The sequence below is a fragment of the Neoarius graeffei genome, chromosome 11 (genome assembly GCF_027579695.1).
Source record: "Neoarius graeffei isolate fNeoGra1 chromosome 11, fNeoGra1.pri, whole genome shotgun sequence".
Taxonomy (NCBI): domain Eukaryota; kingdom Metazoa; phylum Chordata; class Actinopteri; order Siluriformes; family Ariidae; genus Neoarius; species Neoarius graeffei.
Window position 1 is genome coordinate 54,908,961 of NC_083579.1, and position 131,078 is coordinate 55,040,038.

Consider the following 131,078-nt stretch of genomic DNA (forward strand, 5'->3'; position numbering starts at 1 on the left):
TGTAAAAATATGTGTAAAAAGGGATTTTGTTTGCCCCTTGTTTAGAAAGGCCTGTTTTAAAAAGGCCATAATTGGATGTAGGCCTTGTGGAGTATGTGTGTGTGTGTGTGTGTGTGTGTGGTAACAGCTCACAGCACATTCTATTGTCCACAAGTAGAGTCTGGGCAATGAACGGCCATCAGCAGCTCTCAGCACTGATCCACTTTGACAGCGCTTCAGGAGGAGGCAGACAAGACGTTTTTTACCCTTTCACTCAGAAATGAAAAAAGTTTTTTTTCCCTTATACCAACCTTCCTTACATCACTCTCTCCTCTTTTCCTCAACCCCCTGTGTTCGTTTTGCCCCTGTGGTTTCTCACTGTCACCTTTTCTCAGCCTGTTTAGCTGTCTGTGCCTCGAGGTTTTATATCCTTTCTCTAGTTTTCACGACTAACATTTTATCTCTTTTTAAAATTCCTATATGACAACAGCTCAAAAATACAGACAAATTATGAAGACAATTACAAGCTTGAAACTGTACTGATTTGATACCTGAGCAGTGTCTGTAATCATCTACTAAATTTTAAATTTTCTAATGACTGAAAATTTCTTTGGCGTTCTAACTGACTCTTTAAAATGACATCTGTTTAAATTTTGTTAAACATTTAACAGCAGACTAATTCAAAAGATCAGTTTCCCAAAACCGGTGTTATACTGTCCTGTGTGAAAGTCTTATAGGCATGTGTAAAGAAATACATTAAGGCAAAGATTCCTTCAAAAATAATGAAATTAAATGTTTCTACATAACTACTATACTAGAAACAGTAATAAACTAAACAAGGTCAGTGATGACTGTTTTGTTTTTTAAGCATACACAACTAGTCTCAGGTACCCTTTGGGCAGTTTTATAAGGAACTTGGTTGGTTTGATTTTCGAAGCATTTTGGAGAATCTGTCACAGTTCTTCTAGAGATGTTTACTGACACACTTGATTCTGTTTTTCCAGCTAATCTGTGACAGAGGGATTCTTTACTGACTTATCAACATTTTTATGTACCATGACACTTTTTTTTGTTGAAAACATCATGTCTGGAAATATAAAATGTTTTATTTTGACTGACTCGATTATGCAGAAGTCATAAAATAAATATCTAAAGCAAAATTGATATTTAAAAAATGCAGTGCCGAAGATTTTTGCGCAGTACTGTATCTTGAGCAACAACAGAACGTTCATATACAATAATGCAACGATTGCATAGGTTTAACAAAAGTGAACAAATGTGAAACCAAACAATGAGTAATTGATATGCAGTCTATAAGAATATAAAAAAATAACCCCTTTGCTTTCAAGTCAAGTCAAGTTTATTTTTTAGCGCTTTTAACAATAGACATTGTCGCAAAGCAGCTTTACAGAATTTAAATGACTTTAAACATGAGCTAATTTTTATCCCTAATCTATCCCCAATGAGCAAGCTTGTGGCAACGGTGGCGAGGAAAAACTCCCTCAGACAATATGAGGAAGAAACCTCGAGAGGAACCAGACTCAAAAGGGAACCCATCCTTGCTTTACATGCTATACAACTTTGTCTCTTGAATGTAGGAATGTTGATTACAGTAAGATTACAGTATTGGCTCTACTACCTTGGGAAGATATTTGGATGTTGAAGCATTTTTGTGAATATAAGAGCTCACATGTTGGAACAACCAAATCATACAGCTCTATTGTAGTTCATTTTGAAATCCTGAATAAATAGCAGATAATGATCAGACAGGTTCAGCTCTGTACTGTTGTCTATCATTACAGGCATTACAGAACACCACACCACCGTTATTTCTTTTCTGTTCCACTCCACTGGTGTTTGGGCAGGCAGCGTCCCCAGGCAGCAGACTTCTTTTTTTGATGCAAATAACAGTCATCTAGCATCCAATGCAATTTCTCATGGCCGCACATTGCCTAATCAATGTGAAGTGCTGTGTAAAAAAAAAAAAAGAAAAAGAAAAAAACCAAACACTGAATCTCTGTAATAGTTGTTTTTGACTGAGTCAAGTGTGGCTGCTAAAATTAATCCTGACCTGAGATTCAATTATGAGTGCCTGACTAAGCAAAGGCAGGGAAGAAGGTTTCATCTGAATTAAAACAAGACTCTCTCTCTCTCTCTCTCTCTCTCTCTCTCTCTCTCTGTGTGTCTTTATATAGTACAGTATTTTGACATTTATTATTTGACTCATAGTGACAAGTTCTACAACTACAAGTTACAGGTTTGATCTTTATTCAGAAGACCTATGTTATACAATATGATTTTTAATAGGGCTCTGGAAAAGTTGAAAAGAAAAAATATATATATATAAAATACATATAATTAAAAAATACACTTAAGTAAACAGTTAGTAAATCATTCTAATAAATAATAATATGATAAAAAGAACATGATAATGACAAAAAACAATAATGTTGATAAAATACATATTTAAAAAATATATTTAAAAAAGTTCTCAATTTTACATAAAACTGTAAATCCACAGTAGACCTGGTGGCGTTTTACTAAAAATAACCTGCCTTAATAGCAGAGATTATGGCCTGTGAGTTTGATTTTTGAAGCTTGAAACTGGCCTTTGTTTGTCACTGCAAATACATCGCTGGTTAGTTTGTTCCTCTCGTGTATCTCTTTGAAGCCAATTCACATGCAGCCTGTATCAGAGTTTCATGCACAGAATACAAAAGAGGCAACGTGGCAAATTTTAGATCAAAATCTCATTGCCACCTTTTAAATTAGCTCCTTCATCTGAGAAATGCATGCTCTTTTTAGAATTCATTATCTGACTGAGATGGCCTAGACGAAAATCAGGGAAATTGTCAATGTTACCTGACAAGCATGTTTGTTTTGTGTTAGCTTGAGGAAATTCTGCTACGTATGTACTGTATATATGTCTTTATTTTATTATATTAACTATGATTTAGTTAGTTTGACAATTTGTATGTTGAGTTGAAGTAACTTAATATAGTAACTTCATGACAACTAAACAAAATCTAACCACTTTGGACTTTCGGATTTCAAGTCTGCCTGATGTAAGAGTGGACAGTGGTGATGAGGACAAAATGGAGGGACTGGAGAGAGAGAGAGAGAGAGAGAGAGAGAGAGAGAGAAAATGCATGCGATAAGGATGAACTTTCTTTCTCCTTATATTTTCCTCAACCCAACCCCCTTTCTTTCCTGCTCTTCCTGAAATACAACACTCCCTTATCCAAAAAAATCGCATGCATTTCACATCAGTTATATGAATAATACAACCCCAAATCAGAAAAGATTGGAATGGTATGGAAAATGCAAATAAAAAGAAAGCAGATATTTCTAAATTTACTTTGACTTGTATTTCATTGCAGGCAGTATGAACCCAAGATATTTTATGTTTTGCCTGGTCAACTTCATTTCATTTGTTAATATACATCCATTCCTGCATTTCAGGCCTGTAACACATTATATAAAATTTGTAATGGGGCAATTTAGGGCTAGTAATGAGGCAAACAATGAAACGATGTGATTTGAAACAGGTGATGTTAACAGGTGATTGTAACCATGGTTTGGTACAAAATCAGTATCCAGGAAAGGCCGAGTCTTTGAGGAGCGAAGATGGGCCGAGGATCTCCAGTTTGTCAAAAAACGCATGAGAAAATTATTGAAATGTTTTAAAATAATGTTCTTCAAAGAAAGATAGGAAAGGATTTGGATATTTCACCCTCTATGGTGCATAATAAAATTAAATGATTCAGGGAATCTGGAGGAATTTCAGTGATTAAAGGGCAAGGGTGCAAGCCTAAGCTGAACACCTGTGATCTCAGATCCCTCAGAGAGCACTTCTCTGGACCAAAGACGAAAAGGACCATCCAGACTGTTTCCAGCAACAAATCCAAAAGCCAGGGTCTGTCACAGTATGGGGTTGTGTCAGTGCCCTTGGCAAAGGTAACTTACACTTCTGTGATGGCAGCATTAATGCAGAAAAGTACATTGAGATTTTGGAACAACATATGCGGCCTTCAAGATGACAACTTTTCCAGGGATGCAAGACAATGCAAAACCACATTCTACACACATTACAAAGGCATGGCTGTGGAAGAAGAGGGTGCCTGTCCCTCTGTCCCCAGGAGAAAATGTGTGGAGGATTTTGAAATGAAAAATGTGACAATGACGACCCCATACTGTTGCACACCTTAAGATCTGTTTGCAGGAAGAATGGGACAAAATAGCACCTGAAACGCTTCATCACTTGGTGTCTTCAGTCCCTAAACATCTTTTCAGTGTTGTGAGAAGGAATGACAACATTATACAGTGGTAAATGCTTTATTGTCCCAACTTTTTTTGAAATGTGTTGTAAGAATCAAAATCAAAATAAGTGAAACAATAAAATTCATGAGGTAAAACATCAAATAATGTGCTGTTATATTGTTTTGAGTGCAGCACAGGCCAAATATTATTTCCAAATCATTGTTTTCAGCTTTAATTTTAATTTCAACATACCCTCCCAACTTTTTCTGATTTGGGGTTGTATTTGATAATGTAGAAAAACATGTGAAACTGCATTGTACCATGCCCTGAAATTGTACATGTGAACTCAAGTAAATCCATATGACTTCAGGTGAATAATATGGTATCATGTGATCATGTCAAAAACCATTTGCCCAACACATGAAAAATGAACATGTGAGAATAATGAACGGTGCAATAAAATAATGTGAAAATAAATGAATCATCTCAAACAGTCACGTGGAAAAATAGCACATGAACTACATTTACAAAGTCTATATGTGAAAATATGTGTGACACATGTCACATGTTAATCCTGATTATTCACATGGAAGGTTTGTGTGTCTTTTCTGTAAGGGGGTGAACTAAAAAGGCAATTTGGCTCCTTCTTTTGAAACTTCTTTGAAAAGAAATGAAATTTAATTAAGGAACATTAAAAAACACCTAAAAGAGGTGGAGAGGGGGGAAAAAACCATGCAGAGTAACCATGGTAATAGTACGACATGGTAACATGGGCATTAAAAAAAAAGGAAAATCTCTCAATAGTTTTCACAATAGCTTAAAGAATTTAGAGTCTTTCTGAAAATACCTGTGATACCATCCATCCTGCATCACCATGTGACTTCAAGATCCAAGATTCAAGCAGGGGCGTCAGAAGTATTTTTAATGTGGGGGGGACACACTGGCGGGGGGTCTGGGGGTTCTCCCCCAGAAAATTTTTAATTAATTAGATGTCATTTCCTGCATTCTGGTGTACTTTTAACAGGTTGTTAAACACCTAATTTTATCTACAAAAGTCACTTAATTCAATGACTATTTTAGAGACTCAACAATACGTCCTCATTCAACTAGTCCATATATTCATCAGCCTGTTTTTAAACCCACCGCTCTGCCTAAGATAATGAGATGAATGTGACACAATTTATCACCAACAATGACTTTATGGGTGCATTTTACTTTTTATTTTGTGTTTCCTTTTTTATTTAGTTTTAGATGTAACACAACATGCCACTGGGCCAAGCAATAGTGACACTCAACTGTATGTTTAAAAATAAGAATATTCATAATTTCACACAATGACCAGGCATGACATGGCATCATGCAAACTTCATAACACAAAATCACACTGTGTCAAGCAACGGTGACACATAAAAAATAACTTCACACAATGAACAGGTGCAATTTTGTTAACCACCAACAGTGACTTTAGTGGGTGCATTTTACTTTTTTCCGATTGAGTGATATAACAAAAATGACACAGCATCATGCAGTCTTCATAACACAAAATTATAATGTGTCAAGCAATGGTGACATAAAAAATAACTTCACACAATGAACAAGTGCAGTTTTGTCAACCTACACTCCTGTTCAAAAGTTTGGGGTCACCCAGACAATTTTGTGTTTTCCATGAAAAGTCACACTTTTATTTCCCACCATAAGTTGTAAAATGGGGGCAGCACGGTGGTGTAGTGGTTAGCGCTGTCGCCTCACAGCAAGAAGGTCCTGGGTTCGAGCCCCGGGGCCGGCGAGGGCCTTTCTGTGCGGAGTTTGCATGTTCTCCCCGTGTCCGCGTGGGTTTCCTCCGGGTGCTCCGGTTTCCCTCACAGTCCAAAGACATGCAGGTTAGGTTAACTGGTGACTCTAAATTGACCGTAGGTGTGAATGTGAGTGTGAATGGTTGTCTGTGTCTATGTGTCAGCCCTGTGATGACCTGGCGACTTGTCCAGGGTGTACCCCGCCTTTCGCCCGTAGTCAGCTGGGATAGGCTCCAGCTTGCCTGTGACCCTGTAGAAGGATAAAGCGGCTAGAGATAATGAGATGAGATGAGAAGTTGTAAAATGAATAGAAAATATAGTAAAGACAGTTTTCTGGCCATTTTGAGCATTTAATCGACCCCACAAATGTGATGCTCCAGAAACTCAATCTGCTCAAAGGAAGGTCAGTTTTATAGCTTCTCTAAAGAGCTAAACTGTTTTCAGCTGTGCTAACATGATTGTACAAGGGTTTTCTAATCATCCATTAGCCTTCTGAGGCAATGAGCAAACACATTGTACCATTAGAACACTGGAGTGAGAGTTGCTGGAAATGGGCCTCTATATACCTATGGAGATATTGCACCAAAAACCAGACATTTGCAGCTAGAATAGTCATTTACCACATTAGCCATAGATGTATAGAGTGTATAGAGTGGATGTATTGGTATGTATAGAGTGGATTTCTGATTAGTTTAAAGTGATCTTCATTGAAAAGAACAGTGCTTTTCTTTCAAAAATAAGGACATTTCAAAGTGACCCCAAACTTTTGAACGGTAGTGTACATGCAATGGTGGTACTACAGTAACATTTACAGATTAGTATAACAAATAGATTTATAGATATAACTCCTTCTTACATTGGTGCCACCACACTTTCTACCACTTCATCACTTTTATCCCCCTTTCCTTCACAATCCACCTGGAAAAACATCCATCTCTCTCCATCGCTTTCCTTTCTATTGTTCCTTCCCCATACACTGATTTCCCATGTTACTTTCCAGAAAACTGGCAAAGACCAGACAAAACAAGTTCTTCAAATCACAAAAGGGAATCAATAAATATCATCAGAGCAGACTTGAACTCATTCTCGGCATTACAGTAAGGCAGGCCTACTGGGTTTGAATTCAATGATAGCTAACATTAAGCTAGCTGAGACATCTCCTAACACTGACTAGCCAGCTAACTGCACTAACATTTCCATTGGGACAAAAACCCTGTCCTGTGGGGAAATTTTGACTGACTTTCTGCTTCTTTGTAAAGAATGTCCTTATGTCCATTGTGTCTGGGGAGGAGCAAATACTGCAAACAATTCATCATCAACCAAGAATACCCCATTAGGCTAAGCTTATTTCATTGTTTAGTTGAATATTAATTTAACGTGGCCTAGGGTTAATTTTGAGGGCATATAACAAAAGAATAAGGTTTTAGCAAAAGCTAGACATTGTGAGGTGGCAATGGGGATGACGTCACCTCCTCCACTTTCGAGCAGCCTGCACCAAAATGCCTGCGCTCGCGCTGAGATCCACTCGCGTGCGGTGAGCTGTTGTAGTTAACGCCTGGAAAACCCAGAGTGGATTTTCAGTGGGATGTGTATTCTCTTATCGATCAAGTGGAATGGATTCTTTCACGAAGCAATAGACCCCTTCGCATGTTTGTAAACAAACCGACCGTTGCCAGGATGCGCGCGCAGCCTGGACCCAGAAACAATGGCGCTGCCCATAGACCGGCATTATGAGCTGTCAGATTATGCCAAACAATTGTCGTTACAAGATCGAGAATGCTACATAAATAAGTTAACTCTAACAAGTGGACATCGCCTACCGGATCCGTATTTAATTAAAGAGTGGACGGACGATGTTAGTAAGTTCCCTGGTATACAATGGCCCAGTGGCGTGCACAGACATTTTGGGGGGCAAGTGCTCTGGGGGGAAAAAAGGGCACTTTTTTGCGCATGTGGAACACCTTATTATAAAAGTCTGAGATTTAACCCTCCTCTTGTGTTCGGGTCGCCACTGACCCGTTTTAGTTTTTAAAGGTGTAAAACAACCACTTAATTTATTACATCAAGGCTTTTTGACTTTGCCAGGAATCTCTAGTTGAACAAAATAGAAAAAGAAATTTTTGTTTTCCTAAATCTGAAAATGGTCTAGCAAAAAATATAATACTTATGTGCAGTTGTTTCTGTATGCGACGGGCTACTTCACGACAAAATAATTACAGCTTGGGCTTAGAGGGCAAACAATACATTTTCACTCGATTCATGTGTTACCTGGCTGGTGGGGCAGGGGAAGAGCTGACTGACTGCCCGATGTGTTGTCTGCGCTACGACAAGGCCGTGGCTTCCAGGACGCTATGCTGCTGCAACCTCACATTGAATGCACTGCACGCTTGTTCACATGACAGAGCAAGAGAGACAGATGTCCGGTGTGTGTGCGGAGGGGGCACACATCGGGACATTATTTTCACACACGCTTTTAATGCCACGGCTTTTCTAAAAGATCATGTCGACATTGGCCTCAGTAAACTGTAAAAAAAATAAAAATTCAAAAGGGCACTTTTTTGGACAGAGGGCAGAGGGGCAGGTGCTTGAGCACCACCTCATGTCTATCTGTGCACGCCACTGCAATGGCCAGATATATACTCGTACCTTATTGACAAGACTTCAGTGTACACCCACGAAAAACTTCGTGCCTACAAGTCTTTAGACGCATATGATTGTTATGTACGGGCATGTACAACTTGATTAACAATGGGACATTCATATTCATTTTGTTTTAATCAAATTATGCCAGTGATGTGATGGCAATGTGGCTTTAGCTACAACAACAAATACCAACACTAAACAGCAATTTGCAGGAGGTAATGGCATGAAAGGAATGATAGTGTAAAGAGTGCAGCTAAGAGAAATCAGAGCTGCGTAAAAAGCGAGAGGCAGAGAGCAGAAATGAAACTGAACGGGGCGGGAGCTAGGTTAGAGCAGTCAACGTAAGTTGGCATTTAGAGTGAGGGCACGCAATTTTACCTTTCCATCCTTGCTTTAAAATTGTGATTTTCGGCATACACAAATAATGATGGCACAAAATCTGGACTGCTTGAGTCAAGCGAGACCTCTCCTACAAACAAAATTGCATGCAAAGCTAAGTTAGCATGCTAACAATATTCATTACATTGTGTAACTATGACCCAGCTAATCAGACAAACGTTACCAAAGTATTTTGCTACATCAATAAACGAAGACTAGAAAGAATAAAAAAGAAAGATTTAATAAATAGCCTGATCTTACCTGTGATGAAGTGGGCGCTGCAAACCCGCGCATTTTTGATGGTGCTTTCATCCCAGTCTACACATTTAATGGCTTGTAGTCATAGACGTCGGCGATTTTTTTGGAATGGGTGAGATCCTGCTGGAATTCTGAACATTTTAACCCCATCACTGCTACGATTCTGACACCCGAAAACACAACAACTAGGCATTTCTGAGTCTTTTTTGGGTCCAGGCTGCGCGCGCAATTTCCGCTTACGTATGAATGACGTTTACTGCGAAGGGGTCTATAGAAATGGCGCTGGGTGAACTAATATTTTATGTTAAATGTGGGCGGGTCCAAATGAAGAATTATGAAATGTGAGGGGGACACGCCCCCTTCACATTCAATGGTGGCGACGCCCATGGATTCAAGAGAGCTTTATTGTCAATTTATTGACTTGCAAGTGCGATTGTGTTTGCAGAGAAGAGAAGAACTTTATGCTTGAAGTGGGCAATGCTCAATATGTCTAAAATTATTTATTGCATATCAATCTTATTCAAATAGCTTAGTGGTAGAGGTTGGTTTGGCTATGTGCTATATGCTGACGCAGAATGTAGCATACAGAACAAGTGTACAACAGGGAATCAGGTTCAGAAGAATTAATTTAAATCCATTAAGTAGGGAGCAGAGCAAAATAATTTGTGAAAGGAGTTAATTCAAGTAATTGTGGCAAATATTCCAGGCGACTTTTCATTCTGACAATAAATATAATCCCCAGTGTAAGTAGAGAGTAATATAGTCTACTATAAACATATTGATCATCATCCAAGGTGATTACTTACATCTGATGACACACTTATATGTGTTGTGTTTCTGTGTAGTATTATTTCAACAGACCTCCATAGATAAACTCTAATACAGTGTGAGTAAGCTGAAATTGGGTGGAAGTTATGTGGGAAGTGCTCAAATGGTTCATCACGTGTGTATGAAGCCTCTAAGCACGTGCTTATCAAAACTACATGGATGTCCAGCGGGAAACTGGGGTATTGGATATATAATTAACACTATCAGCCTCAAGTACTTCGAATGAGATGATTGACACCTACACCTGTAACAGTGATTTGTATCAGCGAGCATCTTTGCTAACAAGTTGCTTCTCTAATAGTGTTATTGACTGACGTGAGCATGTGTTGTGCTTTTAGCAAAAAACAAAAGAAACATAAAACATTGCAGTAGAGCAACAAAACTTCATTTGCAAGGATGTAAAGAAGGAGAGGTGAGGGAGAAAATTCCATAGGATTAATTTTCAATGTGCCCCCCTTCACTTTCCAAATGCAATCCCCAGCCACCCCCGACCGTAACTTCAGCTGTGCAGCCCAGTGTTAAAAGGCCCAGAGGAATACTGTCTTTGTCATCCCGTTGATTCGTAGAAAGAATAAGAGAAGTTTAATCCCCATTGTCCACAGGTCTGGTTGGGAGGGGTGTTGGCGGCTGTAAGATGATCCAACCGGCCCCACTAATCCCCACATACCCAATGGAACCTCTCCTCCCCCCGTACACCTCTACAATGGCACAGTCCTGACTGGGAGTTGGACCCCAATGTGCATGCTCTAAAGAGGAAAATGGAGTGAAATGAAAGTTGCCACAACACAGAAGAATGAAGTGAAAGATAGCAGGGCAGAGGATGGACGTGTGGGTGGCAGAGCACCTTGTGTCCTCCCCACATGCTCTTGTTGCTCTTTTGTGGACTTATTGGCAATAGGGTACCCATGGGACTCGCCTATATCCTCATACCTTCACCATAACAAGGGGAAAATGACAAACTTTCTCAGCTACCAAATGGCCAACATGCTTCCAAACACAAAGCTCATCACATTTTATGTTTAATGGTGTCAAACTTGGCCTATTCATCCTGTCTAACAGGTAGTGATTATTCTGTCTGCCCAAGTCTGGGGAATAATTAATATTCATATTAGTTATTCCCCAGACAAATTATTATACTGTATATGATGCCTATGAGGCATCAAATTTTTGTAGATAATTTAACAAAGTAAAAAGTTATGGTTTTAATTGAAGGGAAGGATTACTTTAAATATACTTCCATTTTGCATATTGACTTTAAAGCATTGCTGCTGGTGTACAAATCTCTAAATGGTACAGGGCCCAATTACCTCTCTGATATGTTGCAGCGGCCTAACCCAATCAGATCTACCAGATTGCAACAGAAAAATTTACTATTAAAACCTGTTGTTAAAACAAAGTATGGTGAAGCAGCTTTTAGCTACTATGCAGTGCAGCTATGGAACCAACTGCCAGAGGACATTAAAAATGCTCCTGCTGTTGGCAGCTTCAAATCTAGATTAAAGACCAAGCTGTTTTCAGATGCTTTCTGTTAAATAATTAATATTGTCTTCTTTACATGTTTTATAATCTTTACTTTTACAGTCTCTGCATGTTTCAAATTTTACTTAACTTTTATTCTATTTTATTCTACTGGTTTTTTTCCCCTATTTGAACTTCTACTTCATTTTATTATTTTATTTCTACTTTTGTTTAATTATTATTATATTTCTTCCCATTTATTTTATGTAATTTTATTCTCCATTGTTTACTGTTTTGCTTTTACTTCTGTAAAGCACATTGAACTGTCACTGTGTATGAAATGTGCTATATAAATAAACTTGCCTTGCCTTGCCTTGCATACTTACATTTTAAACAGCATCATGTAAAGTCTTCAGGAGGCCAATACGTTATATGAGCAATCCATGTGGTTGGCCTTTGGTAACACAGACCCTGGCCAGAATTTTGCAAAGAGGGTACAAACTGAGGAAGGTCATATTGCTGATAGATGGGGAGAAACCAACATATGAGACACTGAGGAGGAATAGAAGATGATGAGAATGGGAACAGGATTTAGGTCTGAGAGAGAGAGGGAGAGAGAGAGAGAGAGATTACTCAGTGGGACTTTGAGGTATATGTGCCTTGCCTCATTCCACCACTAGGGGCATCTACACAGTGACAAATCTGATGAAATACGTAGCTGTGGAAATATAGAGAAAAACACAGCCATGTTGGGAAGGGGGGGGTCTGTAAATCTGTGTGAAAGGGAGCCAGGAGACAGCCATTTAAAATTCAGTTTCCTGGGAGTGAAGAGGCTAATCCTGGCCTCGTAATTCCCTGCAGCAAAAGCAACCCCCCTCTTTCTTCCTCCCATCTTTCCTTCTATCCCTCCCCACATCATCATCATCATCACTCTCCTCCCTTTCTCCTGCACTCCTCTAGCTTTATTAATGCCTCTGTCTTGAACATTTTCTCTCTCTGTCTTTCGCTCAGCTTCACTATGTCTTTGCTTAATCTTTTTCTGTCGCTCTGCCTCTCCTGTCTCTCACTCACGCTCTCTCTCTGTCTCTCACTTTCAGCCTCTCTCTCTGAGTGACAGTACAATGCCCAGGCCCTCACATGCTTATCTAACTCTAGCAGATGGTCGACTTGGATCAATGCACATATGCCACGATCAATGGCTGTGATAAAAAGCGGCAGGGATGGTACTTGTTTCCCCCTCTCTCTCTCTCCCTCTCTTTCTTCATTTCCCTCCCTTCGTGCCCACCCTGCCGCCTTGCCCGATTGTCTCTCCTTGCATATGCATCTGGACCAGCACCCAGCAAGGGAAGGCCTGCAAGAATAGGGTTCTTCTAGTCCTCAGGGGCTACCCACTGCTAGCACCTGCAGATTTTTCCTGATTCTCCTGAGTCCATCTTCTTCATGTCTTACTTCACTTCTCCTTACAAACTGAGCTCAATCTCTATCTCCTTATCAGACTTTGACTCATCGTGAGATCGCTGTTCCACATCTCTGCTCCCGTCTCTCTCATGTGTACCCTTGTCAAATTCAACACAACATACAGAATGCCTTCAGGGGTCGATAGAGCATGAGTTTGCTTTCATAACCACTACTGGACTACCTTTATACGCACCCCACCAATCCTGCCCCTGTTCTCACTAACTTGATCATATGACCTGCTTTTGATGTTTCCTACAAGTCCATAAAAGGGTTATGTTGTGTTCAACTTAACTCTGAAGGGAGAAATCAGAACTTGGAATGACCTCACTTTCAACCTCCGCGTGTTGGAGCTACAAAGTGGGAAAAAAATCCATGGACACTGCCATGTTGTCTGTTGTTTGCAACAATCAAGCCTACTAACTATTATAAATAATATATATATTGACCTTCTCAATACAGTTGAATGTATAGTCAGTGTTATAGATTTAATATGTCTGTATGTTGATTGACCTAAACCAATACTAGTATATACAGCAAGCGTATTTTAAAAATCAAAAAGTGCCACTTTGTTTCCTGTTTATGCATGCGAGTGGCAAAGTTAATTTGATGTCACTTACTGAACTCATGGTTAAGGAGACTGTCTTGAATTTACTAGGGTTCTGGCCTAGTGTGTGCATGACAAAGCCAAGACCAAGGTAAAACATCAGTGTGAGATACTTGCCAGCTAAACAAACAGCCACAGGCCATGCAAATAATTTTGATAAATTTAGCTTCTTTAATCGAACCACTTATGTATACAGTTTTTTCAAACAATTGGTTTACTTGCTCTTAGCCTATTGCTTAGAAATGTTTAGAGCTGTGCTTTTCTACTAAATTGAATCTGATTTGAAGATGCATTCATTTTAAGGGTTTGGCCAGTAAAAGCATGGTAGGTGGCATCATGGACCAGTTATAGAGTACTTTGCTAATACTGGGAACAAATGTGTTGTATGGGATTTATTTGATGATTTCAATCATCTAGAAAGTTAATCATCTAGAAATTCTGACTAGAGATGGTGATTTCTTTGGTTTCGTGGAGGTTAGAAATTCCAACTTTATTTATTTATTTATTTAGTCAAACATAGCATTGATTCCCATTTCTTAAACCCATCTCACAAAGAATTGAAAGGGATTTCAGTGAATGAGAATCATTTTTGTTGGGTATCATATGAATGCATTTCTTGGAAAAAAATCCCATCCCAGCCCTGCCCTTAACTGTAGCATGAATTCTCTGAGTTGTGAGAGATTATACAGATTTACAATTGAAAGATGGTGCTACAGTCACGCTGTCAAACATCTTCATTAGGAAATAAGCAAAAGCGGGAAAAATTCAGTGACATAAATCAGGGCATAGTCAAGTCAGGTTTATTTGTATAGTGCTTTTAACAATAAACATTGTCGCAAAGCAGTTTTACAGAATTTGAACGACTTAAAACATAGAGCTAATTTATCCCTAATCTATCCCCAGTGAGCGAGCCTGTACCGACGGTGGCAAGGAAAAACTCCCTCAGGCGACATGAGGAAGAAACCTCGAGAGGAACCAGACTCAAAAGGGAACCCATCCTCATTTGGGCAACAACAGACAGCATGACTATAATATTAACAGTTTTAACATGAAGACAGTTTCGTTGATGTAACTCTTCATTGATGGAAACTTGAGTGCAAAACTGTTCATGACAACTGCAGTCCTAAGTTAGCAAATCAACTGTAGTCCTCAGCTATAAAAGCATTACTATAAGAGTCCAGAGCATCCTCCAGGTGTGACTTTCAACTGTCCTCATGGGGCCATCCTCCACAGGAGCGATGTGATGAGACTCCAGCCAGACACAGGGCACCAGGATGGATCAGGCAGGTCCGAGGAGCAGAAGAGGTCAGCATCTCGATCCCAGGACCGACATGTAACCCAGAGGGACAGATTTTGGGGGGGGGGGGGGGGGGGGAGAAAACACAGGTTGTTAGGTATGCCCCAAAAATGACAAGTATTAAGTCTGTGTGGTAGGCTCGCAGAGACAAGAGTCCTGACATCAGGCATAATACACAACAACGGCATGTTAATATGGTTAAAAAATATCATGACCTGCTCTGGCTGGATGCTTGATTGGGTGATGGCAGCACACTCCTCAGCAATGATGGGATGCAGATGGGACCCTTAGGGCTGGCCAAGACAATTCAGTTACATTTCACCGGGTCTGGGACATGCGACAGAATGTCTGACGGCCGATTCCCTGCAGGCTACGAGAGCCAGTCGAGATCTCCACCCTCTCCACCAAAAGATTTCCTGTTGACTCCATGTAACTCAGAGGGACAGATTTGGGGGGGGGGGAAGAGAGAGAGAGAGAGGGAGAAAAAACACAGGTTGTTAGGTATGCCCAATGTCACCTGAATAAGTAGGAACAGTATACATTTTGCACTGAGTACAAGCAGGGACTTGTACTCAGTGTAATATGTATACAATTTTACAAGCATCTGTCAAGGGAAAATGGATAATTAAAGTCTTCTAATTTACAAAAAGCTTTCCACTTGGCATACTTTCTGCTAAGAAGAAGAAGAAGCCTTTATTTGTCACATGTACACTCAAGCACAGTGAAATTCCTCCTCTGAAGTTAACCCATCTGAAGCAGTGAACACACACACACACACACACACACACACACACACACACACACACACACACACACACACACACACACACAAAAGTGAGCAATGAGCACACACACACATACCCAGAGCAGTGGACAGCTATACTACAGCATCCGGGGAGCAGCTGGGGGTTAGGTGCCTTGCTCAAGGGCACTTCAGCCCAAGGCCATCAATTCAATTCAATTCAATAAGGAACCATCAACTCAACTTAATTTTATTTATTTATTTTATTATAAATCTGTAACACATATAAGACTTTGACTGTGGCATGGTTGTTTGTGCCAGCTAGTTTGAGCATTTCAGACACTCCTGATCTCAGACACAACTGTCTCTAGAGTTTTCACAAAATGGTGTCTGATCATCAAGCACAATATATCAAATATAATAATGTACATATGCCAGCACAATGGTGGCATGGGAAGTGATGCCACCTCATCGTTCCAGGGTCCCACTGAGGTTGTGTTACTGTCTATGTGAGTTTTGCATGGTTTCCCCATGTCCATGTTTCTTTCCACTTCCAAAAACCAGGCTAGTAGGTAGACTACACTAAAGTTCATGAGTGTATGTGAATGATCTTCTGTGGTGAACTGATATTCCATCCAGGGTGTACTCCCAAATCATGCCCAGTGTTTATGAAGAAGAAGAAGAAGAAGAAGAAGACTTTATTTGGTCACATGGACACTCAAGCACAGCGAAATTCCTCCTCTGCATTTAACCCATCTGAAACAGTGAACACACGCATGCACACACAAGTGAGCAATGAGCACACACACATACCCAGGGCAGTGGGCAGCTATACTACAGCACCCGGGGAGCAGTTGGGGGTTGGGTGCCTTGCTCAAGGGCACTTCAGCCCAAGGCCATCAATTCAATTCAATAAGGAACCATCAATTCAATTCAATTTTATTTATATATCACTTTTAACAATGGGCATTGTCACAGTAGCATTACAGATATCTAGATACAGATAAAGATTTAGATTTATCCATAATGAGCAAGTCAGAGGTGATGGTGGTAGGAAAAGAAACTCCCTGAGACAACATGTTGAAGAAACCTTGAGTGGAACCAGGCTCAAAAGGGAATTCATCCACTTTTGGGTAACAATGGATAATGTAATTAAAAACTTGATTCCTCTATAGGTGTATTCTATAGGGTTAAGCAGTACTACAGTAGCTCAGTGTAGTGCTGGTACAGTAACCTCTGAAAGTAATGGAACTGCAAGGCCAATTCTTTTGATTTTGCTATAAACTGAAGACATTTAGTTTTGACATCAAATGATGAATATGAGACGATGGATCAGAATTTCAGCTTTCATTTCCTAATATTTACATCTAGATGTGTTAAACAACTTAGAACATGGCAACTTTTGTTTGAACTCACCCATTTTTCTAGTGATAAAAAGTATTGGAACATGTGACTGACAGGTGTTACTTGTTATTTGTTGCCCACATGTGCCCTTTTCAACTCATTGTTTAAACATGAAATAGTTCTGAATATCTGTTCTTGGTTTGAGCTCTGGGTTTCACCTCCATTTGTTGTTAAAAAGGAGAAACCAACATGAAGACCAGAGAGCTGCCTATGGGAGAAAAGGAAGCCATTTTGAAGAAAAAGAGAAAAGAGGGAAAATCAAATAGAACCATTGTGCAAGCATTGGGCATAGCCAATAATACAATTTGTGTTATCCTGAACAAAAAATAAACCTCTGGTATACTAACAACCAGACATCAAACAATTCGACCAAGGTAAACAACAACAGTTGATGATAGAAACTTTGTGAGAGCTGTGAGGTTAAACCCAAAAACAACAGTCAGTGACAACGTCCACAGAGCAAGGATGAAGCTATTGCAATCCACCATTTGAAGAAGACTTTGAGATATATAGAGGCCATACCATAAGATGCAAACCACTCATCAGCAGTAAGAATTGGAAGGCCAGATTGGAATTCACAAAGAAATACAGAGATGAGCCAGAAAATTTTTGGAACCAAGATTAATCTTTACAAAAGTAATGGAAATACCAAAGTGTGGAGAAAGAAATGAGCTGCTCATGATCCTAAACATACAAGCTCATCATTCAAGCATGATGGTGGTAGTGTCATGGCTTGGGCTTGCATGGCTGCTTCTGGAACAGACTCACTAATCTTGATTGATGATTCAGAAGTCTACAGAAACATTCCGTCTACCAATTTACAGAGAAATAGAGCCAATCAAATTGGAAGGAACGTCCTCATGCAGCAAGACAGCGACCCAAAAAATACATCGCCAACACAAAAGAGAACTTCATCAGGGGAACATAGTTTCAGACTGGTCAAGTTAATCACCAGACCTTAATCAAATTGAAGAGCATTTTACCTTCTGAAGAGAAGATTGAAGGGAGAAACCCCCCAAAACAAACAACAACTGGAAGAAATTGTGGTACATGCCGGGAAGAGCATCACAAAAGAAGAATGCAACAATTTGGTGATGTCACTGAGTTGCAACCAAATATTAAGTGTTATTTGCTTCAATTTACTTTAGGACTATCTATTTCTGTACTTTTCTCACCTAAAAATTGGGTGGTTTGCCACCAAAGGTGCCATGTTTTAGGTCGTTTAACACATATAGATGTAAATACAAGAAAATGAAAGCTGAACTTCTGATCTGTCGTCTCATATACAGTGGTGCTTGAAGGTTTGTGAACCTTTTAGAATTTTCTATATTTCTGCATAAATATGACCTAAAACATCATCAGATTTTCACACAAGTCCTAAAAGTAGATAAAGAGAACCCAGTTAAACAAATGAGACAAAAATATTATACTTGGTCATTTATGTACTGAGGAAAATGATCCAATATTACATATCTGTGAGTGGCAAAAGTATGTGAACCTCTAGGATTAGCAGTTAATTTGAAGGTGAAATGAGAGTCAGGTGTTTTCAATCAATGGGATGGCAATCAGGTGTGAGTGGGCACCCTGTTTTATTTAAAGAACAGGGATCTATCAAAGTCTGATCTTCACAACACATGTTTGTGGAAGTATATCATGGCACGAACAAAGGAGATTTCTGAGGACCTCAGAAAAAGCGTTGTTGATGCTCATCAGGCTGGAAAAGGTTACAAAACCATCTCTAAAGAGTTTGGAGTACACCAATCCACAGACAGACAGATTGTGTACAAATGGAGGAAATTCAAGACCATTGTTACCCTCCCCAGGAGTGGTCGACCAACAAAGATTACTCCAAGAGCAAGGCGTGTAATAGTCGGCGAGGTCACAAAGGACCCCAGGGTAACTTCTAAGCAACTGAAGGCCTCTCTCACATTGGCTAATGTTAATGTTCATGAGTCCACCATCAGGAGAACACTGAACAACAATGGTGTGCATGGCAGGGTTGCAAGGAGAAAGCCACTGCTCTCCAAAAAGAACATTGCTGCTCGTCTGCAGTTTGCTAAAGATCACGTGGACAAGCCAGAAGGCTATTGGAAAAATGTTTTGTGGATAGATGAGACCAAAATAGAACTTTTTGGTTTAAATGAGAATCGTTATGTTTAGAGAAAGGAAAACACTGCATTCCAGCATAAGAACCTTATCCCATCTGTGAAACATGGTGGTGGTAGCATCATGGTTTGGGCCTGTTTTCCTGCATCTGGGCCAGGACGGCTTGCCATCATTGATGGAACCATGAATTCTGAATTATACCAGTGAATTCTAAAGGAAAACGTCAGGACATCTGTCCATGAACTGAATCTCAAGAGAAGTTGGGTCATGCAGCAAGAGAACGACCCTAAGCACACAAGTTGTTCTACCAAAGAATGGTTAAAGAAGAATAAAGTTAATGTTTTGGAATGGCCAAGTCAAAGTCCTGACCTTAATCCAATCGAAATGTTGTGGAAGGACCTGAAGCGAGCAGTTCATGTGAGGAAACCCACCAACATCCCAGAGCTGAAGCTGTTCTGTGCGGAGGAATGGGCTAAAATTCCTCCAAGCCGGTGTGCAGGACTGATCAACAGTTACTGGAAACATTTAGTTGCAGTTATTGCTGCACAAGGGGGTCACACGAGATGCTGAAAGCAAAGGTTCACATACTTTTGCCACTCACAGATATGTAATATTGGATCATTTTCCTCAATAAATAAATGACCAAGTATAATATTTTGGTCTCATTTGTTTAACTGGGTTCTCTTTATCTACTTTTAGGACTTGTGTGAAAATCTGATGATGTTTCAGGTCATATTTATGCAGAAATATAGAAAATTCTAAAGGGTTCACAAACTTTCAAGCACCACTGTACATCTACTGATCTCAAAATCCAAACGTCTTCAGTGTACAGCAGAAACAAATGACTTGACCTTGCCGTTCCAATACTTTTGGGGGAATGACTGTATGTCAGAGTATCAGAGTCACATGATGTCAAAACTAAATCTCTGGTGGTTATGGTGTTATGGTATTGCTGGAGGTACTTATCAAATTTTTAAAATGAAAATCACTTCACTTAAGTTAACTACTCTCTCACGAGTAAGTTATGACATTGTCCAACACATTAAAGAAAAATGTTCACTTGCAACTTATTTGCAGCACCTTCTATATTTTACATGTTGAATATTAACATTCTGTCACAAGCATGCATTGCATCGCAACATATCAAACTTTCACTTGAATGCTCTGTATTCCACATTCACCAAGCAATGTATGTTAATAAAGCTAACAAGCAAGAAGTGAAAAGTAAAATAATTTATTATATATCAATCTTATCCAAATAGTACAGAGATAAAGGTGAGTTTGGTTAAAATGCATTTCTATAGAACATAGCATACAGAGCATTTGAGTGAAAGTTTTTTCAAGTGTGAACTGTTTTTTTTTTTCTGGGCAGCTGGGTTGCTTTGTCATGATTATTATTTTCTCAATTATTACACATTATCACATTATTACCACCATACTGTATGATTCTGAGACACCAGAACCGCTTTCTTAACACTGATGTTATGTCAGCATAAAAATTGACAAACAGTCTTTATGCTACTGCTCATTAAAGGAAAAATGCAGCTGTCATGAAGGTTTAATATAAGTTGTCATGTAGCCCTAAGATAAAGCCCCTTAAGTAAAGCATTATAATACTGAAATATTGTAATTTATTCTATCTACATTCAGTGGATATGAGCAATCGTGCGCTCTAACTGGCTACTCTACTACAACCCCGATTCCAAAAAAGTTGGGACAAAGTACAAATTGTAAATAAAAATGGAATGCAATAATTTACAAATCTCAAAAACTGATATTGTATTCACAGTAGAACATAGACAACATATCAAATGTCAAAAGTGAGACATTTTGAAATTTCATGCCAAATATTGGCTCATTTGAAATTTCATGACAGCAACACATCTCAAAAAAGTTGGGACGGGGCAATAAGAGGCTGGAAAAGTTAAAGGTACAAAAAAGGAACAGCTGGAGGACCAAATTGCAACTCATTAGGTCAATTGGCAATAGGTCATTAACATGACTGGCTATAAAAAGAGCATCTTGGAGTGGCAGCGGCTCTCAGAAGTAAAGATGGGAAGAGGATCACCAATCCCCCTAATTCTGCGCCGACAAATAGTGGAGCAATATCAGAAAGGAGTTTGACAGTGTAAAATTGCAAAGAGTTTGAACATATCATCATCTACAGTGCATAATATCATCAAAAGATTCAGAGAATCTGGAAGAATCTCTGTACGTAAGGGTCAAGGCCGGAAAACCATACTGGGTGCCTGTGATCTTCGGGCCCTTAGACGGCACTGCATCACATACAGGCATGCTTCTGTATTGGAAATCACAAAATGGGCTCAGGAATATTTCCAGAGAACATTATCTGTGAACACAATTCACCGTGCCATCCGCCGTTGCCAGCTAAAACTCTATAGTTCAAAGAAGAAGCCGTATCTAAACACGATCCAGAAGCGCAGACGTCTTCTCTGGGCCAAGGCTCATTTAAAATGGACTGTGGCAAAGTGGAAAACTGTTCTGTGGTCAGATGAATCAAAATTTGAAGTTCTTTATGGAAATTAGGGACGCCGTGTCATTCGGACTAAAGAGGAGAAGGACGACCCAAGTTGTTATCAGCGCTCAGTTCAGAAGCCTGCATCTCTGATGGTATGGGGTTGCATTAGTGCGTGTGGCATGGGCAGCTTACACATCTGGAAAGACACCATCAATGCTGAAAGGTATATCCAGGTTCTAGAGCAACATATGCTCCCATCCAGACGACATCTCTTTCAGGGAAGACCTTGCATATTCCAACATGACAATGCCAAACCACATACTGCATCAATTACAGCATCATGGCTGCGTAGAAGAAGGGTCCGGGTACTGAACTGGCCAGCCTGCAGTCCAGATCTTTCACCCATAGAAAACATTTGGCGCATCATAAAACGGAAGACACGACAAAAAAGACCTAAGACAGTTGAGCAACTAGAATCCTACATTAGACAAGAATGGGTTAACATTCCTATCCCTAAACTTGAGCAACTTGTCTCCTCAGTCCCCAGACGTTTACAGGCTGTTGTAAAGAGAAAAGGGGATGTCTCACAGTGGTAAACATGGCCTTGTCCCAACTTTTTTGAGATGTGTTGTTGTCATGAAATTTAAAATCACCTAATTTTTCTCTTTAAATGATACATTTTCTCAGTTTAAACATTTGATATGTCCTCTATGTTCTATTCTGAATAAAATATGGAATTTTGAAACTTCCACATCATTGCATTCCGTTTTTATTTACAATTTGTACTTTGTCCCAACTTTTTTGGAATCGGGGTTGTACTAGGCTATCAGCTCATATACCATGAGTAAAGAAAAGCAAAATGGCGGTGCATGTTGCTGAACCAACCGAGGATGAAATTAAAACTCTACTCGAAAAACAAAACCACAAAAAATACAAAAAAAGCAACAAAATATGGAATAAAAGTATCTGATGGTAAGAACGTATCTTTTTTATTTTTCAAGAATTATTATTATTATTATTATTGCATTTTCACAAATTGCTACTGTCATTGCTACTGCCGGTTTGTTTACAGTCTAAGCGGAAATGATTTTGTTGGACGTTTTGTATAAAGTTTTTATTTAACAAATTTGCAAAAAAACAAAAATAAAAATGCTCTGTTTCTCAAAATCCAGTGAACGTGGATAGAATAAAACAGTTATTCCGCTCAATCTTGTCATACATGGCTTATAGCCAATTCAGTTTTGTGGAATAACTGTTAAATATTCATTTTATAATGAATGGTTTATGTTTTACAGTATAACACTGTGTTATTGTTATTAGTTATCGCTCAGGAATCTAGCTCAGGAATCATTATTTCTCATTTAAATGAGAAAAATGTAACCATGGGTTAACTTCTATTATAATGCGGGAGTAAACTAAGCATTCCCTTGCAAGTGACATTGAGGCAATATGTTGTTTGCAGCAGTGGCCGATAAGCCACATCGTCATAAGCTCAAACAATGACCTCTTTCTACTGTAACTTTTCCAGAAGACTGTTTGAAGTTTTTCCCCCAGAGCTGCAGCCTCCTCCTGTCCTCTTTTAGAGATTTTTAATTGGGCGTTGCTGATGTAATGTGTCTCATAATAAACCCATTAAATCATTTTTCTCTCCTGTTCTGATAGGACGTGTTGTGGCAGTGTGAACACCTCTGATATTTATACCCCCCAAATCCTCATGAATATTTACAGAGCTCACAGACTGGGAGGATTTCAGGCTTTCTTGAGTCACGGCTCTTTGGCAGCTGTTTCCCGCACAGACCTGCACCTTCACTCTGAGTTGGAGCACAAGCAGCTTTCTGCCCTGATGAAAAATCACTTCTTAATTGTGCTATTAGCACAACAAGTTAACTGTAATAGAGATGAAAGAATGCATAGGACACAAGAAGAACGCCTAAGTGCACATGTATTTATTAATTTATTTCTGTGAAGGTATTTTAATGACAGTAAACTGTAAAATACTTTCATTCCATTGACCGAATGGCCAGATTATTTCCTTAATTCAAAGGGATTAGAGAGAGGCAAACTTTCTCTCTCTCTCTCTCTCTCTCTCTTTGTGTGTGTGTGTTAGTTTCAGCAGTGTCTGGTCATGAGGCCTGGCCATGGTGTATAATCCGTGTTTGTGGTGTAGTGAAGCACAACAGATTAGCATGGCTGCTCCTCATACCACCCACAGTCTCACACACCACAATCACTCACACTTCACACAAACTCTTTTGTTTCCACTCCTGTTGTTCCTTTTTCTCACTTTAGTTACAAGTACTGTTTCAGATTTTAGCAGTGCAAGATGGTGCAATTAATTTGTGTCAGTCCTCTTTTTCATTAACGCTAGACGGCCTTTTGAGTTCATGAAATCGGTGAAATTTAGTTCCCTCTGAAATTTGGTCATTGTGATGTGTTTACTTCTGTAATATCTCAAAAAAACAAAACAAACCAGGCCATTCTGTGACTGGGAAGTTATTTAATTTGAGGGGATCCCTGAGCAAATGAAATTGTTCGCTTCGCGCAGTCAAGCAGACAGAGGAAGTCCGTGTGCGCATGCGCAGGTTTACCTTCTTCTTCTTCTTTTCCTTCTTCTTTTGGGTTTTACGGCAGCTGGCATCCACAGTATTGTATTACTGCCATCTACAGCTTTACCTTGACCGTGCACTGACAGTTACATCATTCTGTCGCTAAACGAATAGCTGATCACACCGAGGTGCTCGCTGACCGCCGATATTTATTAGTTTGGTCCTGCGTTTCCTTTCCTTCACATTATAACGTTTTTTCTTCTCACTTTCTGTTACTGTAGTTGGTCTTTCACATTACATTCGCACACTCACGTCCTCTATTTTTCTCTCCTGTTTCAAATTTGTATCCCACAATGCCTTGCGTGAACGGGGAAAGTCCACCACGTGATGCATGACGTAGTATCTTTAATTGGGTCATGGTGAAGCAGGAAAAATAGTGGAGAATTTAGGGCCAAGTGGTCCTAAATTCATTAATTGCTCTATTTAAAAAAATAATAAAATTGGAAGTCTGTGACTTGAATTCAGTAGCTTTCGGTCCACTAAACAGATATAATTGGGTGTCAGGGAAAATTCTCTTTATGACCTCGTCTCGTCTCGTCTCGTCTTCTTCCGCTTTATCTGGGACCGGGTCGCGGAGGCAGCAGTCTAAGCAGGGAAGCCCAAACTTCCCTTTCCCCAGACACCTCGGCCAGCTCCTCGGGAAGAACACCGAGGCGTTCCCAGGCCAGCCGAGAGACATAGTCCCTCCAGCGTGTCCTGGGTCTTCCCCGGGGCCTCCTCCCGGGGGGACATGCCTGGAACACCTCCCCAGGGAGGCGTCCAGGAGGCATCCGAAAAAGATGCCCGAGCCACCTCAGCTGATTCCTCTCGATGTGGAGCAGCAGCGGCTCTACTCCGAGCTCCTCCCGAGTGACTGTGCTTCTCACCCTATCTCTAAGGGAGCGCCCAGCCACCCTGCGAAGGAAACTCATTTCGGCCGCTTGTATCCGCGATCTTGTCCTTTCGGTCATTACCCAAAGCTCATGACCATAGGTGAGAGTCGGAACGTAGATCGACCGGTAAATTGAGAGCTTCGCCTTTTGGCTCAGCTCCTTCTTCACCACAACGGACCGGTAAAGCGACCGCATCACTGCGGAGGCTGCACCGATCCGCCTGTCGATCTCACGCTCCATCCTTCCCTCACTCGTGAACAAGATCCCGAGATACTTAAACTCCTCCACTTGAGGCAGAACTTCTCCACCAACCTGGAGAGGGCAAGCCACCCTTTTCCGGTCAAGAACCATGGCCTCGGACTTGGAGGTGCTGATTCTCATCCCAGCCGCTTCACACTCGACTGCAAACCGCCCCAGTGCATGCTGAAGGTCCTGGTTTGAAGAAGCCAACAGGACAACATCATCCGCAAAAAGCAGAGATGAAATCCTGTGGTTCCCAAACAGGATTCCTTCTGGCCCCTGGCTGCGCCTAGAAATTCTGTCCATAAAAATTATGAACAGAACCGGTGACAAAGGGCAGCCCTGCCGGAGTCCAACATGCACTGGGAACAGGTCTGACTTACTGCCGGCAATGCGAACCAGACTCTTGCTCCATTCGTACAGGGACCGGACAGCCCTTAGCAAAGAGCCCCGAACCCCATACTCCCGAAGCACCCCCCACAGAATACTACGGGGGACACGGTCGAATGCCTTCTCCAGATCCACAAAGCACATGTGGACTGGTTGGGCAAACTCCCATGAACCCTCGAGCACCCTATGAAGGGTATAGAGCTGGTCCAGTGTTCCGCGACCAGGACGAAAACCGCATTGTTCCTCCTGGATCCGAGGTTCGACTATTGGTCGAATTCTCCTCTCCAGTACCCTGGAGTAAACCTTCCCTGGGAGGCTGAGAAGTGTGATTCCCCTATAATTGGGGCACACTCTCCGGTCCCCTTTCTTAAAAAGAGGGACCACCACCCCAGTCTGCCACTCCAGAGGCACTGTCCCTGACTGCCACGCGATGTTGCAGAGGCGTGTCAACCAAGACAGCCCCACAACATCCAGAGACTTGAGATACTCAGGACGGATCTCATCCACCCCCGGTGCCTTGCCACCGAGGAGCTTGCAAACCACCTCAGTGACTTCGGCTTGGGTAATGGACGAGTCCACCTCTGAGTCATCAGCCTCAGTCTCCTCAGTGGAAGACATGACGGTGGGATTGAGGAGATCCTCAAAGTATTCCTTCCACCGCCCGACAATGTCCCCAGTCGAGGTCAACAGCTCCCCACCCGCACTGTAAACAGTGTTGGCAGAGTACTGCTTCCCCCTCCTGAGGCGCCGGACGGTTTGCCAGAATTTCTTCGAGGCCGACCGATAGTCCTTCTCCATGGTCTCCCCGAACTCCTCCCAGTTCCGAGTTTTTGCCTCCGCAGCTGCCCGAGCTGCAGCACGCCTGGCCTGCCGATACCCGTCAGCTGTCTCGGGAGTCCTGGAGGTTAACATGGCCCGATAGGACTCCTTCTTCAGCTTGACGGCATCCCTTACTTCTGGTGTCCACCACCGGGTTCGGGGATTGCCGCCACGACAGGCACCGGAGACCTTGCGGCCACAGCTCCGAACAGCTGCGTCCACAATGGAGGTATAGAACATGGTCCACTCAGACTCAATGTCCCCCACCTCCCTCGGAAGCTGGGAAAAGCTTTCCCGGAGGTGGGAGTTAAAGACCTCCCCGACAGAGTGCTCGGCCAGACGTTCCCAGCAGACCCTCACCATACGTTTGGGCCTGCCAGGTCTGTCCAGCTTCCTCCTCCGCCAGCGGATCCAACTCACCACCAGGTGGTGATCAGTTGACAGCTCAGCCCCTCTCTTCACCCGAGTGTCCAAGACATAGGGCCGGAGATCAGATGAAACGACTACAAAGTCTATCATTGACCTCCGACCTAAGGTGTCCTGGTGCCACGTGCACTTATGGACACCCCTATGCTCGAACATAGTGTTCGTTATGGACAAACCGTGACTAGCACAGAAGTCCAATAACAAAACACCACTCGGGTTCAGATCGGGGAGGCTGTTCCTCCCAACCACGCCCCTCCAGGTGTCACTGTCATCTCCCACGTGAGCATTGAAGTCCCCCAGTAACACAATGGAGTCCCCAGTCTGAGCACTCCTCAGTACCTCTCCCAGGGACTCCAAGAAGGCCGGATACTCTATACTGCTATTTGGGCCGTAGGCACAAACAACAGCAAGAGCCCTCTCCCCAATCCGAAGGCGCAGCGAGGCGACCCTCTCGTTCACTGGGGTAAACTCCAACACATGGCGGCTGAGCTGGGGAGCTATAAGCAAGCCCACACCAGCCCGCCGCCGCTCACCACAGGCGACTCCAGAGAAGTGGAGAGTCCAGCCCCTCTCGAGGAGCTGGGTTCCAGAGCCCAAGCTGTGCGTGGAGGTGAGCCCGACTATCTCTAGCCGGTACCTCTCAACCTCCCGCACAAGCTCAGGCTCTTTCCCCCCCAGCGAAGTGACATTCCATGTCCCAACAGCCAGCCGCTGTGTCCGGGGATCAGGTCGTCGAGGCCCCTGCCTTCGACTGCCACCCAATCCACATTGCACCAGTCCCCTACTGCTACCTCTGAGGGTGGTGAACCCACAGGAGGTCGGGCCCACGTCACCTCTTCGGGCTGAGCCTGGCCGGGCCCCATGGGCAAAGGCCCGGCCACCAAGCGCTCGCATACGAGCCCCAACCCCGGGCCTGGCTCCAGGGTGGGGCCCCGGCTGCGTCATCCCGGGCGACGTCATGGTCCTCAGATTTTTCTCCATAGGGGTTTTGGTGAACTGCTCTTAGTCTGGCCTGTCACCTAGGACCTGTCTGCCTTGGGAAACCCTGACAGGGGCATAATGCCCCCGACAACATAGCTCCTAGGATCATTCAAGCACACAAACCCCTCCACCACAATAAGGTGGCAGTTCAAGGAGGGGCTCTTTATGACCTAAACTTGAAAAATCTGAAAGGCAGTCTACCTTTAACAAAATATTATGATGGTATCAGCGAGTGACAAGTTTCCAAATTCTCTCTCTCTCTCTCTCCTCTGTGTGTGTGTGGGGTGGGACGGACAACGACATTGTTGTTTATGAGGTGGGAAATCTACTTATTAAATGCCAAATTGCTTACTTGTCTCAAAATTTAAAGGGCTCTCAACTTGCTGTACCAAACTATCTCTAATAGGGTTTTGGTGCAATGGTGCAATTATTACATCCAGACCTATTGAACTATCGGGGACTATGGAGGAAAAACATCATATAGATCTACAAGGACCTTCATACTGACATCATAGCCTGCGTTGATGTCAGTATTGAAGAGTTTATAAAAAGTAGCCGTTTGAAACATGTTTCTCTTTTACCTTTTTTGTATGAATCTCTGAAATTACCGCAGTGACATCTTATGAAGCTGTTCAGAAGATATCAGATTTTGTATATGTAGTGATAAAAGTGTTCCTAAGTCTTTTGTATTTCGAGAATAGACAGGAACTTGAAGGTCATGTATAAATGCAATTGATTTGTCGCATGCAGTACCATCCAGTGGTTTCTTTAACAGACTCTGACCGGTCTGTAGCTACGCAGCCCCATGTGCACCAAGCTGCAATGCACTGTGTTCTGTAACCTTTCTATCATAGCCAGCCTTAACTTTTTCAGCAATTTGTGCTACAGTCAGTGCGTTTACATGCACATCCAAATCGAGCTACTGTCGGTAATTGAGCTAAGGGTCCCAGTAGGGGTGCCAGAGAAATCCAATCCTACATGCACACAAGGAAATCGAGCTATTGTGTGAGGTACATTGTGCACCCGAGCCACAGGTGGCGCTACACGCCCCATCGTGTTGGTACACTTCCGGTTGTCGTCATGAAGAAGAGCTATTCAAGAGTATAAACAAAGTTATCAGTTCCGTGTTCACAAGAAGAACGACGACGAGGACAGCAACATCGAGATATATTTTATATATTCAACTCCTTAAGCTGAATGAGCATGAACTCTATCTCCTCATTGCTCCAGAAGTGCACGTTTCTACTACTGTTGTCATGCCAACCGAGGCTGTTGTGTTTCCCGCTTGTGGTCTCGTCACTCGTCACTTCTGGAAGGGGCAGTGCTGAAGTAAGTAGCTCGACTACGTAGCTCGATAGGGTTTACATGCACTAAGTAGCTCAGCTACAATCGCATAATCTAGGTCGCGTAGCTCGATTACGAGAAATCCAGTTCGGTTCGATTTCAGCCGAGCTAAGGTGTTTCCATGGCATTTAGAACTTCGATTTCAGTCGAGCTACGGCAGAAATTCGATTTTCTCTATGTGCATGTAAACGCACTGACTAGCTCTTCTGTGGGATCGGACTAGATGGGGCTTCATTCCCCACTCGCATCAGTGAGCCTTCGGCACCCATAACCCTGTTGCTGGTTCACCGGTTGTCCTTCCTTGGACCACTTTTGGCAGGTACTAACCACTGCATACCGGAAACACCCCACAAGATGTGCCATTTTGGAGATGCTCTGACCAAGTCCTGTAGACATCACAATTTGGCCCTTGTCAAAGTTGCTCAAATCCTTACGCGTGCCCATTTTTCCTGTTTCCAACACATCAACTTCAAGAACTGACTGTTCTCTTGCTGCCTAATATATCCCACCCCTTGACAGGTGCCTTGTAATGAGACAATCAATGCTATGTCAGTGGTTTTAATGTTATGGCTGATGTTATATATAGCCATATATACTTATAGCCATAAAAAATAATTAGTAGTTAATTATTTAAAATGGAACTGTTTACATCATTCAGTCATGTTAATTGCTTATCAAGACCAGAGAATTTTTGTAACTGGACCTTGACTTGTACCTAAGATCACATCTAGTGTACAAGAGTTAACTTTCCTTAGCAACAATGAAATGGCATCCCTCTATCCCTGCAGCACCTACAGATGTTTCCTGATAGAGGCAGCCTTCAAGGTATCTTAAAGGTCAAAGGGTGAACATATAGAGATTTGAAAAAGGAAACAAACAAACAATATTTAACAGTTATTCCACGAAATTGAGTGGTACACGAGCTGATAGCCGATGAGGAGTGTAGCCATGCACGACGAGACTGAGTGGAATAACTGTCTTAATCTATCCACATTCACTGGATTTTGAGAAACAGAGCATTTTTATTTTTTGCAAATATGATAAATAAAAACTTTATACAAAACATCTGACAAAATCATGCCCACTTAGAATGTAAACAAATTGACAAAATGACAGTAGCAATTAAAAAAAAAAATGCTATAATAATAATTCTTGAAAAATAAAAAAAGATATGTTCTTACCATCAAATACTTTTATTCCATATTTTCTTGCCTTTTTAAAAAAATAATTTTTTGGGTTTGTTTTCGAGTAGAGTTTTCATTTTGTCCTCAGATGGTTCAGCAACACGCTCCACCACTTTGTTTTTCTCTACCCATGGTATATGAGCTGATAGCCTAGTAGTAGAGTCGCTAATCAGAGCACACGATTTGTTAATATCCAGTGATTGTGGATAGAATAAAATACAGTATTCTACAATCATAGCCTAGAACTAGTCACTTCTTGCTCTACACAGGACTACTAAAGACCAAGAATAAACGCCAACCTCTCCATGAAGTACTGAGCACATTGTTATTTTTAAAATCCACGTTAGAGGTCTGTACGGGTCGGATTTTTCAGTCCCGCTCCCGCCCGCGCCCGCATTGTGCAGTCCCACTCCCGCCCGCGCCCGCAAAGAATTATGATTTTCAGTCCCGCTCCCGCCCGCGCCCACAAAGAATTATGATTTTCAGTCCCGCCCGCGCCTGCCATATTTTGTCCCACTCCCGCCCGCAAATCCCGCATGACGCAGACGTTCGCGTTATTTCTCAGGAAAGTTCTTGTCTTGACACAGCGTGATGGTGCCCCGCCCCCTACTTTGAGTGGATTTGAGCATAAATATCTACAGCTCATGTTCACGTTTATTATTTACCTTGTTTCTGAATTCAGCATGTAGTGTCTCTAATAATAATAATTAGTGCTGTCAAGCGATGAAAATATTTAATAGCGAATCGCACATTTTTGTCACATGAGAAACCATTGTAATTCTCTGATCAGCATAAAAAAGTGAATGGGCTTGCTTTGTACCAATGTTGTTGTTTTTTTTATTGCAAAGCAGAGCTAGCAAGAGAACCATGAGTGAACAACTCTAATCAGAGAGACAGGTTACACAGTGACAGTAGGCTTGACTCAATGCTATCCCAGAAATCCTTCCTGTAATATGCAAATTTGTCCGCCTCTGATTGGACAGCCAAATTTGCATATTACAGGAAGAATTTCTGGGATAGCATTGAGTCAAGCCTACCGTCACTGTGTAACCTGTCTCTCTGATTAGAGTTGTAGACTAACTCAAACAGTAAATCACTTTACTCATGGTTCTCTTGCTAGCTGGGTGTGAACGGCGAGTCATTAGAGTTATCAAAGGATTTCCCGTTAGGGTGATCAATGGCAAATTTAGGCATCTTAAAATGTTTTTATTAATGCCAAATAAAATATCCAGCACAAATTATATATGATAGACATAAATTAATAATTTATAAATTTTATTTCAAACACGTTTTTAGTTAGCGGGACTGCAGCTTATCACCGCTCCCGCCTGCACAGCATATGTGCACTCCCGCCCGCGCCCGCATATGTGCACTTCCGGTCCCGCCCGAGCCCGCAATGAGCTTTCAAAATTTGTCCCATGCCGCACTGCTTTGCGGCGGGTCCCGCGGGAGTGCAGGGCTCTAATCCACGTCATTTGTGGGTTTTTTCATACGGTACTCATCTCCCCAACAGAGGTTTTAGACTGATAGTACTCTTCGTCCCTGACCTAGTGAACCCATAGGAGGGCGTATTTATTGATAGAGACTTCTGTAAATCGCTCTTGATAAGGGCGTCTACCAAATGGCATAAATGTAACTGTAAACAACACATCGTTACTAACATAACCAGGCCCAGCCTTAATAATGGTTTTACTAACACAGGCTTTTGCCAAGTGCAACACTAAGCACTAACTTTCTTATCCTTAAAACCAAAACCAATCTGCATCTCAGCAGGTTACATTAATGTAGGGTCGGGTTGTTGTCTGACAGTGATTGATGTGTACCAGGCTGGTATCATTAAGACTCTGGAGAGCTTTGCTAGGGCTTGCAGCCTGCATTGGCCGAACTGCTGGGGGGGTCTCCTTTAATTGAAACCTGTGTGAGTCAGAGCGCATGCCCCACGCCTCGCCACACACAGCAAACACTCACACTCCACCTTTTGTTCTGTAGACCCACCGCCAGCCACTTCATTCTTCTCTCAAATTAATTTAGCAGAAAGTAATTAAACCTTTACTTCCACAACCTGCCTTATGCACAAGAGTGCAGCTTACTGAAAAGGTGTGTGGGAGGAGGGGGGCCAAAATTAAGACACGTTGGTGCCAAATGACTGTTGGAGGTTAAAAATAATATAAAGAGGCCAGAGTCGCAGGGGTTAGGCTCCTTTAATAATGGAATAACACGAGCTGGCAGAAAACCCTTTGCAGGCTCCATTGTTTTCCGAGCAGAGGTTGAGCTTGTGGAGAGTGTGCACTTTGGTGTGTGTACAGTTGACAGTGTTTCAACCCATGAAGCCGTAATGCACTTGGCAGGTGTTTTTTTCTGTTTTGTTTCTTAATGTGTTTATGTAAACCCAGAGTTCTACTCATTTAATTACAATTGTTGTTTTGTTCTGTTCATGTTAGATTTGATTACTTAGATTTAAGAAAGAACAAAAGTGGTTTAAAGCAACACACCTTTGATTCCTTACAAAAATTTGCTTTGAATACTGGATTGGATTATATTTTTAAGAAGTATGAAAAAAAAAACACCAAACAAACATCTCAGACCTTATCTCTCCTTGTACTTTGAAACTAAAAAGTTTAGATTTTTCATGTGGTTCAGTGATTCATAGCTGTTTTTGAAGGATTCTGCCAGATCAAGACCCTCAATTTCATTAGCAACAACAACAACAACAACAACATGGAGCAGCAAAACACACTTAGTCATATGGCATGAGAAGCACATTTAAATATTTTCCCAGCTTTTTTTTTTTAAACTGTATGTTTTAAATAACCCAAAATCAAATTAGTGCCAGTCATGTTGATCGTGTGACAGCGTCTACAGATAAGTCATTCGAAGGAGTTCAGCTGCATGGCCGTCTGAGAGGGTCGAAAGATTATGTTTAGCTATTTAACTTGAGTTCAATGAGTGTCTTTGAACTACATTTTGGAGTTGATTCAGATGGCCAAAGCAGGTATTTGCACAGCAAATATTTTAATCCCTAACTAAGCACTTGGTGAGGTTCGGTGCAGGAGGTGAGAGAGGAGGTGGCAGCAAGTCCTGGTGGCCTGGAACATTCCTCCTGTCAGTGATGCCTTTGTTCTGAAGGGATTTCTCGAAGATTCAAATATGGTGATCTCTTGTGACGTACCATGTGCATTTATAAATCTTCAAGAAACACATATGGAACTCCTCATCAGAAAACAGTATGCACCTAAATTAGGCTAAAATAGCAAAATGGTGCTGTTGGCGGTGAGGATTTGTAAACAACACACTCTGAAAGTGTATATAATGCGTATTACATTTTGTGTACTCCCTGTTTCTTATCTAAAGATTCATCTCATTTTAAGTAGCTTATTTTCAGGGTTTTTTTTTATCTTAGGATATTGGACGTGTAATGATGTCTCGAATAAAGCTGTGCACCTGAATTAGGCCATATAAACCTTTACCTGACATGTCACTTTCTAAATGTCTACATACTCTATCATGTCCATGTTCAGTGGATCATGTCACTTGTGGGAGATGTTAAACTTTCAGCTTCTTCTCTTCACTGGAAGGAAATTATAGAAATGAAAACTACTTTGTGTAAGGAGTATGTAGTATGTGCTTTTTTCCTCAAACTTTTGACATTTTTTGGAATGAAAATTACCATAAGCTTAATGTAGAAGTTTGTGAAAGAAGGCAATCTACTTAGAAAGACAGAGACTTCACAGAATACTTCAGAGGAAAGAATGGGGAAAAGGAGATAGAATGCAAAAGGAAAAGTAGTTAACAGTTTCTCAAAGGATATATGTGTATATATATATATACAGTGGTGCTTGAAAGTTTGTGAACCCTTTAGAATTTTCTATATTTCTGCATAAATATGACCTAAAACATCATCAGATTTTCACACAAGCCCTGAAAGTAGATAAAGAGAACCCAGTTAAACAAATGAGACAACAATATTATACTTGGTCATTTATTTTTTTTAGATATTTTTTTTTTTTTGGGCTTTTTGCACCTTTATTGGATAGGACAGTGCAGAGACAGGAAATGAGCGGGAGAGAGAGACGGGAAGGGATCGGGAAATGACCTCGGGCCGGAATCGAACCCGGGTCGCCCGCATTCATGGTATGGCGCCTTAACCACCTGAGCCACGACGCCCCACTTGGTCATGTATTTATTGAGGAAAATGATCCAATATTACATATCTGTGAGTGGCAAAAGTATGTGAATCTCTAAGATTAGCAGTTAATTTGAAGGTGAAATTAGAGTCAGGTGTTTTCAATCAATGGGATGACAATCAGGTGTGAGTGGGCACCCTGTTTTATTTAAAGAACAGGGATCTATCAAAGCCTGATCTTCACAACACATGTTTGTGGAAGTGTATCATGGCACGAACAAAGGAGATTTCTGAGGACCTCAGAAAAAGCGTTGTCGATGCTCATCAGGCTGGAAAAGGTTACAAAACCATCTCTACAGAGTTTGGACTCCACCAATCTACAGTCAGACAGATTGTGTACAAATGGAGGAAATTCAAGACCATTGTTACCCTCCCCAGGAGTGGTCGACCAACAAAGATTACTCCAAGAGCTGGTTGGCTTGATTGGCTGGTCAATCAAGAACAGTAATATCAGGGTCAGAAAACCATTTGGTAGTAGTTTTGGCACTATGGGCAGGTGCTAAGTCCTGCTGGAAAAGGAAATTGGCATCTCCATAAAGCTCGTCAGCAGATGGAAGCATGAAGTGCTCTAAAATCTTCTGGTAGATGGCTGCATTGACTTTAGACTTGATGAAACACAGTGGACCAACACCAGCAAATGACATGGCACCCCAAATCATTACAGAGTGTGGAAACTTCACACTGGACTTCAAACACCTTGGATTCTGTGCCTCTCCACTCTTCCTCCAGACTCTTGGACCTTGATTTCCAAATGAAATGCAAAATTTACTTTCATCTTAAAAGAGGACTCTGGACCACTGAGCAACCGTTCAGTTCTTTCTCTCCTTAGCCTAGGTAAAACGCTTCTGATGTTGTCTCTGGTTCAGGAGTGGCTTGATATTAGGAATGCAACAGTTGTAGCCCCTTTCCTGAAGATATCTATGCGTGGTGGTTCTTGATGCACTGACATCAGCTTCAGTCCACTCCTTGTGAAGCTCTCCCAAGTTCTTGAATCGACTTTTCTTGACAATCCTCTCAAGGCTGCAGTCATCTCTGTTGCTTGCGCACCTTTTCCAGCCAGCCTTTTCAGCAATGACCTTTTGTGGCTTATCCTCCTTGTGGAGGGTGTCGATGATGGTCTTCTGGACAACTGTAAAGTCAGCAGTCTTCCCCATGATTGTGGTTGCATGTACTGAACTAGACCGAGAGATACATGGTATTTATACTATTTTACTCAAAATGAAATACTCTAATATTTTTAGATTTTTTTTGCGCTGTAGGCCATAATTATCAAAATTAAAATAGAAATATGCTTGAAACATATTTTACTTTACATGTAATGAGTCTAGAATATATTAAATTTACACTTTCTTAAATAACTGATAGAAAATATTGAACTTTTTCATGATATTCTAATTGTCTGAGATGCACTAGTAAATGGTAAGGAACTATAAAAAGAAGGAAATGTAAAAAAAAAACGTGCCTCCATTTATTTCTTATTGATCATGGGCTGATTTTGCTGAAGCTGTGTAACCTATCACAGCCTACTGAAGGCAGGGCTGTGGCGTTTGATATGCTTCAGAGGGAGATTTAAAGAGTGGAACTGATTGTGCATGTCTCACTCAAGCTCTGCACAGCATTCAGCCAGCGGGCTTGCCTTTCAAAGCTTACACACACACACACACACACAGACATACTACATTAACAAAAGCCCATCTCTAACTGGCTCTCACTTACATCGAAACACATGAAATCACATGAAGACAGTCTCTCAGTTCTCTTACTTTAGCCAGTTGCTGTTTCTTCACTGAATATATGCCTTTGTATGCCAGAATACATCTCGTTAATGGGATTATAAATATGGCTAAATTTAAAAAAATTGCTAAACGCTGCTAAGGAAATTAAACCATCAGCAAACAGGGTTGAGTTTTCCATAGAATGAAAAAAAATCATTAAACTGGTTGAGACTTTGAAGACTTTCAGGTATAAGTTTCACAAAGTGATGCTTTGGACACATCCATCACTTTCTAAATGCCTGTTTTTTTTTTTCCACAGCCATTTTAAATGTGGTTCATAAAATCCTACTAAAAATACATAGTAGCTCGCAGCACAAATCAATAATAATAATAATAATAATAATAATAATAATACTTTGCTGTTACCCTCTCAAGTTGGTGTCAATAATAAAATTTCTAGGCATTTCCTCTTTGATTAAACTCCGTTGGCCATGAATGAACCTTACATAAGCATGTTTTATGCAAATTTCTGGTATTTGTGTCACACATGGTTCTGTGACCACATGATTGTGTTATGGATTTATGTATCGAAAACTTCAATCGTGATATTAGGGGCATATATGAATCTAAAGTGAAGCTCTAGCAGTCACTATTATGATCAGTTTAATTAGCCTGTAAACCCCCTTCGTTAGTTTACTTTCTTTTCTTTTAAAGGAAAAAAAAATTTCTACTTATTATTCTTGATGCAAACACTTCAAAACAAATGCTTAATAGTACAATGCTTTTGGAATCTGGGCATTGGTCTGTGGCATTATGGGATGTATAACATCCCATAATTAGTCTCATGATTGATGCTTCTGGAGTTTCAAAGGATCTCTTAATATTCAAATGAAATTACAAGAAATGCAGAAGATTGTAAAGTATGACATGGTGTGTGTGTGTGTGTGTGTGTGAGGGAGAGAGAGAAACAAACACACATACAGAGAAACACACATACACAAGCAGATCACAGCCTCATCATGTTACCTCTGTTTGCCCTGAGCCTCCCTCATCAACTTGCACATTTGCTGTGTGTTTATCTTTATCAGATCTGCACAGAACAAGACATGAGAGGAGGTGAGAGGGAACGGGGGGGTTTCGTTCTCTCTCTCTCTCTCTTGCCATCATTGCCTGGGGGCCAATTACCTCCCCCTATGCCAGCAGCAGCTCCCCACCACCACCACCAGCTTTGCTGCTCTCCTCTCATCTCTCTCAGCATCAACAGGACCACAGCAACATCTGTCTTTGAATATGCAATCAACTTGACTTGTCAATGAATGAGGGGAAAAAACACACACACACATACGCAAAGCTAATATTTACTGACATTAGATCTTCCTTCCTTTCAGACTCACCAGCTAGTAATAGACTACAGGCTAACTGCTCTCCTGGGCCCTGATCTTACCCTCAGACCTCAGGGCTAAAGTCTTAAGGCCATGTCCATGACACAGCATTGCCTGGGACAGGACCACCCAGATCTCAACTAATTAGCAGTCCAAATGATGGATTCAGTGTCAAGTTCTACCGCAGAGGTGACAAAAGACTGTTTGTGGCTAATTACTAATGAATTGCTAGTAATAAAAGTTAAGAACAGTGAGCATTTAGGACAGAAAGTTCTACAACTATCATTGCACTTATTTTCATTGCAAGAAGGGAAAGAGTGTGATAGTCCATTCCCACTCGCACTGAAAACCATATATTTAAACTATTATGCTGTAATGGTGTCATGTGGGACTGGGTGCAAAATGGCAAAGTTGAAACGTTAATCCATCCCTTGGTGACCTTACAGTAATCTTTTGCCATGGCTCCAGTGGAAATCAGAACCATCAGGTGTATGTGTTGTGACCGGTTGTGACATTGCTGGCAGTGATGTAAGTGATGGTGTAGTGATATTGCAACAGACCTCAATGTAAACTCAAAACAAGCAAAGAAAATGTTGGCAGATATAAGCAAAGATGTTATAAATAGATTGTGCTTGAACAAAACAAATGTTCAGAAACAGGATGAGAAGTTTCTCACAAGAGAGATGTGATGCAGCTTGACTCATGGCATGTTGCTAACTCGCTAATGTCTCAACTTGGACTTTTCACAACAGTGGACTTGCCACCTCGTGAATTATATGTCATATCCAGGCTTGCATTGTTCACACGTCACGCAGAGGTTTGCACTCTGTAGCATTTCATTACTTACAGTCAGGTGGGAATACTTTTCCGTTACAGAAGACTGAGTGGGAATGAAAGTTTGTTATCTATTCTGCGTTGTTCTTATCTCATACAGTAAAAGATTTTGTATGTGAAAGGGGTTTATGAATGGAGAGCGGAGAAATAAAATGGAGTGTCTTTTTGAACCCACTTGAGAGTGGTAGCTCTCATGGTAGCTATTCAGTTATTTACACCTGAATTAGCTATTCAGCTATGTACAAGTGGTTAGGATTAGGGTGAAAATAGCATTGTTGGTGATGGACACCTAATACTTGTCTGTGCTCTGCCATGCTATATACTCCTGGATGTAAATAGCCAGCCACACTGGCTATCCACTTTGGGTACAAATAGCGTTGTTGGCTCCTGATACCTGGGCGCAAATAGCATCTGCTGAAGTAAAATATGTGGTGGTCTGGAAAAACCTGGCAGATGTGACTGTGGCTGATGAAAAATGAGGTTTTGATCACTATAGGCTTTTTCTGCCTATAAAATCCACTGACACATCAACTTTAAGAAATCATAACGTTGTAAAAATATTTGAATGTACTTTATAATCTTGCCTAGACTTTCCTCAAAGATTATGTTGGAGGAACCAGTAAGGAACCAGTGCAGTGATAAATGCAGTCAGTGTGTATAAAGATGTCTAAAATCTTCTCACACAGTGAATTTTTAACAGATGCATGCGGCACCAAACCGACATAAGCCAGATCAATTCAGTTGGACAGAAAACTGCTGTCAAAATGTCCACAATGCTTCTGCACAGTCACGCATCGAAACAGGAAAGACATTCACGCTTACATTGCACACACTATACAGATGTCAAACTGGTGAACAGTTTAAATGCTGTAAGTGACATTTACTTCAGGTGATAAGACTAGAACGACAGAAGTGGATGATGCTGATGATCAAAGTGATTAAACATTTCCCATTATCGACTCATAATTCTTTGATAAGAATTATGAATCAATATTGTTTTGCTTTGATATGTTTAACATATACAATATAATTTCTATATCTTATTTATTGTGTGGTGAATTAAATGAATAAACAGTAGTTTAAATAATCAATGCTTTGGTGTTTCGCAGTAGAACTGGAATCACATATTTTACATCCCATATTCTCTGTTTTCACTTCATTCATTCATTCATTTTCTGTACTACTTATCCATTGCAGGTTGTGGGGGAAGCTGGAACCAATCCCAGCTGACATTGGGTGAGAGGTGGGGTACATCCTGGACAGGTCACCAATTCATCACAAGGCTAAAACCTACTCCTTTTTGACCAACAGGGCATGGGTTCTTGAACAGGTTCTGTTCAGGATTCTTTGAACCTTGGTGCCAGCTAGCAAACCGGCCCACATTTTCACCAGTTTTGAGCAGAACCGTAATAATCAAGGATGCATCATGAATGGAAGGCGTTGCACAATTCACAATGGGAGTCAGAGAAGAAGCCTTTCTTTGTCAGACGTACACTCAAGCACCGACTTAAGCACACAGTGAGATTCGTCTTCTGCATTTAACCCATCTGAAGCAGTGAACACACACATGCACACACAAGTGTGCAATGAGCACACACACGCGCACACACACACACACACACACACACACACACACTCATACCCAGAGCAGTGGGCAGCTATGCTAGAGCACTCAGGGAGCAGTTGTGGGTTAGGTGCCTTGCTCAAGGGCACTTCAGCCCAACTTCAGGCCATGGCTGCCCAATGTTAACCTAACTTGCATGTCTTTGGACTGTGGGGGAAACCAGAGCACCCAGAGGCAACCCACACAGACATGGGGAGAACATGCAAACTCCACACAAAAAGGCCCCCGCCAGCCGGTGGGCTCAAACCCAGAACCTTCTTCCTGTGAGGCGACAGTGCTAACCACTACACCACCGTGCCACCCATAAACAGTACTAGCATGATGGTGGTGCGCATTGCTTACCTGTGAGCTTTTGTTCTGTTATTGCAGATATTTGTTTTTGGTCCATTTTTTTTTCTGAAGATGTATCCTTTTCTGTTGCATTCTCCAATGCTGTGCTCTGCTTTCTCTCCAAACTAATGACACGCCCACTGATATCATCACGGTTTGCACTATAAGAACAAGCTATATCTTGGTTCGAGCCGGGAACCAACTTTTCAGGTTCTGAACCAATTTATTTTTTGTTGAAATGCTCTGAATGGTTCAAAATTTGTTGTGTGAACAACAACGGAACTCATTCCCTGTTGGTCAAAAAGAGGTAACACAGACACAGACAGCCATTCACGCTCACATTCTCACTTATGGGCAATTTAGAGTAGCCAGTTGATCTAATCTGCATGTCTTTGAACTGTGGAAGGAAACTGGAGCACCCAGAGAAAACCCACGCAGGCACGAGGAGAACATGCAAACTCCACACAGAAAGGCCTCAGTCAGCCGCGAGGATTGAAACTAGAACCTGCTTGCTGTGAAGTGACAGTGATAACCACAGCACCACCATGCTGCCCTGTTTTCACTTTTCAAAATTTTAAAATGCTAACTTTCAGATTCATTCAAAAGAGAAACATATTTTAGTTTAGGAAAGTGTCATTTTCAGAAATTCATATTGTAGAAAGTCCACTTGACAAACACGTAGGGTTTTCCCAGACTGCCAAACAAATACAAAGTATTTTTAGATCACTGTTTTTGCCACTGAGCACGCCGAGATTACAGGAGCACTTTACACAACAAAGGGGAGAGAGAGAGAGAGAGAGAGAGAGAGTGATGATGATGATGAAGATGATGATGATGATGACTAATGCTTAGACAGCATGGGACTAATTTGAAACCCAGCCTGTTCTCTGCTCTGAATCAGAAAGATTAATGAGCTGATATTTAGTGTTTATAATATAGAAATGAAGTGGATCACAGCAATAGGAGAAAGCAAAAAAAAAAAAGCATACAGTCCTAGTAAAAGTACAAATTGCAGTGGGAAGACTGATGAGAAAGCATGTGAATAAGAGTGAATGAGTGACAGAGAGAGAGAGAGAGAGAGAGAGAGAGAGAGAGAGAGATTTTGCATAATGTCCTCTACTACATTTGGACCCTCAGGCTGGTATGCAGGATAATGCAGGGCCAATACTCTTCATTCAGTCTCGGGTTTTTCCCCCTAATACTAGAAAAATTATTAATTTTGGCCCCCGCCTCCACAAAACACTGTGAGTGTGAGCATCAGTGAGCTGCATAAGTTTGGAACTTTAACCCAAGCTATTGATGTGCGAAGGCCCTTCAGGCAGACCTACTAATGAATGGATTGTGTGCAAAAGAGGGAAAGTTAAAAGATGGTCTTTTATAAAGTAATTTAAGAAAATCCTGTTAGCTGGATCAAGTACAAGAATATAATTTCTCAAAATGGGGGAATAATTGAAGGGTTTTTTTCCCCTTCCCTGTCTCAATCATATCCAGAGATAGGAGCTACAAAACACACATACAGAGACTCGCTCTTATTTAATAAATTAACTCAGAGATGGTGATAGGAAATCAATTACACTGGTAAACACTGATGATTTATAGTGTATAGGAGCGGAAATGACTGCACGTGTGCACACACACACATACAATCTTACAAAATTCAAGCACACAGACACATATGTACATTTAAATCACAGCAATTTTATTTTCACATCTGAATATGTATTATGAATAAATCATTGTATTTTTATTAATGTTATATATGATCATATCATATTTAAATTCATCTCTCTGTGTGTGAGACATCCCTTATACACACAACTAATCAATAAACGTAGAAGTAAAATAAAAGTATCAAGTGATCTGGCTGCTTCTTGGTTTTTGACTAAAATTACAAATACTCATACGAATGAGAGAAGTAAATATTCATAACATTTTTATATTTCTTAGCATTTTTCTTTCTTTCTTTTTAATATTTTATACCCTAAAGGACAGAAACAAATTTTCACACCCATTGTAATAAGTGGAATTAGCAAATCACTTTTCTGTTTTATTCCATTGATAAACCAGTTACAGAAATTCTGCTCAATATGAAATAAAATCCTGAGCCGTTAAAGCTGTTTGCCCTGAAATTTTCAGACTTTCCATAATAACTCCTAAGTTTTTATGCGAATTCATAAATTAAAATGCTACAACTACTCTAACATTCCTAATGCATTTGTAGTTTACGGTATATTGCATACTTACATAATATTATTTGTTTGTTTTTCTACACATTTTGAGAGAATTGGTCCAGCTTTATTTTTTAAAATAAGCTGTTAAATGTTTCACATATTTTTGCACCCTAGATATTCTGCCACCAAGTTAGACCAAAAAAAAAAAGGTTGTACAATCCTTTTCCTAATTATTTACAGGTAATTTGGAGAGCTAAACTATTACAGTTTCCTGGCTCTTCATAGTACAAAAAAAGATGACTTTGCTCACCTTCGATGTTTTGCAGTTTTCAGACTAAATTGTGTTAAAATAGGATCATATTTTATAGTAAATATAATATTTTTCAGCTGTATGTGTTACTGTTACATATGTTCACTATGACGACACTAACTGTATTTTTTAAAGAGTGCAAAACATTTCATTTCATCAGTAGCTTTTCTGCGTAGCTAGTTAATGTTACTAACTAAATATTAGAATACATTAAAATATTGTCATTATTAGCTAGTTCAGTTTTCAATTGACAGTTATATTACAGTTTGATCATTTCTATTTAAATAATTACAGTGAGGTGTATGGATTATCTATTTTATAATAAATAGGCTGTTCGGTAGCTAGCTAGAGGCTATAGATCTCCTGACAGATCCCCTTATAGCTTTACTTCTGCTTTAATCTTGTTGCATTTAGCATTTGTTTATGTTAATGGATCTAATGTTATTGAATCAATGCTGTTTTATCAAATGTTAGAGAAAAAAACTTTTCGCACTATGATTTACAGTCAAATTAATGATACTGTATGCTTTATTACATTACTACAATATAGTGACAGCTGTGTTGTCGTAGCTGTACAGTAAGGTTCTTTCATACAGTATCATCTGCCAGTACTGTAAACATTGATAATTAATAAATATCACAGAACATCATGATATATCAAAAAGTAAAAAAAAAAAAGCCTCCAAAACATTTCAGTGCTCACATTAGTTAGAATTACAGAAATCCTTTAAAGCATGTTGATGAAGTTCATCACTGTATTTGCAAATGGCTGATTAATTCCTGCTGACTTGGTGTTGTCCTAATCTTTCATTCTTTCTATACTGAAGACATCAAAATTATGAAATAACATATGGAACATATGTGGTGGTGTATAATTATGTGGTAAATAAAAAAAGTGTTAAAACACAAACTATGTTTTATATTTTAGATTCTTCAGCATAGCCAGCGTTTACCTTGATGACGCTTTACACACTATTGGTATGATCTTAACCAGCTTCATGAGGTAATCACCTGGAATGCTTTTCAGTTAACTCATGCGCCTCGTCAAAAGTTAATTAGTGCACCCTACATCTTGCCTTCTTAATGCATCTGAGATCAAACAGTAAATAGTAAATAATAATAATACAGTAAATAGCCCTATTCCATAACTGTAGTCATCCATATTATGGCAAGAACCTCTCAACTAAGTAAAAAGAAACGACATCCATCATTACTTTAAGACATGAAGTGGCTTAAATAAAGAAAAACCCATTGAATTAGGAAGTGTGTCCAAACTTTTGACTGCTACTGTATATCTAAGTGAATGCGACCCAACTGTAGTGCTTGAAAATTGGATGGATGTCAGAGATGGACACTAAACTCTCCACACATTCCTGTTTTCCAATCTATTTATATCACTTTTCGCATTTTCTGGCCTCAATAGCATTACGTTCGTAAACATTAGCTATTTTCGTCATCACAATCTCTCTCTCTCTCTCTCTCTCTCTCTCTCTCTCCATCACCTCACTTTGCCTCTTTCTCTTTTCTACATTTTTCTCTATATTGTCCCCTCTATCTCCTCTTTCCCTTTTTGTTCCCTCTTTCTGTCTCTTTTCCCTTCTCTCTGCATTTCTTACAAAGGAAGCAGGCAGCATGCCTTCCCTGAAAATGAGGCCACGCACAGCAAGTATGCAAATGAAAGCAGTGCTCGTGGATTAGAATGGGACACCATATACCCTAAATCATGATTGTCAATCATGGTGAGGGATTAAGGGATACGGGCTTATAGACCTAAAAAAGCAACACCCCCCCACAACCATCACCACCACCACCTCCCCGGGTGCACCCCCATTGTGAAGAGCTGAGAGGAGAGGACTTGTCAAGAGGAAAGGCCTTGTCGAGAGGAAAGGCAACTGCTTTAGTACGCTACTGCCCTCTTCTTGCTTGTAAAGAGCACTGCAGATCATCTTCAGGAAGTTCAGCTTCACTAATTACGCTCTTCATTCTCAAGCATGAGTTCATGATGTTCACTAAAAAAAAGCACTTGCACATTTTCACCCACAAATCAGAAAGGTCCGTTACCCAGGTGGCCAAATGATCTGAGGAACTTGGAGTGACTTGTGTGGGATTCTGTAATATTCAATTGTACAGTATATGAGCAAGATAGAAAATAATGCTAAAGGCATAGTGGCAGTTTATACATACAGTATTCCCACACTAAAATGGCTTTTCAGCAGAGAACCTACCTAGTCAGCTGATTTCAGAAGTTACTTTAGATTAACGTACAGAGCAATTCAAAGTTTGAAGGAGTAACAAACACAAATTAGGCTTAATGTCTCAAAAACAGCTCAGTGAGTTGCATTAGAAAGCTGTACTTAACACACGTTTACTCCTTGGGTATTTTTAATAAGAATAACCTCACATACATTTACTGTATTTACCCAGTGCTTTGCAAGTCTCCATCAAAAACATCTCATGCTAGTACAAACAGCTCAGGATCTAAGAATGCTAACAAGCTAAACACCTGTTCTAGAGTTAGTACAATGAGAAAAAATGATCAACAACAAACTTGTTTTTTTTTTTTAAATGAGTGTTCATGGAAGAGGCGAGTTTTCAGTCTTCATTCAGACAGAAAGAGACTCAGCTGTTCAACAGTGAGGTGCCAGGAGAGAGGAAAGACTTCGTGAAGGCCTTCTTTAGTTTCTTGAATTTTGTTCACGATATAAAACATCCTTGTATGTTTAAAATGCTTACGACCCTGAAAATAGGATTTACTGGACATTAATTTTCTCCACTGGGTTTCCTGAAACGCCATCAGTTCACCATTTAAAGGTGTGGCCCAAATCTCTGTGTTTTTACACCACATTTCTGAAGACCATTACTGTATGATGATAATTTAAAAATGCACCATGATTAACAACTTACAAGTACTTTTGTTGAACAGAAAATGTACTTTCCAGATGGCATCAATCCCTAATTATCAGTCTCGTGCATCGTCATGCCTGTCTGAGGCAAACTAGCATTACGACAACATAAAAAAAAAACATCAACAATGTTAACTTGTTTTTATTGGCATTATCGTATTGAATTAAAGAAGTAACTTGAACTTGTTACTGGCCAGAGACATCAGTAAGGAAAGAGGGACACATCTACACCGCATCAGGGACAAAACTGTAACCTTAGAGAGACACCATAACATGACCTCCTGCTAATTTCACAGCTCCATGCTCACATCTTAAAAATGACCACATAAATATCCTTCCAGGAAATAACACAGACACACACATACTAAAAAAAAGAAAGGAAAAAAAAGATTTATTGATACAAGCCCAGTGGCAGACCAAAGACCAAGTGCTAATCGTTCCACATAATTAGGTGAAGATTTAGCTTATGAGCTTTTAGCTGGTATTAAGCAAAGCTGCTGTTGACATGGATCGACTGCTGTAATGCTGTATTGTCAGTGCTCCAGGAGGTAGAGGGAGGACCATGCGAGAGTGTGATGTGCTCAAGCTGGATTTGTGGGCTGCTCAAACCACTGGAGGGGACAGGACCCAGAGGACGAGCTGGACCTAACATACCGCCGCAGGATCATGGTAACATCTGTGTGGTGTGAAATTACTGCTAATGGGTGTACACCTACCTTTTGCATAAAATACCATAAAAATGCTAATAACTCCTGGAAAAGTTTTGTGGCTTAATGAGTTTGAATACAACCCCGATTCCAAAAAGTTGGGACAAAGTACAAATTGTAAATAAAAATGGAATGCAATGATGTGGAAGTTTCAAAATTCCATATTTTATTCAGAATAGAACACAGATGACATATCAAATGTTTAAACTGAGAAAATGTATCATTTAAAGAGAAAAATTAGGTGATTTTAAATTTCATGACAACACCACATCTCAAAAAAGTTGGGACACTGTGAGACATCCCCTTTTCTCTTTACAACAGTCTGTAAACGTCTGGGGACTGAGGAGACAAGTTGCTCAAGTTTAGGGATAGGAATGTTAACCCATTCTTGTCTATTGTAGGATTCTAGTTGCTCAACTGTCTTAGGTCTTTTTTGTCGTATCTTCCGTTTTATGATGCGCCAAATGTTTTCTGTGGGTGAAAGATCTGGACTGCAGGCTGGCCAGTTCAGTACCCGGACCCTTCTTCTACGCAGCCATGATGCTGTAATTGATGCAGTATGTGGTTTGGCATTGTCATGTTGGAAAATGCAAGGTCTTCCCTGAAAGAGACGTCGTCTGGATGGGAGCATATGTTGCTCTAGACCCTGGATATACCTTTCAGCATTGATGGTGTCTTTCCAGATGTGTAAGCTGCCCATGCCACACGCACTAATGCAACCCCATATCATCAGAGATACAGGCTTCTGAACTGAGCGCCGATAACAACTTGGGTCGCCCTTCTCCTCTTTAGTCCAAATGACACGGCGTCCCTGATTTCCATAAAGAACTTCAAATTTTGATTCGTCTGACCACAGAACAATTTTCCATTTTGCCACAGTCCATTTTAAATGAGCCTTGGCCCAGAGAAGACGTCTGCGCTTCTGGATTGTGTTTAGATACGGCTTCTTCTTTGAACTATAGAGTTTTAGCTGGCAACGGCGGATGGCACGGTGAATTGTGTTCACAGATAATGTTCTCTGGAAATATTCCTGAGCCCATTTTGTGATTTCCAATACAGAAGCATGCCTGTATGTGATGCAGTGCCGTCTAAGGGCCCGAAGATCACGGGCACCCAGTATGGTTTTCCGGCCTTGACCCTTACGCACAGAGATTCTTCCAGATTCTCTGAATCTTTTGATGATATTATGCACTGTAGATGATGATATGTTCAAACTCTTTGCAATTTTACACTGTTGAACTCCTTTCTGATATTGCTCCACTATTTGTCGGCGCAGAATTAGGGGGATTGGTGATCCTCTTCCCATCTTTACTTCTGAGAGCCGCTGCCACTCCAAGATGCTCTTTTTATACCCAGTCATGTTAATGGCCTATTGCCAATTGACCTAATGAGTTGCAATTTGGTCCTCCAGCTGTTCCTTTTTTGTACCTTTAACTTTTCCAGCCTCTATTGCCCCTGTCCCAACTTTTTTGAGATGTGTTGCTGTCATGAAATTTCAAAATGTCTCACTTTCGACATTTGATATGTTGTCTATGTTCTATTGTGAATACAATATCAGTTTTTGAGATTTGTAAATTATTGCATTCCGTTTTTATTTACAATTTGTACTTTGTCCCAACTTTTTTGGAATCGGGGTTGTACATGGAATGCTTGAACACAGACCTGTGCTGAGACTGCGGACAGATCACTCCTGTCTCAAGAGACACTTGAAGGCTCGAAGTGACACTTCACACACTGGAATGGCTCCACTTTGTCTCAACAATGTCTCAAAAAAAAAAGTATAGTTTTAACAGTCACAATAGTTAATTTTTTTTATTACTTTTTAAAAATTTCACTGTAGTAAATATTGCAAGATACCCCAACCAGCTAATTAATGGCAATGTGTTGATTTTTTTTATCCTTACTGATTTTTATTAATTATATAATTTTTTATTTAACTATTTGAATTTGGTCTAATTTTCACAGTGGATTGGTCTTGCTTGGTTAATGTATCCGACTTTCTCTTTTAACATGAATATGTCATTGCTTATAATATTGTGAATATTTTGGAAAAGGAAAAAAAAAGTTGAAGTGCTGATCAATAATAAAAATCTGGTGAGTGTATTTTTCCTCATCACTACACTTGTTTTAGAAACTCTTTCACAGTACAGTTTAAAATAATTTTACCAAATGGTGATATCTTGAAACACAAACAATATCGATGCAGGTCAGTTTTTCTAAAACACCTGCAGAAACATCCTGACCTGTATGTGGAACAGAAAGAGGAAAAAAGTCAAATCATGATGGCTAATAAGCAGAGATGGGTAGAGCGCAGTGAGGTTTCATTCCAGCATTTTACTGTTGACAGTGTTTCTAATCCATGCCACCTGCTCAAACAGAAAGCCCCAAACACAGCAGCACTCTGTCCTACCTTCATAATGAGTCAGAGGCCCCACGGGACACTCATCGCTCCTCTCCCTCCTGTTATCACCCCTTCGCCGGCTCACTCGCTAATGCCAAGCACTAATCGCCACGGAAAACAAATAGCTAGTTCTCAAATGTTTGGAAAAGGCTTCGGTGTTTGCACCAGGGCCTAACAAAATAATTTTTACAAGCTATCCAGTTGTGATTAGGACTGTGAGAATTGAATTTCCATGGCGCTGATCATATTAATATTAGACTAATTAATTGTGCTGTTTAACTTTGCCCATTTGTCATTGTGTACCTTCTACACAACAGTACACTTAGCTGGAGACAGAGTTGGGCCAGCTTTCGAGCGCTTGTGTACCGCATAGCTGCCACATCACCACACCTTATAAATTAAGAATAATTTTCTGCCTTTGGCCATTTTTAAGAAGTCCTAATAAGCACGTGGAGCTAGTGTAGCACGGCATTACAATAGCAGCAAGATGAAACGGGTAGTCTTATTGCACTCTACTCTACTAGATTTAAGGTGTGAAATTCAAGCCATGACCCTTCATTGCCCAACAAAGTGAGCAGAAGCGACATAAAACCAGCGAACATATGAGCACATGATGCACAGCTTGCTGAGGTAAGGAATGCACACTCAAATGATAATTAACTTCATATTTTATTGAATTAGGTTTGCATGTTAGTGAGAAAACGTGAGATCGACAATGTGACAACTCGTTTTAGTATTCTGTAGATTCATGAAATCATATCAAGCAGGTTCAAGATCAGCTGACGTGTACGAATGCCTGTATAAATACAGGAGATCAACAGTGAGAAGCTTTAAGAAAAGAGAAGAAAGTAATAAAGTCAGACACAGGGCTCAGACAATCCCCTTCCTTCTGAACACATCCTTAGAGTTAAGCTCAGGTGGGTTCATATGACACTGTGTCAGAACAATCACACTCTGGTTTGACTGCTGTTTCAGAGCCGTGGTGCTGACTGGAGCTTATTATTACCAACCCTGGACATGGCGAACACTTGACCTGTTTGATCAGATTCAGCCAACAGAGCCCTTAAGTCCCAATTTTAACCAATTCTTTTGAAACTTGTTAATGAATTATTCCATGAATATTAAAGATTGTATGTTAGTACAGTAATATGTACTGGCATTAGTGTTTTGGATCAAAATGTTCTTTTGTTACATTTCTGAGCAAGCTGGTGGTTAACACAATTATTTAGACTCCGTATTTCTGAACTGGCATGCTATGCGTACAAGGAAAGTCAAAACATCAGGTTTAGAAATTTCCCCTAAAAAAAAAAAAAAAGACCACTTTAAGAAGGAATATACACTGTAGTAGATTACAATGCCATATGCAAATGTGTCACTGTGTACGTTAGGAAGACTCCAGCACACACAGAATACCTGTTTGCTAAACTTGTACCTTGTCTTCTCAGAAATGGAGATATTTGGCATTTATATATTTAAAAAAAAAAGATATACCCCATTAAACTCTGCTGTCAGTATTCTGATAAACTGACTAATTCAAAGCACAAATAATAAGACATGAATTGACCAAGTGCATACCATTACAATAAAAAAATTCAAATTTATAATAAGAGGAATGTCTCTTTAATATTTAATGTGTTTTCTGATTAAGAGAGACTGAACACAAAACCATATTGATTGCAGATATCAGAATTACTACCAGTTGTTTAGCAATTTGCATTATTTATTCAAATCCTATGTTATAAGCAGCGACCTGGGTAATGTTTCATTTCTGTTGCTTAGTTCTGACGACAGGAAGTGACCCAATTGATATAAATTCTGTGACAAACACCAAGTACAGAATTTACAAATCAGACAACTATGCACCCTTAATGTGGGCCCCCCCCCCAAAAAAAGACTGAACAGCTGTTGCTCAATAGCAAGTGCATGATGCAACCTGCTGAAGTGTCTCCAGTGCTAGCAGAGTCACATATTTGGTGCAATAAACGATTTAATTAGTTTTTTCCAGATGTGAAGCAAATTAATCTAAAACCTCAGCTTCAAAAACCATAAATCAGCACTCTCAATGCTGTTCATTTTACAGATCAGTGTTGTGTTCATTATAACAGTAATGCAAAAGCATGTTGAAGCGAAGAATACATTTCATATCAATGAAATGCCATACATTCATACATATAGTTTACGGTTTAAAAGGAGAGCATAGAAACAGACAAGGCAAATAAAATTTGAAAATACAAAGGGGCAGATGCATAAATATTCTTTTCTCAGTGTGCATTGGGCCACACATTCTCATATCCACAAGATGTTGTGTCATTATAATTAAAGGCATTTTTAAAAAAAAGAAAAAAAAAAAAGTCCAAAAGCCACTCAGACTGACCCGAGAGTACTGTTCTGATTGGACAGCTGTGTACTGGGTGTGCAGCCTCACCCATCATTAGCTAAAATGACGGCCCAGTCTAGCTGAGCGATAGTCCGCTCTGAGCTGCACAAAGGCATGCAGGAGGTTCCTGTCCAGGTTTGTGAGCTGCTCTCCAGAGCAAACCTGCTTCAGATTGTCAGGAACAACCACCAGAAGGTTACAGAGAGCGTGCAAAGTGTCAAAGAGCTGCAGGACCAGAGGAACCTGAGACAGAAATAAGCACAGTAATTACATCTACAAATCCAGGTTAAAAAAAAAAAAAAAAAAAAAAAAAAAAAAATCACAGTGACCAATCAGTAGACAAAGTTGTAATTTGTCACAATTTGTATTGAAAAAAATGTACGAATTATATAATTGCTGCTGATCTAACAATGTGACAAATTTTATATTTTATATATGATTTTTTTTTTAATGTGTAAATAATTTAAATAGGCGAGCAAGGTGATTTGCCCATAACTCTGATCCTTAAAAAGTTCTCCAGTTCATTATCATCTGGGTGCGATTTGCTGGGGGGGGATGGTGGGGATCATCCCCCCCTCTGGTTTTTATCTCTGCTGAAAAAAAATCCTCGGGGACAACCCCGTCAATAAAACAAACAAATCCAAAAAAAAGTTGACATGACAGGCATGTTGTGACACAGTTTTCTATGGTCTACATTGCACTCACTTTCAAAATGACCCGAAGTGGCAGCTTTGATGTTCACGAACGTCCCCAGCAAATAGATACATTGTAGATAATAACAATATCTTTGCGTTCTATGCAGGGATGCAAACAGCGCGCCTTTTGGCAGATGCCGCCTTTTTCACGGCCAATTTTTTTTTTTTTAGGGGGGGCGTTGGAGTGTCTGATTATAGTTTCAAAGTAAATTCTGTATTAAAATTACTAAATAAGCAAATCCGTTACAGTCCATGAAACAGGAAGTATAAGGATGAGAAAAAAAAGTTTAAATCGGAAAGCTGCGCACAATGTGAACTGCGCCATCAGAGCAAACTGTTCATTTAGTATTCATGTACAGTGGTGCTTGAAAGTTTGTGAACCCTTTAGAATTTTCTATATTTCTGCATAAATATGTCCTAAAACATCAGATTTTCACACAAGTCCTAAAAGTAGATAAAGACAACCCAGTTAAACAAATGAGATGAAAATATTATACTTGGTCATTTATTTATTGAGGAAAATGATCCAATATTACATATCTGTGAGTGGCAAAAGTATGTGAACCTCTAGGATTAGCAGTTAATTTGAAGGTGAAATTAGAGTCAGGTGTTTTCAATCAATGGGATGACAATCAGGTGTGAGTGGGCACCCTGTTTTATTTAAAGAACAGGGATCTATCAAAGTCTGATCTTCACAACACATGTTTGTGGAAGTGTATCATGGCACGGACAAAGGAGATTTCTGAGGACCTCAGAAAAAGCGTTGTTGATGCTCATCAGGCTGGCAAAGGTTACAAAACCATCTCTAAAGAGTTTGGACTCCACCAATCCACAGTCAGACAGATTGTGTACAAATGGAGGAAATTCAAGACCATTGTTACCCTCCCCAGGAGTGGTCGACCAACAAAGATCACTCCAAGAGCAAGGCGTGTAATAGTTGGCGAGGTCACGAAGGACCCCAGGGTAACTTCTAAGCAACCGAAGGCCTCTCTCACATTGGCTAATGTTAATGTTCATGAGTTCACCATCAGGAGAACACTGAACAACAATGGTGTGCATGGCAGGGTTGCAAGGAGAAAGCCACTGCTCTCCAAAAAGAACATTGCTGCTCGTCTGCAGTTTGCTAAAGATCACGTGGACAAGCCAGAAGGCTTTTGGAAAAATGTTTTGTGGATGGATGAGACCAAAATAAAACTTTTTGGTTTAAATGAGAAGCGTCATGTTTGGAGAAAGGAAAACACTGCATTCCAGCATAAGAACCTTATCCCATCTGTGAAACATGGTGGTGGTAGTATCATGGTTTGGGCCTGTTTTGCTGCATCTGGGCCAGGACAGCTTGCCATCATTGATGGAACAATGAATTCTGAATTATACCAGTGAATTCTAAAGGAAAATGTCAGGACGTCTGTCCATGAACTGAATCTCAAGAGAAGGTGGGTCATGCAGCAAGACAACGACCCTAAGCACACAAGTCGTTCTACCAAAGAATGGTTAAAGAAGAATAAAGTTAATGTTTTGGAATGGCCAAGTCAAAGTCCTGACCTTAATCCAATCAAAATGTTGTGGAAGGACCTGAAGCGAGTAGTTCATGTGAGGAAACCCAACAACATCCCAGAGTTGAAGCTGTTCTGTACGGAGGAATGGGCTAAAATTCCTCCAAGCCGGTGTGCAGGACTGATCAACAGTTACCGGAAACATTTAGTTGCAGTTATTGCTGCACAAGGGGGTCACACCAGATACTGAAAGCAAAGGTTCACATACTTTTGCCACTCACAGATACGTAATATTGGATCATTTTCCTCAATAAATAAATGACCAAGTATAATATTTTTGTCTCATTTGTTTAACTGGGTTCTCTTTATCTACTTTTAGGACTTGTGTGAAAATCTGATGTTTTAGGTCATATTTATGCAGAAATATAGAAAATTCTAAAGGGTTCACAAACTTTCAAGCACCACTGTATTTTAGTGATTTTCGAGTCACTGTCCATTTAATCCAGAGGGAGAGAAACATCACAGCAACGCGACAAGCAATGCGAACTTTGTTGTGTGTTAGTGTTCGTGTATTTCGTCAGAGAGATAGGAAGATGAATTTACTATCTCTGGTTTAGTGTTCGTTTTCATTTAGTGTTATTCATTTGATATCATCGGATGTTATTGAGCCGTTAGCCTATTGTTACCTTAATTTTGTGACGTTTCATGATTAAAAAAAAAAAAATCCCCCCTTCTGGTTTTTTGACAAATCGCACCCTGATTATCATCATTCATAAATTAATGGTAGGCCTACCATTTGATCAAAGACTGCTAAATTGAATTTTATTACATCATAGTGGATTCATTGGTATTGTCAAACATGGTCAGATTTAGCAGATGAAGAAACAGTAGAACTGGTAGGGACAATACGCTAATGGTTGAGATCAGCACTGATGTGGTTTGGTCATTTCCCTCCCCGCATTCTGATTAATCCCACCTCCTGTTTTGTGATTGGATAGTAATTCTACTTCAAATCACATTTCCTCAAGAGCCAAGTTTTTACCCCTGATGGACCTGAACTCTGACCCCTCCTTACTCGAAAGTCTTTGGCGCAGCGGCGGTACTCTGCCACGTCACAGATGGCCAGCATGCCTCCCATGGATGTGTAGCTGAACTGCTGCAGATGTTCATGGATGAGCCTGTGAAAGCGCACTCCCAGCTCAGCCAGTACAGTGTCCACATTTTTTCCATCCATCGACCTTCGTACACGCTCCACCTGCTTACTCACGTAGGCACACACTTTAGAGCACGCCTAGGAAAAGAACACACAGGAACATCATGTCTAATGCAAATGATAGCCAAGTGGAGAGTCCTATGATTACACGCACACCCTCTCAGTATTTACAATCCATTCGTAGTTCAGCTACACTTCAGAACTTAGTATTACTTACTGTAGTGTACTGTAGTGCACTCATTGCATTGTTCTCATCTTCTGGCCTGAAGTCTGTTTTCTTTTGCTCAGTGGCCAGAATGTGTTTCATCTGGCCGATCATGCAATTCAGTGTTCTAAACATAAAAATCAACCAAGAGTGGCAAATTTAATGTGTAGTCAAATTTAATTAATTATACACCTAATTCAAGTTCATTCATGCTTTATACTGCAGCAGTCTGATCAATCGGGGTATGTCTGTATTTAACACATAGCTACATGATTTTGATGAAGGCACGAATTTCTCAGAAATGCCTCAGTATCAAGTGATAAAAGAGATCTAAAGAAGACTAACCGGTCAATGCCTGTGTCTAGTTTCACTTCCATCTGATCAATGACCTCCTTTTTCTTTTGCAAACACTCTGTTAGCTTAGGAGAAGAGCTACAAGAGTCACAGTACAGGTCAAAAGAGCCAGTGAAGGGTGGAAATAATTTTTTTTTTTCTGATCATGCCAAGCGATTCATTATTTACACTCACCTAATGAGAGGCATGAGATGATCATTAAACTGCTTATCAAAGAGGTGAAAAATAGTGTTTGCCTGCTGCACTACATCCAAAAAGTAGAGGTTGGCATTTTTGGCATCTGCAGAGGGAATAGCTGCGAAGCAAAAATATTATTATATTTAATAACGTAGCAACCCATAAGATAAAAGACATAATTAACATAATATACAGTACCAGTCAAAAAAAGTTTGGACACATTCATTCATAGGTTTTTCTGTATATTGATTATTTTGTACATTGTTGAACAATCCTGAAGTCATCAAAACTATGAAATAACATATGGAACATATATGGAATTGTGGGGTAAACAAAAAGTGCTAAAATATGATTTTTTTTTAAAGATTCTTCAAAGTATCCAGCGTTTACCTTGACGCTTTACACACTATTGGCATTATCTTAACCAGCTTCATGAGGTAGTCACCTGAAATGCTTTTCAATTAACAGATGCGCCTTGTCAAAAGTTAATTAGTGCAATTCCTTACCTTCTTAATGCGTCTGAGATCAAACAGTAAATGATTTAAAAAACAAAACAAAAACAGCGTCATAATCCAATGTCATAATCCAAATTGTGTCAAGAACTGTTCTACTAAGTAAAGAGAAATGACAGTCCATCATTACTTTTAAAAAAAAAAGCCATGAACGTTAGTCAATCTGGAAAATTACAAAAACTTTGAATAGATCTTCAAGTGCAGTTGCAAAACCCATGAAATGCTTTGATGAAACGGACTCCAAAAACACACCTACATACTATGTAAATGTTATTTAACCAAGGAGTGAAAGAGTGCAGCACCTGGATGCCACAATCACCCGACCTAAACCCAACTGTGATGGTTTGGAATGAGGCTACATCCACATGACAACGGCAACGAGATGTTATTAAAAAAAAAAATATCGCGTCCACATGGGCAACGGATCAGTAAAATATCAGGTACATATGGCAACGTAACGCTTGCTGAAAACAATGCAATGCACATGCCACACCTCTAGGGGCGCTGTAAGACGGTCCCTTCGGAGACACCAGAACAATAGAAAAAGTAAGGACGCATGCGCATAAACTATTATGCGTGAGACTTCATATTAGCCACAAAGTCAGAAAAATCTGTTCGTAAAATTACATTATAATGACCAAATACAATGAAAAGTGTTTTTCCAGTCTCACCTGTGAAAGGTAATCCCATGTGATCTCGTTTGGACGGCAAACCTGTTGGTACAGTTAAACGCAGCACATGAATGAGGCATCTTTATTCTCCGCTTTGACACATGCAATATGGCGGCGAGGATGACGTATGATTCTACGCGGAAGGCGGCGTCTTTAATGGTCCGGAATAAACTGAATGATACACGTTGATGGATTAATTTGTTCTTCTACACCCTTTTTGAGGAATGTATTGTAGGACTTAAACCAACATCTGAAGAGGCGAGATCGCTCCTTTTTTTCCCTATTTTTGCTGGCGGGATTGACTCTGCCCTAAGGGCTATTCTCTCTCTCTCTCTTACTTTGCACCATTACACAATAAATATTTCACAGTGAAAATATTTTGTAAGCGCGTTTCATGAACCAAGTTATAGGATTTCTTGACAACTCGCATCGAGTTCGTTACACTTCTACCCGGTGTGAAGCACATGTGGTTGTGACGTCATCGTAAACAAATCCGTTCTACTCATCCAGACGACTTCGCAACGGCGCCGTTGCCAGATCTTTCCACTCTGGAACCCGTTCTCAAAAGATTTCGTTTTGGGGCACCCAAAACGCCGGTGCCGTGTGGACGCCAGGCCGAAATGATAAACAATTGTATCGGATTCACCTGAATCCGTTGCTGTGTGGACAGGGCCTGAGTTGGACTGCAGAGTGAAAGAAAATCAGCTAACAAGTGCTCAACAACATATATGGGAACTCCTTCAAGACTGTTGGCAAAGTATTCCAGGTGACTACCTCATGAAGATAGTTGAGAGAATGCCAAGTGTGCAAAACTGTCAAAGTAAATATGTGTCTACTTTGAAGAATCTAAAATATAAAACATACACATTTTGCTTACTGCACAAGTCCATGTGTTATTTCATAGTTTTGATGCCTTCAGGATCATTCTACAACGTAGAGCATGATAAAGAAAAAAAAAAAAAAAGACTATCAGAATGTGTCCCCAAGCTTTTGACTGGTGCTGTAAATATATTTTTTTCTTTTTTACCTGAAAGACCAATCTCTAAGGCATAGTCAATATGGTCCACACACAGGTGCTCTACAAGCAGCAGGAAGATAGAGTAGGCATTTTTAGGGAGATCAGCTGGGTCAGACAACTGTGAGGAGAAATACAAATATTAGTGTCCACGATCAATTTTCCCAGGATTTGAGAGGTTATAGAGCAAATATGAAACTTTGTTTTGCCTTGTTGCATCTCTGGAAGGCATGACGCGTCTCCTGCAGCAGATTGACCACAACTTCCTGTGAGAGAAAGGTTTCTCCATGTGTGTCAATACTGGGACCCAAAGGCAGGTTAGTGCGCTGCCTGATCCGCTCTTTCAGCTCCTGGATACTGTATGTGTTTATGTGAGAAAGAGAATGACATTCATGTAAGTATTCAGTTCATGAAGATACAATCTTTTAAAAAAAAAAAAAAAAAAGTCAGTTCTGAAACAGCACATGTTCGTGGTTTCTCTGCTTGAAATGAATACTTCAGTGTTATTCAACATAATTCCATCTACAGCAGAAGGGCGATTATCATCGGCAAAAACTGAAAAAGAAAAACCTGTTTATACTGGAAGGTCTAGTTTCTATAGTCACAAACTAATGTGAAACCTGGATTTTTGGAAAACACCTCCAGGAATTCTCCAGTCAAATTGTATTTGTAGATTAAGCTCTAATTCTATATTAGTCACAATAAGACTTTAACTGTCATATTGTAACAGTTGGATTTTTAGGTTTGCAACAAATTTTACATTATTTTCTCTGTAAAGAGCAACATTTTTTTTTTTTTCGTTTCCGGTTGAGAGTACGTCGTGCGCGTTCTGGCTGCCGCTTCTCACCGGAGCTCTTCTTTCTTTTACTATTTTTTTTCTTTCCTGTGCGTTTGTGTAGTTTGGTGTTTGAGTGTGTTTTGTCCGCTGGTGGTGGTGTAGCTCTGGACCCAGTTTGGGGCGTCGGTTCCCTCCAGGCCTTGGTTCGCCGTGGGCGATGCCTGTGCTCCCAGCTGTGGACTGCAGTGAGCCTGTTGCTCAATTTACATCGTGGTTGTCCAGTGCTCTGTGCTTTAACGCTTGGCATGATGTTCCGAGCGATGTTGCTCGGTGGTGTCGCGGCGGCTGTGCAGGCGGTTTGGGACACACCAGCGCTCTGCGTGGCGAAGCTTCTCTGCTCGCTGTGTGGATCCATGGCGTGGTGTTCGAGCGATGTTGCTGACGGCGTCACGGCAGCGGTGCTGGAGATGTGGGACTTGTTTTCGTGCGCCTTTTGGTGGGACTGTGGCTGCTACACCACGGGAATTACATCCTGACCCCTACTTGGTGGACTTTTTACTTATTATATTTTTATTTATTTTTTTTTTCCTTTCCTTGTCTATAATTGTAAAGCGTCCTTGGGTTTTTTTGAAAGGCGCTATATAAATTTAACATTATTATTATTATTATTATTATGTGAATATCATTGTTAGGGTAATCCCTACAGTTGTGGCTGAAAGAGATTAAGCTGAAAATTTCTGGAGTTTTCCAGTAGACTATAAACATGTACACGGGGAGTTAGGGGGTTAAATTAAGCCTAAGTCACAACCGGACGTACGATTTTTTGGCCGTGCGATTTTTGGCGTTTCCCAAATCACTGCGTTTTTTTTGTTCGTGGAGAAAGACGCGTTGGCCGCAAGTTTGTCTTGCAACCTGAAAAAAACGTAAGCGCCCGTAGAGTTTGTTTGACATGACAAAGAACCTCTGCGGCCGGTCTGCGGCTCGAAAATCAGCACGTCACACGCGCGTCCTCCGTGCGTTTCTCGCGTTTTTTGCACATAGACCAGTCGTAGGAGCACGTACGGCCGGTTGTGACCGAGGCTTTAGTCTATATTTACTAGCTCACATTAACCTAATAGCAGGATCAAAATCAGAAAAGACATAAGAAAAGAAAACTTCTGCAGATGTTGTATGACATGGCAGCATTGCAGTATGTAACACTGTTTGAAGTAATGAATAGTAACTAATCTACAAATCAGGTTACATTTTTACAGACAAAGTTCAAACAAACCATTCATTTGTGAGTTTTGCAATTTAACGGTTCTGACTGCAAAGTTTAATTCAGGGCTAAACATTCTATTTCTATAGCTGTTGGAGTTTCGAGATGCTTCGCTGCTGCATACACTGTGTATCCTATGTGTACACATTTTGTCGAGATCAAAAGCGTCCTGCATTTTACGATTCTGGAGATTGCCGAAGCAAGTGAGCAACAATATCACATGACCACCGTGGGGCGTTTGATCTACTTTTAATTAAAGCAAGTCGGCATGGGCAAACATGGCGGACTCCGCTCTCCCGCCAGCGGAAAAGAAAAGGAAAGCCTGCCTAGTGAGTGCAACTGCAAGATAGAGTAAGGTTAGATGATGTCATATTTCTGGACAGATAACTAAACCATTCTAGCTAGTACTTAGCTATCTTAGCCTTAGAATGCATAGGCTTGACTCCACAGTAGCAAGCATGGAGTTATACACCTAATGTTTTGATCTTACAGAGAAAGAAACGAGAACACAAAAGCAGTAATAGAGAAAAGATATTTGTCTTTTGTTTCACGGATCTATTCGTGAATGACAACCACAAAATTACATACCTGCTACTCTGAGGTCGATGCAGCGTCACGATGTTTTCCGTGAGTCGCCATTTTGGTGTGACGAAGTTTCAGAGTTATGCTAATTAGTTAAAGCTCCTCGTGTTTGGCTGTTTCCGTGAGGACATACGGTTTACCTCAAGAGGTAGGAAAACAGTCCCAAAATGGAGCAAAACGACCCTCAGTACATCAAAATGATCACAACTCGTCTACGTGATATTGTTCTTGCGAGATGTAGGAAAATGCCATGCACAATAAATTTGAAAATTTCCATTGACTTTGCAGTCAGCACCTTTAATCTCCACGTCCAAGTTACGGGATTTTTTTTTTTTTGGTGAAGAGTCAAACATACATTAAACCTCCAGACAGACATTACCCTTTAAAAGACCTCCTCACCTTCCTGTGCCTAATGGACGTTTTTGGTGGTTCTTTGAGTCGTAGTATCTTTGCAGAATTGAAGCACTACGAGACTGCAGATACTGCCGCTCCATATCTATGTAGCTGTCCAGGTAGGACGAGAAGATGCTCTTAATCAGTTTGGATAGGAAGGTGTGTTTGTCCGAACCCAAGTTAAACTCCGTTAATTTAGCAGCCAAAGCTGTTGTCCTGAAAAACAAAAGTCCAAACATTTTGTAAACTTCCCAGACACCGTTGCAGGAGGAGTCATACTGCTGAAATGTGCAATTCCATGAAAATGAGAAATGAAATACCTGGTGTAGAGGTCATAGAGGTTTTTGAGGTATTGCTCCAATTCAGTGGAACGAGTCTCAAGTCTTTCTTTTACATGCGTCTAAAAGCAGAAAAGTCCAGTCACTCCAGCTCTTACAGAAACAAATGATTAGGCGATGTGTGTATACTTTATATCAAGCATGTGTAGTTTGGATTTTACCTGTAACTTGTTCTCAAAGATGTTTTGGATGAGTTTGGCCATGACCGTTTCCGGGCTACAGAAGACCTCGCCCACCTGCTTATTGACCAGCTGACAAAGAGCAGCAGTGTCCTCAAACACATCGCTCTGTATGTATGCACCCTGACAGAACACACAAAGATGCGATTGTATTATTTTCTGACAAGTGTGTCGGCTTCTAGATTTTTAACTATCAAATTATCAGTTGCAGTCTAATGTCTGAAATATTAGAAATATGTGGGTTAAGAGAGAACTTACCTCTTGGCACTGCTTAATATAGACATCTATACAATGGGCATAGCCCTGAGAAAGAAAACAGAAAATAATAGGAGACAGTAATTAGACAGTATAGACAGGTTATGAACATACAGTGTGGACGCTGTACCTCACCTTGAAATGGAGCAGGACTGCAGCCACTTCTCTCATACGGCCGATTTCCCCTCTGCGCTGAGCAGCTGTGAACTCCTGGATCAGCTGCCGCTCCAAGGCATGGTATTTACCTTAAATTACCACAAATGGATCATTTTTAAATGCTTTAGATTGTGTTGTGAGCATTCATGATTTAAAGCTTTAAAATTCTACTGTCATTTACATCTTTCACAATTTGCACTTTTTTGGAAACAAAAAGGTATAAATACTCACTCGCTATCTTGGCCTTCACGTCAGCAAATCTGAATGAGGAGAAGAAGAGAGAGAGAGAGAGAAAGAAAGAGAGAGAGAGAGAGAGAGAGAGAGAGAGAGAGAGAGAGAGAGAGAGAGAGAGAGAGAAAGCAAGCCTTGAAAAACAACCGGATATAGATGTTTCACATCAAAATACTTCCAAGTCTACAATAATATTGTAGAGTTAAAGATTTTAAAATATTGAAATAGAATCTGCTTCGATCTTAAAGGAACAGTCCACCGTACTTCCATAATGAAATATGCTCTTATCTGAATTGAGACGAGCTGCTCCGTACCTCTCTGAGCTTTGCGCGACCTCCCAGTCAGTCAGACACAGTCAGACGCGCGGTCACTCCTGTTAGCAATGTAGCTAGGCTCAGTATGGCCAATGGTATTTTTTGGGGCTGTAGTTAGATGCGACCAAACTCTTCCACGTTTTTCCTGTTTACATAGGTTTATATGAGCAGTGATATGAAACAAGTTCAGTTACACAAATTGAAACGTAGCGATTTTCTATGCTATGGAAAGTCCGCACTATAATGACAGGCGTACGAACACCCTCTGCGCGCTTCGGCAGCACATTGATATCTGAGCTCCGTATCAATGCGCTGTCAAAGTGCACAGAAGGTGTTAGTACGCCTGTCATTATAGTGCGGACTTTCCATAGCATAGAAAATCGCCACGTTTCAATTTGTGTAACTGAAATTGTTTCATATCACTGGTCATATAAACCTATGTAAACAGGAAAAACGCGGAAGAGTTTGGTCGCATCTAACTACAGCCCCAAAAAATACCATTGGCCATACTGAGCCTAGCTACATTGCTAACAGGAGTGACAGCGCGTCTGACTGCGTCTGACTGACTGGGAGGTCGCGCAAAGCTCAGAGAGGTACGGAGCAGCTCGTCTCAATTCAGATAAGAGCATATTTCATTATGGAAGTACGGTGGACTGTTCCTTTAAGGATCAAAACTTTGTAGCTTAATATCGTAAAATCACTGTCAAATAGCAAGGCTTTGGAGTCAAGCTTCTTTGCCATAGTCCAAGCATGAACGATTGCTTACTTTGATGCCTGCTTATACTGAAGGTACTCAAATATAGCTCGTTTACTCATCAGCATTTATGCGTTATTTTTCCAGGGGTGGACAAATTATAAATTCATTAGCTCGCCCACTGGTCAAGCGAAAGCTCCAAATTCTTGCCCATGTTTTGGTTGCCTGAAAATATAACTGATGAAGTGCGAAGTGGGAGCTAAATTAAATGTAATAACATACAACCAAAGTGTGAGGTAGTTAAGTGCATTAATACAGACTAAGGGAAAGGAGCAAAGTTTCTAATGCATCATTGGGTTTGCACTGCAAAAGGTCAGCAAGTCATTGGTCAGCATTTTGACTATTAGCCATGGTGTTCTGTTCTCACATGGAAAAAGAACGTCTTTATTTTCACTCAGTATGTTTAACTGCAAAGTGACTTGTTATACAGCTATAAGCATTTGAGTGACATGACACGTTTTCCCTACTGCAGGAAGTTTTTCCTCCCCCCTTCCTGGATATTGAACCTAGCTGTCCTCTGGGCAACTATGAGTAAAGAATCTAATAGTCAGAACACAAAATCTGCTTGTTCCAGGTGCCCCAGCTAGTGATTTATCCACCCATGTTATTTGGATTATCGTTCCACTCCTAGTCCCACCTTCATTCGGTCACACTGCTTACCTGTCAAACGGCAACTCCTGAGCAATCAGGTGCAACTTCTGAATGATGTCAGCAGCTTCCTTTATCTGCTCAGAATTAAAAAAAATTGGAAAACAGAAAAATGCCGTTACAATAAGAGATACAAGTGTGAGTCAGACAAAGAGATGGGCATCTTGCTGACAGGGGAAAACGGACATGAGAAAGGCCTCTGTGGCACAGGCCTTAAAACCTGAGGATCAGCTTACAGTAAATCTTTGCATCTACCCCTCCCTCCAATCCTTCCTTCCTCTTGTCCAGCACAGAGCAGATACGAGTGAGCCCATCAGAAGCAGCTCAGCTAACTCCCTGCTCTGCCCTCCACTGCCTATCTAGCGCTTTACTCTCACTCTGTCGTAAGTATTATGAATGGACTACAACTAATCCCATGGCAGCCTTACGAAATCGCCTTCCATAATCTGTCCTGATGGGCAGGTGGGAGGTCTCACCAATAACAGGACCAGACAAGAACACCCCACCTCTCCCTTCACAGCTAACACATTGGGAGAACAGGATCGGAGAAGGCCCCAGCATCCACACATCTTCCACTCCTGCTTCCTATTCTTGCCTGCCTCAGCTAACATCATTACTGTGCTCCCATGAGGTGGATCCAGCTTTTTCTGCTCTCCTCATCGAGGTTTTCTAAGTATCTGTCCCCCAGCTAAGATTAGCTAAATCCCATGTAAGTGATGTAGCAGTCTCCCTGCAGTGGGGGTTTTTACCACTGCTTGTCTTCACACTGTCTGGGGCCAGCCCTCTTTTCTAAGGGATTAGGTCGGCCTTCCTTCCCTCCATTTCCTCTTCCCTTTAGCTATTCATCACCATCTTCTCTCCCTGACCCCACTCTTCTCTTCTGAAGGTGGGCTCATTTATGAAGAAAAAAAAAAATCTGAAAAGTCTGCTGGGTATATTCCCACGCGTCTCTCAGGGAGCATGTTGGTGGTCTAATGCTAATAGCATATGATATGCAAGTCTTACCACCCAAGTTACACCACTACATAGTGACTTGAACGACACTTCTGAAGTGGCATTACATATTGAGTTGGTGTGCATCAACATCTGTGTAGATTATCCAATATAATATCCTGTACTATTCATAAGAGTATCACATTTATTCTATCCACATTCACTGGATATGAGCGACTGCACGCTTCAATTGGCTACTTGACTACTAGGATATCAGCTCATATACCATGAGTAGAGAAAAACAAAATGCTGAACCAAACGAGGATGAAATAAAAACTCTACTTGAATACAAATCCCCCCCCCCCCCCCCCCCCCAAAAAAAAAAAAAAAAAAAGCAAAACATGGAATAAAAGTATGAGGGTAAGAAAAATTTTTTTTTCAAGAATTATCATCGCATTTTTCACAAATTGCTACTGTCATTTCACTGGTTTGTTTACATTCTAAGTGGAAATGATTTTGTTGGACGTTTTGTATAAAGTTTTTATTTACTGAATTTGCAAAAAATAAAAATGCTCTCTCTCAAAATCCAGTGAATGTGGATAGAATAAAACAGTTATTCCACTCAAATCTCAATGTACATGGCTTATAGCCAACTCGGCGCTACGTGCCTCGTCGGCTATCAAGCTCATGTACGACTCGATTTCATGGAATAACTTAATTATAACGTTTTTAACTTTGCAGTTAGGCAAACTTGGCTGATAATATAAGGGCCATTAACACGTTATAATTTTTAGAGTGCAAATTTTAACCACCAACATTCGTTATTGCTCCACAAAATATCCAGTGTCCCTTCATCACCTTACTTTTCAGACTGACAAAGCATAACACTAGGGTCAGGATCATCTATTTACTTCACTCCATAATTTCCACAAACGGAAACATGAGATCAGTATAAGACCAGTGTTTCACTTGCTTTTAACTACACAAGATGGCTGTGCTGCATACTGTATCCTATAGTTGTTTAGTGGGAATGGCCAAGCTAGGTGTCTGCAGGATGTAATGCCAGTATAAACAATGGAGCAATAGAGAGCGATGTGGCATGCTGGACCCCACATGAAACCCCACTCCAAATTTTCCCAAGTTGAATTGGTTGCCATGGAAATGTAGGGGAAAAAATATCACAGAAATCCTAAAATGTCAAAAGGCACAACTCCTGTTGTCACTTAACATAACGGTCAGGTTTCACGAAAAAAAAAAAAAATCCTAATTGTTTTTGAGTTATGCTTCGGAAACTAAAATGTTTACAGATGGACAGACAGAGCGATAGCTATATTCCCCCACATTATATGTGCTGGGGGGATAAAAAGTCAATGCCCTAGTGTAAGATTATAGACAAAGAAGAATTTTGTCTTTTAACCTTTTAGTACAGGTGGCACGGTGGTGTAGTGGTTAGCGCTGTCGCCTCACAGCAAGAAGGTCTGAGTTCGAGCCCCGTGGCCGGTGAGGGCCTTTCTGTGTGGAGTTTGCATGTTCTCCCCGTGGGTTTCCTCCGGGTGCTCCGGTTTCCCCCACAGCCCAAAGACATGCAGGTTAGGTTAACTGGCGACTCTAAATTGACCGTAGGTGTGAATGTGAATGGTTGTCTGTGTCTATGCCCATGTTTACATTAGACCGTATCAGCGGATCATCAGATTAACGTTTTTAAAACGATTAGTGTGCACACAGCAACACCAATACACGGATACGCTCAGCTCCGCAGGCATCCTGCGCTCCAAATCACTCCGCCCTGAACAGCGAGTGCCCTCTGGAGGGTGCGCACTCCGGCCTTGCGCAGCTCACAGAGCACGCGAGTGAAGTGAACAAGCTGTGATTCGGGACTGAGCCGCTGTGTCTGTGATCCCAGCGCATATCACTTACCACTTGCAAGTGGAAGGATGGCAAGCCTAAAGACAATCATAACTACACAATGGGCAGTATTTGCATCAGTATTTGCAGTATTTTCATACTTTTATACTCTTTAATGAAAGGTGATACAAGGCGGAAGTCCGTGCCGTTTTTCAGCAGTCGCGTCACATGACCAACGCCAGCGAATCAGGACGGTGGATGTCACAGTGACGTTGTCCAATGAGACGCCAGCTAGAGCTCAGCACAGCGTATCCGCGTATTCTGAATGTTTACACAGCACCGGAGCTGACACGATCTGGATTGAATACGTGGACGCTGGCGGATTCCCGTTTCCCGGCGTTTCCAGGCGGTTTAATGTAAACGGACAGTGCATCCGCGAAGAAAACGAGACAGATACGGTCTAATGTAAACGTAGCCTAAGTGTCAGCCCTGTGATGACCTGGCGACTTGTCCAGGGTGTACCCCGCCTTTCGCCCGTAGTCAGCTGGGATAGGCTCCAGCTTGCCTGCGACCCTGTAGAACAGGATAAAGCGGCTAGAGATAATGAGATGAGACCTTTTAGTACAGATGAACTATGCACACCATTTAACCAAGGACATGAACTAAGAAGGTTTTATATTATATTATATATATATATATATATATATATATATATATATATATATATATATATAAATAAAAACTGCTTATGACACCAACCACAATAATGAAAAGCTCCGAGGAGACACTAATACTGCTTCTTTAGCAGCTGCATGAGCAAGCACATGTATTAGTTCAAATAAAATGTACCCACCCAATGACTGAAACATGACATCACAGTGTTTATACTTTTGAAATACTGACCTTCTCAGGGTTGTTAAAGACATCACTGCGCAAGTCTCCATCCAGGAATTCATTAAAGTAGGTCATAAGTCTCTGGGCCTCCACAGCCCTCTGCCTCGGAGTATTCACTCCCTCCAGTTGGTCTCCAAGGTGACACACCTTAGTGGCCACGTAGCTGATGTGGTCATCCAGCTCTTGGAAGTGCTGAAAGGCGACCTGTGGAAACAGCCAAAGATTCACAGCTAGTAAAGGACACACTTTCAAAAGCTCACAACTGCTGAATCTTTCACAATACACAACTTTAAATCACTTGTAATCAGTTATTTGGGGGACAGGGGTGTGCACACCATGTGACTGCCTGCACATGTGGCACATGCACGATGACCTTTCACCTGGAGAGATCACCAGCAAAGTTAGTAGAGGACCTGGGTTAGACATGTATGCACACAATTTAGGAGAGGATAACTCAACTGTTATAGGCTAATTTGAAGCCAAGGAACAACTTGGGATGTATGCCAAAAATCACTATCCGGGGTGAACAGGCCGAAAATTACCAATGCAAGATGGCTGCCGGGAGCCATATCGAAAATATAAATTTTTAAACCAGTCACCACAGAAGTATGTGCAATACTTCATTTTATGGGGTTTTGGGTATGGGGAATCCATTAGGGACATTTTCATGATTGAAGGAAAAGGGAGCAAGCTATGGTCAAGGGCAAGGTTAACACACAAAAAAAAATTGGCCAAAACTGCAGTTTCACAGAAAACATGAGGAAAAACAGAATAACCCTACCTCAAACATGAAATCATGGAATTGGGAGACCTATGCATATAATTTGGGAGAGTATAAGAAAGCAAGCATTTGATTGAAAATACAATTTCTTCATATTAATCATACTATTATGATCAATGGAATGTTAAATTGAAAAATACAAAACTTAATTACTTTAGTAGGCAGCAATATCTTGAGAGCCTAAACGTTTAACAGTCAACAATACAACTTTTAACATCACATTATTACTGTTTGTGTGTCACATAAACCAGGGTCAGGAACATGAAGAGTAACACAATAATACTGTAATACCGACGGCTATCTTGGATTGGTAATTTTCAGGCTGTTCACCCCGGATAGTGATTTTGGCACACATCCCAAGTTATTCCTTGGGGTCAAATTAGCCTATAACAGTCGAGTTATCCTGTCCTAAATTATGTGCATACCACCCACAGTTTACTATGACCTGGATGATTGAGAATCTTCACAGACATGTGCATACTTGTCTAAGCCAGGTCCTAGACTAAGTGTACCTGATCCCCAAATATCACTCTCACAAAAATAAATGGGAAAGCTGTGTACTGGAGGAGCTTCTGCCTTTGTTCAGAAACAAGAAAAAGAGAAATAAGTGAAGGACGCTGAGGAAATGTCAGTTGGGGAGACACAGGCAGAGAGGATTTCCTGTTCTACAAAGAGAACTTGAATAGTCATGCAAAAGATTTCAACGTATCTACAATACGCCGTCAGGAATCATGTCGACTGGGAAACTGGGACTAAAATCATGTAGTGTACATTATGTTCAGGCACCCTAACCCATTTGGTTTAACCCAACATACAGTATCATCAAACCTGATTGCTTCTCTGCAGCTCCTGGACTTTGTGTGCAAACTCTTTGGCTTCCCGATGGCACTGCTGTTCAAGCTTCTCAACTTTCCTCTGGATCCTCTCATCCAGCTGTTTCAGTTCCTCTATGTGGTTAACAAACTCTTCTAGCAGCCTGAGACAACAGGTAGAACAATCACCATGTTTTGTCGACAAACAAAAGCATTTTATTTTCAGAGCAAGGCATCTGAAGAGATAAAAGGATCAGATGTATAGTACAGCTAAAGATTAAAAAAAAAAAGCGACACTTATGAGTGGATGGTTGTATTTTAATTATTTTTGACCACAAAACAAGCTTATTGGTTATTAACTAAGTATATAACTTTATATTAATAAGAATACAGATAGTAATTCATAATAGCGATTAACAGTGATCATGTTTATTGCACTGTTGTCACATACTTTGCCAGAAATACACACAGTAAACAGCCGGTAATAGAGGACATCCAGATCCAGGACTTCCAATCCACAATTTCCAGGAATAAACAAGTTTCAAGAGAATTTAAGAAAACTGCAGGAAGCATTACATTTCTTAAAAACTGCATTTACAGTACTGGCAAAAAACAGTTAATTGGCTGTTACCATAAACTGCAACTCCACAAAAAAGTGGCCTTTTTATGTGCGAGTGTGTGTATCACATACTACTCGGAGCTTTGTCAGCTGCATTTCTAAGCGCTTGCAGGACAGCAGAGTAAAAACTTTGATGTCAGCATGTTTGGAATCTCTGGGTGGTTAAAAAAAAAAAAATCCAAAGTGATGAGTGCAAAATCTCATATCACAATAATTCCCCCCCCAAATGCTCAGTGCAGCTTAGGGTCTTTTCCCTTCTCTATTTCACTGAAATTCGTTCTCTTCCATCATTTGTGAGTCAGCACTTCAGATGCTTCTATCAGCCTCTTCACGGGTGAGGGGCTAGTGGAAAATCTGGGCTGATGTTTCTGCGTTGCATTGCCAGACAGCACTACCATACTTCAACAACATTAGAGTGAACTGTTGTAATATATCCAAGATAGACAGATAGGTCTGACTATCCTGCATTGCTTATTGTGAAGTTCCATAATATAAAGTAATAAAACAACAATGCATGACATATAAAAAAAAAAAAAAGTGAGGTGGTGTGATACTGTTACAACCCAGAGGTTCATTTTTGCCAATAACAGCACATCGATTCCTCCTACAGCACAACAAAGTTTACCTTTCTTTAACGTTTATTCCATTTATAGCTATGTTTATTGTTGTGGAATAGCCACAAAATACTTAGGTCCTGTTATGACTTATTTTATAGCAGCTAAAATCCTCTGTTATGAAGACCAGGGTTTCCACTCGAGGTCAAATCTATCCCGTGTCCGAAAATCGCTCACTACTCCCTATATAGGGAATTACTATATAGAGGACTACATAGTGAGCTCATTGATAAAATGAAAAAACACTTTCGGATACTATCCGTTGTGCTGGTATTTACATCATTACTGTTGCACAAAGGTGGAGCAGTTGGAGAAGGATTTCGGGAGTCATTTGTGATAGGAAAGTCCCAGCAAAAGTGAAAGGTAAGATGTACAAGACAGTAGTGAGACCAGTTATGATGTATGGATTGGAGACCGTATCCTTAACAAAGAGGCAGGAGGCAAAGTTGGAGGTGGCGGAGTTGAGGATGTTAAGGTTTGCGATGGGAGGTTGGACAGGATAAGGAACGAGCACATCAGAGGGACAGCACATGTGGAGAGCTTGGGAATGAAGCTAAGAGAGATGAGACTGAGATGGTATGGGCACATCCTGAGAAGAGATGCAGAACATGTTGGAAGGAGAATGTTGAGGATGGAGCTGCCAGGCAAACGAAAACGAGGAAGGCCAAAGAGGAGATACATGGATGTGGTGAGAGAGGACATGAAAGTGGCAGGTGTGGTAGAGAAGGATGCGGAAGACAGGGAGCAATGGAGACGAAAGATCCGCTGTGGCGACCCCTAATCGGGAGCAGCCAGAAGAAGACTGTCGCACAATTAAAACGTGCCATATCAGCCGGCTGGTGGGTTTTCAAAATAATAAATACATACCTACATGTATTTTTGTGATAAATACATATTATACTGAGCATATTTCCCACATTAATCAATACAAAGTACCTGTATCTTTCAGGTTTTTTTTTTTTTTTAAATCAAGGCTGAATCTTCTTTGCCGCTGCCTTTTATTAAATCAAATTTGAGACTTGATTTCTTTCAGCCTGACTGCAATGCATGATGGGATATATTGCTTGGTTAGTGACCATCGGCTGTACACTACTTTTCGTGATGCATTGTGGAATACTTTGAGTGCACTATATAGGGTGCAATAATCCTCACTATCGTTTCAGACAGCACTACAAAATGGCATCCTCACTTTTCAGTACCCTATATAGTGAGTAGGGAGCGATTTCGGACACAGGGTACAGTAAGTCTGACTTTTCCTCGACTTTCCCTGACTGAAGATCTGAATTTCCATGACCTATAGGGAAAAACAGGCTGCCTTTGTGCTGAGCAGACAAAAACCAGCCACGGTATTTTAAACCCATCAATCTGCAAGCTTTATTTATGAGTTCACAGACAGACAATCTCGTACAAAACTTAGGTGGTGTTTACATTAGACCATATCTGTCTCGTTTTCGTCGCGGATGCACTGTCCGTTCACATTAAAACGCCGGGAAACGACTCCACAGGCGGAACAACTTGAATCCGACAGGGCCCACGCATTTAAATCCATTACGTATCTGATCCGGTGCTGTGTAAACATTGAGGACAGAGGATACGCTGTGCCGAGCTCTAGCTGACGTCGTCATTGGACAACGTCACTGTGACATCCACCTTCCTGATTCGCTGGCGTTGGTCATGCCACGTTGGTCATGTGACGCGACTGCTGAAAAACGGTGCGGACTTTCACTTCCTGCTATTTGTCCCGAATCACTGCTCGTGTGCTTCACTCGCGCGCTCTGCGAGCTGCGCAGGGCCGGAGTGCGCACCCTCCAGAGGGCACTCGCTGTTCAGGGTGGAGTGATTTGGAGCGCAGGATGCCTGCGGAGCCGAGCATATCCGTGTATTGGCGTTGCTGTGTGCACGCGAATCGTGTATTGGCGTTGCTGTGTGCATGCGAATCGTTTTAAAAACGTTAATCTGATGATCCGCTGATACGGTCTAATGTAAACACCACCTTAGTTTTCACTGTTTAAAGATAACAAAATAACCTGATAAAGAAAAATACTGCATGGAAAATATTACATTTTGATAAAAGACAACTAAAATTTAAACATGCTACAAAACAAAATTCCCTGATATTCCACAACTTGGCCAAAAAAAAAAAAATCCCCAGACTTTCTGTATCTGGAATAACTTTTTAACATTTCACAATATTCCATAAACTGACTTGCGAGAACCCTGGAAGACACAGTTGGGAAACAAAGGATCAGTTTGACCTCTTTCAAAAGCACAGACACAGCAGACTCCTTCCATGAATGTTCATTAATAAACAAAATGTTCCACCTTTCCCTTTGGGGATCAGTACAGTCAGGCAGTAAGTCACTCAGTCCAAATGACTGTAAAATGAACGATAAGTTCATATTAATGCACTTGTTCTACGTTATTGTTTCTCAGCTCAGTCCCCGAGACTTGTACAGCAGACATGCCACATAATCCAAGACTAATAATAAGCAATTTTAAAAAAAAAAAGGGCAGCTGTTTAATAAATGAATAAAAATAACTGATGCCGTGACTTTTGTTAAGAGACATTTAACATCAGTGGAAGGTGTCGCAGTTGTGAGACAGAAGGGAATGAAGGGGAAAGAGAGGGAGTGTTTATCACAACTGTACAGGATATAAAATGTTACGCAGTTTAAATTGGTATAAAAATGACCTTTTCACACTATGCCAGATGCTTGGAATTGTAATGATCACTTTCAGGATGCACCCACCTCTTTATACTCTATGCATTAATAAAATCAATGACTGGTCATCATTAATAATTAACATTCATGTTCTCCACATTTAACTGGATTGCATGCAGATGTGTGTAGTAAGTCTAGGAAAACCTGTTGGATGTTACTGTGGCTAAGATGAACAGCCCCTCCATACTCCTGCAGAGATCACGTTAAAGTCATTTTAATAAACACTGTGGCCAGTCTGCCTAAAGAGGTCTTAAACTGTGCTAGGTCCATGTGATTTGCTCACACTATGAATGTCAGACTTTCATCAAGTTGTTAGATAGCTACATGCTGTAATAAAACAGACAAGCCTAAATCCATTGTAAACAGATACTGGCTGTCAAGTTGTGTGTAATGTATCACTTCCACAAGGCCATTCACCCCCACCAATGTCTCCCTAATTGTGATGTGTCCAATTCCCATCTACCAGACAGGTCTCCACTGCCACAGGATGTGCTCCTGTCATCTCAGGCCAAGTTTACATTAGACCGTATCTGTCTCGTTTTCTTCGCGGATGCACTGTCCGTTTACATTAAAATGCCTGGAAACGCCGGGAAACGGGAATCCGCCAGGGTTCTCCACCTTCCTGATTCGCTGGCGTTGGTCATGTGACGCGACTGCTGAAAAACGGCGTGGACTTCCGCCTTGTATCACCTTTCATTAAAGAGTATAAAAGTATGAAAATACTGCAAATACTGATGCAAATACTGCCCATTGTGTAGTTATGATTGTCTTTAGGCTTGCCATCCTTCCACTTGCAAGTGGTAAGTGACGTGCATGCCCGACATGCACTGGGATCACACACACAGCGGCTCAGTCCCAAATCACTGCTCGTGCGCTTCACTCACGCGCTCTGTGAGCTGCGCAGGGCCGGAGTGCGCACCCTCCAGAGGGCACTCGCTGTTCAGGGCGGAGTGATTTGGAGCGCAGGATACCTGCGGAGCCGAGCGTATCCGTGTATTGGCGTTGCTATGTGCACGCGAATCGTGTATTGGCGTTGCTGTGTGCACACTGATCGTTTTAAAAACGTTAATCTGATGGTCCGCTGATACAGTCTAATGTAAACCCCACTTCAATCGTTTGGTGTAAGGTGGTTAGGATAGCTGTCTTAAGTTAATCAATCTTTTTCTAGTTTTTATAGTCCGATAAAATCAAACGTGTTTAATATCTATAAGTCAAGTTTATTTTATAGAGCTTTTAACAATAGACATTGTTGCAAAGCAGCTTTACAGAATTTAAATGACTTTAAACATAAGCTAATTTTATCCCTAATCTATCCCCAGTGAGCGAGCCTGTGGCGCCGGTGGCAAGGAAAAACTCCCTCCGACGACATAAGGAAGAAACCTCGAGAGGAACCAGACTCAAAAGGGAACCCATCCTCATTTGGGTGATAACAGACAACATGATTATAACATTTTTAACATGAAGTCAGTTTCGCTGATGTTATAGCTCTTCATTGATGGAAACTTGAGTGCAAAACTGTTCATGACAACTGCAGTCCTAAAGTTAGCAAGTCAACTGTAGTCCTCAGCCATAAAAGCATTACTGTGAGTGTCCAGAGCGTCTTCCAAGTGTGACTTTAAACTGTCCATATGGGGCCGTCCTCCACAGGAGCGACGTGATGAGACTCCAACCAGACGTAGGGCATAAGGATGGATCTTTAGTCTTGGTTCATGCATATAAAGACCTTGCAAGATCCCCATTCTTTGCAAAAATCATAGATAATCATTTGAAAAGTCGTTTGGTGTAAGGCCGGCATAACTCTGACTAATGACACATTGTCTTTAGATGCGAGAGGGTGTCAGATTTCAGTTCTTTAAAATCTTCTACTATGTGGTTAGCAAGGCAGCACGGTGGTGTAGTGGTTAGCGCGGTCGCCTCACAGCAAGAAGGTCCTGGGTTCGAGCTCAGCGGCCGGCGAGGGCCTTTCTGTGTGGAGTTTGCATATTCTCCCCGTGTTTCCTCCAGGTGCTCTAGTTTATGCAGGTTAGGCTAACTGATGGCTCTAAATTGACCGTGAGTGTGAATGGTTGTCAGTGTCTATGTGTCAGCCCTACGATAACCTGGTGACTTGTCCAGGGTGTACCCCACCTCTCACCCATAGTCAGCTGGGATAGGCTCCAGCTTGCCTGCGACCCTGTAGAACAGGATAAGCGGCTACAGATAATGGATGGACGTGGTTAGCATTAGGATCCAGGCCATGGATGACTGCAGCATCATTGGGATTCGAACTAGCCACTCAGGAGCACAAGGCAATTTTCAAAAAGTTCTCCCTTTTCACGTCAGATTTTAAAATGCCCTCATTTTACTTCCGGCTGAAATGCATGTTCAGGAAAACATACAGTTTTCAGAACTATAGCAGAAAAGATCAAACTTTCAGGATGTAAACGGTCTTTCCAGACTTCCGCATGTCAAATATTCCAGAAAACTAACATTAAAAGAACAGGTATTACTTTTTAGGGTCAAATGCTTCTGCTCCTCCTTTCGAGCCACCCCCTGGAGTTCTCCAAGCCAGTCGCTCAATGTATTCATCTGCATCAAACGGTTCCTGTAGGTGGGGGAGAAGAAACCACATACAGCAAAAACAATTACATATACAGCTGCGTTGCACACACTGTACCGTAGGTACACTCAGCCCTGTTAACACAAACCCGCCCTATAGGCGAGGTATATAAATGATTGAATGAAGCCCAGCAGCCGGTTTCACCAAGTTAGACTATGACTTTAACTTAGACAGCGGGTATAGTCAGGCTTAGCATAGACGTCTAACAAATACTGGTGCACAAAGCAGTTAAGACTCCGACTATCTTAAGTCGTACTATGCTGCAAAGGATTGTGGGTATTTTAGACTCTTTTCAAAACAAAAAAAATGGCAGACAGTGGTTGTTCAGTGCCGTTTAGCCACTCGGAAAATCTGGCTATATTAGAGGAATTTAATTCCTACAAAGACGTTTTATTAGGCAAATTCAGCGAAGAACGTAGCAATAAGAAAAAACATGAAGTGTGGGAAAAAATAACATCGTCTGTGAATAGCGTTAATCCATCTGCGAGAAGAGATGTTGCTGCCGTGCAGAAACGGAAACTAAAAGTAACCACCAAAATGGTCATCAACATTTATGGTGACGAGTCGCCCTTATTCTGGGGAGTGAAAGGAGGAAAGGAGAGTGGAGTAACCGGCTTCGCCAGACCCAGCAGCAACTCCCCTAGCAACGTTGCTAGCAACGTTAAAGCTGAGGCTCCTTCACCCTCGGAGTTGTCATCACCCAGTACCTGCGCGGATGTGACACTACACGAAGAGCCTACCAAAAGGAAAGACTGCAACTTAAATTGAAGAGACTCATGCAGATGGAGGAGTGATGTAGTAATATATGTGTGTGTGTGTGTGTGTGTGAGAGAGAGTGTATGAGAGAGAGAGAGAGAGAGAGAGAGAGAGAGAGATAAGTGATGAGTGATTATGTAATTATATGCATAAATTAATTGATATTTATATTATTTATATATAAGTAATAAAATGAATAAGCTGGCATTACACTCATCTCATCATCTGTAGCTGCTTTATCCTGTTCTACAGGGTCGCAGGCAAGCTGGAGCCTATCCCAGCTGACTACGGGCGAAAGGCGGGGTACACCCTGGACAAGTCGCCAGGTCATCACAGGACTGACACATAGACACAGACAACCATTCACACTCACATTCACACCTACGGTCAATTTAGAGTCACCAGTTAACCTAACCTGCATGTCTTTGGACTGTGGGGGAAACCGGAGCACCCGGAGGAAACCCACGCGGACACGGGGAGAACATGCAAACTCCGCACAGAAAGGCCCTCGCCGGCCACGGGGCTCGAACTCAGGACTTTCTTGCTGTGAGGCGACAGCGCTAACCACTACACCACCGTGCCGCCCGGCATTACACTGTTTGTTCTTTATTGAATACTTTATAGTTAGATTATAATAGCCTAAATTTGTGTATTACATACTTGCAATGTACTTCACTGCCTTAACATTTCAAGCTTTCTTGTAGTTATTGACATTGATGGCACTTATGGCTTGACTGTTTTTTTTTTTTAATTAAATTTTATAGCCCTTAGACCCATATTAGACTGGGGGGAGGGTGTCTTACTTTTTAAGCCTAAAATTAGACTTAAAAAATTAGTCTTAACTTTTGTGAAACTGTCTTACTTGCATTAGACTGGTCTATAAAGAAACTTAAGACCAATCTTAACCCATAGACCAGTCTAAACTACTTTAGTGAAACCGGACCCAGATGTTGCTATGCACATTTTGCCAGACAGCCTTTATCCTTTCAAAATCAACCACAAGACCACTGAGGAACAAATAATTAGTCGGATGGCGGATCATTTTCAGCACCAGTCACAATGATATGGTAGGACTTTACACTTAATGCACACTGCATAATACAGACCTGGAGCTGGTTTCACTAAAGTAGTTTAGACTGGCACCGATATAACATACCTGGGAAAATGACTAGTGAGTGCAGCTGTGAGGTTGGTACTGTATTTGTGAGACTTCAGCTCAGTCAGTAACAAAATAACAGCACTGCGCAGATAACCTTTAACATTTAGTTTCTTACAAACTGAAGGACACCATAAAGAATTAAACATACACTCAGCTAAGTAATAAAATCATTTTACTGAGACAGAATTAAAGCCCCATCGATGAACCAGCAACTTAGCATTCAGTCACAGTACAGAACTGCATCCTAAATGACACTACGCTCCTTACAAATGCGAAGTAGCCTACATACAAGAAGAAATAATGGCTTTTACACCCTTTGTAGTGCACTACATGTCAAAAACAGAGCAATTTGAGATTTAGCCTACAGCTACAGCTGCTGTATTAGCCCTGATAAATGCTAACACTCTAAGTCGGTCAGTTTTATGATACAACACGTAAGAAAATTAAAGCTGACAATGCTTTAATGTTAAATAACTTTGAATTTAATACAAAGCTAAACTAATGTGGGTGTGTTATTTACCAGTCTAGTTAGCAACCAAGCTAACCTGCTAAAGAGCTTGATCAACTAACGCCACTTACCTCAAATAACTGCGCCGTCGTAGCCATCCTTCCTGAACAGAGAGATGCAGCTCGAGGCGAAGAAAATCTAACAAAAAAAAAAAAAGCACAAACCCTTTCTAGATCATACAGCTACCACTCATTCACCCTAAATCAAGGCCCTCTGCTTCCTGCATACAGCTGCCATAACCGGACCGGAAATGAAGGGGAGCAAAAGAAAAAAAAACAACTCCGCCTATAACAGCAGGTCTGAGATCAGTTCGCTGCCTGTTTGTTAGCCTAGTATGTAGGGACTTGCAGCTGATCTGACATCAGCGTCCTAAAGGCCTGAAAACAGGCAGCTACGCCTCTGTGTGTCACGTGTCACTTCAAAACAGGAAGTAGAAACCAGAATTTAGCTTATGATGGGTATTTTTTTTTTGTTACTTTGTACATTCAGTATTCAGGTTGAGTTTTTAGACACTGAAACAAAGCCCTTTCCTAGAACCAAAGAGTAAACTGGCTGTTACGTTTACTGCACAGTTAGCTGTTATGCTAAGTCGGTTAGCTTTAAAATCTTCTTTCCATACAATAAAAGGAGCCGAGGCTCGATGAGTATCCGAGCGTTATGGGTTGTCACCCATGAAAGGGGTGAATCTGTAAAAGTGCAGTTTTCCAGGTAAGTAAGAGAAAAGTTTCGAGCATATTCAACAGTGACACTGTTTCCTAACACCAGTAGGATTATCTAGGCGACTCTCCCAGCTCCAGGACGTTCAGGGAACGTTTTATAAGGTTCTGAAATGGATCTGTTTTTGGTTCCCGTTTGGTTACTGAAGCAACCTTTGGCGGACGTTATGGATACGTTTCCAGAAGGTTAGTTTGCAACCTTCTGCAAGCGTTTCTTGTCAGTTATCATAAAACAATAAGAGAACACTGAGGAAGTTCCCATGACGTTTCTGGAACTGCACTAATATTTATTAAACAAAATCTAACGTTCTGGGAATGTTGTGAAATAGTTCCCAAAACACTCTATTTTATATACGGGTCTGTCTCAGAAACTGGGTACTGTGGGGGAACCCCACTAAATATACGGTTTTGAATGGTGATGTTGGTTTTAATTTGAAATAAAATGATGAAAGAAATAATACAGATAAATCTAACTCTTTGATGTGAATACTCTATTCAGAATTTGGCAAAAATTCTGCAAATTTGTGGAAAAATGGCGGCTTGATCTGGGCCATGATATGGTTGACTACATCGCATTCCCTTAAAAAGGTTGTAGTCCACTGAAAAGTCTACAGTTATCACTAATTGTATTTTAAGTTGAAACTTTATACACCTAAGGATCGGTGCGCTCACAGAATAATCATAACCGTAATAAAACATCATGCAAAATATTTGATCACCGTTGTAACTCCATTTTCCGCAAACCCAAAACCAATACGATCGTGTGTTTTGATCTAAATGGAAAGCCTCAGGGTCAAGATTACTACCTCACCAAAAGTAGTAACTTAAAACCACTACGCCATATAAAAATTTAGTTATAAATCTGCGATTTTGTTTTTTAAAACGAAAGCTGAAAGTTAGGTATAGAATATGTTTCTTACAGAATATGTTACGATGGTAGCTGGTCTTGTATGAATTTCTGAGCTATAAAATGAGTTGTGGTCTATTTTTTACTGTAGCGTGTTATTTGTGTGCGGGGAAGGACACACATTAACAATTTGCATGTGTAGAATGGAATTTTCCACTCCAGCAGTTAGAAGTTGATCGTGCTGCAGTTAGAAGTTGATCGTGCTTCCATTTGCGGTATTTTTGGCCAATATTTTGCAACCATGGTCAATTTAGATCGAACTTTTGATAGAATCTACGGCCAGTCATTTTGACCAGCCTTGCACTCCGTCTGGTGCGGTAGTGATGTCCCGTTGCTCACGTGCCGCAGCAGAGACCCGCGCGACCTTCAGCCGGTACAGTCTCTGTTCTTTTACCACCGCCATTATTCTCATCTTTCCGGTGTGTTCTTGATTTTTCCATTGTGTCCTATTTCGCCTTATCAAATACCCAAAATGTATCATATTATTCATATTTAAGTGAATAATCAATTCAGTCATCATAACTTGGCATTTTTAACCCAAGCAATCAAAAAGAGGAAATTTATTCAATATTTTCACTCATCTGTGAAGGAGGGGCTTTAAATTTTTATGATATAGTTATTTTATATGTAAGTCAATTTTACAAAAACATTTGAATTGTAATCAAAAACATTTCCACAGTGGAGGCCAGATAAAGCAAGATACTATTTTTTATTCTTATTAAACATGACAAAAGAAACATTGAGTGTTACGTAAATGCAAAAAAAAAAAAAGTAAAATTAGAAAATGTATTTTTTGACTATAATGTCCCAAATGAGAGACCAGTTTCTGAGACAGACCCATATACAGTAGCAGTCAAAAGTCTGGACACTCATTCATAAGTCTTACTGTATTTTGACTCTTTTTCTACATTGTAGAACAATGCTGAAGACATAAAAACTATGAAATAACATATGGAATTGTGTTAAATATATTTCATATTTTAGATTCTTCAAAGTAACCAGCGTTTACCTTGATGACGCTTTACACACTATTGGTATTATCTTAACCAGCTTCATCATAAGGTAGTCACCTGGAATGCTTTTCAGTTAATAGGTTTGCCTTGTTAGAAGTTAATGAGTGCAATTTCTTGCCTTCTTTAGGTGTTTGAGATCAAACATTAAATATTAAAGAATAAAAATACAGTAAATGGTCCTTTTTCACAACAGTAGTAATCAATATTATGTCAAGAACCGCTCAGCTAAGTAAAGAGAAACGACATCCATCATTATTTTAAGACAGGGAGTGTCTTTTAATTAATAAAAATAAAGCAAAAACATTGAATTGTGTGTATTCGAACTTTTGACTGGTACTGTATACACACACACAGTTGAGCTCAGAAGTTACATTCACTCATCATGGACATGAATATCATGGCAATATTGGGTTTTCAGTGATTTCTTTGAGCTGTCCTTTTTCTGGGGAAGAATGATTGTATAACATACATCTTTAATAGGAAAAAAACAATTTGGTGAACAAGTTTTAATTTATTTTGGGTTTTCTGAAATCAACACAAGGTCAAAAATATACATCCACCCACTTAGATTATTAATTCAGTGGTGCTGAACGTTCCAAAATGTCTTTTAACTTGCCAAGGCCTCTTAACTTCCTGTTAGTGATCATGATTGACTATAGCTGGTAGCTTCTCTGTAGCAACATAAAGGGTTTGTTTGACAAGTACAGGTTATTGGGAGGTGTAGTCACTTTGCCAAGGTCTGGAAGAAGACCCAAGTTGTCATCCTCAGCTGAGAGGAAATTGATTGGGTCATCAGGAACAACCCAGGAACCACTAAGGCCATGAACTGGAAGCTGTTGGAAAACCAGAGTGTCTGTCTACAGTCAAGCAAGTTCTCCATCACCATGGACTGAGAGGCTGCCATCCAAGAAAGACGCCCCTGCTCCAAATCGACATCCCAAACCACAAAGTTGATTAAAGTTTGTAACTGACCACATGGACAAAGAAAAAGCCTTTTTATCATCGGATACGACAAAGATTGAGTAGCTTGGCTGCAATGACCAGAGGTATGTTTGGAGGAGTAAAAGTCAGGCATTCAATCCCAAGAACACTTTACCAGCTGTTAAGCAAATGTTAAACGAAGTGGATGGAATAATGAAGAAGGAGGACTACCATAGAAGTTTTCAGCATAACCTCAAACCATCAGCTAGACAGTTGAAACTTGGACACAATTGGTTGTTCCAACAGAACAATGGCCCCAAACACATCATAGCTGGCTGTTGAATGGATAAAAAAGGCGAATGTTAAGCTTTTGGAATGGCCTTTCCAATGTCCAGACTTGAACCCTATCGAAAATGTTAACTGTGCTTAAAAGTCAAGTCTATGGCAGGAAACCAACAAAAGTAATTGAACTGTACTAATTCTGCCAAGAAGAGTGGTCAAATATCCAACCAGAATTCTGCCAGAATCTTGCTGATGGCTACCAAAAGTGTCTGGTCAAGGTGAAACTTGCTAAGAGACATTTAACCAAATATTAAGTGTGTTGTATGTATCTTTTTGACCCTGTATTGATTTAATAAAAGCTCAAATAACCCCATCTATTGAAAATGTGGTACAACCATTCTTCCTCAGAAAAAGAACAGTTCAAAGAAATCATTGAAAGCCCAATATTGCCATGACATTCATTCCCATGATAAGTGTATCTAAATTTCCGATCACAACTGTATGTATATACTATGGCAGTATTGCGTATTGCTGCCACACCAGGAAAAAAAAGGGCAGTATTTATCTCTTGATGTGAAAAGTTTCACATTATAAGGTAATACATCCAAGATGGCAGCACGCACAGACGCAGCGGCTCTCCGGTCCGGTGCGCCTTCAATTTCACTGTACTGTACGGTGCAGTGACAGTAAAGGAATCTTGAATCCTGTTTGTTATAATAAGGTATTTTCACTATTATTATTATTATTATTATTATTATTATTATTATTACATCATATAAACTTATCATAAACAATACTATTTATCTTGTTACAACATGCTAAATTGTTATAACAACATTTCACGTTATAACTTGTCAAACGTTTCATGTTATAACGTTCTGAGATCAGGTAAACTGAGGAACATGGCTCATTTACATGATTCAATTAAGTTATACTTAATGCCTAGGTTGAGACATGGCGAGATTCTGCCATTATTGAGTATGGTGTATGATATACGGAAGATAAATAGTATACATTATAACAAGAAAAGTTTCTTGTTAACAAGTTTGTATATTGTAATAGCATGAAAACATCTTGTCACAATAAAATTTTCATGTAATAACGTGATAATGCTCCCATTTTTCTGGCGTGATGACAATAAATTTCCGTTTTATATTCCTGATAAATAGTATATGTTATAAGGAAAAGTTTTTTGCTATAGCATAAATTTGTATGTTTTCACGCTAGTACAACATGCACTTATGTTATAACAAGAAACATTTTGTTATAACATAAGTTTGTATGTTGTAATAGCATGAAAACATCTTGTTACAATAAAATTTTCATGTAATAACGTGATAAAGCTCCATTTTTCTTTTTCTGGCGTGGCAGCAATACACTACCGTTTTATATTCCTGATAATCCTGTAATTATCCTGTAATTATCCTGTATTAATCCTGTAATTCACAGTCACTGCTATGTTAGGGATGTTGGGTCAGAATTGGTGGGAAATTTAGCTTGGATATATCAAATGTCATCTCATCTCATTATCTCTAGCCGCTTTATCCTGTTCTACAGGGTCGCAGGCAAGCTGGAGCCTATCCCAGCTGACTGCGGGCGAAAGGCGGGGTACACCCTGGACAAGTCGCCAGGTCATCACAGGGCTGACACATAGACACAGACAACCATTCACACTCACATTCACACCTACGGTCAATTTAGAGTCACCAGTTAACCTAACCTGCATGTCTTTGGACTGTGGGGGAAACCGGAGCACCCGGAGGAAACCCATGCGGACACGGGGAGAACATGCAAACTCCGCACAGAAAGGCCCTCGCTGGCCCTGGGGCTCGAACCCAGGACCTTCTTGCTGTGAGGCGACAGCGCTAACCACTACACCACCGTGCCGCCCCCACTTTATCCATTTAAAAAAAAAAATCACAGACCACCTAACCCCCTAAATATCCCGAACAAAAAACAATGAGCCTACTTCAACAGTATATTACAGATTACACACTGATGAAATGACAGTTTTACAAATAGTACAGCCGACTCACTCATTGTTGTCCTTCTCTTAATGGGAAGAATGGTGCTGCTTATTCTGATACATCAGTGAAGCAGTGTCTGGCTCCAAACTGGACAGTTTTAATCTCGTATTGGCGGCCACATTGATCCGGTTGTGCTGCTTTGTTTTCTCAAACAAAGAATCATCTTGTCTTTGCACTTTGTCCTTGTGCTTGTCAGATGTTTCTTGTGCTTTTCTTTTGACTGACCCGGTCTTCAGCCACCGAGCCATTATCTTTTTGACAGTTTGATGCTAAGTCTAATTTGGTTACTCGTAGTTTCTCTGCATTTCACATTCCCTCCACATTTATCATTCATTGATATGAAAGTGTAACCTAAACTGACGTAGCTATAGGCAGTGTCGCAAAACTGTTGGCTTGCTTCATGTCAGACAAATTCAAATAATAGGCTACTATTGGAATTTACATCAGACTTTATTCAATATAGAAAACAACCCATCTGTGCTACTCAGAACTTTTGCTTTTGGAGTCACGTAGGCGATTTGAGAAACATGATATTTTACGACATCAACTCGCAGACCACACTTTGAGAAACAGTGGTGTAAACAAACCAAGAAGAAACGGGAGAGTGAAACAGTCTGATATTGTCCTGTAAGAAGGAAATGGATTTGGGGGTACTGTTGATGTAATTTTGACAGATCGTTGTCTATTTATTGTTATCTATCTGCCCACTGTGTAACTGCATTTCGGTCTTGACCAACCCAGGCTGTGTACGGTCTAGCCTGGGGTTAGTTGTTATGAGTTCTTTATTTAGTTATACTTTACACTACCGTTCAAAAGTTTGGGGTCACTTTGAAATGTCCTTATTTTTGAAAGAAAAGCACTGTTCTTTTCAATGACAATCACTTTAAACTAATCAGAAATCCACTCTATACATTGCTAATGTGGTAAATGACTATTCTAGCTGCAAATGTCTGGTTTTTGGTGCAATATCTCCATAGGTGTATAGAGGCCCATTTCCAGCAACTATCACTCCAGTGTTCTAATGGTACAATGTGTTTGCTCATTCCCTCAGAAGGCTAATGGATGATTAGAAAACCCTTGTACAATCATGTTAGCACAGCTGAAAACAGTTTAGCTCTTTAGAGAAGCTATAAAACTGACCTTCCTTTGAGCAGATTCAGGCTACATCCACACGACAACAGCAACGAGATGTTATTTTAAAAAATATCGCGTCCACATGGGCAACGATCAGTAAAATATCAGGTCCATATGGCAACGCAACGCTTGCTGAAAACGATGCAATACACATGCCACACCTCTAGGGGCACTGTAAGACGGTCCCTTCGGAGACACCAGAACAATAGAAGAAGTAAGGACGCATGCACACAAACTATTATGCGCGAGACTTCATATTAGCCAGAAATCAGAAAAATCTGTTCGTAAAATTACATTATAATGACCAAATACAATGAAAAGTGTTTTTCCAGTCTCACCTGTGAAAGGTAATCCCATGTGATCTCGTTTGGACTGTAAACCTGTTGGTACAGTTAAACGCAGCACATGAATGAGGCATCTTTATTCTCCGCTTTGACCCATCCAATATGGCGGCGAGGATGACGTATGATTCTACGCGGAAGGCGGCGTCTTTAATGGTCCGGAATAAATTGAATGCTACACGTTGATGGATTAATTTGTTCTTCGACGCCCTTTTTGAGGAATGTATTGTGGGACTTAAACCAACATCTGAAGAGGTGAGATCGCTCCTTTTTTTCCCTATTTTTGCTGGCGGGATTGACTCTGCCCTAAGGGCTATTCTCTCTCTCACTCACTTTGCACCATTACACAATAAATATTCACAGTGAAAATATTTTGTAAGCGCGTTTCATGAACCAAGTTATAGGATTTGTTGACAACTCGCATCGAGTTCGTTACACTTCTACCCGGCGTGAAGCACATGTGGTTGTGACGTCATCGTAAACAAATCCGTTCTACTCATCCAGACGACTTTGCAACGGCGCCGTTGCCAGATCTTTCCACTCTGGAACCCGTTCTCAAAAGACTGCGTTTTGGGTCACCCAAAACGCCGGTGTCGTGTGGACGCCAGGCCGAAACGATAAACAATTGTATCGGATTCACCTGAATCCATTGCCGTGTGGACAGGGCCTGAGTTTCTGGAGCATCACATTTGTGGGGTTGATTAAATGCTCAAAATGGCCAGAAAAATGTCTTGACTATATTTTCTATTAATTTTACAACTTATGGTGGTAAATAAAAGTGTGACTTTTCATGGAAAACACAAAATTGTCTGGGTGACCCCAAACTTTTGAACGGTAGTGTATATGGTTGGTTTGTTTCCTTGGCTGTTTGAGTATTGGGATTTCAACAGCATATTGCACGAGGTATTGCTGTCACTTGTTCCGTTGGCACTTGAACTTTCTTGTCCAGAAGTTCAGCACTTTTGCACTCGTTGTACATCGCTCTGGATAAGAGCGTCTGCTAAATGCTATGCAACGTAATGTAATATTTATCCTCTAAACTGTTTTAGCTAGTGCGTTAACATAAACCGGACTGTGCCTAATGGGTGTTTTGGTATGTTTTCTTTAAAATTCAATTGTATAAGGTGAAAGGAAACTTGTGCTCACTTTGTATATGTGTGTGTTTTTCTTTTTGTCTTTTTATTTCCTGCTGTGTTTTAGCTAGTGTACTTCTTTTTCTGTTCTTTATGCATTTCAGATATGGTTATATAACTGAACCCAGGAAAATACAATAGTGTTAAATGTCATATTCTTTACTAAATAGACTGTAGTCAACTCCAACTCCTTTTTTTTTTTTTTTAAGGGTGGCACCATCCAATTTTCATTTGCATGGCCACATAATGACATCACTCCATTGGCTTCTCTGTAATATTTGGTCCAGATACAGCACTAAAATGATTTAAGTCAACATGAGCAAGATATGATTCATTATGTCTGCATGAATAACCCTCTGAGAGGTGTGATTTGATATTATAGCTGGTGTAGCAATTAGGCTCATATGGTTTATTTCACCCATGTGGCCATGCCACCGCTGTGGTCTTGTGCTGTGAAACAGAATATGACATGCCTAATCTGTTTTCTACCTGACATTTGTTTCCAGTGGATGCCCTTGTCTTTTCATTTCACATTGTCCCCTGTGGTCTTTCATTCAGGCGGTACCCCTCAGTGGAGTTTCGTGCTAAAGCCTTTGCTGAAGCTCACTATGTGTCTGTTCCTGAGGACTGTAACATAGCCCAGCTCCTACTGACCGAGCTGGGCCTGGCAGACCCTGACAAGCCTTACATTGCTGCAAGGGATGACTGTTCCCGCCAGCAGCGATCTCCTGCACTGGAGCTCCGTGTTGGTAGCTCAGATGCGAGTCACCTATGGCCAGTCCTAACCATCGTCCAGGGTGGACTAATCCTTGCTTGTCTCCCGCTGATCGAAGTCCCACCTGATCCCCGACCTCCCCTTCCCAGCCTAGCTTCCGTCTCTCAGGGCTTAGCCTTGTTATCTAGCCTACAGAGCTTCCTTTGTGGCACAGCGGGTAAACCACCAGAGCTGGATGTGCTTGTCTCTCGCTTGGCAACCCTTCCTTCAGTATTGATGCAGATTTGTCCGTTAGGGACTCCCCTGGACACTCTTCCTCTAGCTGGGATGCTGCCTGCAGCTCTGGCTCCAGGACCTGGTGGTGCTCAGAAACAACCCGCGTGGAAAACAGGGGTTCATCGAGGGAGAGCAGTGGTAAATGTGGCCCTCACAGAGACTGTGAGGTCCATGCAGTATGGAAACCAGAGCAAACAGGATCTGTGGGATGTACATGGGACAGTAACATGCAAAGTGTGTATAGCCTCCTATTTGTATGGATATATAAATAAATCATATTGCTGTATGACTTAACCAAGATCTTGCCTTCTTTTTGTCTATTATGCTGGTAGTGTGAAGTGGAGGGTGTTCTGCCCAATGTCACAGTCACCCTCGCACTACCGCCCAATGGCTCGCCCCTGCAGGACATCCTTGTGCACCCCTGTGTGACATCGCTAGATTCCAATATTCTTACAGCTAGTAGTGTGGATGGGAACGATGGCTCAGCCTTTTCAGGGCCATACAAATTTCCTTTCTCTCCACCTTTGGAGCCTTTCCGACTCTGTAGTTATACCTCCCAGGTAGATTGGTACATTTAATGATCACGTGTTTAATGACTTCTTTATAGAATTAATTCTTTATTTCATCATATTGAAGGCAGCATCCTCAATAACGCACACTAATTATCTCTTCAATTGATTTTTATAACCAGGTACCTGTGCCGCCTATTCTTGGTTCCTACCATCTCAAGTCAGAGGAGAACCAACTCAAACTCAACGTAGTCCTCAAACTCCATGAAAGTGTCAGAAACAGCTTTGAATGCTGTGAAGCTCGTCTGCCATTTTTTAACAGGTGATTTCAGTTCACACACATTGCTTATTCAACTTCATCTTCAGTAAACGCTTTGTGCTAGTCGGGTTCATGGTAGATTCAGAGCCTGTCACAGGAACACTGGGCAGCAGGATCAAAACGGGTATCCTGGAGATGTGAGGCAGTAATACTACCAAGCATCGTGTCTTAACTCCTTTTTGTAGGAGTTGAGATGGGGAAGTTGAGTTTAAACCGTAACTTGGATTTAAGAATGGCAACTAATATAATGAAGGATGGTGTAGCAGGTAGTGTCGCTGTCTCACAGCTCCAGGGTTTGATCACATTCTAGTATATGGAATTGGGTCTGCTAAATTTCTCTTTATACGTGTGTGTGTGTGCTTGCTACATGTTGAGATCCGGAACAAGTTTTTTTAGCAACAGAATTAGGACAGGGGTGGCACGGTGGTGTAGTGGTTAGCGCTGTCGCCTCACAGCAAGAAGGTCCTGGGTTCGAGCCCCGGGGCCGGCGAGGGCCTTTCTGTGTGGAGTTTGCATGTTCTCCCCGTGTCCGCGTGGGTTTCCTCCGGGTGCTCCGGTTTCCCCCACAGTCCAAAGACATGCAGGTTAGGTTGACTGGTGACTCTAAATTGACCGTAGGTGTGAATGTGAGTGTGAATGGTTGTCTGTGTCTATGTGTCAGCCCTGTGATGACCTGGCGACTTGTCCAGGGTGTACCCCGCCTTTCGCCCGTAGTCAGCTGGGATAGGCTCCAGCTTGCCTGCGACCCTGTAGAACAGGATAAAGCGGCTAGAGATAATGAGATGAGATGAGAATTAGGACATTTTGGCTGGTCCTCACTTCTTCAAAGGGCTGTTTGAGGGATAAGACTTAGTTTTATGGTTCATGTTAGAATTATGTTTAGGTTAGGGTTAAGCATTTAGTTGTGATGGTTAAGATTAGGGTAAGGGGCAACGCGTTATGTCAGTGAGTGTCCTCACAAAGATAGAAGTGGAGAGAGAGAGAGAGAGAGAGAGAGAGAGAGAGAGAAAGTGAATGAGTGCGGTCATTCATTTGTTCTACCATGACCCTAATCAGGATACTGTGGTTGCTGAAGGTGAGTAAATGAAGGAATTAACTCCTTTACATTCTTTTAATACTGGTAAAGCATAAATGCCATTTTTGAGGCACATAATTGTAGCATTGTGCTTATCAGTTGACCTCAATGAGACTGAATCTAGCCTTGATGGGGTCTTTACAGAAACCTCATGGGCAATGTGGATATAAAAGTGACCTCAGGACAGTTAGAGGTTTCTAAAGAGAAGAACCTGATCGTTTGGTTTCTTGGTAAGTTTATACCCCTTGTCATAATTGTCTGTTTTGTAATTATAGGATTGATTATCAAAAGCATCATTGAGGTGTTTTTTTTTTTTTTTTTTTACCAGGTCAGAAATTTCCAAAGTCACGAGAGGTAACTCTGGAAGGTACGATTCATTTCTCAGGGCATCTTGCTGGACCATCAGACCCTATGTGTACAGATCTCACTGCATATATGAAAGTAAGTATGAATTCTGCTTATATTTATGTTCTCCTTCCAGAGCCGGAGGTTGAGTATGAGGCGATTATCGAATATCTCTTCATGTTTAGTGTCTATACTGTTTTTCAGCTTTACTTCCGAGTACCTGATTTGACTTTATCTGGATGTTGTGTGGACCAGCACTCTGTACAAGTGTATTGCTCAGCAAAGCCACGTATCACCACGAGTGAGTGTTTTTATTGAACTGCTCTATTTTTTCTGTTTATATATGATTCAATCAACTACAGTGATAGAATCGTGTGTAAAATGAGACATGAATATAATGCATTCCTTTATACTGAACAGAAAGGTAATGTAGGTTTAATAACTCTATTTGTCCCAAAGCACGAGAACTGGTGTCCTCTGAATACTACATCTGGAACTCCACTGGAGATGCCCCTGTGTCTTCTGGACCTGTGATACTGTAGCAGAATGATTCACTACAGTACAGAGACCTTAATAGCTGATAAAACACCATGTTTGAGCTTTTTTTCCGATCTTTTAACTGAATTAACCCAAGGGACAAATGAGTGACTTTATGTCAGCAAATAGACGGTGAATGAAGTGTTAAAACTACTTCTGATATGAACTCTAAGCATAAGAGATGTGCAGTAGGCCAGGGAGAGTCAACCCTCTGAAGGTATTTGTTCCAGTTTGTCCCAAATCGACATACCGACCCTCTACGTTTTACACGTTAGGTGCCTTCTTTGTTTAAAGATTATGTTCTTTGATAAGATTTTTCACAGAGTACAAATTATGCAATAAATAAAAATTAAAATAAGGCACTGACTGAAGTAAAATAAAATCTTTTTACACAGTTTGAGGGTTGTTGTTTTTGTTTTCCTCTATTTTTTGGCATATTGATGTGTTTTTGTTTGTCTCCTTCAGTCATTGCTTTGTCCCAATTAGCTTTTGGACAGAGTCTGTAAAGAGACTGAGTTTTTGCACAATGAGGCTTAGGCCTTGTCTGGTTATATTGGGGTTGAAATGAGACTGACTGGTTGATAGACAGAAGGACTGGGAAATGAGATAGAAGACTAAAGTGGCCTTCAACAAGGGAGTTAATTACTCCACAGTAGCCCACTCCAGCTCGTCTCTGCCTCTTATTCTTCTACAAGAAAAAGTCCTTTCCAGAGCCTTCGTATAATAATTAAACAGTGTATAACATGCAAGCTTATAAACCTTCTATTTCTGGTCATGGATGATGACCAGAAATAATGTTCCCGTTTACTGTTACAGCTGCATGATTGCTGGTGGCTATTATACAGAGTTCTCAGGCTGCTTGCTCTTGATTTCTAATAACAACAATATATATTAAATACATTGTGCCATGGGCCACTGCAGTTTGTAAGACACTTCGGTTTTATTTTATCGTCGTTGGCTGTCCATCAGTAGCGATGATGACTGCTTCATTAGGATCCGCAGAAACGCAGATGGGCCGCAAGGCCCACACCAGACTTAATCTCCTTTCCTAATGAAGTGCCTTGCACAGTAAGCTAAGACAAATGATGTAGTGCCCCCATCGTGTTGTCTCTCTGGACCTCCAGACCTGATGCCAAGTGGTGCACAACAGTGCCACAGACCTGATGGGTATGGAAGTTGTCCCGCAGTGACAACTGACTTGCCGAGTGATGCCACTTGAGTGGCTCTTCCGCATGCCATCTAGTAGTGTGCCATTGACCCTGTTGGGTTCATCTGCCACATTGCACCGAAAGCAGCCTGCTGCCAGCGCCTTATTGGTTATGTACTATTTAACCCATAGCTGGAACCCAGGCAGGCGCTACCATTCCAGGTCAGAGCGGACCTGGGAGCAATGGTGATTAAGGGGTAACTCCACTTACCTCAATACTCAAGTCCTCCTGGACCTGAGACTCACCACTGGTTGCAGTTTAAAGTCATACCCAGGACTAGGAATGACCGTATAATGCTTTTATGGATAGAAATAGAGAATAGAATAGGATGGAGTATGATAACAGGAGAGCATAGAACAGGATATGACAAATTAGTATATATTAAGCTAGAACATAGAGAACAGAGTGCATGTGCACAGAAGAGAGCGTGATAAAATAATAATATAGAATAGAATACACATTAAGGCAATATAATATAGTATAAGAGAACAGAAGGGAAAATGATTGAATAGAAAGCATTTTGAAGATGTAGAAAAGAATATGACAAAATACTCCACATATTCTTTGTAGAAAAGAATAGACAGTCATGACAACAGAACAGAATAGATTAAAAGCAAGAAGAAGGGAATATGACAGACTAGAAAGCAGCACGAAGACACAGAAAAGAACACGATGAAACGCTCCACTTTTATTTTATAGCACTTTGAGCAATACATGTTGCCACAAAGCAGCTTTGGATGTGAATTTAGATCTCTAATAATGAGCAAACCAGAGAAGACCATAGCAAAGAAAACTCCCAGAGAGGAAGAAACCTTGAGAAATCTGTTGATGCAAATGAGATGATGCACTGAAGCAAGTTAGAGACTTCATCTTAAAAGCTGCCACTTTATTGACAGCCTTTTCCTTGTTGAACATGGCATTTTGATGCACTGGTACTCAGTTTCATTCTTGCTTCCTTTCTTCAGAGCACAGAAGTTAACCTGCATAACTTCACATTACGTTATTCAGTTAACAGAAATGTCTTTTGAATCTGAGAAATCTGAGGTTTGTACAGAATACAATAATTTGAAACTCATGGAAACCCTATACTAGTGCATCTCAAAAAATTAGAATACCATGAAAAAGTTCCTTTTTTCATAATTTAATTCAAAAAGGTAAACTTTCATATATTCTATATTCATTACATGTAAAGTGAAATATTTAAAGCCTTTTTTGTTTTAATTTTGATGATTATGGCTTATAGCTCATGAAAATCAGAAATCCAGTATCTCAAATTATTAGAATATTCCCTAAGATCAATCACAAAAAGGATTTACAATACAGAAATGTCCAATGTCTGAAAAGTATATTCATTTATACACTCAATACTTGGTTGGGGCTCCTTTACCATGAATTACTATATCAATGCGGTGTGGCATGGAGGTGATCAGTCTGTGGCACTGCTGAGGTGTTATTGAAGCCCAGGTTGCTTTGATAGTGGCCTTCAGCGTATCTGTACTTTTGGGTCGGGTGTTTCTCATCTTCCTCTTGTCAATACCCCATAGATTCTCTATGGGGTTCAGGTCAGGCAAGTTGGCTGGCCACAGTAATATCATGGTCAGCAAACCATTTGGTAGTAGTTTTGGCACTGTGGGTAGGTGCTAAGTCCTGCTGGAAAAGGAAATCAGCATCTCCAAAAAGCTCGTCAGCAGATGGAAGCATGAAGTGCTCTAAAATCTCCTGGTAGATGGCTGTGTTGACTTTGGACTTGATAAAATACAGTGGACCAACACCAGCAGATGACATGGCACCCCAAATCATCACAGACTGTGGAAACTTCACACTGGGCTTCAAACACCTTGGATTCTGTGCCTCTCTACTCTTCCTCCAGACTTTCGAACCGTGATTTTCAAATTAAATGCAAAATGTACTTTCATCTGAAAAGAGGACTTTGGACCACTGAGCAACAGTCCATTTTCTTTCTCTCCTTAGCCCAGATAAGACACTTCTGACATTGTCTCTGGCTCAGGAGTAGCTTGATATTAGGAATGCAAAAGTTGTATCCCCTTTCTTGAAGATGTCTGTTCGTGATGGGTCTTGATACACTGACACCAGCCTCAGTCCACTCCTTGTGAAGCTCTCCCAAGTTCTTGAATCAACTTTTCTTGACAATCCTCTCAAGACTGCGGCCATCCCTGCTGCTTGTGTACCTTTTCCAGCCACCCTTTTCAGCAATGGCCTTTTGTGGCTTACCCTCCTTGTGGAGGGCATCAGTGATCATCTTCTGGACAACAGTCAAGTCAGCAGTCTTCCCCATGAGTGTGGTTGTGTGTACTGAACTAGAATGAGAGATACACTGTGTTCATACTGTTTTACTCAAACTCGAAATGAAATATTCTAATATTTTGAGATGGTTTTTTTTGTACTGTATGCCATACTGATTAAAATTAAAATAGAAAAATGCTTGAAACATTTTAGTTTATGTGTAATGAGTCTATAATATATAACATTTTCACTTTCTTAAATAACTGATGGAAAATATTGAACTTTTTCACAATATTCTAATTTTTTGAGATGCACTAGTATTTCACTGAAAATAGTATAAAGACAACATATCAAATGTTGAAACTCAGAAATTTTATTTATTTTTTTTAAATATATGCTCATTTTGAATTTGATGTCAGCAACACATTTCAGAAAAGCTGAGACGGGGCAACAAAAGACTAAAAAAGTTATGTAATGCTAAACCCCCCCACCTAATTTGGTTAATTGGCAACAGGCCAGTAACATAATTGGGTATAAAAAGAGCATCCCAGAGAGGTTGAGTCTCTCAGAAGTAAAGATGGGGAGGGGTTCACTGCTCTGTGAAAGACTGCATGGGCAAACAGTGCAACAATTTAAGAATAATGTTCCTCAATGTAAAATTACAAAGAATTTGGGGATCACATCATCTATGGTATGTAATATCATTAAAAGATTCAGAGAATCTGGAAAAATCTCTGTATGCAAGAGACAAGGCTGAAAACTGACATCGGATGCCTGTGATCTTCAGGCCCTCAGGTGACACTGCATTAAAAGCAGACATGTCTGTAGTGGAAATCACTGTATGGGCTCAGGGATACTTCAGAAAACCATCGTCTGTGAAAACAGTTCATTACTGCATCCAAAAATGCAAGTTAAAACCAGATATAAACAATATCCAGAAACACCAGCACCTTCTCTGGGCCCGAGCTCTTTTACGATGGACTGAGGTGAAGTGGAAAACTGTCCTGTGGTCTGATGAATCAAAAGTAGAAAATCTTTATAGAAATCATGGACACCACGTCCTCCAGGCTAAAGAGGAGAGGGACCACCCGGCTTATCATCAGTGCACAGTTCAAAAGCCAGCATCTGTGATGGTATGAGGGGTCATTAGTGCACATGACATGGGTAGCTTGTACATCTGGGAAGGCATCATTAATGCTGAATGATACATACATGTTTCAGAGCAATGTGCTGCCATCCAGACAAAATCTTGTTCAGGGAAGGCCTTCCTTCTTTCAGCAAAACAATGCCAAACTGCTTTCTGCACATATTAAAACTGCATGGCTCTTTCGTAAAAGAGCCCGGGTGCTAAACTGGCCTGCCTGCAGTCCAGACCTGTCTTCTATTTAAAACATTTGGCACATTATGAAGCACAAAATACAACAAAGGAGACCCCAAACTGTTGAGCAACTGAAATTGTATATCAGGCAAGAATGGGACAACATTTCTCTTTCAAAACTACAGCAACTGATCTCCTCAGTTCCCAAATGTTTACAGAGTGTTTTAAAAGTAGAGGTGATGCAACACAGTGGTAAACATGCCCCTGTCCCAACTTTTTTTGAAACATGTTGTTGACATCAAATTCAAAATGAGCATATATTTTTCAAAAAACAATAAAATTTCCCAGTTTCAACATTTGATATGTTGTCTTTGTACTATTTTTTAATTAAATATAAGGTTTCCATGATTTTCAAATTATCGCATTCTGTTTTTCTTTACAGTTTACACAGTGTCCCAACCTTTTTGGAAATGGGGTTGTACTCCTAAATTACCTAAATAATACTGATAAACAGTTGCGATGTCAATATTAACTTGTTTGTTGTTGTTAAGCTTAGACCTCTTACTCAGAACTATAAGGCTCTAAGTATAACATTCACAATTGCACATTTGTCATTAATTATCACAAGTAATTCTGAAGATATACAGAGTGTTGCAATACTGCACTGAAATGTCAGATGCATCTGTAATAGAAAAAGCAAACTGTACAATAGGTTATATTTGTCACCTGGGCTTAGTGTTGATGTTTACTACAATCTTTGGACACTCTACACCTAAAACCTATATTTCTGTTGCTTTAAAGACATTTTCATAAAGATTTAAATTTGTGAACTCAATGCTGATGATCATTTATAGGGGAGAACAGGGAGACTTGGGACAAGTTTTCAGCTCTTGTATATTGTGTGAAATTCTTTACAGGTCACATTCATATTGCATTAGAGTATTTACTATACCCTCTTGCCATAACATTAGTTTCTCAGCTTGTCACATGTACTGGCCTTCAGGCTTTACTTTCTCTGTCATTATTTTTTGTGGGGAGACTTGGGACATAGTGGGGAGACATGGAGTAAAAATAAAACACCTAGGCTTACGTGTTTAATTTTTATTTATTATCAAAACATGTAACATATGAACTGTATGAACACACAGTGCTGGTACAGCGATAAAGAAATGACAGTTTACCCAAAACCTCATCTCATCTCATTATCTCTAGCCGCTTTATCCTGTTCTATAGGGTCGCAGGCAAGCTGGAGCCTATCCCAGCTGACTACGGGTGAGAGGTGGGGTACACCCTGGACAAGTCGCCAGGTCATCGCAGGGTTGACACAGAGAGACAAACAACCATTCACACTCACATTCACACCTACGGTCAATTTAGAGTCACCAGTTAACCTAACCTGCACGTCTTTGGACTGTGGGGAAACTGGAGCACCCGGAGGAAACCCACATGGACACGGGGAGAACATGCAAACTCCGCACAGAAAGGCCCTCGCCGGCCACGGGGCTCGAACCTGGACCTTCTTGCTGTGAGGCGACAGCACTAACCACTACACCACCGTGCCGCCAAAATAGAAGTTTTGATTGACAAAAATATTTAACTGCACAGATCTTACTGCAGTGTCCAGCTTTTTGGCTCCAAAGGAAGTCAGTTACTCTAAGGGGCAACATCTAACTTCTGATGTAATCTAAAACCTTCCATCCATCCATCCATCCATCCATCCATTATCTGTAGCCGCTTATCCTGTACAGGGTCGCAGGCAAGCTGGAGCCTATCCCAGCTGACTATAGGTGAGAGGCGGGGTACACCCTGGACAAGTCGCCAGGTCATCGCAGGGTTGACACAGAGAGACAAACAACTGTGACTCACATTCACACCTACGGTCAATTTAGAGCCACCAATTAACCTAACCTGCATGTCTTTGGATGAAACCGGAGCACCCGGAGGAAACCCACGCAGACACGGGGAGAACATGCAAACTCCACACAGAAAGGCCCTCTTCGGCTGCTGGGCTCGAACCCAGAACCTTCTTGCTGTGAGGCGACAGCGCTAACCACTACACCACCTTATCTAAAACCTGATTGGTTGAAATTAATTTATGGGAATGCAAACTGTCCCAAGTCTCCCTGCTCTCCTCTATATAGGAAGTAGTTTTACTTAAAAAAAATACCCAAATAAGTGGTTTTCACTGAGGAGAAGCAGACAACAAGTAGTTGGCCTTCTTGGGAATTTCGGCAGAAAAGCATTCTGTGAAAAGCTTCATCAGGAATAATGCAAAGAATGTCTCTGAGGCTTTTTTTTTGTCACTGTATAATTCCTTATGTGTGATTTCAGTGTTAATGCTTTCATTGTTATTTTAAAATAGAAGGAGAGAGAGAGAGAGAGAGAGTTATCTTCTTGGAACAGGTAGACTCGTGAGAATTTGTGAAAACTTTAATAATGAAAGATAAACACTGGTCAAAAAGTGAAGATTGTGGATATGATGGTTAAATCTTTAGCTAGTTAATATCTTTAAATGACAGAATTTTTTAAAAATCTATCTCTTATGCTGTTTATACTGATATTTCAAGATTTTTAACATCTTTTACTTGATTTATACCAGTTCACACCTAAGGCACAGTCCTAACTTTATTCTTTTTAAATTGTTGTGAAACACTTTCAGTACTAAAGAAAGCTTCTTCTGGGCAGAAGATCTGGTAAATGTTTTAGCATATTGCTCCATCTAGTGGCTGTTTTTGGAAAGTCAATAAAGAAGATAAAAATCGTTTCGTCTAACACGAACTGTTTTTGCGCTTTGTTTTAGTTTTAATCAGGGAATAAATACAACATCACTTCAAATTCAGTGATAGTTTTGGGGGGGAATTGTCATTTTTGTTGTGAATTCTTCCTTGTACGCCTGTGATGAAATACTTCATTTCCCAGGATCCTGTATGTGTCGCAAATTGCCAAACCTGCTTTGCGATAGCTGATAGGCCAGCTAGTGTGAAGTGACTTGAGTAATGGCTAGAGGGTACACGAGATAGCAAGCGAGTTTACAGTTATTTGCTTATTTTTAATATTTTACCGATACTGGAATTCCAGCGGGTATTTGTCTTACTCGGCGTTTAGTTCGAGGGCTCGCTTTGGGCTCGCTTCTTTTGTTTACATTCAAACTACATGCAGTGGAATGGCTGAAGTGCCGCCTGGGCCTAACACACTGCCTGCGTCCTCGGCCGAAATTATATCGCTGCCCGTGGATGGCTGCTCGTTCCTGGGGAACAATGAGAAATTGGACTGCGGCCGAGGAGACGTTATAGCTCCGGGGACGGGAGCGCAACAGGGCACCGAGCCCAAAGGGATAGTTAAACCGAGCCAGAACAGCGTCCATCACATTAACTCGCCTGCTCAGCTGCATTCTTCACCGGCCCAGCTCAACGGCATCGCCAGCCATCCGGAGCACGACGAGCACCGCGGCCACAAAATCGCTCAAAAGCACGTCCAGCACCGAGCTCACAGAGCGGCCGACTGTCAGCACACTGCCTCTGAATATGTGGACATCGTTGACGAGCGGGGAGACAACAGGAAATTAGCGTGTAACAACCGTGACAGCTCGCTCCCCAGTAACGGAGTCGACTCCCCCGATCCCGCGGCCATAACCGAGCCCGGCTCTTCAGATCAGCTGGAAGGAGAGAGTACGTGTCTGAAAGCCGAGCTCGGCAGGACTGTGTGTCACTCCGAGTGTAACGACAATGTGCAGAAATCAGCGGGGGACAGAGAGCGAGGCCTGGGGCCGCAGGGAGCTGGAGCTGGGGAGGCACCTCTAGCGGATCAGATAGCAAAGCTGTCAGTGAGCTCACAGGCAGCAGATCACAGCCCCATCACTTATGTGAGATACGAGTCCGAGCTGCAGATGCCGGATATAATAAGGCTCATAACTAAAGACTTGTCCGAGCCTTACTCCATATACACCTATAGGTACTTCATTCACAACTGGCCCCAGCTCTGCTTTCTGGTATGTATGGAGTTATACTGCCTACTAGGGGTGGGCGATATGGAGGGAAAATAAATAAACGGATCACGATATTTCTAAAATAAAATTGTTTTTACACTATTTTATATCTAGAGCAAAGGGGGTATTAGGCCTCACTACATTAAAAATGCATGTAATTTATCATCAGCATGTTAGGTGTTATTAGATTTTCTCAGGAGCCAGTCGGAATGTCTGATAACTGAACCCAATAGAATGAAATAGAAATTGAAAGTTGGACTCCTCTGCTGAGGTTTACTGCCCCACACCTGTAGGGAATGGGCTCTACTGTAAAAACGTTGACTTGTTGGAAAACTGTTGCACTTTTATCATTGGATTTGATGCTGAATAATTTTGTAATTGCGTTCGTTTGTTCTACTACACTGTTAATAAAGCGACTTTTTTTTTATACTATTTTTTTTTAACAAAAAAGTGTGCAGCCTAATGCCCCCACTTTCCCCTAACATTAATTAGGCTTGCTAACAAATAGCTAGCCAAAATGATAAAAGGGGTCAGGTTTTCAAAAATAAAGTAGAGCGGCGGCTATCGACACCTTAACAATCTTTTGGCCGTTGCAAAAGTAGAAAAGACTTTTCAGTACGTAAATTGTGCATGAATAGTTACTCAAACTTCCACTGGGGAAAAAAAGAGTTGATTCCCGATTACTTAGCGTATCAGATCACGTGACACTGTTCCAAAATTATCGACCCCTTTGGCCATAATTATCAACACTGTTCCAAAATTATCGACACCTTTGGCCACAGTTATCGACGCCGTTCCAAAATTATCGACACCTTTGGCCACAGTTATCGACGCCATTCCAAAATTATCGACACCTTTGGCCACAGTTATTGACGCCGTTCCAAAATTATCGACACCTTTGGCCACAGTTATCGACGCCGTTCCAAAATTATCGACACCTTTGGCCACAGTTATCGACGCTGTTCCAAAATTATCGACACCTTTGGCCACAGTTATCGACGCCGTTCCAAAATTATCGACAACTTTGGCCACAGTTATCGACGCCGTTCCAAAATTATCGACACCTTTGGCCACAGTTATCGACGCCGTTCCAAAATTATCGACACCTTTGGCCACAGTTATCGACACCGTTCCAAAATTATCGACAACTTTGGCCACAGTTATCGACGCCGTTCCAAAATTATCGACACCTTTGGCCACAGTTATCGACGCCGTTCCAAAATTATCGACACCTTTGGCCACAGTTATCGACGCCGTTCCAAAATTATCGACACCTTTGGCCACAGTTATCGACGCCGTTCCAAAATTATCGACACCTTTGGCCACAGTTATCGACGTCGTTCCAAAATTATCGACACCTTTGGCCACAGTTATCGACGTCGTTCCAAAATTATCGACACCTTTGGCCACAGTTATCGACGCCGTTCCAAAATTATCGACACCTTTGGCCACAGTTATCGACGCCGTTCCAAAATTATCGACACCTTTGGCCACAGTTATCGACGCCGTTCCAAAATTATCGACACCTTTGGACACAGTTATCAACGCCATTCCACAATTATTGACGTCCAGGTGATTGATTATAAAAAAAATTTTTAAAATCGATATGTGGTATTAAGTGAACAAAACATAGTTTTTATTTAAAATTGTTTTACTTAGACTTGTATTTAGTAAAAAATATATTTTTATATAAATATATCGATGTCGGTGCTGACATAAATGTGGAAGTAATTCTAATGTTTGTAAGCAAATGAACTGGTAATGTTTAACCTGCGTCAGAAAATCTTTTTGTTCCACTTTCTACCCACTTTCTAAGTATTTTTGTAGATCACATTTTGTTAATCGTTCGTTGTTGTTTGTATTAATTTCTAGTTTTGTAGTTTGCCAATAAATGTCAACAGGCAACTGACACTGTAACCACATGAAAATCCAGGTCACAGGGCAACTTTATTTATTTTTTTTTAAATTGAGATTTTAAATTTACATCTAAAAATATAAAATGTCTACTGATATTGTAATATGTAGTAGATATTTACAACAAACTGCAAAGAAAAATTCTAAATGGAATAGAAAAATCTGAATATTTCAAGCATGTAATTTTTTTATATGCTAGGAATTTAATTCTGGTCTAATTCTGTTTCTTTCAATAGGATTCCAAATACTCTATAAGCATTTCCATTCTGTTATGGATCAGAAAAAAATGATTATAAATCACAGCAGTTTTATTTTTTTTTTAAAGCACTTGATCTACGTACTTCAACAATGTTACACCAAGATCGATCCATAACAGTTGTAAATGTCACTTAATTCTGCAGGGTGTCGATAATGGTGGACACCAGTGAAAGTGATCACTATTATCGACACCTCACATGACTTCTCAAACGTGCGTTTAGATACAAAATGGTGACTGTCAAATGAAAGAGTAAGAAATAAAGTAGGTTTTGACAAGAATATCATGAAATATTGGTGAATTTGATAAGTAAAAGCCTGTCCATGATCTTTCCACCATGCTTACCTGTGATGATAACGTCCAGGTTTTCCTTTAGCTGATCGTGCTTAAAAAAAATCCATCTCAGGTAACGAGCTGTCATCAGATGACAAAGTCAAAGGGCGAGGGGGGTCTTCCGGTTGATTAATTAACCAGTAATAACTGTTGAAACTGAAACTCACCTTTCTAAAATTATTTTTTATTGGTAAATCTGAAAAGGTTTCAATAATTATGGACTGTCGATAATTGTAGCCGCCGCTCTATTTTTATGTCTGGAAAAGTGTAGAATTTAAACATTAATACACATTTCCAAACCTGGGGATGTATTTTCAGGAAGGAAAAGATCTGATGTGTCAGTAATATAAACTGAACGCATTTAGGTTTTAATCCATTCTTTTACTACATTTTCTTAATGAACAAAAATCCTTAACGCTGATCACATTGAATGTTTTTCCTTTGCTGATACAGAAAACTAAGAAATGACCGTTTGTGTACTTGTGAAAATCTCTTAAATAGAGCTCGGTTTTCCTCAAATAAGAACAGACAAGGTGCCTAAATAAATGCAAAAAGTTGTAAAATATATTTTAATGTAAGATGAGCGACTGGGTCCTGTGTAATATTGATATGAGTATAAGGCAGCCCCACTGTCCACAATCACTGCTTCCTGACAGCATGGTAGCTAAATGCAGGTGACCGAATGGCTTCTCCTAATGTTTATGAAACTCTTGATACTTTTTGGCATTAATTTCTCTATTTTTTTTTTTTTTTTTACTGGAGCAATCCAGTACCAATAGAAACCATATATCTTATTCAAATAAAGACAAGAAGAGAAAAGGCATCGCTACATATTGGCATATTGGGTTAGCCATAGTGGAATAACAGCTAATTGTTGGAGAACTTGTTCACGTTGGTAGAACCATATGAACAAAGATGTTCAGGGTGATATCTTAGCATTATAGCTCAGTGAATGACTTACTTTGAAAATATTACTTGGCAACCAAATACTAAAATGTGATCTCATTTTAATAGACTTTGCTAATGATCCCCACCACCAATAAAAAAAATAAAATAAATAAAGCGCCAAACCAAAACACCTTGTGTGGGCCTTGAGCCATGCCGTTACCTTCACATGCTCAGCTTCCTGCTTGATTTTGTAATTATTGTAATTTTCTTGGACAAATAATTAAATGCAACTAGATGAACATCACAGATGGTTTAACAAATGAAACATTTGTGGGCTTTTTTTTCTTTGCTTATTTATTGCCTTGCATTCTGTTAAACGCTATTGTAGTCCCACTGTTAAGCAACAACAAAAAAAAACATGGAATTGTTCACTTTGTGATAGAAGCATGAAATTTGGTGCACTAGCTCAAGTTGATGTATACAGCATAATAAATCTAGATATGCGGGCGTTTCAAATTCGGCTTCTAAACCCTGGAATATGCATGTGCAAAATCGGCCCAACATGAAAACAAGGCTAAACGAATTTTTTGTTTCAAGGTATTTTTTCATTATTTTGATATCGCATGATCATATCAATCCATATTAACAGCTAAAACTTTGAACTGCAAAAATGGTCTTCTGGCAGCCTTTTTATTTACTTTATACTGTGTCATGTGACTAATCACGTGATATTTTTGAGAACAAGAAATTCCCTATTTGTGAGGCAGATATTCAATCAGTGTGCCATTTATTGTAAGCAATCTTATAAAAATACCTTGAAAACAAAAGAAAATTCGTTTAGCCTTGTTTTCATGTTGGGCCAATTTTCCACATGTGTATTCCAGGGTTTAGAAACCGAATTTGAAACGCCCGCATATCTAGAATTATTATATATATCAGCTTGAGCTAGTGCACCAAATTTCATGCTTCTATCACAAAGTGAACAATTTCTCACCTTAACAGCCGACTATTGACACTAATTTAGTTTAAAACTGTTTTTAAGACGTATGAAATGAAAAGACACCTCTGTAAAAACAACTGGATGCTCATATACAGTTGTGGTCAGAAGTTTACACCCAGTGACATGAATGTCATCTTGGATATGAATGTCATGGCAATATTTGGGCTTTCAGTAATTTCTTTGAACTGTTCTTTTTCTGTTGCAGAATGATTGTACAGCATACATCTTTAATTAAAAAACACTAGAATTTGGTGCACAAGTTTTAATTTTCTTTGGGTTTTCTGAAATCAACATAGGGTCAGAAATTTACATACACTCACTTAGATTATTAATTCAGAGGTGCTGAAACTTTCAAAATGTCTTTTATCTTGCCAAGGCCTCTTAACTTCCTGTAAGTAATCATGATTGACTACAGCTGGTAGCTTCTCTGTGCCTTCATAAAAGGGATTTGTTTACAGCACTCACTGGATTGATTGGGAAAGTCCAAGGAGCTCAGTGCAGATCTGAGAAAGAGAATTGCAGATATACACAGCTCCAGAATGTCTCTTGGAGCCATTTCTAAACCACTGCAAATTCCAAGATCAGTTCAAACAATTGTATCCAAGTTATTGTGAGGTGCAGTCACTTTGCCAAGCCACTTTGCTTCAATAAAACCCAAACTGTTACCCTTGGCTGAAAGGAAATTAGTTTGGATGGTCAGGAACAACCTGGGAACCACCATGGCACAGCCCTGCCGTGAACTGGAAGCTGATGGATCACTGTCTACAATTCAGATCACCATGGACTAAGAGGCTGCTATCCAAGAAATAACCCACTGCTCCAAAATTGACACCTTCAAACTTTAGTTAAGTTTGAAGCTGACCACACAGACAAAGAAAAAGCTTTCTGGAGGATAGCTGTATGGTCAGATGAGACAAGGATTGAGGTGTTTGGCCACAATGACCACCATGTACAGAGGGACACTGTACCAGCTGGTGGTGGTGGTAGGATCATCATGCTCTGGGGCTGTTTTGCTGCCAGTGGAACTGGTTCATTCCATAAAGTGGATGGAATAATGAAGAACGAGGACAACCTCAGAATTCTTCAGCATAACCTCAAACCACTGGAAACTTGAACATGATTGGGAGTCACAACAGAACAATGAACCCAAACACGCTTCAGAGCTGGGTGTGGAGGATAAAGCAGGCTAACATTAAGCTTAAAACAAGTCCTGACTTCAACCCTATTGAAAATACATGGACTGTGCTTATAAGTTGAGTCCATGCCAAGGAAAAAAAAAACTAATTTAATTGAACTCTACCAATTCTACCATGAAGAGTCGTGAAATATCCAACCAGAATTCTGCCAGAAGCTTGTTCATGGTAAACAAAAATGTTTAAGGTGAATCTTGCGAAGAGACATTTTATCCAAATATTAGGTGTGCTGTATGTATATTTTTGACCCTGTATGTATAATTTTGACCCTGTGTTGATTTCAGAAAACCCAAAGAAAATTAAAACTTGTGCACCAAATTCTAGTGTGGTTTTTTTATTTATTTATTTATTTATTTATTTTTTAATTAAAGAAGTATGCTGTACATTCTGCCACAGAAAAAGAACAGTTGAAAGAAATCACTGAAAGCTCAAATATTGCCATGACATTCATATCCAAGATGACATTCATGTCACTGTATGTGAACTTCTGACCACAACTGTATAGCGTCTTTTCAATCAGGTTATGTTAAAATGATGCACTAATATAATGTTAGTCATCTTATTATGATGTATTAATTAGATTTATTTTTTATTTAGAATTGCTTTCTTGGCTTTTTATTTCCCCTTAAAGGTCCGCACTTCTCGCAGGAAATCATTTATATAATGATTCTAACGCTGTCTTGTATTACAGGCAATGGTGGAGAAAAACTGTGTTGGTGCCATTGTATGTAAGTTGGACATGCATAAGAAGATGTTCAGACGGGGATACATTGCCATGCTTGCTGTGGACTCCAAATTTCGAAGGAAAGGCATCGGTATGTGTGTTTCGTGCATGGTCAAATTTAGTCTTAAGTCTTTTTTTGAGCCTTTCAAACGTTACAAGTTATTTGAATGACTTTACCTGCCCAGTTTGCTTTTTGTAGCATTCAGTTGTGAAGTTCTACTGGCTTACATGCAGTTCTGTTGTGGTGCATCGGTAAATTAATGGAAAATGAAGTAAAACGTATTAAAATATCACTGGGGGACAGGGCTTTCCCCAGGGGGAAAAAAAAAATCAGAGCGATGCTACTGATGTGAAGCCCAGCCCGTAAGGGTTGGCTGCTGGGGGGGTCCGGGACCATGTTCCCCCAGAAAATTTTGAAATTAGAAACTTCAAATGGTGCATTCTGGTGGCATCTAGGGCTGATTTAGGCACAATTCGAAATTATTAAATTTGCTGTTTTTACCTTTCAATTATGCAAGGAGCAAAATATAAAGGGCAAAATTAGATCTCATCTCATTATCTCTAGCCGCTTTATCCTGTTCTACAGGGTCGCAGGCAAGCTGGAGCCTATCCCAGCTGACTACGGACGAAAGGCGGGGTACACCCTGGACAAGTCGCCAGGTCATCACAGGGCTGACACATAGGCCAAGTTTACATTAGACCATATCTGTCTCGTTTTCTTCGTGGATGCACTGTCCGTTTACATTAAAACGCCGGGAAACGGGAATCCGCCAGGGTCCACGTATTCAATCCAGATCGTGTCTGGTCCGGTGCTGTGTAAACATTGAGAATACACGGATACGCTGTGCTGAGCTCTAGCTGGCGTCGTCATTGGACAACGTCACTGTGACATCCACCTTCCTGATTCGCTGGCGTTGGTCATGTGACGCGACTGCTGAAAAACGGCGCGGACTTCCGCCTTGTATCACCTTTCATTAAAGAGTATAAAAGTATGAAAATACTGCAAATACTGATGCAAATACTGCCCATTGTGTAGTTATGATTGTCTTTAGGCTTGCCATCCTTCCACTTGCAAGTGGTAAGTGACGCGCATGCCCGATATGCGCTGGGATCACACACACAGCGGCTCAGTCCCGAATCACTGCTCGTGCGCTTCACTCGCGCGCTCTGTGAGCTGCGCAGGGCCGGAGTGCGCACCCTCCAGAGGGCACTTGCTGTTCAGGGCGGAGTGATTTGGAGCGCAGGATGCCTGCGGAGCCGAGCGTATCCGTGTATTGGCGTTGCTGTGTGCACACGAATCGTGTATTGGCGTTGCTGTGTGCACGCTAATAGTTTTAAAAACGTTAATCTGATGATCCGCTGATACGGTCTAATGTAAACACCACCATAGACACAGACAACCATTCACACTCACATTCACACCTACGGTCAATTTAGAGTCACCAGTTAACCTAACCTACATGTCTTTGGACTGTGGGGGAAACCGGAGCACCCGGAGGAAACCCACGCGGACACGGGGAGAACATGCAAACTCCGCACAGAAAGGCCCTCGCCGGCCACGGGCCTCAAACCCGGACCTTCTTGCTGTGAGGCGACAGCGCTAACCACTACACCACTGTGCTGCCCCGCAAAATTAGATTTGGAATGAAAACACTGGAAACAGTCAATTCAGAGAAATATTTAATTTTATTGCACAACAAAAAAAATGCAGAATATTGAACAATATAGCACGCCTCTTCATTTTCCAATTCCAGGATGCCAGGAACAGAATCGAGGGCAACTCATGCAACAGCGCCATCTAGTGACCAGCGCCTAGAATGTGGTTTTATGTATGGTTGTGAATGGCAGTCAGTGCACGCAGCGAAACCCTTTATTTTCACTTCTGGGTTGAGTACCAGGATAGTCTAGACCTATATGTTATAATACCTTCCTATTTCTATAGTTATTACTCATGTTCAGAGGGGAATAGGAGATATCCAGGTGCTGAAAATACTCTGCATTGTTCAATTTATGGTACTGATGTTTTTTTTTTTGGTGTGCAAGTGACAGCGCTGCGCTAACGTCGCACAGCGCGGCAGAGCGCCGCGTATCTGTGCTTTGGGGAAAACCCTGGGGGATTATAATCCGTCAGTCAATTTGGAGGCTCATTACAATGGAGGTTTATTAGTCAGCGTTACATTCTTAAAAATATAATTTCATTTTTCACTAGTTTGCTATGACGTACAGTAAATAGTGATTTGATGAAGTCAGAGTTGAATGGTCATTAATGTATATCTTTCTGTTGTATCATTTCAGGTACAAACCTTGTTAAAAAGGCCATCTATGCCATGGTGGAAGGGGACTGTGATGAGGTAAGAGAGAGTCTGGCTCTGAACTGATAGCTGTACACATCATGGTAATGATCTTTGATATCAGGTGTACATACTAGTGCACAAATCCCTGTAGGTGATTTCCACTGCTGTTGCTCCTTTTGCACCTTCCTATTACCATGTTCAGTTCTGATGAAACAAGCATGATTGCTCGTGAACAGAACGTTCCACATGTTTCCTTTCTGTGTTGCGCAGGTGGTGCTGGAGACGGAAATCACCAACAAATCAGCCCTGAAACTTTATGAGAACCTGGGCTTTGTCAGGGACAAGCGGCTGTTCAGATACTATTTAAATGGAGTGGACGCTCTCCGGCTCAAGCTGTGGCTACGCTGAGGTCTCCTGTCACATCCTGGACTGTCCCTCAGTTCCTCTGTCCTCCTGTCCTTGTGTCCAAGTGAGTACGGAGAATTGGCCTCCAGCAAGCCACAAAGGGGAGGCAGCCGCATGAAAAACGAGCAAAATGTAATAAAGAGTTTTACGTACCTTTCTCTGTACGAGAGAAGTTATTGCAGCAAAAAAAAAAAGAAAAAAAAAAGGGAGGGGGGGTGCTAATATTTAAAACAGTCACTGACTCCGAAGAGGAAAAGTTTTGGATTTCACTGTTGTCCAAAAGCCTGATTGCAGGTCGTTGTGTGAATGCAGGACATTAGCATCACCTCTAGGAGTCGTGTCGAACTGGATCAGGCTAAAAGAAAAAAAAATTTAAAAAGGCATCACCCTCTATTCTTTTATTTTTTATGAGTAATTGTAACTGAGGGATGGAAAATAAACTTCTACAGTCAAAAGAAATTGCAAATGCAAAAACAACGAAAAAGAAGCTACACTAACAAGTCTGATTTTTCTTTTTGTTTCCCTTTATTTTGTTTTCTTCAGAAGAGGGTTCATGGGGATGTTCTGATTGTGTTCGAGGCCAAAGCATTGGCTTCTGTTTGTGTGTGGGGGGCCTATTCTTTTATATGTGTGTTTTATTCCCTCTGTTTGAACAGACCAAGCTCTTTTCATTGTAGGAATACAGCTGCTTAAGCCAGATATGCACTTCTTGTTAAAGGAAGACACCACATTGCACTCTGAGATATTGTTCATACATACAAAGCCACTGACATCCTCAAACCAGTAAGCTTAAATTGGTTATTACCAGAAATCACTGTCTGCACCTAAAGTCTGCCAGAATAATTCTATTCTCCTGTTATCTTAAGAGTGAGTGGGGAGGGCACAAACAACTCCAGTCTGGCACAGTTTGTTGATTTTCAGCTACTAAAACTAATAATTGGTTGAGTCCGAAGTTCTTCAGAAGGGAAACCACCAAACTGTGCACATCACCTGGTTCAGAATGTGCTGCATTGTTTTATGCATTTGTTTATTAGCTTGTTTTTTTTTTTTTTGAGCTGGTTAATTGAAACTCATTCATTTTGTCATGTTATGCACCATTCAGCACCATAAACATGCAAGAAAGAACTGATCCATCCATCTTTATTAAATGGCAGGGTGTTTTAACATAAATTAAAATGAATCGCTGACAATGAATGACTTCAGACTCATTTACAAATACACCAATGCACTTTTTCAAAACGTACCCATCGTAAACCGAGATCTGTCCAAAGTGTTCTGCAGTTACCACATTTAAATATGTTATGATAATGCATAACGTACTGACTGCCAAAGGTGCGACTTATCAGTGCTAGTCAGTAGTTAATTCATAATGAATGCCTTGTACTCAAATTATGCCATATGTTTGGGGGGGGGAGGGTTGTGGAAATAACAACCTCCTCGTTCACCTGTGCTGTCCAGCACTGCTTTAGTTTAGCAGCAGGGGGCAGCATATAAATATAAGCAGCTCATCACTCTGTATTAACAACCACTTGTGCTGAGGAAGATATGCAACAATTTACCTTGTTAAGAAGTTGTTTCACAGAGTGTGTGCTGTATAGCGTGTTAAGTTTTACATGGTGTTAGAATGCGAGTCCAGTTTAAATGTCGAGTGTAGACCCCACATTGCATTGTTTTTTATTTTTGTGTGTTCTCCCCCTTATAAATACTGATCTGCTTCTCTTGCGATCCTGGCTGATATGCTTGCTGTTGTTTTTTCTTGAAAATCATACACATTTTTGGTGGGGAAAAATGTTTTTTTTTTTTTTTTTTTCCTTCTTTGTTTCTTTGTACAGAGGTGCAGCAGTATTGCTCAGATGGACATTTTGGAAAATATTTTTCTTTTTGCTGAAGAACTGAATTGTACATTTGTATTTTGTCAACCCAAATTGCATAAAGAAATGTAATGCTTGTATTAAATTTTAATTCCTTACTAGGCATATTGGACACCGAGTATACATCCAGATGCTGTATACTCTCAAAACAAACAGGCTCAGGTGTCCAGTTCTCATTTTAGTCTCTTCTTCCTTAACAAGAGCTCTCTTAAATGACCCCATTCTTATTAAAAATCATAACACACTTCAGAGGGAGTTTGTTTATGTAAAGGGTTTGGCTCCTTCAGGACGTGAATAGCTGTTGAGAGATGGAAATGTGAGCTGTTATTGTGCAAATGCCCCCTCTCATCATTCACCGCTGTTGACAGATATGCCTACAATTAAATAACTCCAACTCTTTTGGCCTAATTTGTGCTAGGTACAAATCTAAAAATCCGAATAGACGCTAATGTCTATTTGGTAGCTGGGCAGTTCTATATATATGTTAGTCCATGTTCTCTTAATAGGTTAATCAATGCTGTATGAGATGAGAAGCATACACGGTTCTAAAACAGTTTAGAATAGTTGCACTTTCAATTGCATCGTTACTTCTTAATTTCATTTACCAGTGTCTGAGATCTTTACTCTAGGTTCATTGACAAACTCAACAGCTTCTTAAGTAACAGCTGGCAGGTCCTAGCTGCATATGACACCATTCTGACTAGTAAAAGTAGACATGATCCTGTTGTGTGGTCTGGTCATGTTTTGGTCAAAGAATGATCAGTGGGTCTGCTCTCCACCACAAACATTTTAGTTGTATATGTGATCTGGTTCCTAGTCGCTTCTGAGGTGGGGTGGGGAAAAGGAGACGTGCACCTCATGGAGTTGGAAAGTACGGTATGATCCACATATTTTGTCATCCCATTCATCTTCCATTCACTCTCGCCTCTTACAACATTTCTTGCAAATTTTCTCTGATTTCAAGTGGACAACAGACTTTGTTTAAAAAGTATAAATAAATTATTTGATTTTTTTATTGCAAATGTGTAGTGATTTCATTGCTGTCTGCTTTGCTTGAGTATTACCTTGTTTTTTATTTATACCCAAGTACCTGCATTGTCTTCATATCCTTTGTGAATATTAGCTGACTGATAAGAAAATGATCATGTATTGCATTATTGATATTACGTTACAATACTCTGCCTTTCTTATGAGAAGCTGTATTAGACTGAAAAACTAGGTTTACGATCAAATTCACCACGTATTTCAGTCAGCACTCTGTAATTACGCGACCTGCAGCCTCTCACACTGGATTTATTTGTGGTTGCTAATTAGCAACTCATTTAAATTGGTGTTAAATTCATATTTCTATTGGATAAAGACCACAGTACAACCAAAATGAATGTGTATTTTATCATGATAATTATGTCAGCTGGGAGCCATTCAGCAGCATCTCACACATTGTTTTCAGGAGAGCTGGGAACAGGAAAGCCACCATGAAGCTGCGCTTTGCCTGCCCAGCATATCAACTACCATTTTAGGGTTATTTTTGGATTAAAGCCTTTTACAAAAGATCATTTTTAATAAGTGGTTCATGATATTCAGTCATTGCTTCCGATCATGTTATATGGAACAATCGGTGTTTAATAATTTTTAATCATTTGCCCTGAAATTAAGGAGCTAAACATTAAACGTTAGTCACTTTCTCACAACACAAGTGAGCTTTAGCACGTCATTTGGCTAGCTTAATGCATTAGTGTTAGCAAATAATGTGTTTCATTAAACAGTGGTGTTCAGTGATCAAGGCTGCAGATAAAACATTAAAAGATTAAGTGTAGATTACTGTAGAATAAAAATTGAACATTTATTTCATCAGACAAATTTTTTTTTTTTTTTGCCATTATAGCCAGATACATTACCATCAGGGTGTGTGGACCACGGACCCTGTTTACATCAAATCATCAGCTTAAATGCAAAGGGGTTACTCCAGGATTTTCATCTGTTTCTTTAAATCCACATCAGTATCTAACCTGCGTGTGTTTGTCCCCAGTTGTTCCATTCTGGTGAAGAGAATTAACCTGGCTAGTAGTATTCCTACCTAGTTCCCTCTCTTCCTTTTCATGATGTTTCCTGGGCACGTCTAGCCACTGTTCGTGTCCCCGCCAGCACGTTCACAGAGTTTAAATATTTTTGCTCACGTTTTTCAAAAGTCCTCAAGCCAAGGTAAATTCCGCTTTGTTATTTTCTCCGGCGATTTTGTTACACTTTCATTCAAGTCCCCGGAGAAACCGTCTGAATTACCCTTCTGTCCAACTTCTGATTGTGGCCATCTTGTCATTTCTTCCATTCCAGAGTCTGGATCTGTCAGTGGAGGACTTGGCTGCAGGAGCTCCCTGAGATCCAGATTCTGTCCCTTTGTCTCATCCCAGAAGATGTCTCTCTGAGTTGGCCGAGACACCAATCGGATTCTTTCTGTCTGCATGTTACCAGCTCCTCCAACTGGGAAAAATCAGAAAAGTGAATCTGGATCAGCAAAAATGTGTCTAAGCACTATTCTAAATCAAAACCTATCTAGTTTAATCACTCACCACTGGAAGTATAAATTCTTCGCTGCTCCCTATGGTGCCTCTGATGGGATTGACGCTTCTTGGTTGCTTGACCAATCAGGAACGTCTGTGCTTGGAGGAACCCTCCCTGGTTTCTCTGTGCAAGATATACGCCCACTTAAGAAATCCATTTATTAGAGGGTGGCAACATTTTGAGTGACTATAATAGTTTAACTGTAATTCAGTACTCTCTCAATGCTGGCACAGTTTACCTGTTGTAGGTTGCATAAAATACACTGTTGAGTAAACGAAGGGTGAAAACTTATTACATTTGTCCTCTTATCTTATGTTAGGCCCTGTTGAGGACAAGTTATAACAGATATCCTTCAGTGTTAATAGTTCTGGGCTTTCCTAAGGGGAAGGAGGACCTGTCTTGTACCAGCAAAGTGGATCCCTTGGAGGAAGCACAGTGGCTTCAGCCCAGGCTAATTTCCACTTCAGCAGCACGGTAATCAGACCCACAGGGAGCACCAGGGCAAGGCTCAGTGCTCACCAGCTGTCTGCTTTGTGCTTCTTCTATAACTTTTTTTTCCTGTGGGTTTCTAAACACCTCTTATAGATCTCACCTGTGTTCTTGTGTCACTCCATTTTTCATATTGACTTACAGGAACTTGTTTGAACAAATGACATACTATATCTCTTCAGTCACATTTAAAATCCAGCAGTAACTGATGCAGTCTAACCCAAATTGTGAGATGCAACAAAAAACCAACAAAATTTGGATGGATAAATGGGATCTAGTTTGTTCATTCATTTTCAGTAACCACATTATCCTGGTTAGGATCATAGATGATCTCAGGAACCCTTGGTGAAATGCTGTGTGCACCTTGGACAGGACTTTCACATCTAGGGGCAAATTAGAGTGGCCAGTACACCTACACGGTGCAGGAGGCAGTGTTGCTGCCTCACAACTCTAGGGTCCATGGTCTGATCCTGAGCTTGAGTTGCTGTCGTAGTAGAGTTTTGCATGTTCTCCCTGTGGTTCCTTCAGGTTCTCTGGTTTCCTCCAACCTCCCAAAGAACATGCTGGTAGATACTCATGCTGGTATCCTGTCCAAGGTGTATACCCACCTCACACTTAGTGTTCCTGGGACAGGATCCAGGTTTGCTACAATCCTGACACAGCTAAAGTGGTTACTCAAGATAAATATATGAATGAATGAATCCACCTACTACTATGCATTTTGAAGGTTGGAGGGAACTCATCTGGACATGGAGAACATGCAGAACTTCAAACAAACATTAACTGGGGTTGAAGACCAAAACCTGGACCCTGGACCTTGGAGGCAGAAACACCACTGTGCCTGGCATTTATTTAATATCGAAAACTCGCCCATAATGCTCAAGTGCAACTTTAACCAATGCACAGAAGTAAACGTAACATGTATTGCCTTAACCATGATTAAATGGGGGGCGGCACGGTGGTGTAGTGGTTAGCGCTGTCGCCTCACAGCGAGAAGGTCTGGGTTCGAGCCCCGTGGCCGGCAAGGGCCTTTCTGTGCGGAGTTTGCATGTTCTCCCCGTGTCCGCGTGGGTTTCCTCCGGGTGCTCCGGTTTCCCCCACAGTCCAAAGACATGCAGGTTAGGTTAACTGGTGACTCTAAATTGACCGTAGGTGTGAATGTGAGTGTGAATGGTTGTCTGTGTCTATGTGTCAGCCCTGTGATGACCTGGCGACTTGTCCAGGGTGTACCCTGCCTTTCGCCCGTAGTCAGCTGGGATAGGCTCCAGCTTGCCTGCGACCCTGTAGAACAGGATAAAGCGGCTAGAGGTAATGAGATGAGATGAGATGATTAAATGGTTACTACATGCATACATGTACCACAGTTGCTCTGTACCTTTTGGCTGCTGCCTGCGCCACAGCGCCCTCCCTGATGTGGAGTGGAATATTGGGTGACGACCCTGTTACTCCATCCCTTTGCATAATAGAGACATATTCAATTACAGCCACAACTCTCTTCTTCATTAACTGTCATATCAACCTTCACTCCTTTATGAATGGAGAAATACAAGGAAAGGCAGATTACTGGGCATGTGTACCATAGAAACATGTTCGGCAGAAGCCTTAGACACTGTTGGCAGCTCCATTGGACATGGTTGCCATGCCTGTGAGCAGAGGGAAAGAATTATGGTCAACACCATTACAATTTATTGAATGGCCACATTAGCTTTATTGTGTATTCACAGCTAGTATGAGCATGGTAAGATTTTAGACCTTTGCTCTTTGTGGTGGATGAGACTTGATGATGCTGTGGATTGGTTTAGGATATAGGTTCTGTGAGTCTGTAAAAGACATAACATCCTACTGTAAACCTTAGTCATGTCTGTAGGTTAGAAAACTGTCTCGAAAAAAATGGAAAAAGGTGGGCAGCGTGAGTTATTGATCTGGGCTAAAAAAAAAAAGTGGCTGCTGTTCACAAGATATGAGAAAAGAAATGAATTTGGATTAAAAATGAACTGACCTGGGGGTGAAGGAACAATCTGAGGTACATGCTGCTTGAGTGGTGGCAGATGGTGGATCTGCTGGTGTCCCAGAATTCCCTGGTGGTGTTGCGCAGCAGTGATCGTCCTTGGTGAGGCTGCTTGACAGAAAGGCTGTTCATCTTTTGGGGTGACTTTGCAAATCTTTGCTCTGGAGTTGCTAGTCCCCATTTTAAAGTCACTGGCATTGGAATTGAGTTATGCTCGGGAAAAAAACCCAACAACATTTGATACTACGTTATAAAATCGCAGCAAGTTTGATTGAAGTGAAATGATCCTTCCAGACGTAGCCAGCATGAAAGTCAGCATTTCACAACCCAATTCAGGGCTCTCTGACCTTTGTCTTCTCTTGGCTCTTTCCAAAATTATAATTCACAGGACTCACCCAATCATGGCTGAATGATCTGAGCTTCGACAGTATTTATCCTCTCCTCTTTAACTTTTGTGAAACTATTGCAAAGTTGTGTAGAGACTGTCAGGTGTATGAGTCTCTTGCTGCTTTATATTTCTCTGGCTTTTTTTTTTTCCTTTCATAATGTGGTACGTTACCATAGTGACTTTCCTCATGGATTACTCTGTAATAGAGTGGAAATGCTTGGATGTTGACAAGGGGACGTCTCTCCTGCTGCCTGGCCAGGCGTGCCACAGCTGGGGGAGCTTCGCTTGATGATTGACAGGATCTGCTTCAATTCTCTTATAAAACCACTCTTTCTGGTTTGTGTTTTAGATTTCCTTTGTCTAACTGATTCGAGTTTATATGAAAATCAAATCAGGCTCTACATGTTATTTAGCCATTTTCTAATTTATAATTGGTTTGGTGATCTTTGGGTGTTTTTCAAATAGTTTTTTTTTTTATGTAGCATACTTAGTCCTGTTAAAGTGGAGCTGAAAGGGAATGCTAGTTGTAATGCAAATGACCTCAGTGCTTTTGGTGTTCGCATTACAAGTAGACTTGAAAAGAGACTTGGGGCCCGTCCACACGAGTACGCAGCCTCACCCAATACGCTGTCGTTTTGAAAAAAATCTCTGTAAACACGGCGTCATTTCCAGAAATATCTGCGTCCACACGGATTCACTGGAAATGACCCAAAACACTGTAGTACATATGCCAGGCCTGTATGTGGCGCTGTGACGCCACCACACCAATACACTAAAACCGGAAGAGAAGCCATGGAGCATGCGTATAAAGGTCATGCGCTGTTTACAAACAAGCTCATAACACGAGAAGAGGACGATCATGGCCAGCGCAACTCTGTGAGTTGTTTCTGCAGTACGAGCACAAGCCTGTAATCCACCATTGTTGTTGTTATGATGCGTCTAGCGGCGGCGGCTGAGGTTAAAGGTTAGAGAGGCGGGGCTTATACGTCATCATTTCTGAAAAAATCCGCATTCGCCGTCCAGACGACTCCGGGCTATCTGGCGTTTTAGGATTTTCCCCACTCCTCTGGGACCCGTTTTCAAAAAATACCGGTTTCACACCTCGAAAAAGCCAGATCTGTCTGGATGCGAGGCCGAAACGATAAAGTATTTATGCGGATTCGACAAAAACATACTCGTGTGGACGGGCCCTTGGTTTTCTTTCAAGACATTCTAGCATGAATGAGCTCTCATACCACTTCTTGGCCTCCTTTGACTCCTGTAAATGCTTTACAATAGCGCAACCATTTTTATACGGGACATTCCACCGAATGGGTGCCATTTGCTTGTTGTACCAAATTAAACTTAATTTGTTATATCTTTTCAACATTGATTATAATAACACACACATGTAACTATTCAAAATGTGTATTGGTCAACCTCAGGCTACGTTATTTTTTTTTTTACAAGGTTTGGAAGTCAAAGATGGCTGCATACTCTTTATATGAGTAACAGGACTGAAAGTAACAGGACTGAGTTTTTAGCCTAGGATTAGCTAATACATGGAATTAAGCCACATGGCGTCATCGCTAATAGCATGACCACAATTGGCACATTCTAGTGATTTACCAAAAATCTGTATTTTTAAAATAAACAAATATCATCTAAGAAATAATTTAAGTAACAGGACAGTATGTTGACATTGACCTTATCAGTCAAAGTTAAAAATTATCAAATATACAGAAAAGTAAAAGAGAGAACTAACTTTTGGTCTTCCCATGGCCTTCAGAAGACACAACTGATGTAACTTCCTGTTGAGCATGTGATTTATGGAATGCTCCAAATTTGTCAGATGGGGTAATATGTTTGGGTAACAGGACTGAGTGAAAACCCAGGGACACAACTAAAATGTGTATTTTAACTAAGATATTGTGGATTTCTTATGAAAAAAATATATTTAAACCATGGATAGGATATGGAGTCACACAACAGTGCAAAGGAAATACGGTTTCTGAAGGATTTTAATCATAATATTTCATAGTTAAGTATAAAGTTAGAGTGTGGGGACAGGTAACACATGCTATTTTTCAGTGTTTTAGGTAGTTTTTATTAATCCTTACAATTATATATCTTAAATTTGAAATCAGATCAATGTGCAGGGCATTCTGTGTAATAAGGAAATGTATTTTAAAGTACATTTTTATGTGCATTTATACATATAATTTTCTAGGGACGGAAATGGCACTGATTCGGTGAAATGGCTCATACATAGTCCGGTTCAAAATGGATGCTTTACATGATGTAATGATTTGGCTGCGGATGAAAAATAGAGAGCAAAATATAATTGAAGTGAAATACTGTACGTGTCCGGGGGAAAAAGAAGCAGCATTTTTAAAAACATAAGAATTTTCAAAACCTATCTACTTCATGTCAATAGCTGTTAGAATGACACTATCCATGATTCAGGGTTACACAATGGTAAATGAGTTGTGGGCTGAACTGGCAGTTTGAGATCTCATCGAAGCTAAAGTGTCTTGAAAGACAGTCCATCCTTGAATTCACTTGTGCTGTGATTACCATGGGCACACTGGTCATTTGCAACTAGTTACCTTTTAGGTCCACTTTAAATCAAGTCGTCAACTTTATTGTCAAATATGCTATACATGCTGGACATACAGCACAGATGAAATTTCAGTCCTCTCTGACCCACGGTGCAAACAGGCAATGCAATAAATAAAAATAGAATAATTGAAAAAAAACCAAGATAAACAGTATAAACACTCTAGATAGGAACTAGACATAGACTAAACACTCAAACAATATAAACAGTATAAATAAACAGTATAAACACTAGATAAGAACAAGACATAGACTAAACACTCAGACAATATAAACAGTGTAAACACTAGATAAGAACTACACACAGACTAAACACTCAAACAGAATATAAACAGTATAAACACTCTAGATATGAACTAGACGTAGACTAAACACTCATATATATATATATATTAGTGCTGTCAAAAATGTCGCATTATTAACGCGTTAACTTGACTCAATTTTAACAGCGATAATTTTTTTTATCGCGAGATTAACGCTCTGTGACATGATGCCACGCCCTGCACAGCCAGAGTCCTCTGCCCTCCCCCGAAGAGCCACGGTGCTCGGCTTAGGTTTCGTTTTCCCATCAGCGGCTCCAGCCCCACTTTGCAGTGGCTGTGACAAGACGTGTTATGCTCTGCAATAAAAAAAAAAAAAACATTGGTACAACCAGGGCGGCACGGTGGTGTAGTGGTTAGCGCTGTCGCCTCACAGCAAGAAGGTCCTGGGTTCGAGCCCCGGGGCCGGCGAGGGCCTTTCTGTGTGGAGTTTGCATGTTCTCCCCGTGTCCGCGTGGGTTTCCTCCGGGTGCTCCGGTTTCCCCCACAGTCCAAAGACATGCAGGTTAGGTTAACTGGTGACTCTAAATTGACCGTAGGTGTGAATGTGAGTGTGAATGGTTGTCTGTGTCTATGTGTCAGCCCTGTGATGACCTGGCGACTTGTCCAGGGTGTACCCCGCCTTTCGCCCGTAGTCAGCTGGGATAGGCTCCAGCTTGCCTGCGACCCTGTAGAAGGATAAAGCAGCTAGAGATAATGAGATGAGATGAGATGGTACAACCAGTGTTCGAACTATGCCGATATTTTCGGGGGGTCCCTTTATTCCCTTGGGGGGGTGCTTGCGCTTGTCTCAGAGCGCGGCTCTCCATCGCGCGCTCACTTCGGATATGCAAATGCTTCCCGTTACACACGATTGCTATGTCAATAAACATCATTTTGACAATATTTTAGAGACCCCCCAACATTTCCCAAGTCATGTTTTCAAAGGATCTCATGTCTGTTTCAGGGGATCTCGGATCCCCCGAGTACCCCCGTAGTTCGAACGGTGAGCAAGCCCATTCACTTTTTTATGCTGATAAGAGAATTACACTGGTTTTTCATGTGACAAAAATGTGCAATTAAATTGCGATTAATCGCGAGTTAACTATGACAGTCGCGACATTAATCGCGATTAAATATTTTAATCGCTTGACAGCACTAATATATATATATATATATATATATATATATATATATATATATATATACACACAAATTGGTTCAAATAACCAAACAGTCAAGAGCACTTGAGGTATAGCAGATAAACATGAAACATGAAATAAGCAGTATAAACAAACTAGCAGCTGTTAAGATGAGGTAGTGCGGAATAGTGCAAATGAGCAAGGTAAAGTGAGATATGCGGTCCCTGAGTTCAGTGTGTTAATGAACGATGAGATGTGTGTGTGTGTGTGTTAACATGTCTGAGTATCCATCCATCCATTTTGGCATATCACTACAGTGACGTGGCGGCTCTGACGGCTTCAGCCATCTAGTGTCTAGGGAACATTACAGTAGTAGATTCCCGTTGCCTTCTACTGGATTATTATATTTTCTCCTCTCAACCATTCACACCTATGGACAATTTAGAGCTACCAATTAACCTAACCTGTACATCTTTGGACTGTGGGGAAAACCAGAGCACCTGGAGCAAACCCACGCAGACATGGGGAGAACATGCAAACTCCACACAGAAAGGCCCTCGTCAGCTGCTAGGCTCAAACCCAGAACCTCCTTGCTGTGAGGCAACAGTGCTAACCACTACACCACCATGCCGCTGTCTGAGTATAGTATATTTAAAAACAATTATAGTGGGGTCGAAAAGTCTAAGCACTAGTGAAAATGCCTCTCTTTTGCTAATTTAGTACAAATTATATTATTGACAACAACCTGAGTGAAAAGTAGAATCGTTGAAATATTTAAATGAATTTCAGAGTTTCCTAGGACTCACCCCATTTCCAGAAAAGTTGGGATATTTTCCAAAATGCAATAAAACAAAAATCTGTGATTTGTTAATTTAAGTGAGCCTTTATTTAACTGACAAAAATACAAAGAAAAGATTTTCAATAGTTTTACTGACCAAATTAATTGTATTTTATAAATATAAATGAAGATGGAATTTGATGCCTGCAATACACCAAAAAAAAAAAGTTGGGACAGAGGCATTATTACCAATATATTACATCACCTTTCATTTTACTAACAGTATTAATCGTATGGGATCTGAGGATACTAATTGTTGCAGTTTTGCAATTGGAATTTTTGTCCATTCTTGCTTGATATAAGACTTCACCTGCTCAACAGTCCATGGCCGTCGTTGTCTGATTCTCCTCTTCACGATGCACCATACATTCTCAATAGGAGACAGATCCGGACTGGCAGCAGGCCAGTCAAGCACACACACTCGTGTCTACGAAGCCATGTTGTTGTAGCCCATGCAGAATGAGGCCTGGCATTGTCCTGCTAAAATAAGCATGGACTTCCCAGGAAGAGACGTCACCTTGATGAATATGTTTCTCTAAAATCTCAATATATGCTTCCGTATCAATGGTGCCTTCACACACATGCCGTGGGCACTGATCACAGATGCTGGCTTTTGCACCTTTCTCTGATAACAAACTGGATGGTCATGTTCACCTTTGGCACAGAGAACTCGACGTCTGATTTTCCTGAAAACAAGGTGAAATGTTGACTCATCTGACCACAGCCCACATTTCCACTGTCTTTCAGTCCATCTGAGATGAGTTCGGGACCAAAGAAATCGGCGGTGTTTCTGCATAGAATTGACAAATGGCTTCTTCCTTGAGTAACACAGTTTCAGGTTGCATTTCTGGATACAGTGGTGGACTGTGTTTAGTGACCTCGGTTTTCTGAAGTGCTCCCGAGCCCATGTGTATATATTTGTCACATTAGCATGACAGTTACTCAGGCAGTGCCACCTGAGGGCTTGAAGGTCAAGCACATTTAAAGTGGTTTCCGACCTTCCCTTTACGCACCGAGATGTCTCCGAATTCACTGAATCTTTTCACAATATTATGTATTGTAGGTTTTGAAAGGCCTAAAATCTTCCATTGAGAAATGTTCTTTTTGAATTGACTAACAATTCTTTCACAAATTTTGGCACAAAGCAGTGAGCCACGACCCATTCTTGCTTGCAAAGACTGAGCCTTTGGTGCATGCTCCTTTTATACCCAATCATGTTACCAGTTAACCTGCTTATTGTGGAATCTTCCAAAATGGTGTTACTTGAAAAGTTTGTAGAATATTCAGTCTTATTTTGCCTCTGTCCCAACTTTTTTGAAATTATACGTAACTTCGTTTATATTTACAAAATACAATTAAGTTGGTCAGTAAACCAATTGAAAATCTTTTCTTTGTACTTTAAATAATTAACAAATTTCAGATTTTTGTTTTCATCGCATTTTAGAAAATATCCCAACTTTTCTTGCTTGTCCCTTTCTTTGCTTTAATAGCAGTGTGCACTTGAGCTGGCATGGGCTTCACAAGTTTGTATAAAATCTTATGATCCATTTTAGATCAAATCCATCTGAGTGGTCTGAACACATGCTTCAGTAGCAGAGATTAGACAGGAAGAAAATCTGAGCTTTTTACAAAGCACTTAACAAATTTGCTTACATTTAAATAGGGACCTAGAAATAGTGCATAATCTTGAATATTGAGCAGTCAAGATCTTGAACATTTACTTTCTTTGTTTTAAATATGTCAAACTTCTCAAACCTGCTATAAAAGGTTTTTAATTCTGTAACGCTAGAACTATGTACATCAAATTGCACGCTCTTTATCCATAAAGCAAAACGTGAAGGAGGCAAATGCCGCTTTTCCACTACCAACGCGGCTGAGTTGGGCTGAGCCGTGCCGTGCTGAGTCGAGCTGAGCGGGGCTGTTGGAGTTGCATTTCGACTACAACCGCGCTGAACCGTGCTGACTGGAAGTGGGTGGACACATTGGGTGGAGTTAGCGAAAGTGGGTGGACGTCACGTGATGTCGTTAGGCGGCACAAACAGTGACATCAGTGACCTTTTAAGTGGTAGTCTCACGACCCGGATAGTAAACAATAAACATGGAGTCGTTAGTGTTGCTGGTCTTGGTGCTGTGGCTTGTTGTCACCGACAACGCCAACAGATACTGGCAAGAGCGTATAGATGAGGCGAGGCGCATAAGGCTTCAGAAATTCTCGTAATTCGTAATTCTTCTTCTGGGTTTACGGTGTTTACAGATCCCAGCGTGCTCGCGGGGCGTGTGTTGGCGTGTGAGGACACTCCTCCTCACCAATCAGTGCACAGGGGAGTGTCTGCTCACGCCCCTAGCCCCACTCGGCTCGGTTTGGCTCGCTTCAGCCCTACTCCAAAACCGTGCAAGTTTTGGGTGCTAAGCAGGGCTGAAGCGAGCTGAGTCGTGCTGCTCTGAGGTAGTCGAAACGCGAGCCGTGTCGGGCTGAAGTGAGCTGAAGCGAGCTGAAGTGAGCTGAAAAAGGGTAGTGGAAAAGGGCCATAAGTCTGCTTTGTTTTCATAATGAACAAATCAAGTGGACCACAAACAAACCGTTCTCAGACAACCTTCACTTTAGTTTGCTTGTGGGTCATTTTATAGGGGTCTGGGTTCAATTGTTGTTTTCGCATATGCACAAAAATGCTGAGCCATCAGTTTGAGACCACTTGGAGCTCTGAAACAGACTGCATGTGAAAACACCCATTATCTTCTATGTGTTGTTCAGTTTTCATCCATCCTTGTAATACTAATGTCACGGTATGTGCTTATCTTGGAATACAGTAAGGAAGAAGTAGTGTAGTTTTTGGACTGACAGATGTGTGATGTTCTACAGAAGTAATGCAAACTGGTTTGAACATATTCGGTCCCAAAATATTCATGTTAATGCTGAAACCTGAGGAAAAAATTTCTCTAGTCTGAAATAATATTACACTGAGTGCAGAATTATTAGGCAAGTGAGTATTTTGACCACAACATCCTTTTAATGCATGTTGTCCCACTCCAAGCTGTTTAGGCTTGAAAGCCTACTACCAATTAAGTATATCAGGTGCTGTGCATCTGTGTAATGAGAGGGGGTGTGGTCTAATGACATCAACACCCTATATCAGGTGTGCATAATTATTAGGCAACCTCTTTTCCTCTGGCAAAATGGGTCAGAAGAGAGATCTGACAGACTTTGAAAAGTCTAAAATTGTGAGATGTCTTGCAGACGGATGCAGCACTCTTGAAATTGTGAAGATGTTGAAACGTGATCACCGAACAATCAAGCGTTTCATTGCAAATAGTCAACAGGGTCGAAAGAAGCGTGTGGGGAAAAAAAAGGCGCAAAATAACTGCACATGATCTGCGGAAAATCAAGCGTGAAGCTAACAAGCAGCCATTAGCATCCAGTTCTGCCACATTCCAGAGTTGCAACATTCCTGGAGTGTCAAAGAGTACAAGGTGTGCAATACTGAGGGACATGGCCAAGGTAAGGAAGGCTGAAAAACGACCACCACTGAGTAAGGCACACAAGATAAAACGTCAAGACTGGGCCAAGAAATATCTTAAGACTGATTTTTCTAAGGTGCTGTGGTCTGATGAGATGAGAGTGACTCTGGATGGGCCTGTGGCTGGATCAGTAATGGGCACAGAGCTCCACTCCCACTCAGACGCCAGCAAGGTGGAGGTGGAGTACTGCTATGGGCTGGTATCATCAAAGACAAGCTTGTTGGACCTTTTCGAGTTGAGGATGGACCCAAACTCAACTCCCAGACCTACTGCCAGTTCCTGGAAGAAACCTTCTTCAAGCAGTGGTATAGGAAAAAGTCAGCATCTTTCAAGAAGAACATGATTTTCATGCAGGATAACGCTCCATCTCATGCGTCCAAATACTCCACTGCGTGGCTAGCCAGTAAAGGTCTGAAAGGTGAAAAAATAATGACATGGCCCCCTTGTTCACTTGACCTAAACCCCATAGAGAACCTGTGGTCCATTATAAAACATGAGGTCTACAAAGAGGGAAAACAGTACACCTCTCTGAACAGCGTCTGGGAGGCCGTGGTTGCTGCTGCACACAATGTTGGTCGTGAACAGATAAAGAAATTGACAGAATCTATGGATGGAAGGCTTTTGAGCGTCCTCATGAAGAAGGGTGGCTATATTGGTCACTGATTTGTTTTTGTTTTGTGTTTGAATGTCAGATATGTTTATTTGCAAATCTGGAGTTGTCATATCAGTGTACCTGGTGAAAATAAATAAGTGAAATGGCTACATATTTGGTTTTTATTAAGTTGCCTAATAATTCTGCACAGTGAAAGTTACCTGAACACATACATATTCTCCTAAAATGGCCAAAACTAAAAACACCCCACTCTAACTTCCATACATATTCAGCTTTGATATTTATGAGTCTTTTTGTTTGATTGAGAACATAGTTGTTGTTCAATAATAAAACTAATCCTCAAAAATACAACTTGCCTAATAATTCTGCACTCCGTGTATAACACAGCCCTAAACATGTGACTAGGGAGAAGTGGTAAAACTTTTCCTCCATCTGGACCACATGGTGAGTAGATGTCACGTCAACATATGGATGTTATTTTAAAACATGTCACCGTTAAACACCTTCTACCTCAAAAAATATAAAATGTGACTAGTTTTCTACTATATACACCTATGTGCATGTTTAAATTAGTTCCAAAATAATATATACAGAGGAACAGAAAGGACTCAATGAGCCAATACAGCACAAAAGTGATAGAAAGAAGTGGAAGAAATGTAAAACTAAAGCAGCAGGTAAAGCTGATGGGCAGGCAGCTCCAAATTACTGGCACCCTCGATAAAGATGGGTGAAAAGGTTAAGGTTTTTTTTGTGTGTGGCTAATTAATTGGAACAGGCTATTTATGTTTTAGGTATATTCAAAATGTTTAGGTCACTACTGAAACTCATCCTAAAAAACAAAGGGAAGATTATTTACATTTTTAACTTATAATTAGAATGTGGTATATTTAACAGTTATTCCACAACATTGAGTTGGATATGCGCTGATAGCTGACAAGGCGCATAGTGCCGAGTCGGCTATAAGTCATATATAACGAGATTGAGTGGAATAACTCTTTTATTCTATCCACATTCACTGGATTTTGAGAAACGGAGCATTTTTATATTTTGCAAATTCAATAAATATAAACTTTATACGGGCGGCACGGTGGTGTAGTGGTTAGTGCTGTTGCCTCACAGCAAGAAGGTCCGGGTTCGAGCCCCGTGGCCGGCGAGGGCCTTTCTGTGCGGAGTTTGCATGTTCTCCCCGTGTCCGCGTGGGTTTCCTCCGGGTGCTCCGGTTTCCCCCACAGTCCAAAGACATGCAGGTTAGGTTAACTGGTGACTCTAAATTGACCGTAGGTGTGAATGTGAGTGTGAATGGTTGTCTGTGTCTATGTGTCAGCCCTGTGATGACCTGGCGACTTGTCCAGGGTGTACCCCGCCTTTCGCCCGTAGTCAGCTGGGATAGGCTCCAGCTTGCCTGCGACCCTGTAGAACAGGATAAAGCGGCTAGAGATAATGAGATGAGATAAACTTTATACAAAACATCCAACAAAATAATTTCCGCTTAGAATGTAAACAAACCGGCGAAATGACAGTAGCTAATATGCTATAAAAATGCTACAATAATAATTCTTGAAAAATAAAAAAAAGACACGTTCTTACCATCAAATACTTTCCTTCCAAATTTTGTTGCTTTGTTAGTATTTTTTTGGATTTTGTTTTCAAGTAGAGTTTTTATTTCGTCCTCGGTTGGTTCAGTAACACGCAGGCCTGGAATTTCATCATGTTAGGGGCAAGGCCACTTGGCCTTTTGTGCTGTCAATTTTTTGAGGGCACGAAGGCCAAAAGCCAGGGTACCAAGGCCATAAAATAAAACAATGATTTTAAGTTCACGTCTATAATGAATTTAATTTAAGGACTAATGACTCTTCTGAGGAAGATTGGAGTCCCAGTCGAAACTATCAAGCAGGTAAAGAAACATCTACACTATTATGTCTGAAGATAAGAAAATATTGAACACATCTAAACTTATCAATCCATCACTCACTTCAAAAATTGTAAAACTTAATAAACCTATATCCTCCCATAATTTTTGTTCAATTGACACCGAATGTGCAAGAGCATCTTCAGACTGTACTACTACGCAGATTTTTGATTAATCAAAATTGAGCCTGGAGTACATCAAAATGTTTGACTGTAAATGGAACATATACTAGCATGCAGGCTACTGATTAACCCATAAGAGCCCAGACCGATTTCTCAATCAAGGAAAATTATTGAGGAAATAAAATGAACTAAATAGACGACAAAGAAAACATTTCTGACCTTTTATTTTTTAAAATAGCACTTTCATGTCTCAAGATCTGAAATATTAAATTGCAAATTTGCAGAACACTGCAACACTATTACACTAACCTCAAAGTTCATTCTATGCAAACAGTTTGAGTAAATACCACTTTTAAAGATTAGTTTTATTGCATTACTTAAACAGTATGAGTATATGAAGAGTATATGAGACAGTCATTGGGTGTACTCATTATATTTACGGAGTGTGCATGATAAACTGATTCCCTGAATTTCACTTTTGGTGTGTTGTAAGATAGCTAACAAACAAACTACAATATCTTGTTGCCTCTTGAATCATAATTAAGCCACCACTCACCTCTTGAAAAAAGCGTCCATTGTTTTGCAGTTTTTAGCTGCATCTTCAAAGTTTTTTTTATGGCACCTCTCCCTCTGCTCCTTGCTTGGCATAATTATTACTGGGGGGTAAATGAATAAAAGTAAATGTTAATGTTGTAATGACGCCAAAAACAATGAGATAAAATCTCTTGCGATGGTGATCTCGTCAAGATGGCAGCAGTTACACTTCGGTTAAACAGCAAAAAGAAACATACAATACTAGTAACAAAACAATGCTAACTGCGTAGATTAAAAAAGTGGCTATGAACAGACAACAGCACATATCACGTATCACATTATGGCAGGAACAAGCAGTAGTAACATCCATGACCTTACGCTTAAAGCTCGACAAAGGAAAAAACTTGACAGCAAGCTAATTAGCATTTGTTACCGGCTACAGTCGGTACTCGGCACGTTAAAAGTGGGTCAACGTTGTAACGACATAACGTTACTGTACAAGCAATGCTTATTTAACGGTAACAAACTTAAGCCCTATATGTTGAAATTCCTATCTTATTCGTTCGTTAATTTATCACACAGTCTTACCTAAGTCAATTTCTTCGCTCCTTCTGTGAAAATTCAACGTCTCAGACGCAGACACAAGTGGGCGGGGGATGTGTTTGATTAAGTCTCCTGGTTGGCTGGTGATAGATTGGTGTCATTATAGCACGTCGGAGCGGTTCATGCCAGGCTCGAGTCCGAGCCACCACTGATGAGTTGCCCAATAAGAATCCAGAATGTCATCAAAAGACGTATTTTTTTTTTCAATAGACGCAGGTGATGTTAAAGCCTATTGGCAGTCACGAGGCAGACTACAAAACCGCAGGGCATCAAGGCCATTGTGGCCTTACGGCAGATATTTTTTTCCAAGGGCACAAGGCCAAATTGAGAGGGCACGAGGGCCGTGGCCCTCGTGAAATTCCCGCCCTGGTAACATGGTCTGCCATTTTCTTTTCTTCTTTTTTTGGTGGTTGGCAAACCAACTTACAGGTGCATTACTGCCACCGACTGGGCTGGAGTGTGGAACAGGAGATATTGGTGGGAAAAACTATATTCTTTTATATAGCTATTTCTGTTTCTTTTAAATAAAAGTGATGTATCTGATTTGATGTGCGCCGCCATTTTGTTTTTGTCTACTTACAGTATATGGGCTGATAGCTTAGTAGTATAGTAGCCAATCAGAGTGTACAATTGCTCATATCCAGTGACTGTGGATAGAATAAATTATAATATTTCAGTATTATAATACTTAAGTATTATAAATATAATTTTACTGTATGTATGTAAACCTAACATGTTCAACATTTCATAACAAAGAAAAGTTCGGTCAATTTTCTTCTATTTTTAATTTGTTATACAAATTAAAGCCTAACAAGGGATAAAAATGATTATGCTTTGCAGCTAAACCATTCACCCAAATATAGAGAACAATTCCTTCTTTAAAGTTGAGTTATCACAATTAAAAAAGAAAAACTATTGAATTATTTGGTTTATTCCTGGTTTTCTGCCATGTTTGAAGATTGACAAATTTAAAAGAGTTATTGGAAATTACCTCAAAGTGTAAGAAAAAATGTAAAAGGTTTTAGTGTATGCTTAAATCAAGTTATACATTGTAGATGCTGTTCAATACAGAGATAAAAAAGAACTATTGAATTTGTAGAATGACATGGACATTGCTTTCAGAAATGATCCTGTTAAATTTTTCCTCATTTATAAAATGGATTCAATTTTCCCTCAATCTGCAAAAAAAGCAAAAAAAACAAAACCCAGCTCTCTAAATGCCTTGTATCTGTGTGATGATAAAATTATCCAAGTCCTCATTTTTTACAGTGGGTGGGATCACGCTGTGCTCTCTCCAAGTGCTAGGATAACTGTAATGAGACTATAATGTGGACTGAAATAATTTAGTTGTTAGCAGTAAATAATTTTCCTTTCTTTTTCTGCTTGACACTGTTCTCTGCTCCGTTTGAACATAGTGGGGCATCAAGTCTAATCACTCAAAACAACCGCGTGCACACAATGTACAGCCTACAGTGGTGCTTGAAAGTTTGTGAACCCTTTAGAATTTTCTATATTTCTGCATAAATATGACCTAAAACATCATCAGGTTTTCACACAAGTCCTAAAAGTAGATAAAGAGAACCCAGTTAAACAAATGAGACAAAAATATTATACTCGGTCATTTATTTATTGAGGAAAATGATCCAATGTTACATATCTGTGAGTGTCAAAAATATGTGAACCTCTAGGATTAGCAGTTGATTTGAAGGTGAAATTAGAGTCAGGTGTTTTCAATCAATGGGATGACAATCAGGTGTGAGTGGGCACCCTGTTTTATTTAAAGAACAGGGATCTATCAAAGTCTGATCTTCACAACACATGTTTGTGGAAGTGTATCATGGCACGAACAAAGGAGATTTCTGAGGATCTCAGAAAAAGCGTTGTTGATGCTCATCAGGCTGGAAAAGGTTACAAAACCATCTCTAAAGAGTTTGGACTCCACCAACCCACAGTCAGACAGATTGTGTACAAATGGAGGAAATTCAAGACCATTGTTACCCTCCCCAGGAGTGGTCGACCAACAAAGATCACTCCAAGAGCAAGGCGTGTAATAGTCGGCGAGGTCACAAAGGACCCCAGGGTAACTTCTAAGCAACTGAAGGCCTCTCTCACATTGGTTAATGCTCATGAGTCCACCATCAGGAGAACACTGAACAACAATGGTGTGCATGGCAGGTTTGCAAGGAGAAAGCCACTACTCTCCAAAAAGAACATTGTTGCTCGTCTGCAGCTTGCTAAAGATCACATGGACAATGTTTTGTGGATGGATGAGACCAAAATAGAACTTTTTGGTTTAAATGAGAAGCGTTATGTTTGGAGAAAGGAAAACACTGCATTCCAGCATAAGAACCTTATCCCATCTGTGAAACATGGTGGTGGTAGTATCATGGTTTGGGCCTGTTTTGCTGCATCTGGGCCAGGACGGCTTGCCATCATTGATGGAACAATGAATTCTGAATTATACCAGCAAATTCTAAAGGAAAATGTCAGGACATCTGTCCATGAACTGAATCTCAAGAGAAGGTGGGTCATGCAGCAAGACAACGACCCTAAGCACACAAGTCGTTCTACCAAAGAATGGTTAAAGAAGAATAAAGTTAATGTTTTGGAATGGCCAAGTCAGAGTCCTGACCTTAATCCAATTGAAATGTTGTGGAAGGACCTGAAGTGAGCAGTTCATGTGAGGAAACCCACCAACATCCCAGAGTTGAAGCTGTTCTGTACGGAGGAATGGGCTAAAATTCCTCCAAGCCGGTGTACAGGACTGATCAACAGTTACCAGAAACGTTTAGTTGCAGTTATTGCTGCACAAGGGGGTCACACCAGATACTGAAAGCAAAGGTTCACATACTTTTGCCACTCACAGATATGTAATATTGGATCATTTTCCTCAATAAATAAATGACCAAGTATAATATTTTTGTCTCATTTGTTTAACTGGGTTCTCTTTATCTACTTTTAGGACTTGTGTGAAAATCTGATGATGTTTTAGGTCATATTTATGCAGGAATATAGAAAATTCTAAAGGGTTCACAAACTTTCAAGCACCACTGTATATGTGTGTCTGGGAGAAACAAAATAAAAAAAAGACAAAGAAAAATTTAGATAGAACCTTATAAAAGAGTTATCCTTTATCTTTCAGCCAAATTAAAGACATTAGGATGATGAAGTACCATCACAGCACGTCTGCCATTACTAGAATGTCACTGGAATATTACTGGAGGAGCTGTCGTTATTCATCTGACATTTCTTTTGGGATTATTTACACATTAAATTCTTCTGAAGTAAAATCGACGCTATTCCTCAAAATGTAAACACCCAGAGGCAAATATTTTTCCCTGTTCAAATTAGTTAAGTTAAGGCCCTGGGGAGAGCTGAAAAAACAAACAAGCCCTAATATGTACCTGTTAGTGGTAAGCTACATAAAATAATATGACTGGTGATAAAGAACAGATTAGAAATGTTGTTCTAGTTTACAGGGATTTGTGCCTCCACTCATTGGCAAATGATTATAACTGTCACAGTGATACATTACGCTGCAGAAAAATAGTGAGAGTCAGAATGTTTGCCAGAAATAACATTTTGAGGCAGGTTTTCATTTTTAATTTTAGTCTAAGAAGAAACAAG

General features: G+C 40.6%; 3 protein-coding genes across 3 annotated transcripts; 2 read left to right on the forward strand and 1 right to left on the reverse strand.

Annotated features, from left to right (window-relative positions):
• Positions 1 to 49,759: 49,759 nt before the first annotated feature.
• Positions 49,760 to 78,189, reverse strand: exoc5 (exocyst complex component 5). The gene is made up of 18 exons (XM_060934244.1): positions 78,022 to 78,189; positions 75,418 to 75,512; positions 68,989 to 69,136; positions 67,389 to 67,583; positions 63,720 to 63,784; positions 61,992 to 62,020; positions 61,740 to 61,849; positions 61,608 to 61,652; positions 61,332 to 61,472; positions 61,153 to 61,232; positions 60,839 to 61,048; positions 58,031 to 58,178; positions 57,834 to 57,942; positions 55,621 to 55,741; positions 55,438 to 55,524; positions 55,105 to 55,219; positions 54,750 to 54,965; positions 49,760 to 51,729 (listed from the first exon to the last, which is right to left on the reverse strand). The coding sequence occupies exons 1-18, from the start codon at positions 78,046 to 78,048 to the stop codon at positions 51,541 to 51,543; spliced, it is 2,130 nt and encodes a 709-aa protein (XP_060790227.1). The 5' UTR covers positions 78,049 to 78,189; the 3' UTR covers positions 49,760 to 51,540.
• A 179-nt stretch (positions 78,190 to 78,368) lies between these two features.
• On the forward strand, positions 78,369 to 90,597 carry ap5m1 (adaptor related protein complex 5 subunit mu 1). The gene is made up of 8 exons (XM_060934245.1): positions 78,369 to 78,658; positions 86,983 to 87,649; positions 87,748 to 87,975; positions 88,107 to 88,246; positions 89,463 to 89,548; positions 89,647 to 89,759; positions 89,868 to 89,964; positions 90,123 to 90,597. The coding sequence occupies exons 1-8, from the start codon at positions 78,591 to 78,593 to the stop codon at positions 90,203 to 90,205; spliced, it is 1,482 nt and encodes a 493-aa protein (XP_060790228.1). The 5' UTR covers positions 78,369 to 78,590; the 3' UTR covers positions 90,206 to 90,597.
• A 7,311-nt stretch (positions 90,598 to 97,908) lies between these two features.
• Positions 97,909 to 110,855, forward strand: naa30 (N-alpha-acetyltransferase 30, NatC catalytic subunit). The gene is made up of 4 exons (XM_060934246.1): positions 97,909 to 98,958; positions 105,231 to 105,354; positions 107,559 to 107,614; positions 107,828 to 110,855. Exons 1-4 carry the CDS (start codon positions 98,134 to 98,136, stop codon positions 107,963 to 107,965), a joined length of 1,143 nt encoding a protein of 380 aa, XP_060790229.1. The 5' UTR covers positions 97,909 to 98,133; the 3' UTR covers positions 107,966 to 110,855.
• The last annotated feature ends 20,223 nt before the right edge of the window (positions 110,856 to 131,078 follow it).

Bases quoted from the DNA above. Each gene is read 5' to 3' on its own strand.
- exoc5 (XM_060934244.1), bottom strand. From the start codon at position 78,048: ATGGCTACGACGGCGCAGTTATTTGAG. The intron at 69,137-75,417 runs GTAATACCTGTT...CTGTTGTCTCAG, and splicing joins GAAGCATTTGACCCTAAAAA to GCTGCTAGAAGAGTTTGTTA. The intron at 55,525-55,620 runs GTGAGTGTAAAT...TGACTCTTGTAG, and splicing joins CATCTCATGCCTCTCATTAG to CTCTTCTCCTAAGCTAACAG.
- ap5m1 (XM_060934245.1), top strand. From the start codon at position 78,591: ATGAGTATCCGAGCGTTATGGGTTGTCACCCATGAAAGGGGTGAATCT. The intron at 89,549-89,646 runs GTAAGTTTATAC...TTTTTTTACCAG, and splicing joins CCTGATCGTTTGGTTTCTTG to GTCAGAAATTTCCAAAGTCA. The intron at 89,760-89,867 runs GTAAGTATGAAT...ACTGTTTTTCAG, and splicing joins ATCTCACTGCATATATGAAA to CTTTACTTCCGAGTACCTGA.
- naa30 (XM_060934246.1), top strand. From the start codon at position 98,134: ATGGCTGAAGTGCCGCCTGGGCCTAACACACTGCCTGCGTCCTCGGCC. The intron at 98,959-105,230 runs GTATGTATGGAG...CTTGTATTACAG, and splicing joins GGCCCCAGCTCTGCTTTCTG to GCAATGGTGGAGAAAAACTG. The intron at 107,615-107,827 runs GTAAGAGAGAGT...TGTGTTGCGCAG, and splicing joins TGGAAGGGGACTGTGATGAG to GTGGTGCTGGAGACGGAAAT.